Here is a 144,179-nt window from a genome sequence, read left to right as displayed (position 1 = left end):
ATATTACATATATTACAAATTAGGTGGAAACCTAATAGATTTTTTTTAACTTTTACTTACATTTTATGAGATGTCGGAAAAGTGAGAATACATTTTACCATTTTCAAATCTAAAAATAGAATGACGGAATATAATGTATTTATTATCTAGAATACACAGTGATCGATTTAAAACGTACAATAGTTTTATTTATAAGCATACTTACGACCTGCACTGTGTTAGTCAACATACCCCTATAATACAAAAATGTATACTTCTGCTTGGTATGTTAAATTTTGTAGTTAGTTAATTCTTACAAACCTTACCTTCATCAATATCTGTGCTGATGTTTTACAACATCTACTTCAACCGAACTTTGATTTCTGAATAATTCTCGTACCGAAAGAGAGGGCATTTTGTAACTTATTAAAATTAGTTCAGTATTTTTGTGATTTTACTTTTTAAGTTATTGTAAAAAAATACTTGGAAAAAACTAAATTATATTGAAGCCTTATATATTTATTCTGGTAACGTACGTAAGTTACTACAAGCATTTTGGTTTCCATTGTACGTTTCCACGACAGCAAACAATCATCTTTGTCAAATTTTAGGGAGATTCGTCATTCCGTATGCCCGTAGCCCTGCTTGTTACAAAGAGATGAAATTCGATTTCGAGAAGAATGCTTGTCAAATAAGTACATGTACTTAAATTATTTAAGCACTATCAACACTCATATTTGCACTAGTAAAAATCAGTAAATCCAACGAGTACTCGATTAGCAAATCTTCACCGAATTGACATCTTTACTAATATTGGTTTCTTTGTATTCCCTGCAACTCCATCCTTACTAACAACATTAATTTCATTGAAAAACAGAAAACAAAGAAATCATTTAAAAATATATAATAATATAAAAATAAGTAGGATATACTCCAAGAGCAAATTAGAACGACCACGGAAGACTGGATTTTATAAATGTAGCTCAATGATTTGCCTAAGTATGCACCGAGTGATAAAATAGATATTCCAGGGCTACATGTATATAGCAAATCTGTGTTGACATGAATTATCATTGATATGGTCACAATTATAATTCAACTGTTTACAAAACTTTGAATTTTCGAAATCCTAAGGCTTTTTTTTTTACCTCAGGAACAGATTCCATTAGTTGTATTTGGCAACACTTTAGGAATAATTGGTCATCAATGCTCTTCAACTTCGTTTGTGTTTTCCATGGCGTTTTTTTTTTTTTTTTTAATCTTTGAGCTTGACTGTCGCTCTAGTATCTTTCAAACCTCTTTTCCCATATTATTTAGTCTTCTAAAAAAAACTTTATCCGCGCGTCACTGATAATTCTTTTGTATACGAATCGCACATCTGACGCAAATACTAATTATCAATCTTGGTGTCAATGATGATTTTATTTATAGAGAAGAGATTTACAATAATGATCATTTCACATGTTTACCTAGTAGCATGTCTTTTTGTCTGTTTTGTTCACACATCAATGTCAATATAATGGAATTTGATGCAACTGTCATACAAATGAGAGCATTAGCTAGCATTAAAACCATGTTTAATCCAGGATTTCTATAAGACATTGCCTGTACCATGTTCGGAATCAGACAGTTGTTATGGGAAAATTATGGCCAATATGATTTTTAAATAAAAGTGAAATAAATGATGTCGCAAAATTGAATAGTAAGTAATTATTTGATTAACTTACATACTTGTATTGTATTTGTACACTGGAAAATAAATTCGTTCGAAAAACCGAACGCTTCAATCAGGTTTAAAATCAATTCAGATTAAGCTTGATTGTAAGTTAAGGACCTTTTACTTAATATTAGTACCCAGAAAGGCCTTGTCATAAGACAACTAAGGCTTATCATGTTACACAGCTGTTTTCTTTTGTAATCAGCAAAAGAAACATGTTGGAAAATAGTGATAACAATTTGAATCCGTTTCCCTAATCTTTTTATAATTATGTAAAATAACTGGTGACTGTCAGTTACATAATTCTGATAATTATTCTTTAAAATATCATTTATTCATATAAATGCAAGTCACACAGTTCATATTACCACATACATAGACATAACGAGCGCAAATTGATCAATATATGACAAGACATTGATTTATTGTTTAACAATAGTTGACTGAATAGTTTGAAAAGGTATGGGAGAGAAAGAGAAAAAACATCTCTGAAGTATTATAAGAAATGTACGTGTATTGTATGTCAATTCTGTTGCTTTGAAAAATATACATAATTGTAAAGTTGGTGACGGAATGTGTTGGAAGTGGTTTTTTTAAATGATAGGGAAATTCGGTACTGACATGAATATACAAACTTTACTAAAATTGTCCGTTTATAAATTTATAAACTATCAAGAAACTAAGGTTTCAACTCCCTCAGGCAAAGTTGGCTTTAGATGAATTTGGCTATTTATTTTAGGTATTTTTGACTTACAGCTCTTCAACGGTTTCGGTACTTGTACATCTTTGGATTTCAAATGTTTGGCTTTGAGCGTTCCTGATGAAGGTAAATCCAGAAAAGCGCTTCGGACGCAAGAAATTAATAACGTGTTGTTTTCAATATTTTACATCACTGGGTCGATACCTCTGCTGGTGGACTATCAGTCACCGAGGGTATCATCAGCTCAGAAGTCAGTATTTCGGTACTGACATGAATATACAAACTTTACTAAAATTGTCCGTTTATAAATTTATAAATTATTAAGAAACTAAGGTTTCAACTCCCTCAGGCAAAGTTGGCTTTAGATGAATTTGGCTATTTATTTTAGGTATTTTTGACATACAGCTCTTCAACGGTTTCGGTACTTGTACATCTTTGGATTTCAAATGTTTGGCTTTGAGCGTTCCTGATGAAGGTAAATCCAGAAAAGCGCTTCGGACGCAAGAAATTAATAACGTGTTGTTTTCAATATTTAGCATGTCTTTATGCTTTAAAGTCAAATAACGAAAATACCGAACTCCGAGCAAAATTCAAAGTGGAAAGTCCTTATTGAAATGGCAAAACAAAAGCTGAAACACATCATACGAGTTGATATCAACTGTCATTTTCCTGACTTGGTACCTACATACATTTTCATCGTACAAAATAGTTGATAAACACTGGTTTTACGGCTAGCCAAACCTCTCAATTGCATGTCATCACACAAAAGTCCATTATATTTATAACAATGTATAAACAAAGCAAACAGACATAATAGGAAAAATGTCACTCAACTGCATTGTATATATAGAATAGAGGACTTTTTTTTTCTTGTTTCTGACTTTATCACAGTAAATTATCAGGTGAGCCCGAAACATGCGAAGGACAAGCCTGATATTTAATTGTGATAAAGTCAGCATCAAAAACAAAAAGTCCTTTATTCTGTTCATAGTAATTTAAAAAAAAATATACTGCAATAAAAGAGAAAATAACAAACGAACTACTTTTTAGCGTCGAATCACGGCGAATCACACTTGACGTCACAGGCTGCATTACGTCATTTGAAATTTATCACAGTGCAGTAAACATGGCGTTCTTTTACACAAAGTATTGAAAAGGAATCATTGCATGCGTTTCATTAATATTCTGCTTTGGATGTGACTCTAACATTGCCAATTATAATGGTAGTATACCGGTAAGTCAAAAATCATCAGCATACGATATGAATCAGCATATTTATCATCATTTTTAATTTCAACGACAAGTTATAATTATAGTTTACTTAATTTAGTTGATAAACTTACATTTTTCTTGTCATTATTCGCTCAGTGTTTCGAAAATGACATATTGATTTAGAATAATTTTAAGAAAGCACTGGTAAGCAGACATTTCAGGAGGCAACGAGTCTGTGGCCGTGTAAGGACTGTAAACTGACTGTAAAGTATCTTTTATATCAGAGAAGTATTTAGGGGGAAGCCGACACGGGTCAGTCACCCTTTATAAAAGTTACAATAATGGTCAATGCAGACTTTAATTATAGTTTGGTGCCCCGGTTACCCCCTTTTTAAATCTATCCTAGATCCGTATTTTTGTTCTTTGTTCTATATATATCTGTCTTTATATTTACCAGGGACCATATCTTTTAAATTTGTATATGATGGTCCCACAAATATGTCAAAAATGCGTAAAGTTCATTTTTTTTCTAGCTTTTTTCATGCGATATTTATGTTGCGTCTAAATATGAATTGTAACTCTTTATAGTAACTGAACAGGTGAAACAAATACTTCTCTACTCAGGAAACAGAAAAAGAAAAGTATACCAGGCTACGTATTGGTATTGTATAAATAAAAACTAAGATTGGAACAGCATGGACGATATGTTCAAATAATTATGACCTCTTGAAAGGCTATTTATTTGTTTCTTCTTTGACACCTCACATCGAGAGGAGAGCGTCAAAGCAAAAACTTAAATTCCCTTCGAAAAGTCATAATTATTTGGACTATACGTCCTTTTGAATAGCTTCGTTATTCAATTATAGTGTAAATAATACATTTTCTTTACGGTCTATCGCTTTTTTCATACATTTTTTGTTCACCTTTTTACAACAATCGTTCAAAAAGACTAAACTAACTTTGTGAAAGTTTCAAACAATGACAAGTGTTTTCATTCGCCAAAAACCTCGTGCGTTTATGCAAGAAAAAATCACGCGCAATTTTGTGAATGAAAAGGGAAAGTATATCCTTACGCGTTGCATTCGCGCATGTCATTTGCGTACTGACCCAATAGTTTTTATATCACGGCCAGTCCACTGATACTGACATCAGCGAGTACACATCAAAGGAAAAATGTACAAATAACCGATTATATAATTTATGGTTAAGGTATAGACATGTTAACCAATTATATCTGTTTTATTTGCTCGCCAAATTTACTAATAAACAGCTGTTTTACAAGTGTAAAGTGTAACTAACTTTAATCTGGTTGACAAACAATTATCTTTGGTAAACCCTTGAATCTAGTAAGGAATAGGACATTTTTTAACATTCGTTACAGTCGAGTGTTTGATTTGTCAGATTCTCCCTATCGAATTGATTAAGAGATCAGCATTTTTGTTAATACTTTTGTACATAAAGAATGATTACTTTCTTTAAAAGTTATAATAATTCATAGATTATAGAATTGAGAATGGAAATGGGGAATGTGTCTAAGAGACAACAACCCGACCATAGAAAACACAACAGCAGAAGGTCACCAACAGGTCTTTAATGTAGCGAGAAATTCCCGCACCTGGAGACATCCTTTAGCTGGCCCCTAAACAAATGCATAAATTTACATTCATATATAGCAGATCAAATTTATTCGTTTATATTGTATAAATTTACGTTTTTTGATTGAGCTAAGCCTGTCAATTGATATTTTACCGTGTGTTTTTTCTATGAAGTGATGTTATGCTTTTGTTTCAAAAAAGAGAGAAAGTTTGGATCCATTAAAACGTTCAATCCCGCTGCAAATGTTTGCACCTGTCCTAAGTTAGGAATCTGATGTACAGTAGTTGTCGTTTGTTTATATAATTTATACGTGTTTTTCGTGTCTCGTTTTTTATATGAATTAGAACGTTGGTTTTCCCGTTTGAATGGTTTTACACCAGTAATTTTGGGGTCCTTTATAGCTTGTTGTTCGGTGTGAGCCAAGGCTCTGTGTTGAAGGCCGCACATTGACCTATAATGGTTGACCTTTTTTTAAATTGTTATTTGGATGGAGAGTTGTCTCATTGGCACTCACACCCCATCTTCCTATATCTAGTTATTATACATTTCAATTTTAATTCTACATTAAAACACAAATTCGTAAACTTGCGTAATTTGTTTCAGTTTTTTAATGTACAATTTAATTGATTGATTGATCCTGAACGTCAAACATTACATAAAATATTAACGAAACGTGAATATATATCGATCATGCAGTCATCAGAACAATAAAAAGAAAGAGACTTTGAAACTGCAGCATGTTTAGGGCTAGAGGTAATTTAGGTCAATTGATTAAATCATTCTTGTACAAAACACACCGAGATTTTGTATATCAAAGGGTATAACAGTCCAATTATATGTTACTTTATGTATAAAATGACACAGTTTTCTAATGTCAACATTATGATTAAATTCATCCGTGCCGTGTGAATTGCACAGAGAAGCCGCATTTACCAAATTTAAATCCTTTGGTTTTATCCAACTGTGACTCTTACACATGCCTCCCAGCAACTCTGATAGACTACAACGGACATTCATAATTAAAATAAATATGGTTCGTATTGTTTAATTTTAAGTTTACTGCGTTGGTCTTTCAACCCTTTTCCCTTTGGGCAAGGGATGTTGTTATCTTACATATCGTTGTCAGCCTGGCCTTGAAGTCATTATACTTTCGAGTCAGTTTTTTTTGTACTCGTATTCCAATATCAACCAATTAAAATGTTGGATTTTATATCCCGAGCATACTTCTTGTGCTCTGAGCACTGAGCAAAGTTTTATGACGTCAAACCTTGGTATCATCTCACACTTTTCTCAAGCAATGTTCAGGTTCAGACACAATGTTAATGCGTATATACAATATGCAGAGTATGTTTGATAATCGAAAAGTTTCCCCGATGTTGTGGTCACATCACTTTGAACCTTAGTAAACATGTTCGTCATGATATATTTGTGTAAAAAAATATCTCAAATTAAGGTTTAATCCTCGATTTTATAGTCATTGGATTATTTAAAAATATGTGATATTTCTGTGGGATATGGTATACCTTACACTTATTGAAAACCACGTTCAACAGAAAGATTGGCCACCCTAAATTTAAGCAAAACACACTTTTAAAAAAAATCAAAGCCGAACAATCGTTGTTTCATCTACAGATTGGCGTGTTCTGAAAAAAACATCAAATTTAAATATAAGAATTAAGAGAGTGCTGCCGATGTGATAGTCATCGGTTATAATATTTCATTATATATTTGTGACTTGCTTTTATATATATATATACACATTTTTTTCAATTTTAGTACTTTTAAAAGAGAAAAAAAAAACGAATGATTTCATATCTCAATACTTTGCCTTATGTAAAGCTTAACTTTTATGCGGGGAAAAATTCTAACTCTGTATTTTGATAAATTGAATATAGTTCATAACAAAGTTTAATGCGATTTAATGATGTTAGTATTAACAATAAAGACATAGGCAATGCTCTTGTTACAAGAATTGAAAGGAACAAATCGTTACTCGATTTTTTTTTACTATTTTGATAGAATATAGACACAATATTGCTAAAAACAAAACATGTGTGGACTAATTTTAAATGCTGGAGAACATTCTTAAAGTTCAGGGTCTATAACTATCAGAGATTATTTATCTAGAACATCATCGCTTCTACTTGTCAATTATTTTAATCATATTCTTTTCATCTAAAAGTGTGTATGTGCAATCATTATTCAAAAGGCTTTATGTAGGTTGTTACGAAACAATATTTCTGTGTTTTTTTCCAATATTGTTTTTTTTTTGCTTTTGTTTTCACTCAATTCCACTACTTTTTTCAAACCAAACCTTAAAATTTATTAATAACATGACTTTTTTTTGTATAATTTTTTTCTCTTCTTGTATACTCATAAAATGTACATATTAAGCTAAGCCTTACAACAATCAATATATTAATCTAAATATGCACTGCATTTTAACATGTTTAAATATGTTAACAAGGTGAACGAAAAAAAAAGGGTAACATGTACTTCCAAATGACGAAATGTTAAACCCTTCTCAAATAACATTACGCGATTACCCAGTGTGACATTGTATGTTTACGTTGTTTACATCGTGTCCTGACAACCTTTGCTAGGATGATAAATGAAACACGGAAATATTTAGGTTTATATTTCCTAACTTATTTGCACACCTGTTTCTGACACTGAAATTCAAATTGCTTTAAGCTCATTTACCTACGCAATTCTCTACACAAAAATCTCTTTTCAATAATATAGCTGGATTTATCCTGGATAAACTCTTAAAATAATAACTATAATGAAAATACTGTCCTGTATGTTGATATTAGCATCCTGGTCATCAGTTTGTTGCTATAAACACAAAATCACAGGTAAGAACTTTTTTTTAATTATTTTTATAAAACAAACGCATCAATGATACCAGTGTAACATTTTTGTACGCGAGACCATCCTTTCGTTTACATAAGACAAATCAGTAATATAGTGCAAACAGATGGACAATATAATGTAAAGTTGATCAGGGTCCACAATTCCAAAAACGTTATAAGTACCATGTATGGTCTGTGAAACCGCATTACGTTTTAAATGGAAAAAATCTAAATCAATCTCCAAACAAAAATCGTTTAGATTAAAATTAACCCGAGGTCCAGCGTAAAAAGATGCGTGATCTCATGTTATCAAAAAGAGTAATTATTTCCTGCTTCACTATGTAGTTCAAATGTCAAATGCAATAACTTACTTCACTCAAGTTAACACACTAACACGTACTTGAAGAACACAAAACTCGATATGAAACATAGTTATAATAGTTCGTGCCAAAAAGTAAAATAAAACAGTTAAAGGCCACCGATGCGTCCTCAACACAACGATGAAATCCTGCATCCAGAGGCGGGCTTCAACCGGCCTCTAAAAAGTAAAAAAAAAAAAAAAACAAACAACAAATGTATACTTCATCAGATATTTCCTATGCTAAAATTACAAAAAAAAATATGTACATTCAACATTTATTTAATATTTGTCTTTCTTTTATAGGAACAAACAGACAACTAAATCCTATCAAACTCGAGAAAGATCTTGTTGAATGGCAACGTAATAGTATTGCCACTATTATTCCAATTCTGACAGATATCGCATGTGAGGCATGCAGCAAAATTTCCAATAAAAACGACCGTGAAAAGTGCAGTAAGAAATTTTGCCTATCAAGCGGAACCCATGCTATGCGACATTCAACTGACGTATCCATCATCAAAAGAAAAATTCACTTTGACATTTTCGGTAATAAAGGACTTCCCGTGAACAAAACCCAGGGCGTTATTGCTGAATTAACTAATATGTTATGTTCGTTGTGTAGCAAGATAAAGGACCCAGTGAAAAAGAAGAATTGCATCACGAAATTTTGTTTAAAGAGAAAACTTTCTCTTGTGCAGGCACCAAGAATGATTGAAACAAAACCAAAACTTCAGGTTTTTTCTAGACATCCTTACAAAAGATCAAGTGTTATATCCAAGAACGCAAAATTCTAATTCTGGTTTAAAAACTATCAAGTAAACGTTTAAAGTAGCGAGAAATTTTTTAATTAATTACTTATAAATTGAACCAAAGAAATATCAACTTTCACCTACACAAATACAAGTTTTAAATTATATATGTTGTAGTGTTTGAAGTGAGAAATGTAAGACTTACTCTAATAATAAAATCATATGGAAAGTACAAACTAGAAAAAAAGAATGTACTTTTCTGAACAATGGAGAGTGAGTAAAAGAGATAAAGAGAGAGTTCAACTATGTCAATGTTGCAATATGAAATAAACTCATCATAGATACCAGGACTAAATTTAAAATATACGCCAGACGCGCGTTTCTTCTACAAAAAACCTCATCAGTGACGCTCGAATCCAAAAAATTAAAAAGGCCAAATCAAGTATGAAGTTGAAGAGCATTGAGGACCAAAATTCCTAAAAGTTTTGCCAAATACAACTAAGGTAATCTATGCCTGAGGTAGAAAAGCCTTAGTATTTCAAATAATTAAAAAAATTGTAAACAGTAAATTTATAAATATAACCATACCAATGACAATTCATGTCAGCACAAAAAGTGCTGACTACTGGGCTTATGATACCAGCTCGGGGAAATTAATCCCCACCAGCAGAGGCATCGAGCCACTGGTTGTAAATAAACTCATCATAGATACCAGGACTTAATTTAAAATATACGCCAGACGCGCGTTGCGTCTACAAAAAGACTCATCAGTGACGCTCGAATCCAAAAAAGTTAAAACGGCCAGAGAAAGAACGAAGTTAAAGAGCATTGAGGACCAAAATTCCTGAAAGTTTTGCCAAATACAGCTAAGGTAATCTATGCCTGAGGTAGAAAAGCCTTAGTATTTCAAATAATTCAAAAAATTTTAAACAGTAAATTTATAAATATAACCATATCAATGAAAATGCATGTCAGCACAAAAAAGTGCTGACTACTGGGCTTGTGATACCCTCAGGGAATTAAATCTCCATCGGCAGTTGCATCGACCCAGTGGTTGTAAATAAACTCATCATAGATACTAGGACTAAATTAATTTATTTTAGGTATTTTTGACATATAGCTCTTCAACGATTTTCGGTACTTATACATCTTCGGATTTCAAATGTTTGGCTTTTAGCGTTCCTGATGAAGGTAAATCCAGAAAAGCGCTTCGGACGCAATAAATTATAAAACGTGTTGTTTTCTATTTTTTTCTATATACGCAAGACGCGCGTTTCGTCTACAAAAAGACTTATCAGTGACGCTTGAATCCAAAACAAGTCCAAATAAAGTTCTGAAAATGAATATAATTTTGAAATGATTTGTCCAGCCTAAAGACATTTGCGTCTAATACTTTTGCCTAAATATTATTGTTCTCGGGCTAATTGTTTATCACTTATTCAAACATGCTTTGGTGTTTGTTAAATGAAAACAGGAAACTACGATCGCAATTGATAAATTAGATTTTAAGGTACTCTTTGTTTTATATGATTTTTTTTTTTGTAATAGCATTATCATATATTCTGATTTGCACTACACAATTAAATTTTAATAACAGGTTGCATAGATGATAATTTATTGTAAAAAAAACAATAGTTTTTTACGAACGTTTCTTTGTAAATATCGGGTTTATCACACGATTGGTAGTGATGTTCTCGAATGTATTCAACGTATTCCTGCAATGTGACATTTCAAGTTCCATTTTGTCACTTGTCAAGTTTTACTTTTACATTTCCTTGGAGTCTATCTTCCTTTGGAAAAATTAACCTTTTACGTTTCAATATTATTTGATTGATTCTTTTTACAAATTACTAGATAATGCTTACTAAAACAAAATAATACAAGATAGATAAGTGATGCATCAAAGATGACACTAAACTATGTAAATGAAGTACTTCGCATAAAATAAGTTACGTAAAATTATAGTGTGAAGATAAACACAGGGAATAAGTCGTTGTAAAGATGCTTTTGATTTTATTGTCAATTTCGTATTTCCAGTTTGTCATGCCTTTAGTTATAAAGCAACAAGGTATGTATTAAATAAAAGTTAAGTTCGAATATTCACAAGTGACCTATCTAATGACTGGGGAAAAAAATTAATTACATGTGTTTCTAATATTAAACAAAAATTACACTGTGTTGATTGTTTTCAGTAGGCTCCTTTTGCATTTCAGCTCTTCAAATTTTTAATGTTGTGCTATTCGGTATGTTGTTCTCGTTCCTATTCTATTGAGGATCATTCAAGATATGCGTAGTATTTACACAAGCAATCATTCCCTGTATCAGTCAAAATTTATTTGGCGTATAATGACCTTTTAAGGTTTCAGTTGTAGTGCACCCAGTTGACATGGATATTTCAAATCCAGGCGGCAAGTTTCTATTTTGATATAGGTTTATTTGGTCGGGTTGTTGTCTCTTTGACACATTCCCCATTTCCATTCTCAATTTTATTAGATAAATAAGCAAGTAGATAAATCATTCACCATTACGTTCCATAGAAATAAAAATATGTGGTATTGGTGCCAACGAGACAAATATCCATTATAAATCGAATAGGTACAACATATATCACTGTAACACTAGATAAGATTTTAAATAAATTGTCACTTAATTGTATCATTTATTCCGTGCACATCTTTTTTCGAGAACAAATTTTAAAGTATGAGAAGGCCACTTTTTTGTGGAAAATCAAAAGATATTATAAGTATTTAGAAAACACCCTTACTATATATTCATCAACATCATCTTAAAGATACCTGCAGTCTGCATTTAAATTGTTGAATTGTGTCCTTTGTATTTGCGTTATGGCTTTAAGCTTCTTGCATTGACAAAAATCGCTCAGTTTGCCATATTTTCATTTATTTTTAAATACCAGTCAATGCTTTCCCAATGCAAGTATTTGCTACAAGATGGTTCAGATGTCGTAATTATTTTACAAAACCTTTTGACATGGATGAATGGCGAGAAATTTGTCAATGAATCAAACTTGTCTAATACAGGAGCATACATGTTCATTTGCAAGAGGAAAGCTACCGGTTCGTCCGTCCATCCATAGCGTCCAAATGAGGCAATGTTTCAAGAGTTCGATTTTCATAAAGTTGCTATCATTTTAGAGTATAAACGCATGTTGTGATATAAGAAAATTATTTTTTACAACTTAATCATGACACTGATGACTGCAATGTTTTTATGCGATTATTGAATTAAAATTGTCAACTAAAATAAAATATTCGCTGCATTTGCAAGTGGAAAAAAACGCAAATTTAAATCGTCAAGAATATGCGAAACTTTGCGATCTTTCGTCATATAGATAAATCAAGTCAATGAGAAGATCGGGTAAATAAATCGCCGACAAGTGAAGAAGTAAGCACTCAAAAAATAGAATGCGTGTAAACTAGTCGATTTACAGTTTTCTAGACATTCTACTAGAAAAAAACTTTAAAATTTATAAAAAGTTCTGAATTTACCACTCTAGTTTTTTTTTTTTGGTAATATTACCAATAACGTTCTCCGAAATATAATATTCATATTATGTAGTCACCTGTCAAAAGAAACTGTCGAATTATTTGCATCTTGTCAATTTTTTTATTTTTTTTTGTGCTGTGGTAATTTTTTGTATCCAGGTCTTTAATTTTTTCGTGTTTGTTTGTTTTTATAGTGATTAAGATTAAAAAACAATGTTGATTGATGTATTCCTTTTCGACATTTTATTCATAAAGTATGTATGTTTTGTTCAAACTTTGTTGTCCATATAATCGAATTTTATGCATGTGTGATACAAGTGTGAGGTTTAGCTAGCTATGAAACAACGTTAAATCCACCATTTTCTGTAAAAAGAAATGCCTGTAGCAAGTCAGAACATGACAGTTGTTTTCCATTCCTTTGATCTGTTTGAGATTTTGTTATTGCAATTTGAACAGGGATTTTCCGATTTAAATTTCTTTCGAGTTCGGAATTTTTCTTATTTTACTTTTTACTCAGAATTCGATTTGTAATTTGTATAGGTATATTGCAATGTTATGTTATTGTGTTTTGTAGAAGCAAACTCAGCACTACACAGACATGAACTTAGAGAGGAGCTAAACATTCAGCCCAATGACATACCAGATGTGTTTGATGAGATAAAACATATACTGTGTAATGATTGTTCAAACCCAAATAATAAAAAGGAAATATGTCAAAAGAAAATTTGTATAAGATCAATCACAAAATTAAGTAAAGATAATGAAGAAGAAATCGATCACGAAGAAGAGGAGGAAGATACTGGTGGCGAGGGGAAAATAGAGACATACTTGTCCAATCAATCAACAGCTGCAGACCGTTGGCCTGTAATTTTTGCTCATTTAACAGACATGATGTGCCAACTATGCAGGGATATAAAAGATCAAAAGAACACAAACTGTGTCGTGCAAAACTGTCTAAATCTTACTCGCAAATAGAGATGAATAACATTGACAAAAATCTAAATATAATAATATTTTAAAAATAGAATGTTTGTGAAAAACAGTTAAATCTCGAATACTAGTTTCGCTTGTATATAAACTTAACATTTAAAACTGCATATCTAGTATTAGGTTGTCTGATTAAGATAATGCATGATTATGTGTGGAGCATTCTGTGATAACTGCTAGTTCATGGAAAGTGTTTAGTTTATGTAAATATGGAACGAAAATTATAAATGTACATGTAAATATTCATAAATGTTCCAGAGTACTACTTTTCATTTCTACTAGTGTTCGCTATTTTACCCTTAAAGAAAACATATAGCTTTCCCATCGTAGTCATTTATACTACTAGTATACTTTTTTTTTTATTCCGAATGCATATTACCGGTATGTGTTACGTAACAATTGTAAAATAATCAACATTTTAATTCGCAGGTAGTTTTTGTATGACCACCGAAAATGATTATGTATGTGCATCTTACGATTTTTGTTTTGCCTCCATCCTCAATTTGTGCATGTGAGAGTCAAAATATTAATATTGAAAAGAGTAATATGAGAAATCTTCTCTTGATTGACGAATTGTAAGTTCAACTCAATGGTATTTTAAAATGTATTTTTGAATTGGATGAATTTATAGATGGTATATTTTCAGATGATTTATGGATACCTTTTACTGATTTCATTTTTAGCATTTAAAACTTAGCACAGCTTAATCACTTTGTATTATGCTTGTGTTAAATATAAAATTGTTGCTATTTTACGAAATTATCCTTTGATCTTGCTAACTGATAATTTTCTTTTTCAGCGGAGTCGAATGATATGAAAACTATCATTAGATTAACAACGTTGTCATAAGTAAAATAGCAATATACAGATTATCATTGGTCATCTCAACTCGAGAGCTTTTCTATTTTAAAAAAAACAGTATTAATTCTGTTTAAATCATTGGATACTACCAAAATACGTTCCATTAATTATGAATTTGTAATTTAAAGCTGTTTTGGATGTTTTATGTAACATATATAATTAATAATTATTTCGATATATAACTTATTCATAAAACATACGTCACACAGTACATATTACCACAGGCAAATAAATAACGAGCTGAAAAAGGATCGAATATGTCAAAACATGATATATTAATTGACAGCAGCTGATGGAAAAGTTTTAAATAGTCACGAAAGGAAAAACTAGTATAGTTTTGGATTTCAAACTTTTTTATCTGAGCGTCACTAATGAGTCTTGTGCTGACGAAACGCGCGTCTGGCGTATAAAACTATATTCCTGGTACCTTTGATATATATTTACACTATTGAGTCGATGCCACTGCTGGTGGACGTTTCGTCCCCAAGGATATCACCGGACCAGTAGGGGTTGACATAAATGTCAATTATTTGGTCATTTTTATAAATTAACTGGTTGCAAAAGTATTAATTATTATAAATATTAAGGATTTTCTTATCCCAGGCATAGATTATCATAGCCGTATTTGGAACAACTTTTTTGGAATTTTGGGTCCTCAATGCTCTTTAACTTTGTACTTGTTTTACTATCAATTTTTGTTTAATCTCAGCGTCACTGATGAGTCTTATGTAGACGAAACGCGCGTTTGGCGTATCAAACTATAATCCTTTACCTTTGATAACTATATTTTTTATATGAATTCATATATGATATATATAACATAGAAGAGGAGCGAAATGTACTAATAGGAAATTCAAGCTCATGGATACAAAATCGACTGACAACGTCATGGCAAAAAGACAAACAAAAATACTCAGGACATAACAAAGAAAACTAGAGAATAAATCCCTAAAAAAGTGAGGGTTATCTCATGTGCTCTAACGGGGAATGCAGATCCTGCTCCACGTGTGACACTCGTCATGTTGCTCATGTTATAACAAACCCGGAAACTAGTAAAATTCGGAAGGTCACACTCTTGAAAAGGGAAATGGATTGTAGCTACGACATTAGGAACATATCAGACATAATCTTTTAACCAACTCATGATGACGTCCGTAAAATTAAACTCTTTGTTCAATAGCTTCCTTATGAGCAGCAACACTTTATCAAGTAAATTTTGATAGAAAATACAAGCTCTAGATAGTCGTATCAATTGGGGAACATATATTCCGTATGTAGAAGTGGACACTTTTAAACAAATGTCAGAAGATGTGGTGGTAGTGGTAACAAGGCAACTCTCCTATATAGTCACAATTTGTAAAAATGACAAGTATAAAACCATTCAAACTTGAAAATGAATAGTATAGTCTAATCTAAACGAAAAACTCTTATGAACCACATCAACAAATGGCAATTGCAGCCACTGAACAACATGTTCATGTAATGAAGTTCCTTTTTATCTAAAAGGGCGGACAATAGGATTTTGATTGCCACTCCCCCCTTTCGGCCATCCCTATTAAATAATCTATGTACTGTATGAATGAATCAAATTTGTTGATATGAAACATATACGGTATGGTACGATGTGTGCTTTATTTGTGATGCAATTTCTTGGTCACTAAGAAGTTTTAGGTAGACAATTTTGCAACGGTAAACATAAGCAGATGCATGTATATTCCTTGTACGTCGTTCTAAATTACCCTATTCATATTATAATGTCAAATGATACCTAAAAACAATTCCATGGCGTTGTCAGTTTATTTTCAATATATGAGTTTGGCTGTCCCTCTAGTATCTTTCGTTTTCTTTTAGGGAAGTTAAAACGCCCACAATCATCTGAACCCCGCCACATTCTTTCTGTGCTTGCCCCAGGTGAGTTACTGTAGTTCATTGGTTGTCATGTACCCATATCAGTCATTTTTTGTGTTGAATCAATTATTTTGTTATAAATTTATTCGTTGGTCTTCTCGTTTGAATTGTTTCACATTCGTCATGTCGGGGCTGTTTATTGCCACCGGAATGATATGGGTTAGCCTCATTGTTACGTTTTGTCTATACTTGCTTACAGACACTTCATTTTAAGTCTACGGGATATAATTGTCCTATTTGCAATCGAACCAAATCCCCGTATTTTTCTATATATCAGCAGGTCCTAAATATGTATACTAAATACCGTTTTGATCTCTAACATCACTGAAGAGACATTTATTGTCGAAATTCGGATCTGGTGTACAAATTTTGCACCTCATGTTTGTGGTATAACATCTTTGCCGCAAGTTTATTGTTTTCTGTTCAGTATTAAATCAATATCAAGATCCGTTTTGTTAAACCTTGTGATCAATTTTTTTGGCAATCGCTAATGGCAGTCAGCATGGTTTAAGAACATTAGTTGTTCGTCATGCTAGTCAAATGTGTTTTGTTTAAATATACTTTTTTCACTTTTTTGGTCTTTTGGAAAATGTTGTTTGTGCTGTATTGATACCCCTTTACAACGAAATGTGTTTTACAAGTATAGAAATTGCGGTTTTTATCCAACGCAATCATAGGTTTGAACGTTGTTTTCAATTTAGACTTATGAATATATCATATATACTGTATATAATTCGTCTAAACATCAGCCAAACAATGTTAGATCTGTAAATTTGATATATCAAATGTTTTTGTTCTTCCCTTGCCGGAATTCGAACTCATACTACTGAGATATCGCCTTGCACAGTATCCGGCGCGCTAGACCACTCGACCACTTAGTCCACATAAAAATAAAGCTTTGGTGGTTGGTGCTACTTTTCCTCGTCAGTTTTAATCTAGCTTCGAAATACAGTACATGATATATATAAGGTATGTAGTTGTTACAGATCAGCTGAAATATTCATTGTAAAGAATCCTACAAATTAATGAAAGATGAAGTCACAGAAGTAACTATGTTATAATTACGTCTGAACAAGTGACAACTCTACAAGAGAGTGTATTCATCGGATATATAAATATATAAAACACACAGGTGATTTAATGAACTACTTGTTGAAACATATTGACACTTTAAGTTTTTATATTTAAATCCAACACAGTAGTATACTGCTGTCCAAAAGGCATAATAACTCGATTACGAGAAAAATGAGGGTTACCAACTATAACTGAGGGACACAAATTAACTAAAAATGAAAAACAACAGAACAACAGAAACTATGAAATGCAACAGTTACAAACTCCAACATACACAGAAATGGATTATTTGATAAAACAATTGCCTTAAACGCCCACTTATATCAAGGAGCAAACGAAGATAACAGTTTATGAAATTCGTTAATCGAAGTTCATGCAAGAATATGAACTATGATCTTCAAATATTAAGAATTTGATTTTTTTTTTTATAAATTTCAAAATAATTTTCAAAATGAAAAAAATACTAAATTAAATTCTAAGTTAATTTATTTTTTACTGTATCAATTGGTCGACTGGTTAAATGAATGATTGTTTCTTGACATGTATAGCTGCTGGCATTACAGATCGACAGAAGCAGAGGTTGAGCATACATCAATACGACAGTCGTGTTAAAAAAATACATTCGGTTAGGGACAATATTGAACGATATTTTTAATATGTTATATTAATAGCCCATCAAAGTATCTTATTTAAGAATAAAATAGCCGTGTTCCTAGTGACGCATAAACTGATAATATTTTGGATTGCCTGAGATTAACTTACAATGAGGGCTGGGTGTTGCTCAATTGTTATATATATTAGTAGTGTTTTGTTGGCTCGTCAGGTTTTTGTCTAAAGTATTGGCTTATTCTTTTTATTTGCTTTGCTTACAACTTTTTATTTCTCCACCCTTAACACAATATAACTGCACTTTCAGAGTATTTTTTTAAACATCAAAACTAAGAAAGAAGAATTCAGCATGATACAACATTCCAGTGGTCGAATTGTCAAATATAGTGTTCTTGGGGGTTGCGACTTTAAAGACTGCCAATAATCTAAGTAATATAATATAAAGACATAAAGATTTATATGTCTTCAGACTTTGAAAAGCTAAACATTGAATGCATTGTTGATTTGATCTGATAGTATGGAAACAACAACCAATTGATCAACTTAGTTATTTCCTTAATTTTTCAATATATTCCTTTTTTAGCTCACCTGGCCCGAAGGGCCAAGTGAGCTTTTCTCATCAATTGGCGTCCGTCGTCCGTCGTCGTTAACTTTTACAAAAATCTTCTCCTCTGAAACTACTGGGCCAAATCAAACCAAACTTGGCCACAATCATCATTGGGGTATCTAGTTTAAAAAATGTGTGGCGTGACCCGGTCAACCAACCAAGATGGCCGCCACGGCTAAAAATAGAACATAGGGGTAAAATGCAGTTTTTGGCTTATAACTCAAAAACCAAAGCATTTAGAGCAAATCTGACATGGGGTAAAAATGTTTATCAGGTCAAGATCTATCTGCCCTGAAATTTTCAGATGAATCGGTCAATCGGTTGTTGGGTTGCTGCCCCTGAATTGGTAATTTTGAAGAAATTTTGCTGTTTTTGGTTATTATCTTGAATATTATTATAGTTAGAGATAAACTGTAAACAGCAATAATGTTCAACAAAGAAAGATCTACAAATAAGTCAACATGACCAAAATGGTCAGTTGACCCGTTTAGGAGTTATTGCCCTTTATAGTCAATTTTTAACCATTTTTCGTAAATTAAAGTAATCTTTTACAAAAATCTTCTCCTCTGAAACTACTTGGCCAAATTAATCCAAACTTGGCCACAATCATCTTTGGGGTATCTAGTTTAAAAAATGTGTGGCGTGACCTGGTCAACCAACCAAGATGGCCGCCACCTCTAAAAATAGAACATAGGGGTAAAATGCAGTTTTTGGCTTATAACTCAAAAACCAAAGCATTTTGAGGAAATCTGACATGGGATAAAAATGTTTATCAGGTCAAGAACTATCTGCCCTGAAATTTTCAGATGAATCGGTCAATCGGTTGTTGGGTTGCTGCCCCTGAATTGGTAATTTTGAGGAAATTTTGCTGTTTTTGGTTATTATCTTGAATATTATTATAGATAGAGATAAACTGTAAACAGCAATAATGTTCAGCAACGTAAGATCTACAAATAAGTCAAATGACCAAAATGGTCAGTTGACCCCTTTAGGAGTTATTGCCCTTTATAGTCAATCTTTTACCATTTTTCATAAATCTAAGTAATCTTTTACAAAATCTCCACTGAAACTACTAGGCCACAATCATCTTTGGGGTATCTAGTTTGAAAAATGTGTCCGATGACCTGGCCATTCAACCAAGATGGCCGCCACGGCTAAAAATAGAACATAGGGGTAAAATGCAGTTTTTTGCTTATAACTATAAAACCAAAGCATCTAGAGCAAATCTGACAAGAAGTTAAATTGTTAATCAAGTCAATATCTATCTGCCCTGAATTTTTCAGATGAATTGGACAACTGGTTGTTGGGTTGCTGCCCTCCAATTGGTAATTTTAAAAGAAATTTTGCCGTTTTTGGTTATCTTGAATACTATTATAGATAGCGATAAACTGTAAACAGCAATAATGTTCAGCAAAGTAAGATCTACAAATAAGTCAACATGACCTAAATGGTCAATTGACCCCTTAAGGAGTTATTGCCCTTTATAGTCAATTTTTAACAATTTTCATTAATTTGGTAAATTTATGTAAATTTTTACCAAATATAGTTCTCTGTTACTAATGGGCAAAGTTCATGATAGATATAATTGTAAGAAGCAAAATCGTTTAGTAAAGTAAGAACTTCAAACACATCACCATCACCAAAATACAATTTTGTCATGAATCCATTTGTGTCCTTTGTTTAATATGCACATAGACCAAGGTGAGCGACACAGGCTCTTTAGAGCCTCTAGTTTTACTTGAATAACGACGACTTAAATGAAGTTGTATGCCTCAATATAAAGCTGTTCCTAAATATTCTACACAATTATCTAAGAAAGACCTTTGTACTATCGTTACATGTTGTCATGACAACTTTTGCTATGATAATTAATGAAACAGGAACGTTTTAAATGGGTTTTTATTCACATGATTTGCTTATTTCCGACAGTAAGTATTGAATTACCTCAAGCTATTCAAATGTATTCAACTACACGACATAAGTGATGACATATTGTATTAAATCCCATTACTGCATTTATGTGAGTAAACAGCTGAAGTACCAGTATGGCAATTCCGTCCCATTGCTCGCTGATGTTGGCTTTAGTCTTATTGCTTTACACAAAGAAGCTATTCAGGTAAGAACAATTTTGAAATATTTATTTTTATGTAGATTGTATTGTCAACAAGCAAAAACATTACGCTGAAAAACTAAGACATCATGAGATTGAAACCGTTCGAATCAACTACAACAAGGTACGAATAGTCATCAAATGTACCAGGCTTATAATTAGGTATGCCATATACGTGTTTCGTCTGCATAAGACTCATCATTGACGCTCAGATCAAAATAATTAGAAATCCTAACAAGTATAAAGATTAAGAGCAAGGGAAACCCAAAATTTCAAAACGTTATACCAAATACGGCTAAGTTATCTATGCCTTGAATAAGAAATACACCCTGTGCAATTAAAAAGCATATATATTTTTTTTAATTATGCATTTGTATTTTGATAAGCATAACTTATAACATCAACCCTAAATTTCCCATGGAAGCAGCTAAGGAGGCCCCAAACTTTAACAATCTCGTTTGTGTGAGTTCGTGGTCTAGTGGTTAAGACTGATGGCTTCAGTACTGACAGTCCCGAGTTCGATTCTCACTCGAGACGTCGAATTTACAGTACATCAGTAGGGTGAATTTTACCCTCTCACACACATCTCTGGTATCAAGACTGGAGTTTAAACTAGATTGGATACTTCGGAGGCCCCGGTAGGTCAAAGTTGTTCCCAGATTTATCTGGCGATCAATCTTCTTAAATCTCTTCGGGTTGTCTGTTTTCGCCGAGAAGCCCGGTGGTTCTCTCCGAACACTTCGGCTTCCTCCCCCATAATTCTTCCTACACGCTCCCTTTGGGCGGTTTTGGGTGGGGATTGTTCTGATGGTGGGATACTATTGTAAAGGACACATCTCCTTTAATCCATTAAGGGAGAGTACATTGATCCACTGTTACCTTGAAGTCAATCAAGGAGGCGTCTCAACTGGCGGCATCTCGAAGTACATACATACATTTGTCGGGGGAAAGCAAATAAGGATGGAAATCCAGTTATTAATAATTAACATCTATCTTTTCAATTTTCATCTGTCTATGTACAAATGTACAAGGAATTATATCATTTAAATTCATTTTACATTTTGATAAAAAAAAAAAAAAAGCAATTGAAGCAGCTTAAAATGTAATGACTCTGACCAGTTAGTAGTGGAAGTGTATCTTGCTTGGTATTTTTTCGAAAGCTTATTACTTGAAATACAATATCGTGTACGTTCAAAAATGATTAATACAGGATTTGTTTTACAGGAATAACGGACCAATTGAATCATGTAAAACTTAATAAAGGATTACCCAACGACAAATCTAGTGTTATTGTCAGTGTGTTGGCAAACGTAATGTGTTCGATGTGTAGAAATCTGCAGGACCCTGTGAAAAAGAAAGATTGTATCGCAAAATACTGTTCAAGGGGTGCATTGACTTTTGTTCGTCCTTCAAAGGTGATAGATAAATCAGCAGATCTGCAATAACAACCGAGCGTCATCAGTGAGGACCAAACTTGATATCCAAAAATGTAAAACATGAATTGAAATCTATATAGTCTTTTTCTTAAATACTTTAGAGCAAAAATAAAAAAAACACTTTGTATTGAGGATAACAAGTACAACGTTTATATTTATTAGTTTAATTAAAAAGGTACTCATTAAAATGCTGAAAAGGGGAAAAAAATACCAGATTTACATTCAACAATCTGAAATAAAATGACAATGCAATGGCTGAAAAAGAAACGGACAAACAGACAAACAATGGTAAACAAAACACAACATAAAAACAAAGAACACGCAATACGAACATAAGGGGCTCCGGCATTCTATCAAGCTCCACAAGTGGCACCCGTTTGTACCATGCTAGTACAAAACCGGTCATAGTCTTATTCGGTAGGTCACTACGTTTCTGGTTTTGTGGTTATATATTCTATTGATATTGAGTTTGTACCGATTATCAGGTTATCTGCATGTTGATATCGTAAAATATCAGCTGCGAGACATAATATGAAGCTTTTTGTCGAGTGAGCGTAGCGAACGAGATAAAAAAGCCTTCATATTATGTCAAGCAGCTGATATTTTACAATATCAATATGCAGATAATCTGATAATCGATTTATCGGGCTATATTTGTGTGTTTCAGCTGAACAGGGTGATATAGACAGTGGGACGACCGATAAAAAAGGTTATTGCAACCTTTGAACAAATATTTTCAGATTAAACAACAGTTCTTTTGAAGTGATGATTTTCGTAATTTTTACTACTCAATTTTTATTTTCAAACAACCTAACCAAAATGTAATCAATTTCTATATTTGTTTGACAAAAGTTGTCGTTAAAAACACCAGTTCACAAAACACCCCATAGAAAACTTATGTTTGAGCATCACGAACCTCACAAAAACTGAAGGTGATCGGAAGTGTAAGACTGAGACAAATATCTACCAGAGTTGGTACAAAGCGAAAGACGTCTATTCTCTAACAAGCTCACATTCTATAACTAGAAAGCCAATCTATTTAAAACTTTAAGTTTTGACTTGTTGAAATTGATTTTTCGTAAAACTTTATAAATTTTAAAAAAGTAAGACCATTAAACACTCTCTTAAAAGTAAATAAAAATTACTGTATTCCGAGGAAAACTCAAAACGAAAAGTCCGTAATGAAATGGCAAAAATCAAAACTCAAATCACATCAAACGAATGAATAAAAGCTGGCAAAATAATTTGTTTGATCGTTCAATTAAAGAGCTGTTTAGATAATAAAAAAAAATGACCATTAAGCATTAAGATTAAAAAGTGATTCCTAGAGAATACAATTTTGCGCATATTGTCATAAAAATCTATCATTGTACTTATTTCACTTTGTGAATACAATTAAAGAACATGGTAAAAGTATAAGGTATATGACCAGATAAACGACATTTATGCAACAGTAGTATACGTCTGTTCAAATTGAGAGAAAATAAGTCTGGGTTATAAACTAAAACCAAGGATAACACATCAACTAAACACACTGTCTCTATCCTAAGACGAGAATGTTTGAGTTCCTTGCAAAACAGCCACATATACCTCATAATCTAGGGACATCGAGGGTCAACTTTATGAATAAAAGTTCCACACATGTTTTTATGGGTTACCACATATTAGATGTAATACTTCTGTCATTACAAAGGTCATTAAATATTATTGAGAGGTCTGAAGTCTCAAAGAACTAAAACCAAACTAAAACCAAATGCTGCACGCTCTTGGAAATTATCAGAAAACGTATTTTAGTGTTGGCAATTGCCGTGATCATTGAATTGATAATACATGTACCTATTATTCAAATATCAAGTCAAATCAAGACTTCATAACTAGTGCAGTTTATTAATTGTTTGTCTTCAAACCACTGGTACTTTGCAGCATGTTATGCTTGATATCGGATAAGAAGTATCTGTCATATGCTCTGTGCCAAAATATAATCATTGTCAAGTGATTTGTTTGTGTAGGGTGCTCATTTATTCCTAAGTCTTTTACAATAGATATTTTATTATTGATATGATCACGTTTTTCAATGTTTGCGATTTGTTGCAATCTGTCAGATCTATAGAACCAGGTTTAATCCACCATTTTCTACATTTGAAAATGCCTGTACAAAGTCAGGAATATGACAGTTCTTGTCCATTCGTTTTTGATGCGTTTTGTTATTTGATTTTGCCATGTGATTATGGACTTTCCGAATTGATTTTCCTCTGAGTCCAGTATTTTTGTGATTTTACTTTTTTCTATTCATTTATTAACTATTTTATAAAGACCGATGGGTTTTTTCAATAAATCCCCTCCCTTTAATTTGTATATCAAAGCGCACCAACGGACGAAATTCGTAGTGTTTTTTTCACCGTTTTAATGAAGAGGGTCTTTTATATGACTTTTGCTCCTTGTTGACGGATGTCTGTGGATCTTTAAATTCTAACACCAACGTCACTTGGACTATGATTTGTAGAGGTTTTATTGACAATCATACCACATCTCCTTATCTTACATTTATCATTTTCAAGAACACAACACAAGTTTATGCGATAAGATTTCTTTCATCAGTTACGCTGATCATAACCAAAAGGTGTTGGTATTAGATAAGATCAACGTTTTAAGGATTTTTATAAAATCATGAAGACCAAAAAAAAAATCTTCATTTTCTTAATTAATCATAACCTGAGGACACATGTTCAAACAAGTATTTCGGACCAAATGCACCATTTAGACAAAATCGGACAGACTACTTGGTCACTGTTACCAGCTTCATATAATTTTGATTATTATGTGTATAATAAATGTATGTACCATTATACAGATAATATCATTATAAAATTGTATAGACTTAGCCTTACACAATTTCTAACAGAACCAAATGAAGGAAAACAGTCTTTATTCAAAATCTATTTTATTTGCACAACGAAAAAGGGGATCGCAAAAAATATGATCATTAATTTAGACTTCTTCTAAATCTCTGCATGTACTTAGGATGAACTCATACCAATTTATAAATCTACCGCTGATATCGGATCATATTTTTTGGATATCTTGTTTCTTTTATCTGGAAGAAAGAGAAAACACTAACAATTTAGAATATGCCAAATATAACCGCACTGTTATATGATTGAGTATATTCCGTCAATAACTATTTACAGCCAGTTATTACCAATTATCAAACGCTAATACCTCCGTACATGCTATATCAATACCTAAGGTACATGCCAAAAACAGAAACATCAACACTTGTGTGTTAGTTATTTTGATTTGAATAGCAATTTGTCTAGTTTTAAGTCTATTCAAAACTATTGTTTTTATCTACGAAGAAGTCACGTTTATCATATAGTTGTACATGCATCATTTTTTCCCCAAAATGAATTATGCACTATATATGTCGTTTGATTGTTGTTTTAATAATGTATATCCCATTTCGCCTTGTATTCAAATGTATACTTGTTTAAAATTCTTATTTATATACATACCCAGAAGGACATTCACATTCACATTTTTTAATCCATCCACCCGTACAAGTTCCACCAGTACATCCCTTCTTTAAGTGGTCACAACAGAAGTTACAAACTTTTCTGGACGGACATCCCCATTTACAGGATATTGTTAACGCTTCGCTTTCATTTATTACCATGCCTTAAAGTATAAATTGAGACAAAAATGACATTTTGTGAAAAGAGGGGCGAAAGTTACCATTTGGAAAATTATAGTTGAAAATAATTTGATAATGTCACGGCAAAACAGAAAAATCAAAAGGTAAGAACAGTATACAAAACACAACATAGCTAGAAACTAAAGACTGAAAAACACAGCCCCACCAAATACCAGGGGACATATACGTTATACCCAGCCCCACCAAATATCAAGGGACATATACGTTATACACAGCCCCACCAAATACCAAGGGACATACACGTTATACACAGCCCTACCAAATACCAGGGGACATACACGTGCACGTTATACACAGCCCCAAAAAATACCAAGGGACATACACTTTATACATAGCCCCATTACGAACCAGGGGACATACACGTTATACACAGCCCCATCAAATACCAGGGGACATACACGTTATACACAGCCCCATCAAATACCAGGGGACATACACGTTATACACAGCCCCAAAAAAATACCAGGGGACATACACGTTATACACAGCCCCACCACATACCAGGGGACCAGGGGACATACACGTTATACACAGCCCCACCAAATACCAGGGGACACATACATTATAAACAGCCCTACTAAATACCAGGGGACATATACGTTATACACAGCCCCACCAAATACCAGGAGACATATACGTTATACACAGCCCCACCAAATACCAGGAGACATATACGTTATACACAGCCCCACCAAATACCAGGAGACATATACGTTATACACAGCCCCACCAAACACCAGGGGACATACACGTTATACACAGCCCCACCAAATACCAGGAGACATATAAGTTATACACAGCCCCACCAAATACCAGGGAACATATACGTTATACACAGCCCCACCAAATACCAGGGGACATACACGTTAAACACAGCCCCACCAAATACCAGGGGACATATACATTATAAACAGCCCTACTAAATACCAGGGGACATATACGTTTTACACAGCCCCACCAAATACCAGGAGACATATACGTTATACACAGCCCCACCAAATACCAGGGGACATACACGTTACATACAGCCCCAACAACTACAATACATGGATTTCTGAAATTTGCTTTCAGGGTTTATATAAATCAGCTATAACGTGTGATGGGTTTTCAAATTCATTACTCACCAACTTCCTGTTTACCAAAATATTTCGGCGGGGGTATCATCAGTGAGCAGTAGCTTGTTGCAGCTGTTTTAGTAGTGAATGTAATTAATTTTGCTCGATATTTCGTGAATGAAATGGGTGTATAATATTTTTTGAATTGTATGGGGAAACACACATAGTAATACATAAAAAGAAACATATCTGAAAGAAAATGTACTTGGTATCACAAAACTTCAAAAAATAGGGTACCTTTATATGTTTTGACCGTTATGAGATGTCATAGCAATTCAATGCAAAGTTTTTCTTTAATACCACATGCACAAACATTTTCCGTTTAAACAGATAATTTGTTCAATGAAGAATGACCATCAATCACAACGTGAAGTATTGGTGTTTTTTTTTTAATTTAAATCTTTTGAAAACTGTTGATTTATGATTAAAAATCATTTGTCAAACATTTATAAATTTAAATTAGTCTGTCACAAATTGATTTACGTACAATATTTTTTATCTAGACTGTTACAAAAGTCGGGAAGGGGAGATACATCGATCTTTTTTTATCCTTGGTGTCATCATCATCAACAAATAGAAGTTTTTAGCGATCTTGACAGGCTATACAGGCCTTGCAGGGTCGGTCAACATCATTCACGTTAAGTGTGTTTTAAGTGATTTAAAGATAAATGGCTCATGTCAAACTATCGTGGGACCTTTTAATTTAATTTGAAAAGAAATATTTCTCTCAACTGATGCAAAATATTAAATAAAACAACACTTCTTACCCTTTTTACCTCATCCGGCCTATAGGCACCAACGTGAGTTTTTTCATCATTTGGAGTCCGTCGTATTTCGTCATCTATCGTTTTTTATTTGTCTTCCGTTAATTTAAAAAAATAATCTCCTTTGAAACTCTTGATCAAATTTAACCAAACTAATAGCCTAATAATAATCGAGGAAATAGTTTTCAAAATGTGTCAATGACCCGCCTGCGACAAACATGGTCGACATGGATGATATAGAACATAGGGTTAAATTGCAATTTGTGTCGTTTATCTCCAAAACTGAAATGAATAGATAAAATCTGACATAAATTGTTGAGAAGGTAAAAGTAGTATGTAAAATTCAAAGAATTTTCAAAATATATTAAATTTAATGAAATGTCCATTAGAGAAACGAGAGTAAATACAGTATTATCCGAAAGGCAAAGAAAGTATTAACTGAAAGGCAAACGAGCAGAATGATAACAGCAACACTAGAATTCATGGTGTAAATCTGAAATTAGAATTTAAATCTGATTGAACACAGTAATGCATAGATAGAAAGTGGTAATTAATCAGCAATTAACGTATCTCACGTACAATATTTGGCAATATGTGTTGTTGCATCTACTTTATCATTCTTTTTTGAGTCACTGGTAATCAGAAAGAGAACATTTTAACGAATTTTGCGAATAGTATGTGTGTCACGTTGTTACATACTGTAGGTCCGTTAGAGTACGATTCGCCTTCACATTATACGTAAACAATGATTGATTCCGAAGTTAATCCGTATTTGAAAGAAGACCTTATGTAATACGAGTATAAAGTATTTATGATGTACTGAGGTGAAATAAAAAAAGAATAGAATTTAAAATTGATACTATAAGTCAGAAGAGCATTTTGTTTAGGAACAACATAAGCTAAAAGTTAATAGGTACGGAGCTTCTTTTCGAGATATTACATCTTTTTCGATTGGCGAGAATAGGCTGACTCGTACTTTCGCCTTATATTTGCACAAAATATTGAACCCTGTATCGAACGTAAAAAAGTAAGGAGTAAAAAAAAGGACAAAAAATCCTAAACTTGACCTAAGTACGACAAAATTTTAAGATCTCCTTGTCATCAACGGTATTATATATACTGTATTCAAAATCCTCAAATTTATGAATATTTAATAAAAGACTTCTCAATTATTTTTTATGTGAACTGATTACATATTTTCATTTGTTGTTAAACATGTTGATTATTCCAAAAAGTATTTAGGTACTTTCAAATTTTACGTATATTTTGATTCTTAAAACATATACTTTTAAAACATGTACATATATAAGTAGATGAACGAATATAAAATAAATACTTAACGAATAAAAAGATTAATAAACTAATAAATTATTGAATCACTAAATTAACAACTTTATAAATAAACAAATAAATTAATTAATAAATTAATAAATACGAACACGTTTGTTTGTAAGCAAAATTATATGCAACTAAATAAACATAATATACTTACTGTGACGAGACAATATGAAGCTACAGAAACTTTGCTGTGCGTTCACATTTAAATAGCTTGTTGTTACGGATGCACAAATCAGATCATCAATCACTTTTTTGTTGTTTTTTTGTTGGATAAGAGACAAATTGTTAATTTGATTTTTAATATGCGAATTTATAAAAGTACATCAACATACATGTACATGTAGCAACTGGTTCCAAGAAGCCATTGGAAATTTGTATTCGTAACAGGACTTTACCTTTTGTTCAGCGTAACCGTGGTTCAAAATATTTTACATATAACAAAGGGGATCCGCGTTACTAAGTCACTGCATAAAAGTGTAGGGAAAAATGTAAAAGGGAAGTTATTTTCAAATGAGAACGACTAGTATTCCTGGAACTGGTCTCAAAGATAAACAACAATTAAATATCTATATCTAGGAACTTTGCAATTATCTGTTGATTGTAGTCGACGTACTAACAACATAATAGAAAAAATAAGTTTCAGTACAATGTCGCAAAATCATAGTTTAATTATATAATAGTTCATTATCACTGTCACAGTCATTACCACTGTCCTGTCGGCAGTCCATATATCACGATAATGGCCAGTTTTTCAAGAACTATTATGTTTATTTCATGTTTTTTTTTCTGTTAATGACCGATGGAATTTATTTCTGAAGAATAATGAATGTCATTTGACCCCTTTTAATTCAATAAGAGAACCTTATTCTCAACCGATATCAAATAATTTCTTTTAATGTTTTGCTATGATAGAATTTGATTAATATGTCGCGATAGGTTATAGTACAGTAGCAACAATATAATGCATGTTTGAGAAGGCAGGCACCAATTCAACTATTATTATACGTGCACATGTGTTCTGCTAAGAACATCAATGTGTTTCGATCGAATCTTATATACCCTCAATGCCCATATTCTGATTGAACGTGGTTAGGTGCATGTATGTGAAATTAACGAATAAAAAAAATTATGCTCCATTAGAAACTTTCTTTCTGCCGGGCGAAGATTTAGTGTATAAGGACCCTTCTTCAGTTCAGATGGACACACTGAGTCGTTAGTTATATATCAGTCTCTTCTATGTTTATCAATGGTGGTCATGTCAACAGTTGTTCATTGATTTGGAACTAGATCCTCCAAAGTGACTGAATAGCTATGATGGTAAAGATATGCTATGTTGATATCAATGTAAACTGCATTTCAATTAGTTAACTAAAGTATGTTATATGTTCCTTACGTCGTAACTACAATCCCCTTCATTTTCATGAATGTGACATACCGAATTAAACTATTCACCCGAATTGTTATCACATAAGCAACACGACGAAAGCCACATGTGGAGCAGGATCTGCTTACCCTTTCGGAGCACATGAGATCACCTTTAGTTTTTGGTGGGGTTCGTGTTTTTTATTCTTTAGCTTTCTATGTTGTGTCATGTGTACTATTGTTTGTCTGTTTGTCTTTTTCATTTTTAGCCATGGCGTTGTCAGTTTATTTTCGATTTATGAGTTTGACTGTCCCTGTAGTATCTTTCGTCCCTCTTTTATATTGTTGCAGTTTGCACTTTGAACCTTTACTTTTTAGAATACATTCAAAAACACAATGTATTTTGAAGCGTATTCCAGTGATTTGAGTAATATTTATGTAGCTCTTGTTTAGTTGATCATTTTTATATTGACAATTAAAACCTGTTTTGCATACTATTTAAGAGATAATTTGCACATTGTTATTTTTCAAAAAATTCTTTAAAGGGCAACAACTCCTGTAAGGACTCATCCAACGGCTCAAATCAAAGGAGTACGTCCGGTAAGGACCCGTTTTGGCCTCAAATTTCAGGTTCATCTGACGAAAGATTTCGACCACTTTTTTAAAGACTTAAGTTTCGTCCACGAGGGTATCACCAGCCCAGTAGTCAGCACTTCGGTGTTGACATGAATATCAATTGTGTGGTCATGTTTATAAATTTTCTGTTACAAACCTTTGAATATTTCGAAAAATTAAGGATTGTCTTATCCAAGGAATAAATTAACTAACCCGTATTTGGCACAACTTTTTGGAATTTTGGGTCCTCAATGCTCTTCAACTTTGTACTTGTTTGGTTTTACAACTATTTTGATCTGAGCGTCACTGATGAGTCTTATGTAGACGAAACGCGCGTCTGGCGTTTTAAATTATAATCCGTGTACCTGTGAACAAAACTTTGAATTTTTCGAAAAACTAAGGATTTTCTTATCTAAGGAACAGATTAACTAAGCCGTATTTGGCACAACTTTTTGAATTTTGGGTCCTCAATGCTCTTCAACTTTGTACTTGTTTGGCTTTACAATTATTTGGACCTGAGCGTCACTGATGAGTCTTATGTAGACGAAACGCGCGTCTGGCGTTTTAAATTATAATCCTTGTACCTGTGATAACTATTTATACCACTGGGTTGATGCCACTGCTGATGGACGTTTCGTTCCCGAGGGTATCACCAGCCCAGTCGTCAGCACTTCGGTGTTGACATGCATATCAATTATGTGGTCATTTTTATAAATTTCCTGTAACAAAACTTTAAATTTTTCGAAAAACTATGGATTTTCTTAATCAAGGATAGATTACCTTAACCGTATTTGGCACAACTTTTTGAAATTTTGGGTCCTCAATGCCCTTCAACTTTGTACTTCTTTGGCTTTACAACTATTTCGATCAAAGCGTCACTGATGAGTCTTATGTAGACGAAACGCGAGTCTGGCGTATTAAATTATAATCCTGGTACCTTTGATAACTATTAAGTGTCTATTTCATTTGAATCAATTAGTTTATTCGAAATATTTTCGCTGATTTAGTCATTAAAACAATCCGATTCAAGCTCAAATATGAAAAATCTACCAAATATGCCGGAAAATGTCACTTTCAGATGGGTTTTGTTATGTATTACCATCAAATACAATTTACATTTTAATATAAAGGATGAACACGAATGCGGCCACCTTCGTTTTACACGAAAACCGTCTAAAATTTAACTAAAATGCTGAAATTGAGAAGATTTCAGTAATTTAGCATGACTTAATGGTGCCAGTACCCGATATATGTGCATTATATTGTCAAAAGCAGCCCATATTTATGTAGCAGAAGCATTCTACTGTCCAACAAATAACTAAAAGTTTACATTTTAAAATTTTTGTAAAACTGCTATATTTTGGGACCGAAAAGGGATCTTACTGGACCTACTCCTTTGCGTTTTGTACACCCGGCTTACCATTTTTGCTGATAAGGATGTTTGTCCTTAAAAGTTCTTGTGTTGTTCTCGAGATAAGTATCAAATTAAAATTTGACAAAATTCATAATCTAAAAATCATAACTCCATCTCACAAGGCATGTTTAACCCCGCCGCATTTTTGCGCCTGTCTAAAGTTAGGTACCACTCTCTAATTCTATTTAATATTCTCTTTGACACACCCCTGTTTCCTTTCTCTATTTTATCTAAATATATAGTAAAATATGATCTGAAGGGGGCTCGATTGTATAAATCATTTTTTTCATAAATATAGGATTTCGCAATATTTCTTTTTTCTTTTTTAACTATTAAATTATCATATACTTAATTAATAGAAAAATAAGATTAAAAAAATGGGGTCACCAATCATTAAAGCTTACAATCTGCCTTTAAAAAAGCATGTATTTTCGTTGAGGTACTTTTTTTTTAACTAATAGAAGAAATAGAGGTAATATCAAAATAAAAAAAGAACATAATTACAGAAATCGCTAAAATTTTACATCTTCAGAAAAATGAGAAAACTGTTTCACATTTTTGGCACATACTATTATGCACAAGTTTAAAATATTTGGCTACCAATGGTTATCATAATGAGAACTTATGATATGATCTTGCCTTTTAGTGCAATATTTATTATATGTTGATTGATTGGTTTATTATTTTTGTATACGCCACATTTAGTACTATTTAGTGGCTATTTCGTGATGGTCATTTTTTTATTTGTGGAGGAGTCGGATAGAAAGGAGAGAAATAACGACCTTCAGTAGGAAAACTTCCAATTCTTATCAATTAATATTGGAATCAAACGCACCTGTCATATGTTGAGTTTAAATTTACCATTCGTCACAACTCGGCGAGAGAAGTGGAGTCACCCGAGGATTGCCGATTGCAAATTCACAACTTCAAGACTGACATGCTTGGTTTACAGTAGTTGTAGTACGTAGACCTTTCGGCCACCGGCCCATAATAATTTACAATGCGTTGGAGATTTTTGTAAATAAAACAGTTAAATTAAATGATAATGTGCTGCTATTTTGATGCTATATAAACAAATACAGATGTAAGAACATATTGATCACCAAAGTTATGGTGAGATAGAATTTTAAAAATACTGGATAAGTGTAGAAACGTCCCTGTATGTGTTTACCCTTCTCAAAAAGTTGAAAATAAAACAGTAGTAACAATTGAAGCTTCATTTTGATAACCAAATAAATTTTAATTTTTTGTATGTCCTTATATTTTTATCAATTCTACAAGTTTAACGAAATCATTCATAAATGCTATGTGTACATGACATAAATATTACTTTATACAGATAATATTGTATCCAAAAAAATATCTACACTTACATAGTTTCTAACAGAACTTAATTAAAGAATAAGTTATGTATTCCAAATCTATTTTATTTGAACAATTACAAAATAAGGATCACAAACAATTTACTAACTAATAACGTCTTCTCTTTTTCATAATCTAAGAGTTAAAATCAATTTACAAATCTAACGTTTACATCGAATCCTTCTTTTGTATATCTTGGATCGTCTTTTTTATCTAAAAAAAAGAAAAAAGAAAATATATACCAATCATCATTCTGTAATTTGCCATATTGTACCACACTGGTACATTATGAAAATATTCTGTCCATTGCAATTGTATATCCAGTGTATACGCATGATCAGGAGTGTTACTCCCGTTCATGCTATTTCAATACTTAAAGGAAAACTCCAGTTTTACTGAAGCTGAGTTTATATGATAAAAAGTGTTTTACCAAACGTAAATAACCCAACGATTTTTAAATTAACTCTTATAATAATGAAATACGGTTTATCAAATTTGACATTTTCACAATATCATGGTAAACGCCATGTCAATCTGATTAAAGAAAAGAACCTTGTCTCCAAGATTTGAAAACTCTCAATTCTACTTTCTGTTTTGAAGGCCTTTCAGAATCCTCTGGTTTTGTTGGATAAATATACACCTTCAAAAATATGGAGGGCCGGTGAAATTTCATTGACTGATGTAAATATTTTATTGTAATATAAACTTTACAGTTTGTGACGTATGCCCCATTTTCCCATGTATTCAAACGTATACAAATTTAAAATTTTTAAATCTATACATACCCAGAAGGACAATCACATTCACATCTCAGATCAAGCAGTCCCTTACACGTCCCACCATTGCAGCCTGGCCTGAAGTGTTCACAACAGAGGCCACAAGCTAAGTTAACCGGACATCCTCCCCATTTACAGGTTATTTTTTTCCCTTCTGTTTGGTTCATTATCATGCCTGAAAAAATGAATGAATGAATTGAGTGAGTGAGTGAAAAGAATACATTGAGAAAATTTACAAGTATTGATTTATTTTAAATTATCGTTTGTAAATATTGATTAATTTCAAATTGTTTGTAAAACATTTATTTATTTACAATCGCTTTTGTGTAGACTTCGATGAAAGTCGTGAAGCCGAAACATTACGATTCTCTATTCAGTCGGCGATGTAGTGATCGATGATTTGCTTTTGTGCCTATTGCTAATTTACTTGTGCCACAAACCATAATTCCTTCGTTCAAAATAAACCATTGCATTTGCACCAATAATGCAGATTAACATTATAAATGATAGATATATCATAGGGAAAATAATGATGTAACAACATAGTTTTAATAGCATAATTAAACAGCTGTCGTATTATCGGTGTCGTCATCATTTAGGTTGATATAAATTTAAAGAGACATGGTATAATTGCCAATGAGATGACTAAACCACCAAATTACAAAGGAAGTGGATGTAAGCAATTATATGTAACCGTATGCCTTCAACAATGAGAAAAACCCATACCCTATAGTCGGCAATAAAAGCCCCGACATGAAAAATATGAAACAATTCAATTGGGAAAATTAACGGCCCAATTTATAACAAAACAATTGACGAAAAAGAAATATGACGGACATGAATTACCGACGACTACTGAAGTTTTAGGTTTGTTAGACACCTATTTCTTTGTCAAACTGTCATGTAAATGATAAACAAAATTTAGACAGAAAAATTTCTATGATTAAGAGAAATCATCTGAAGCTACATAAAAAAAAAATTGGTCTGGTAGCCCTCGTTTTTTGTAGTTAATATTAGGATAAAGTTTGGAATTAATTTTTTTTCAAAAAGTGGAAACTACTGAAATGGATTGTACATGTTAAAAACGAAAAGCAATCAAAGCCAACAGTGTACATCTTCCTTGTCGTAGATATACATAGAATGTGAAACTTGTGAGTTACTAAGCCTCTTCCACTTAGGGAAAAGCAAATATACGAACAAATTAAAACAATAACTCAACAACACAACCAAATTTGCAACTAAATGTGAACGATATTGTTCTGTATGATAAACAATTGCCAAGATGTATTCCAAGGATACAATTCCCTAACCTATACAACTTTTACAAATGTACTGTAGTATTCCAATACATTTTCAAATCTCATTAAGCTAGTAAGAAAATACACATTAAGGTTTAAAAACCAAACTGAGGGAATCGAATCCAAGTAAAAGCTAACCCGAGTGCGTTTACAGGGTTAGCGTCTCCTGGTTTGCTGTATCACCAGTTGTACTTACAAAGAAACTTACAAAAATAGGACATTAAAATCAAATGCTCATAAAAGAAAGGCAAAGCAAGTCTAACCCGAAAGGCAAAAAAAGTCTTACCCGAAAGACAAAAAAAGGCTTACACTAAAGGCAAAGAAAGTCTTACCCGAAAGACAAAAAAAGTCTTACCCGAAAGACAAAGAAAATCTTACCCGAAACACAAAGAAAGTCTTACCCGAAAGACAAAGAAAATCTTACCCGAAACTCAAAGAAAGTCTAACTCAAAGGCAAAGAAAGACTCACTCGAAATGCTAAGAAAGTCTTACCCGAAAGGCAAACGAGCAGAATTATAACAGCAACACTTGTTTTCATGGTGTAAATCTGAAATAAAAAATTACATATATACATTAACCAAAACCAGTGCAAATAACAAAACTTACACAAGAAGCAGCTCGAAGCAGCTAGAAGCAACTAAGTGATATAAATTCAGCCATACAAATCTTGAGCGATCGAGCCTCTGCAGTACCTGAATTACATACATTACTGTAAATATCTAACTATATACAGCACAGTAGTATTTCGTAAGGTATTAAACGCTCATTTTTGAATTTGGTAAGCAATACTAAAACTAATTCCATTTTGCATGAAGGATGGAAACACTTTAATCTTTTGTCATATAATCCTGATACATGTTTACATATTAAACCATTCGCTTTATCAAATCTGATTGAAAATAGAAATGAACAAAAAGGGATAAAAATAGACGTTGGATCATTGTAAACACAGGACCCCTTGTGTATTCTTCCCTGGGTTATACAAGGAAAATTGAAATTCAGGTGATTTTCAATAAATGTATTTCAAGTCTTAAAAAAAAAAAAAAAAGGGATATAAAATCAGTTAATTTGAATACATCAGGTACTTTTGGTCAGACTTGGGTAAATTTTTGTCACATTTACTTTAGACAATCGTCCTGGTTCTACGTTTCTGTGTTGACATATTCAGAAAAGAAAACATAAGCAAATTTGAATCGAAAAGCTTAAATAATGCTGAGAATATTTTTTCACGTTTTTATATAATTTATGCACACGCGATTTTGAAACACCTTTACATGAATCGTGGATAATCCAATCCAAACCGTTATAGGCGAGTGACATTTAGACCTAAAAATATTTTTAATGCACCTATATCTAACACACAGCTACATATGTATATTATATATCATTCGAAAGGAAAACATGTGTAGATTCCATTTTCCCCGGTCGTAAAAGTGAAATATGGTGCTATTTTATTTTAATTGGGGTCAAAGGTCATTCATAAAAAATTAAAAGAAATCCACTTTCGTAGTATTATTGTCTTATTGAGTCACATGGTTAAATACTTTATGCCCGTTGGAATACGATTCACCTTTAAATAAATCTTAAATCATTGATTTCGAAGTAAATACGTACTTTTTTGAAGACCTGAGGTTATACGATTATAAAGTTTCTATGATGTACTAAGGTGGAATAAAAAAGAATCGAATTAAAAATTGATACTATAAGTCAGAAGAACGTTTTGTTTAGGAACAAAATAAGCTAAAACTTAATAGGTACAGAGCTTCTTTTCGAGATACTACATCTTGTACGAGTGGCGAGAATAGACTTACTCGTACTTTCGCCTTATATTTGCACAAAATATATTGAACCCTGTATCATAAGTAAAAAAGTAAGAAGTCCAAAAAATGACAAAAAAATCCTAAACTTGACCTAAGTACGACAAAATTTTAAGATCTCCTTGTCATCAACGGAACTGTATATACTGTATTCAAAATCCTCAAATTTATGAATATTTAGCAAAAGACTTCTCAATTATTTTTTATGTGAACTGATCAAATATTGTATTTGTTTTACATGTTGATTATTCCAAAAAGTATTTAGGTGCTTTCACATTTTACGTATATTTTGATTCTTAAAACATATACTTTTAAAAACTGAACATGTAATCATAAGTAGATGAACGAATATGAAATAAATACTAAACGAATTAAAATATTAATAAACTAATAAACTATAATTGAATCACTAAACGAACAACTTAATTAATTAATAAATTAATAAATTCGAACACGTTTGTTTGTAAGCAAAATTATAAGCAACTAAATAAACATAATATACTTACTGTGACGAGACAATATGAAACTACAGAAATTTTGCTGTGCGTTCACATTTAAATAGCTTGTTATTACGGATGCACAAATCATATCATCAATCAATTTTTTGTTGTTTTATTGTTGGATAAGAGACAAATTGTTTACATGTTTTTCAATATGCGAATTTATAAAAGTACATCAACATACATGTACATGTAGCAACTGGTTCCAAGAAGCCATTGGAAATTTGTATTCGTAACAGGACTTTACCATTTGTTCAGCGTAACCGTGGTTCAAAATATTTTACATAAAACAAAGGGGTCCCGCGTTACTAAGTCACTGCATTAAAGTGTAGGGAAAAATGTCAAAGGGAAATTATTTTCAAATGAGAACTACTAGTATTCCTGGAACTGGCCTCAGAGGTAAACAACAATTACATATCTATTTCTAGGAACATTGCTAACAACTATTGAGTGTAGTCGACGTACTAACAACATGATAGAACAAAATAAGTTTCAGTACAATGTCGCAAAATCATAGTTTAATTTCTTTTAATATTTTGCTATGATCGAATTTGATTAATATGTGGCGATACGATGATGACTGATATACCCATATTTTGACTATTTTATTTATTGTAACTGTTTATTTAACGCATTATGTAAATATAACGGAATTTGATGAGACTGTTATTAAAGTGAGAGGGTTAGCGCTATAGAACCAGGTTTAATCCACCATTTTCTACATTTGAAAATGACTGTACCAAGTCAGGAATATGACAGTTCTTGTCCATTCGTTTTTGATGCGTTTTGTTATTTGATTTTGCCATGTGATTATGGACTTTCCAAATTGATTTTCCTCTGCGTTCAGTATTTTTGTGATTTTACTTTTTATGGTACATGTACAGTAGCAAAGATATATTTGAGAAGGCACCAATTCAACTAGTATTATACGTGCACATGTGTTCTGCTAAGAACACCAAATGTGATTCGATTGAATCTTATATACCCTCATTGTCTAGATTCTGATTGAACGTGGTTAGGTGGATGTATGTGAAAATCTCGAATAAAAAATATATTATGCTTTCTTTCTTCCGGGCGAAGATTGAGTTTATATGGATACTTCTTCAGTTCAGATGGACACACTGAGTCGTTAATTATATATCAGTCTCTTCTATGTTTAGCAATGGTGGTCATGTCACAAGTTGTTCATTGGTTTGGAACAAGATCCTCCAAAATGACTGAATAGCTATGATGATAAAGATTTTAACTGCATTTCAATTAGTTAACTAAAGTATGTTATATGTTCCTTACGTCGTAACTTAATTCCCCTTCCCTTTCATGAATGCGACATACAGAATTATACTATTTACCAGATTTGTTATCACATAAGCAACACGACAGGTGGAGCAGGATCTGCCTACCCTTCCGGAGCAACTGAAATCACCCCTAGTTTTTGGTGAGGTACGTGTTGTTTATTCTTTAGTTTTCTATGTTGTGTCATGTGTACTATTGTTTGTCTGTTTGTCTTTTTCATTTTTAGCCATGGCGTTGTCAGTTTATTTTCGATTTTTTAGTTTGACTGTCCCTTTGGTATCTTTCGTCCCTCTTTAAGCTAGGACGTCCTAATCGATGTCCTTAGTATTGGTGGAAAAGAAAATACAAATGAAATGAAAAAATGAAATACGATATCGTCTTTATTCATTTTTTTTGCAGGCCCCTGTTGTTGTCGTTTGTTGAGGTTTTCTTTATATAGATGATACCGTGATGTTCTTGTTTTAATTGTTGTAGGGCCCTTTATAGCTTGCTGTTCGGTGAAAGCCAAGACTCTTATGTTGACGGCCGTACTTTGACCAATAATTTTTTACTCTTTACACATTGTATCTTGTATGGCGTGTTGTCTCACTGGCACTTATACATAATCTTCTTATTTCTATATACCGTCGTTTTGATTTTATGTGATTTTTGAGAACTTGACCATTTTTGCTATTGTATACAATAACACCTTGTGAAATTGTGAGACAGTTTTACAGAGTAGGTGTGTTTTCTATCATCTGGTTATGAACCATACCATACCGCCATTTTGATTTAACTTTTTAACAGGATGTTCTAATGTTATGACTTTACTCGTCGTTTTTTTGGGTTTTTTTTTTATGGATTCAATTGTTTCAAAATGACGTATATCCTCAATTCATGAACATTTGATAAATATGAGTTATTTCTGAATAAAAAATGCATAGTTTTTTAGGATACTTATAAAATACAGAAATTATCGATTATTTAACAAAAAACAATTTGTGTTTATCTTTTATAACAAAACAGTTATGTATTTCTTTCAAAAAAGAAATTCCGGCCACAAATCTTAATTTTGAGCAAATGTACAAATTTAGACCTCATTTTACTCAAAAAGTAGCACATGAAGGTATATTTTGTGTTACATATTTGATTTAATCAGGTAAAAATAGCCAATATGCAAATTTTCAGGAACTTGTAAATACAGAATCAAAACTGTATCGTATGCCCTTAAATTTTATTTAGATTCGATAAAAAGCTGTTGAGATATTGTATCCAAATCAAAAATATAAAAAAAGTTATGGTTTTGCATGATGAGAAGTTTATTTTTTTCAATTTGATATAACAAATAAATAGTTTAATATAACAGATCATCAATTTGCAATAATAATGTAAGGATGTTTCATTGATCCTTGCATGTGCCCATCGAAATTGATGCCAGGCTATTTGAGGAAAGCGCAAATCTAAAATAAACTGACAATGCCATGGCTAAAAATGAAAAAGACAAACAGAAAAACAATAGTACACATGACACAACATAGAATACTAAAGAATAAACAACACGAACCCTTTTTCCTTTAATCGTTTTTCGTTGATTTTGTCAGTCTATTTTCGCCTAAAGAGTTTCCATTTTGTAGCTTCTGTCTCTTTTTACATATTATTTAAGGAGATTTGTAGATTTTCTCTTATGATTTGACTACAAAACACGATTAGATTTAAAAGATAATCTTGGCCATGCAAACCAACCCTCGTCACAAGATATATAAGACCGTCATTTATTGAGTTTATTTGTTTCTCTTTTTTGTTGTCTTTAAGAAAGGGGGTCGCGTGAATTAAAATCAAAAGTGTGTTTATTGTTGTTAAGAAGTTATACTAGGTTTGTGATCTTGTCTTTATGTTTACACCATATTGATTCATATAGCTAGTGTATAAACAGCAAGGAAACAGGCAATTGTTACTGTTCTTGTACTTCAGTTGCAGGATGGTATTAATCTTTCTGAGTGCAATATCAGAAAACAGATAGTCTTGAAACGAGACCCTGCTCTGATCATGAGCACCAAGTACTGTTTCGGTTTAAGTTAATGAGGCGCTTCAATAGATGGTAGGACAATATAAAGGTAAACAATTATTTATGCATGGGTGCCAAAAATTTATCAAGTGTTGTCTTTTTTTGGCAGACAAATGTAACACACTAAGTTGGCATCGCTATTTTGATACATGAGAATACAGCTGTGTTTTAAAGTTATCAGAATTCTTGAAAGCTATGCATGTGTTTAGTGATAAAAACACATAAAAAGCACAGGAAAGGGCAAGAAAGAGCAGCATATCAGAAAACTTTGTGAGAAAAAGATTTTTATTTCAAAATCAATTATATGCGTGATTACAGGTCAGTTTCGTTCTTTATCTATATTATTGTATCGTCAAATGTTATCCATGTACATCTGGCCATCTTCACTTTGTACAGAGGTCGGTATCTGTAAATAAAAAAGTAGCAGTGTCATTGGTAATCATATCAATATAAGTATGGATATAGGAATTCAATATACGTACTAGTATACATTTTTTTTTAATTATTTTAATAACGAACCGTTTTAAATTATTTTAATTAAGATGCAATTTGTGCATGTAAGATGTAACAAAATCTTGACATTTAAGAATAAAAGGTCGCATAGGAAATCAACTTGTGACGTCTTTTTTTTTATCTAAAATAGTTGATTATTCTCTTTTTTTCGATGAAATATTGATTTTAGAAAAATTAATTGAATTGTTAAGATATATCTGCATCTAAACTACCTAGCGACTTGCTGTTGCAATCTTTGAGCATACCAGAACTAACGTTTAATCTGTATATTTACTGATACTGTCCTATTCCCCATTTGGCTATATTGACTAAGTATGCATGGATTTGCATGGCAAAGATAAATATACATAGTAGTAGACGCTCACCCTTTCCCTCGCATCTCTTCTCTATTTTGGGGGTTCATGCATTCTGATGTACAGTAGTTGTTGTTTGTTTATGTAATATATACGTGTTTCTCGTTTCTCGTATTTTTTCATATAGATTAGACCGTTGGTTTTCCCGTTTGAATGGTTTTACACTAGTAATTTTGGGGCCCTTTATAGCTTGTTGTTCGGTGTGAGCCAAGGCTCCGTGTTGAAGGCCGTACAATGACCTTTAATGGTTTACTTATTTTTTAGTTGTTATTTGGATGGAGAGTTGTCTCATTGCACTCACACCACATCTTCCTATATCTTAGACTATTTCCCTTGGTTTTTGTTCTTTACCTTGATTTTTGTCTTTCTAATGGCGTCATGCGATTTAAACATCGATATACAACAGCTGCGTCTAATGTAATTTATTGACACCGAAAATGGACCAGTGAGTTTTGCTTTGTGAACAACAATTCCAGAAGGATAAATTTGTTGTGGGTTCATCGAATTTACACTACACTATGCAAATTTACAATATCCTTTGGTTGTTACATTGTAAGTATGTGCCCTGTAACCCTGTTGCAAGACATTTGTCTGTTCTTTCAATCATACTCTCTAATTGTAGATCTTTTTGAAATTTGCTACCATTCTTGCTGTAGAACATCCTTATTTGAATTAGTGTTTAAAATGATTTCGTGATATACTATGATCTACATGACGTCAACCAATCTGTCAACTAAAACATTGCAAATTAGTTACCTGGAATGAATATGTTTTTCATGTAAAAACTAAAGAAACTATAAAAACTGACCTGCTCGTCTTTTATCACAAGCTCCAGGCGTAGAATCCCAATAAGTGTTCCCGTTTCTACAGTAAACCCATTCGGTTCTGTTCTCTTCATCTAAACAGCCATATGTTCCGAACGGTAGAAAAGTGCACATGACCGTGCATCCGTCATCATCAAATGCCAAACTGTTTTTGTTCTCGCATGATCTTTTCTTTAAAAGATCTGTAAATGCAAAATGTCAAATTCAAAGGACCTCGACAGTAAAGGATACTAAATACATATCTTTTTCTTGTCATCTGCTCATTAATCCAGAAAATCTAAATGAAAAACAATATAGTTATATGCAAATGAAACATTTCGAAAAACAATTCAATAAATTAATTTTAAATGGCACAGCCAACAATACTCGTACAACTAAGAAAGTATACTAGAACGGAGATTGCTTATTACTTTGTTCTATACTTTGTTGCAATATAAAAACCCTTAAATTCAACTTTAAAATAAAAACTAACCGGAATTTTTTTTAGTTTTTTTTTTAATTTTGTCTGAGTTTTTTCCTATTCAATCATCAATAAATATCCAAGGAATGCGATTCTGAAAAGTGATTGAATTGTGATAGCTCATGAAGAAAGCTCGTATACATCCTAGTTGACAGCATGTCGTCCATGCAATGCATGACCTATGGCGTTGACTTTATTATAGTTTCATTGCTATCTCATTAAAGTTATTCAAAAATAAAGAAATCAATTGTTTTACATCGTCATTTTGGTGCCTGTTATATCTGACTATGCGATATGGGCTTTGCTCATTGTTGAAGGCCGTACGGTGATTCATAGTTGTTTATTTTTGTGTCATTTAGGTCTCTTTTGGAGAGTTCAACTTGTCTCATTGGTAATCATACCATATCTTCTTTATGTTATAACAACTACTACAAGGTATGATAGCTTCGGAAATTTTACGCTGCATATCTCAAGTTTTCACATCTTTTGTTTATTGGTTACACGGAGATCTAAGCATAATGCTATAAACAAAAATGATAAAATATTCAGAACATTTTCTATAATTTATAATTTTAGATTTATAATTCTTTAAATAAAATTGTATCAGACTATTATAAAAGGCACAATTACTCTTATAGGCTTGCCTCTTTTACTTGTTTGCGTTTGACAACGGGCGTCCCTCAGATCCAGGACTAGTGTACCATCCTGAATGGAACAGCATGCTGAATCCATACCAGCACATCTCTTGTCAACTGGTCCCGTTGATACAGTTCCTACTGCCAGAGCAAACAGTAATAGAATGGCAAGCATTGTATTTCTTTAGTTCAACCTACAATAATATCAGTTATGTTTACTGGTGGTATGTTTTTCTTTTTCCGTTGCAAGGCTTGTAAACGAATATATAATAATAAATATCAGATTTATTCCTGTATTGCTATGAATCTCAGTTTATAACCAAACTGAACATGCCTGTACCAAGTTAGGAATATGACAGTTGTTGTCCATTTGTTTTTTAGCTTTTCATATTGGCATTTGATTATAGACAGTACTTTGTTTTCGAAACAAATATAAAGCCTAGCATATAGAGCGCTTTTATACGGAATATGATTAGTGGTTTTTTCTCTATATGAGTAAAAATAGTTATATAATAGTTTGAAAATAATAAAGGGTAAGTATTTAATAATTTGAAAATAACCGATGTTAAGTATATATCAATTTGTAATTAAATGAGTATAAGTAAATATATTTTGAGGATAACGTATGAAGGATTTTATACTTGGTAGAATAAGAAGGTGGTTAAGCTATTTATAAGTAATTTACGAAGAAAAATGGCAAACATCATGACAAACTATACCTTTTTTTTTAAATATATGAAAGCATACCTTTTCGTAGCTAGTCGCGTATATATGACATTTTCCGAAGCCATAATGCAGCTCCTTCAACTACATGTATGAGGTACATTGAAATGCAGATTATCAAGTTTAGCTCTTCATTCTTCACCGTAATAACCCCAGGGAAGGGAACACAGAAGAAATCAAAACATTTAAAAGCAACTGACAACAATCAGCATATGCGGCGTTTTTAATATAGCAATATGGCTTTTTTATTTTAAATTTAAATACGCTTTAAAGAAAGACTTTTCAGTTTCTTTGATTTTTATTTTAGGGGTTGTTGGGGTTTTTTTGGAGGGGGGGGGGCTGGTTTTTTATTTTCTTTGAAAAAAAATTTGTAAAACGCCTTTACGTTTCCGTAGAGTTTTAAGTGAATAACAAGGAAAATGGTCTTCGTTTGTGCTGAAAACCTGTAAAGTATTCATAGTCGTGAATAAAACTGTTATTCAAGCGAAATAAACCGTATCGCTTTTTTTCCGCCATAACTGGACATCACTAAATTTCCCGTCAGAAAAGGAAATATCTGACGCCACAATGGATAAGTGATGTTGAATGACGTCAATAGTTTAAACGGGACAGATTCTCGGGTTAAGCGGGTATAGCAATAATGTGTTTAGTTGAATAAAAAACGATCTCGACAGGACACATATAGCTCATTAGCGGATCCAGGGAGGGAGGTTCTCTTACTAAGCTATTATATACACTTTGAAAAAGTCCAAAGCATTATGTGGGGTTAAACATTTATTGTGTCGCATTCATGAAATTCTTTTTGCATTTACAATCCAAAACGATGCAAAAATACTGGTTTCTGATTTTGGGTTTATTGAATTTCATTTTTTGATAAAAAAAAAAATTGTACTTTGAGGTTTAAATAGTGGGTTGCATGAACATGTAACACCGACAGAATATGAATTATACGAAATACGTATGCGGTCTCATTGTATTTCATAAATTAAATAGCATTTTAATGGAAATCAAACGGTTATAAAAAATTATTGAGCCCATGTACATCGTTTTCAGGCATGAAATATTTCATTTTACGACTAAGTATCGTTATATTGCCCCATAATATAAGTTTTGATGCTAATATGTAAAACAAAAATGGGTAACTTACCTTGTTTTATGCAGTTCAACTGGAAATGATACCAGGGTATGTTGTTTGTATATGTACCAATCCAAGTTTTTGATCACTGGCGGAAAATGTATTCAGGCAATACTGTCGTAATTGTACATCAAAAACGATAAGATCAGAAAATGTAAAATAACATTTGAGTGGTTTAATAATGGATTTTTAATATATTCTTCTTCAATTTTGACACTTAAAATGAAAATATTTGATATCAGAATATTAAAAATAATTCGTTTCCTGTGTTCATAATCCATTTTTTTTTTATGTTCATCCATATTTTATTTAAACGCGATGTCAAGTACGAAATATTTATCTTTAAAGCGACATCTCGGTTGACCATCCGAAATGAGTATTTGTAAACAACATTTTGTTCATTTCAAGGACACTTTTTTAATCAGATCTTGCAGTTAAAAATAATCTAAACTTCAAAGAGTTATTTTAAATTTTCTTTTTAAAGTCAATTGAATAATTTTAAAAAAAAGTTCCCATATTACTTTCTTGTTTGATTTGACTTAAGTGTTTAATCTGAATGCCCTTACTGATATACCTACATACAATAATCACTGTTTCTGCCTGTTCCAATCAGACTATTTCAAATATTTCTGTCTTTAAGAATAACTCGATCATACACACATTTCCAAAATGCTATTCCTGATTCAATAGTTTCGTTATTGCGATGTACGTGCAGTTATATATTATAATGCCTGTTGAAGGTGCATCCCTTTTATTTAGATTTAAGTCTAAGTGTTCTGATAGCTGTTACGCTGCCAAAACTAATTATTCAAATATGTCATTGTTTTCTCGTATCTGCGAGCGATCTCATCTATTACAACAGAATAGATTAACGAAAACAAACAGCATTGATTTACTTCTTGACCAAGGATTATTTTTTTTAATTGTTAATCATGAAAAGAAAATGCTGCGAAATGCATTGTTCCAGACTCTTTTTCGAAGAGAGCATTGCCTTTTTGTTTTGATTACTTTTGTAAAAAAAAATACTGCCGACGGCAGATGTGCGAATGAATGCTTATATAAAGATAAATCTATATGTGTTTTTTTTCTCGGCAGAATGCATGCTAATGTACAAAAAAGGTCTATATGTATTCGTATATGAAAAAATTAATCCTGGTATCTGTGATGAGTATATTTACAATCACTGGGTCAATGCACTGCTGGTGGAGTTTTAATTCCCAGAGGGTATCACCAGACCATTAGTCAGCACTTCATTGCTGACATGACCTATCATTGATATGGTCATATTTATAGATTAACTGTTTACATAACTTTTGAATTATTGAAATTCTTAGGCTTGTCTACCTCAGGAATGGTTTACCTTAGCTGAATTTGGCAAACCTTTTAGGAAATTTGGTCTTCTATGCTTTTCAACTTCGTACTTTATTTGGTGTTTTAAACTTTTTGGGGAATTCGAGCGGCACATATTTTTTGGATTCACTGATGAGTCTTTTGGAAACGAAAAGCACGTCTGGCGTATATTCAAAATTTAACCCTGGTATCTATGATGAGATGATGTGCAGCTATTATTATTTACTGTTTTTAAAGTGATAAAATTGTCTTTGATTTAACACCTCACAAATATCTAGAAGTTTCACACTATAAACAAACTATAAACATCCCTTTTACAAATTTGAACAGAAATGTTCTACAAGATAGTTCATATTCTTGACTTTAAAGATTCCGTTCGTTTCTTTAATCAAAACGATGACGAAGTTTTAGAGTCGTTACTTGGAAGACAGTATGAAAACTAACCATAAAAACTGTAAATGCTGATGTGGAGCCTCTTGATGTGCCACATAGCAGATTATATGTTTAAAGACACATATTTGATCTCAACTAATGTTGTTCCTGTTTGAAAATTGTTGAATAATAGAGTTTGTTTTTCGATTATATTTTATAAAATTCTGTAACTATATTTATCCTTTTTTGATTGTTGTTATACATAGATGTAACTGTTGTTTAGAATATGTAATATAAAATTGAGAATGGAAATGGGGAATGTGCCAAAGAGACAACAACCCGACCATAGATCAGACAACAGCAGAAGGTCGGTCACCAACAGGTCTTCAATGCAGCGAGAAATTCCCACACCCGGAGGCGTCCTTCATCTGGCCCCTGAACAAATATATATACTAATTCAGTGATAAGGAAGGCCACAATAAACTCCAAATTGTACACAAGTAACTAAAATTAAAACTAATACAAGACTAACAAAGTAAATATGTTTGTGTAATATGTTTGATGGTGTTCTTATAATATAAATCGTCAAATCTTCATATATATATGGAGGAAATAAAGATAATCAATCAATTAATTGAAATATACCAACTTGTCTACTTTTTTATTTCTCTAATGAAGAGTTCCATTTTTATGTTAATTTCAACTACACATCAACCTTTTAAGTGAAGCGATAATTGAGGGGGAGGACAGGGGTAAGGGAGACAGCAAGAAAGGGGGTAGGAGAAGGAGAAAGAGGTAGGAGAAGGGAGAGGAAGGCTGGGAGAAAGGAGAAAAAGTTGGAGAAAAAAATAAAATATGAAAAAATAAAATATCTCTCTTTTTGCCGGTAAATTAAAAAAAATGAAATAAGGAGAAGAGGGGTGGGAGAAAGGAGAAGAGGGTAGGAGAAATGAGAAGAGGGATGGGAGAAGGGAGAAGGGTACCCCCCTATCCTCCCCCTCATAATTAAGGAAAATGAACAGTTCAATACAATGCAATCTTAATTATCAAAAATGCAGTTTTTATTTGATATAATAAAACAGTAAGGCCAACATTTCATGTTAAAAATTTATGTATTAAAATCTCCCTGACAACTCCATACATCCGTTGATTAGATTACATGATTGACTTACGTGTGCAGATTTGAGACAAATGAATTCAAAGATAAACATATTATTGTAACACGTTTGAAAATTATGCTCTTGTTTTGGGCATGTGCTGCCTCTTTTTTATTTGTAATTTATATATATCTTACAGGTTCAAGTTTAACTCCATATCCAGAAGATATAAATCAACAGCTAAAACTTTCATCATTCTAAATAAAAGTGTTGACTGTGCATTAAAAATGTTAAAGAAACAAATTTAAAGTCAAACTGACCTAGTATGCTCTGAATAGATGAAAATAAAAAAAACATATACTAGGTATAAAAATATTAAATATCACTATAGACATGATAGATGTGTCATAAAGATATGCAAATATGTGATCAGAAGATGGATACTGTATCAGTGTAGTAAAGGAAGGCGAAAATATTGAATTTCTAAATGATGTTGATGTAAATGTATCCTCTTTCAGTTAATTATCAGTTAGGTTTAACAAACAAATTTGTATGTACAGTAAATGTACATAAAAGCACGATCAACATTTCATTCCTGATATTTTAGTAATTTACCTAATCGTTTAGAAGTACCGTCTTTTAACATCGACATATCTAAGGAAATCGTTTACAGTTATAGTCAGTTTTAATTAATAACTCATGATTGGTATAATTTCAATGACAAACATCGTCATCTGATTGATGTGTTCCATCTTTTAGATTAGTTTTTTGTGCGGTGTTTACTGTTACTGTTTTTAAAGTGATAAAATTGTCTTTGATTTAACATCTCACAAATATCAAGAAGTTTCACACTATAAACAAACTATAAACATCCCTTTTACAAATTTGAACAGAAATGTTCTACAAGATAGTTCATATTCTTGACTTTAAAGATTCCGTTCGTTTCTTTAATCAAAACGATGACGAAGTTTTAGAGTCGTTACTTGGAAGACAGTATAAAAACTAACCATAAACACTCTAAATGCTGATGTGGAGCCTCTTGATGTGCCACATAGAAGATTATATGTTTAAAGACACATATTTGATCTCAACTAATGTTGTTCCTGTTTGAAAATTGTTGAATAATAGATTTTTGTTTCGATTATATTTTATATAATTCTGTATCTATATTTATCCTTTTTTGATTGGTGTTATACATAGATGTAACTGTTGTTTAGAATATGTAATATAACATTGAGAATGGAAATGGGGAATGTGTCAAAGAGACAACAACCTGACCATAGATCAGACAACAGCTAAAGGTCACCAACAGGTCCTCAATGCAGCGAGAAATTCCCACACCCGGAGTCGTCCTTCAGCTGTCACCTGAACAAATACATATACTAATTCAGTGATAAGGAAGGCCACAATAAACTCCAAATTGTACACAAGTAACTAAAATTAAAACTAATACAAGACAAACAAAGTAAATATGTTTGTGTAATATGTTTGATGGTGTTCTTATAATATAAATCGTCAAATCTTCATATATATATATGGAAGAAATAAAGATAATCAATCAATTAATTGAAATATACCAACTTATGTAATTTTTTATTTCTCTAATGAAGAGTTCCATTTTTATGTTAATTTCAACTACACATCAACCTTTTAAGTGAAGCGATAATTGAGGGGGAGGACAGGGGTAAGGGAGACAGGGAGAAAGGGGGTAGGAGAAAGGAGAAAGGGGCGGGAGAAAGGAGAATGGGGTAGGAGAAAGGAGAGGAAGGCTGGGAGAAAGGAGAAAAAGTTGGAGAAAAAAATAAAATATGAAAAAATAAAATATCTCTCTTTTTTCCGGTAAATTAAAAAAAAATAAGGAGAAGAGGGGTGGTAGAAAGGAGAAGAGGGGTAGGAGAAAGGAGAAGAGGGATGGGAGAAGGGTACCCCCCTATCCTCCCCCTCATAATTAAGGAAAATGAACAGTTCAATACAATGCAATCTTAATTATTAAAAATGCAGTTTTTATTTGATATAATAAAACAGTAAGGCTAACATTTCATGTTTCAAATTTATGTATTAAAATCTCCCTGACAACTCCATACATCAGTTGCTTAGATTACACGATTGAATTACGTGTGCAGATTTGATACAAATGAATTCAAAGATAAACATATTATTGTAACACGGTTAAAAATTAGGCTCTTGTTTTCGGCATGTGCTGCCTTTTTTTTTATTTCTGATTTATATATATCTTACAGGTTCAAGTTTGACTCCATATCCAGAAGTTATAAATCAACAGCTAAAATGTTCATCATTCAAAATAAAAGTGTTGACTGTGCATTAAATATGTTAAAGAAACAAATTTAAAGTCAAACTGACCTAGTATGCTCCGAATAGATGAATTAAAAAAAATATATACAAGGTATAAAAATATTGAATATCACTATAGACATGATAGATGTGTCATAAAGATATGCGACTGTGTGATCAGAAGATGGATACTGTATCAGTGTAGTAAAGGAAGGCGAAAAGATTGAATTTCTAAATGATTTTGATGTAAATGTATCCTCGTTTAGTTAATTATCAGTTAGGTTTAACAAACAAATTTGTATGTACAGTAAATGTACATAAAAGCACGATCAACATTTCATTCCTGATATTTTAGTATTTAACCTAATCGTTTAGAAGTACCGTCTATTAACATCGACATATCTAAGGAAAGTCGTTTACAGTTATAGTCAGTTTTAATTAATAACTCATGATTGGTATAATTTCAATGACAAACATCGTCATCTGATTCATGTTTTCCATCTTTTAGATTAGTTTTTTGTGCGGTGTTTTATGGTTTGGTTTGTCTTTTGTCGGTATCTTTTTGTTCCTCTAATTTACTTTAATTTTTGATCTTTTTAGTATTATTCGTCTCCTCGTTTAAAATATATAAATCGGGGAGTAAGAATAAAAAAATAAAAAAATATTTGCTTTGAACGCCAATATCTTCGAAGTTGAAAACATTTTTTTTTATATAATAAGATCAGAATAAACAAAATAAACTGACAAAATGTCGCCACATTTTATGTCACTTTGTTATTATGTTCTAAAAATCCTATTTTAAAAAAACATTTGGGCATAAGCGTAGCTATTAAAAGTAATTTCCGAATCACGTGAAGCTTGTAAAAATGATACCAAATGTTTTCCGTTTTGCTCTGACGGATTTATTGAAACGAATCTAGTTCAGAGATCGAAATACTCCTTCAAGGGCCTTCATCAATGGAAAACGCCAAACATGATTTAGATTAGTACTATAAACTTCTAAACTGGTTTTATTCTTGTATGCTGGAGCATGCGTGTCGACAAAACATTTCTTGCACTCTCCTTTTTTATATACCTTGGTGCATCCGCCTATATGAGAAAAACCAACAGGTCTTGATAATATCAGTGCACAGTTTTTAAAAATGTCACCACACCTAATTTTAGTTCAATTATGCCACATTTTTAATTTAAGCATCAGAAAATCAGTATACCCATCGTTATTCAAACTGGCTAAAATTCTACCAGTATTTAAACATATTAAAATGTTTTTAAAAAATGATGTTTTTAACTGCAGACCTATTGCAATTTTACCATACTATCTAAGAGCCTTGAGCGACACGTAAAAACTCATTGATGGATTTTCTGAACAAATATAATCTATTGTATGTCATGCAGTCAGGCTTTCATGCAAACCTTTCCTGTCAAACTGCTATGACTTCTTTGTTAGATAAATGGTTAACAGCCGTTGATGAAGGAAATTTAGTAGGGGCAGTATATTTAGATCTGTATAAAGCTTTTGATCTTCTAAATCATAAACTGCTCCTTCAAAAATTACAAAAATAAAAATGTTCTTATAATCTAGTTCATTGGTTTACTTCGTATTTAGCTGATAGACATCACGTCGTATCAATTGCAAATACTTTTATCAGATGTATCTACATTAAAAGCAGGTGTACCTCATGGGTCCGTTTTAGGTCCTATATTATCCTTAATATTTATCAATGATTTTCCTTTTTGTAATCCTTATCCTAATCTTGATCTTTTTGCTGATGATACCACTATTTCTGTAATTGGAAAAGACAAAAGGTATTTAAGTCAGACACTCAATGTTGTTTTAGAAATTATTTGTCATTGGGTTGATAAAAACAAAATGTTAGTTAGTGTGTCAAAAACTAAAACTAAGTATGGTTCTAAACAAAAACATTGTAATGATACATTAATAGTTATCAAAGGTACCAGGATTATAATTTAATACGCCAGACGCGCGTTTCGTCTACATAATACTCATCAGTGACGCTCAGATCAAAACAGTTAAAAAGCCAAAAAAAATACAAAGTTGAAGAGCATTGAGGACCCAAAAATTTCAAAAAGTTGTGCCAAATACGGCTAAGGTAATCTACTCCTGGGCGTAAGAAAATCCTGAGTTTTTGGAAGAATTCAAAGTTTTGTAAACAGAAAATTTATAAAAATGACCATATAATTGATATTCATGTCAACACCGAAGTGCTGACTACTGGGCTGGTGAATGTTAAATGTAACCATTAATGGCCAAAAATTAATGAAAGTCATTATGAAAAAATCCTGGGTATTTTTGTTGACAACACTCTTCCTTGGTATGATCAAATTAATCATATAATCAAAAAAGTTTAATTCTTCATTAGCTTTATTAAAAAAAATCAAGAAATACTTGAATCACAATGCACGAATTCTATTTTATAATGCGTATATTCTTCCACATTTGGATTTCTGTTGTTCAGTATAGGGAATCTGTAACAAGTTATTAGTTGACAGGTTACAAAAATTGCAAAAAAGGCAGCTAGAATTATTTTAAAAGAACACGATATTCGTAAACCATCTATTGAACTGTTTAAGGAATATGGAATTATTTCTGTTACTAAGAGAAAACTTTACAACAAATCATAATTAATGTGTAAATCAAAACATAAACTGGTGTAACGTGTTTGGCTCATGACCTATATGTTCGTATCCGTTTTCACAGAATCTGAGATACCCCAATATCAATCTTTTAAATTAACTCAAAACCTATAACTTCAACTTCGAGACTTTACTTAAAAACCACGAAACTAACATTTAAACTTTGAAACCTAATAAAGGAACAACGATATTTACACAATTAACTTTGAATCAAAAAGTTGTCTGAAAACTATAGCCTCAATTTATCCTTGATCCGTTTACTGACTCCGAGGTCCCATCTCAATTTGACAAACAATTATATTAAAACCATTCAACCACTATAAAATAAGAACAAGTTTCAAAAATTCTACTTGCCTGAAACATTTAGTTCTGAGACACCTAGTCTCTGAGACACCTAGTCCTGAAACGACTTGTCTCTGGAGCACCTAGTGTCCGGAGCACTGAAGTCACCATACTATTACAAACTACCTGTTCGAGGGACTGCGACCATTCCCAACGGAAATTACAGTATCGGAACAACCAGGTAGGTTCTAATAATTGTAATACTTAGTATCCGAAGCACCAAAGTCACCAGACTATTACAAACTACCTGTTCGAGGGACTGAGAACATTCCAGAGGAAAATTACAGTATTTGAACAACCCGGTAGCTTGACAGAATCGGAAAGACTTAAAAAAACCGCTTGCTTCAAAACCACAAGCTTTCAACTCAAACTAGGTTTACAAACTTTCCTTTTAAACTTCTGTACTTGCTGGTATTTACTTTTCGATGTTTATCCGTCAACGGCCAAATAATAAATGAGTCAACTCGCGCAAGGAATGATGTCTGTATATACCAAGAGTGTGGACTTCGAAGAGAGCACCTTAGCAACAATTAATGCGTCTCGTAAAAACCAAGGATAAAAGGATGATTTAAATGTATTTTCCATTAATGCATTCTTCAAATGCGTAAACTATTACAGATTACAAATCAACAACAAACTTACAAATACTTTATTATGCTTAAATATAAAAAAAAAAGAAGATGTGGTATGATTGCCAATGAGACAACTATCCACAAGAGATCAAAATGACACAGACATTAACATCTACAGGTCACCGTACAGCCTTGAACAATGATAAAGCCCATACCGCATAGTCATCTATAAAAGGTTCCGATAAGACAATGTTAAACAATTCAAACGAGAACACTAACGGCCTTATTTATATAAAAAAAAAAGACGAAAAACAAATATGTAAAACATAAGCAAATGACAACCACTGAATTACAGGCTCCAGGCTTGGGACAGGCACACACATAAATAGTGTGGCGGGGATAAAAATGTTAAAGGCATTTTTGTCACATTACCCCGCCTCCTTTTTCATGCTTCCTTGCATGACTAACATACTTTTCCCCCTATTTGTATCAACAAAAATCAACTGCCTACAGATGTTTTTATTAAGTATTGAGACATAAGCTTCTCCAAATTTCGAATGAACAAATTGCCACTGTCAACTGAAATGACCAAACATAGGTTCTGAAATAAATTTTGCCTCGACAAGAATCACTCATGGCTTACATGAGGGTTCTTTTACATGCACAGGGCGTGACTTTCCCCACACATGGGACCTAGGATTTTACCCCATCCGACGGACTTTACATACATTGTGTAGATATATTTTTTTTCCATCTGCTGTGTGGACTTCAACACAACTCAACAATTACAATGACAATAATATTTTAATAAAAAAAAAGCATTGCTATCTACAATAACCGATTAAAATTTTTAAACTTTTTGAACGGTGTATTTCAAATCTTTATCATTTTTGAATATATCATCTCTCGAGAAATCTCAACAGTTCTAGTGATTTTGCCTTTTTTGAGGCCACAAGTTTCACTGGCCCTGTCGGCCTTCTTGTACTTCTCATTTTAAGACATATTTCATCAAAAATCTCAATATCTGCGTCAGGCTTTCGAACACCTTTTTCTTGTTTAAAACATGTTTCTCCTCTCTACTGTTGTGTGATTTGTCATCTTTTTCCTTATAAATGTAATCTTGCTCATTTGGTAGCTCAATGTTTTCAGCAGCATTACCCTGGTGACACCTTGTCATATGACGTGTATGATATGCTGTCTTTTTAAACTGTCTGTTACACTGGTAGCATGTCAACCTGCTCTTCTCTTGGTTCATAACCAATAGTCTTCTTTCCACTTAATACATCTAAACTATTTACAGAAAACCACAACACAAACTTATGTTGTTGACTAGCCCGAGTACTGCATATTGTGAGCTGCCGATTTCATAAGACAAATGATCGATATAAACATATAATACACTATACAATGTGAAAACAATAGCATCATTGTTCAACACAAATATATACTCTTCAATGTTGACCTTTTGTATTAGAATAACTGAATAAATGCATGTTTCGTGGCCGCCTAGGAAAAACCCTTTTAGGAAATCTGTGTCCGTTTGTCCATGCCAACGAAACTCTAAGTGTTGGACCTCACTTATCAAATGAGAAGAAGAAAAACATAACTTTGTTTGTAAATATGGAAATAGAAAAGAAAGCGAGTCATTAGGACTCGAGGGCTATGAAATTTTTTAGAACAAAAGTCGAAATACGATTACGTTTGTATAGCCAATCAACCTACATAGAAAACAATATATTTACTAAAACACAAAATTAAGTTTCTCTCATAGCTTAGCCTAGTTCAGGAAGACTTTAACGACGATCCCGTAATTTTGTTCTGTTCCATACAATTCCGTTTGATTGGCAGGCAAAACTCTTTCTTCAAAAGACCTGCCAAGTTCTTTAAAATCTTGTCTTTTATCTGTGGGTAGATTTCCGAGTACACCCTGGGCTTTTCCTCTCAATGAGACTGCCAAATACTCACCCTTTTCTACATCTATCCAACTATTTATATTTGAACTTGCATCGAAATGAGACATGTAATCTATTCATGACCCCTGGCCGTCAAACAAAGCGGGCTTTATATTCTTTTTGCTTTTATTGATAGACTTGTCTTCCGTATACATACCTATTTTGTCTTTTGTGCTAATTTTTTCGAAGCTGGAAAATAGTTATCAGTTATTACAGGCGTTGAGATAATCTTTGACTTATCCCATATCTCAATATTTGTACTTTTGAATATGTTGCTGCCTGTCCCAAAGTCAGTGTTCGGAATTCTTGCAGTAGCAATTCTAGAGTCAGATTGTCTTGGACGTGTTGCTTGACTAATGAAAGTTGACTAAGCAAAGTCTGGGTTTTTCATAACTTTTATTTCTTAAGCGCCATATTTCCCGGTTTAATTTATCTAACTCCCTGGTCAATTTCTTGTTTCGTCACTGTATAACCCATACAAAATTTTATCTTCTCTGTATTTTCGCGACATATTCTCAAAAAAAAATCAAACAAGTGTTTGTAAAATATTGTATTCCACAACTTGACAATCAATGTAATACTATCTTCAAAACAATTTGTTACTTCTTGCCAGGACAAATAGAAAATAATGACAATAAAACAATGTGATTATTTACAAGAATACTGAAGTTTCTCAGATCCCAGCGCAGCTATCAATTTTGTAACGTGTTTGGCTTATGAACTTTATGTTCGTATCCGTTTTCACAGAATCTGAGATATTCCAATATCAATCTTTCAACCTATAACTACAACTTCGAGACTTTACTTAAAAACCACGAAACCAAACTTAAAACTTTGAAACTTAATAAAGGCACAAAGATATTTACACAATCAACTTTGTATCAGAAAGTATTCTGAAAACTATAACCTCAAATTATCCTTGATCCTTTTACTGACTCCGAGGTCCGAACTTATTTGACAAACAATTATATTAAAACACAATTCAACCACTATTAAATAAGAACAAGTTTCAAAAATTCTAGGTTCCTGAAACACCTAGTTCTGAGTTACCCAGTCTCTAAATCACCCTTTCCTGAAACGACTAGTCTCTGAAGCAACTAGTCTTTGGAGCACTGAAGTCACCAGACTATTACAAACTACCTTTTCGAGGGACTGCGACCATTCCCGACGGGAATTACAGTATCAGAACAACACGGTAGCTTCTAATAATTGTAATACGTAGTTTCCGAAGCACCAAAGTCGCCAGTCTATTACAAACCACAAGCTTTCAACTCAAACTAGGTTTACAAACTTTCCTTTTAAACTTCTGTATTTGCTGGTATTTACTTTCCGATGTTTATCCGTCGACGGCCAAATAATGAATGAGCCAACTCGCACAATGAATGGTGTCTTTCTTTACCAACAGCGTTGACCTCGAAGAGAGCACCCCAGCAACAATTAACGAGTCTCGTTACAACCACGGATAATATTCTTCAAACACGTAAATTATTAAAGATTATGACTCAACAAGAAACAGCTCATACTATATTATGCTTAAAGACATTTTTGTCACAATTGCACCAAAATATTTATCGAATCTTTTTGTGCCTACAAGTAGTAAACAATCGTACAATACTCGACTTTAATCATCGGATAATTTTATTGTCCCTAAAAGGCTAAATCAAATACAGAATTATACAAATCAAGTTTTTCTTTTTAGTGGTTCAAAAGTGTGAAATTCACTGTCCAGTAAAATTAAAAAATCAAAAAGTGTATCTGCATTCAAAATCTCTTACAAGTCATTTTATTTTTAAAAGTGTTAAATTTATATGTTAAGCCACAATGTATACCATAGGTGTTTTTGTTGTTGTTATATTACTTTATATATGTCAATTGTTACGTGTAACATGTGTGTAATTGTAGATTAAATATATGTTTTATTCATATTGTTAACATTGTATGCAGATAGCCTTATTGAAAATTCATTTAATCCAAATGGAATACTCTCTTTAAATAAAGATATTATATTCATGCTTTGCAAGGTCATTGTTAAGACCTATGATAATCTGATACCATCGAGAGAAATGTATCACTGGTTCAAACTATTTTAAACGAATGTGAGACTATTTTCGTATGAAAATGAGGTTATTGAAATTTAGCTAAACGTATCATTATTATCTAGTGTAACCGATAACGTACTTTTTAAAACCGAAATTTTAGACTTTATTTATCATCTGGTAACTTGACCAGTTATAAAAATTATTTATTATAGAATAAACTGTTCATTATTTTTAAAGGTATGTTATTGAATAGCAAAAGATATGCAATTTACTTTCATTTTAAATACACAAGAATTGAAATAAGATTATTCAAAACGTGTATATAAATTGAAGATGCATATTATATTAAGGATAATTTCTATGTTGCTTATGGTAAGATTCTTAATAGTAGCAATCTAAAAGAAAAAGTAACAAAATGTGTAAACTACATTAAACCCTATAAGTCAGTGTTTATATTGAGATGTATGTATATTCGTGTAGGTTTAGAAAGATAAAAAAAAACTGCTGTCAAAGTGTATTTTGTGGCTTATTCTCATTTTGCATGAAATAAAAACAATTATTATACAATCATAACAAACAATTCTTTTATGAAGAAGCACTGAATTACAAGCACTATTTCAAATTAGTAAACTAATAATGTACATTTAATAATGTCTTAATTGAACAACATCGTTTTCGCTGAATAAGAGGCCGAACACGCACACGTCAGGAAAGCACACATATGCACATGATAACACATACTTACACGTACTCACATGCATAAATTCATGTATAAAAAAGGTAGTGATGAGGAAAATGAATAAATAAATAATCTTTATTTTAAAAGGATACACGTGAAACTAACAAAAGAATCTTTTTTTTTTCAGTTGCTGAGTTTAGAAGTAAATATTTGCTACTGTAACATTACAAATTTTGAATGTAAGTATATTTGTTTGAACGAAGTTGATGTTTCTCCTGCATTCTATCAGTGAATGATTTAATTAAAGACTTAGATAACTTTTTGACTGTCGATTACTTACGTATACTTACTTTAGTTCGCCGTTTTAGAATATAATGCATTCTGGGTAATATTTTCAAAAACGTACACCAAAATGTTGTGATTGTTTAAACCGTTCTAAACAATGAAAATCCATCCAATATGGTGACATTATTTTCATTTTGGTGTACGGACAATGAGATGATCCATAGTACTCTAGATTCTGAAAAGGCAACATTTTCCTCATCATTTGTTTTACAATGACGTTTGCTATAAGTACGCTGTACATAAAACCACATATAAGTTTATGTAAGGCAAACTGCTACATTTTCTACTGTCATAACAATATAATATCAAAAATGTAAAATTGTATATGTTTGAACACAGAATGTATCTGTAAGGTAATCGTTAAGCAGATATTTATACAATGCTTTGAACACAAAAACATTCTTGTGTCGCCTTTTAATTTTTATATACACACATAGATATGAAAATATGATTTGGAATTATAGTCAATGAGCCTTCTGTTCACCAGTGACGAAAGGACAAAAGAGATAGAAACTATAGATCCCAATACGGCATTTAGAAATACGAAAAACAACACTGAACGTTATGAAAGACACTGAAATGAAACATGTAAAACAGTTCAACATACAAAACCGGATTTATATCAAATACAATGAACTATAAAAGAGGGACGAAATATATCATATTATTTTTGTCTGCCGTGTTCCATAGATATATATATATATATATAAGTCAACCGTTTCAAATTTTACTGAACGATTGAGTAAAGTGTATACATAATTTCATGTTGTACTACATTTGATAAAAAATACGGACATTAAAGAAGGCTCTATAAAGTTTTGTTTTTTTCTAATGATATATGATTTCATGTCATCGTGTTCCTATAATACTATCTTATATCAGTAGCGCTGCATAAATCATAATACTAGAAAATCTGTAAAAATAAATTATGTTTGCCTTGATAAAACTGTACATTAATTGCAGTGCAAGTTGGGCGACATCATCCAGAAAGCATTTGTGATGAATTATTTCAAATACAAGCTAACACATCAGTAATGTTGTTTGGTGACGGTTATCCTATAGACCCACCATGTACAATCAGTCTTGTAGGATATTCAATGCAGAATAGAACATTCGAGGACCTTTGTTATGACTTCACCGAAATTGGCTTACCAAGTATTTCGAATAGTTCGGTTATTGTCAAAGCTTGGTCGTTAGTTGTATACGAGAACGATACGGCTACCTACATAGCGTTTAACGGAACTTCGGTAGGTAAACATTTAATTTAGACAATATACTGCAATGTGTAAAAAAAGGAATTGAAGTTTCTTCAAATTTAAAAATAATATTATCTCACTATTTTTCTACTAACTTTTTACTCTCTTTATTTATTACCACCGATAGTTTGCTCCCATTATGAATGTCTGGCTATCAAGTATTAACAAAACAAAAGATTTTAAGGAAAGGGTTCCGTCAATCTCTTCATCGATTACAAGCCTGATCTATTTATAACTGTGACAGGTCAATCTCATCCTTGTCAAAACTATATTCACTCATAGCTAGTTTGGAAATAAGCAATAAAATAATTATTTTTTGTTGTCGTTTTTCGTTTTGTGGCACGACATTATCACGTCTCTGTTTACTTATTAGTTTTAATATTTCTTTTGTATCATTCGTCCCTTTTTATAAAGATCTGTTCGAGAGAAAATACTACTCTCTTTAATTCTTAAACAACTATAAGGATTTAGCAAAATTACGAGTTACTTTTCTGTGATGCCATTTAGAAAATTATGGTCTGTTAGCAATTTATTAGTACAAGTGTCTTAACTTGTCAAAATCACCTTATCGCTATTTAGTCCATTCCGGGAAAAACAGTCATAGCTATACAACTTCCTGTTTAGGTCACCGTAGTGAGCTGAGGGAGAAAAAACTTTAGAAAGTGATCATCAAGAAACTTTGATATAGTAGGATCCACTTTTATCGAAATTAAAATTAAAGTAAAACAATATTGTGTTTGAATTTTTTACGGTAGTTTAAACAGGTCTCATTAAAAGGTATCATGCATGGTGAATTGTTTAAACAGGGTCCCAGAAAGCTTGAACTGGATGAAAAAGTTGTGTAATTTTAGAACTTATCCGGAATGGAATAGATATTGATAAGATGTATTAAAATCTTGTAAAATGTGCAATTCTTAATACATAGGAGCTGCTTAGTTTTTATTTATTAAGTGATTTTGTTAAAAAAAAATTAATTTGGTCGGTTTCAACCCGAAGAGCTGTATAATATGTTTTCAAGTTACAATAATTATATTATTTCTCAATATAGTTTATGAATTTAGATATTTGTTATATTTGCAGCCGTTCAGAAAAGACATGTTGACGAATGATGGTCTCGTTTTACCTTTCTGTGGACAAGACAATAATGAGGCGTTCCTGCTAGAAATAGATATATTCATTCCAATTTATGTCAACAAATCACAGACAAAAACATCACCATTTTTTAAAGCAAATAGCAGACAACGTAAGTACGAACGACTTTTCCATATACAGTCAGAATTTGTTTTCGGTCTTTTCTTCACAAAAAAGCTGTGAGTTTCATCTGGAGTACTTTTCGTCAATTTACTTATTCAACACCAAAAGGTGTGATCTTAGAATGTATTATTATGTTGTTTGTACGAACTACTTTTTCATAAACAGTCAGAATCCCTTTCGTTTCTTTCTAAACAGAAAAGCTGTGATTTTCATCTGAAATTCTTTTCGTCAATTTACTTGTTCAACACCAAACGTTTGGATCTTGTATTGTATTATTATGTTGTTTCATTTTCACATATACCTGTCCGCTTTTGTTTACTGAATTGTGTTAAGAACATTGTCTTGTATGTCAAACACATTTGTAATTTACATACAATGTTGTGTTTATCACCATGTATTATACTTTTAAACCAGACTGCATGTAAGGATGATATTTTTATATAGAAAATCCTGAACCTTGTCATTCTACCAATATGGAATATGCAGACAATGTATGTGGGTAGGACATTAAGGGCATTCGATACAGTTACATGGGAGGTAATGACGTTGCTAACGTAATTTTTTTTAGAATACTTATAAAATACAGAATTTACAAATTATCAAACAAAACACGATTTGTGTTTATCTTTTAAAACAAACAAAAAATACGGCCAGATATACGGCAAATATTCAAAATATCGACCTCATTTAACAAAAAAGTAGCACATGAAGGTATATTTTTATTACATATTTGATTAAATCAGGCAAAAATTAGCCGATTTCATCAAACTGTAAATACGGGATAAAAACTGTGTCGTATGCCCATAATAGAAAAAGATCTTAGTTACTACTAAGAAAATCTAATATATGTCTTTTAGTACTGTGGATTCATTATTATTCGTGGGATACCAATTTTTGTGGCTTTCGTGGGTACTGGTGAACCACGAAATCAAATGTTCAACGAATAACAAAATTTCTATAGACCTGCATGTAGACTTCGGAAAAACCACGAAATTAAATATCCACGAACTTACAAGTTTTCCTTAATCCACGAAAATTGGTACCCACGAAAATAAATGAATCCACAGTAACTAGACTTTGTGTTATTGAGAGGGGAATGCAACACAACTTGATAGAATGACTTTATACCATTATCAATTGTGCTGTTTATTTATTTGTTTTCTTTCTTTATTGTTTATTTTGAAGTAGGTAATTTTTAAAAGTATATTAGAATGGAATCATACTTTGAAATTTACTCAATAAGACACGAACTAAAACTCTTTTTTTTTCATTTTGAATTATATTTTTAGGCTTTCTTAATGCTCTTCATTGACATATTTAACATATATGTGTTGCTTACTAAACTATGGCAGTTAACCGAAATACTCGTGCTGCCAGAGTAGTCAAAATTAAGTAGGGCAAAAAAAACGGTTGATCCGTAATCCTCGTTTTGCTTTTGTTGAAATTTAGTAAAATACGTTCGTTGTAATATGATTGAAATGCAATAGTTTGTTAAAAAAAATACACACGACCCTTTCCACGACGGTAGTTCTTAAAAGTCTTTTATTTTGTGTTAAAATGTGTAAACGTGGTGAAAACACATTAATATAATGTATATATGCGAAGTATTGTGGGGAAAAAATCGAGTATCAGAGAGTGATTAATGACTCGAGTTAGTACATCATGACCTAAGCAACATTTCGATGTGATATTCCCATTGAACTATTTAGTATTTAACCAAAATGAATATTGACTTTTTAACAAGGCACTTTGGACGTATTTTTTTTTAAACTAGGTTTCAGTCCCGATTATGCAGAATATAGAAATACAAGTCTTACCTCCTTTTGGAACATCAATCAAATTATCTTACTGCGAAACCCTAGCATCTGTGATTGTCAAGGATGTCTACCTTGTACAGAAGTAGTGGGAACATTGGTTGAAATTGCAAAGGACGAAGATGATTCGAAGGGAAACACATTAGGTTAGTTAATACAATTTGATGAAGTGAAGAAATATTTTTGATCGCAGAAGAAGAAATGAACACGACTAACGTGGAATACAACTAAACGAAGTTAAAATCTTTCGTAAAAAAATCCTGGAGTATGAAATAAATGTTTAACAAAACAGAATAATTTTTTCTTATAATACAATTATTTAACTTCTTAGACTTGATCTGAAGTGTTTATGCTTTGTAAGTTGTCTATTGGTCTACTTAAAGAAAATCCCCTACCAAGTTAGAAATATAACAGTCGTTGTCTATTCTTTCGTTTGATGTGTTTGTGCTTTTGATTTTGCCATTTCAATAGGGTCTTTCCGTTTTTGAATTTTCCTCGGAGATTAGTATTTTTGTGATTTTACGTTTTTTTCTTTTTACATCTTCATGAAATACTTTCGAACTATTTGAAACATATGTATTTTTTGTTCAGAACATACTAAATTTGAATTAATATCTTGTTTACAGACTTCAACAATCTTATAACAATCATGGGAGGTGTAGTCACAAGCTTATTTATTCCTGTGGTCTTACTCCTTGTTCGACATCATATTCGTAACCGGGGTGTTTCGGAACCTAAAGAACAAACCGGTAAAAGAAATCCAGGCGATGGTTCAGACGATATCGACGGAAAAATGGACAACAATGATGCTGGTATAGGTTTTTTATTCTATTTTAAAAGATGTTTTATTAGACTAACTGTTTATTGACCTCATCTTTAGGTGTATTTTTTTTATGGAAAGCTAAAAGAAAAATACAAGTAATACAACCTGGACAAAATCAACCAAAATGGTTTGAACTTTTTTTTAATCAGTAATTGGGGAAAATGTTGTTTTTTTCTATTTATCCAGGTAAGTATTTTTTATTTGCCAGGGTATGTAGGTGGAATGGGATTTCAATTGATGCAAATGCACAGTGTACTAGTGCAAATAAGACAATTATACAGAATTTTATCAGTACTGAGTTTTGGAAACATTTTAACTGTATAAGCTCAAATATATTCCACCAATCACCTGGATTATATTACATGTTGTTTATGTATGTTTCTTTGTGGCAAGCACCTCAAATAAGTCGAATAGTCAAAATGGTGAGTCAACTGCTCTACTGTGTGTTTGTTGTTGTGTGATAATTTAAATACATGTTGCAGAAAATATAGTAGATAAAGAGACAGAAAAAGTCAACATTGCGAAAATCGTAAATAACTTGTTGTTCAAGTTACTGCCTAGGACTTTTTGATCGACAACATATTTATTGAGATTGATAGCTGCTAATTGTACACTTCTATTTGATGACATGATTTTTCACCAAGATTAAGCAGTTAGCATACATACCTTTCTCCTAGAAAAAAAATAAAAAGCATCGGTATAAACTTCCCTGTGCTTGCATCCCCTTCTCAGTCGGGAAAAGAATGCAATCTTTACATTAACAGACCATACTATACTATACTGATATCTAAAGATGTAAGACAGCGGTAATGTTTTGCTTGAGAGTTCATACACATATTATCGGTCAACAAAATCGTGATGGTTACCATACCATATATGTAGTGTAGATTTTAGTCGTTCATCACATGCTCATAATTCATGTTGTTGAAGGAGTACAATCTGTTAATGAAGTTCATAAACGTTGTATATGGACGAACGTAACATATTTCTATTAAACAATAGAAATGGATGTAACTAAATTTGGAAGAAGTTATGCGGACCGTTTTGAAACGGAAGATAACACATGTCTGATAATAGATTCGTCATTTCATGATTTTATCAACGACAAAGCATCTTACCCCTAATTAGCAACTCTAAATTAGAAAGAGTATGTTCGTCTTCTTTTTCACATGTATGTATTCAAGTTGTATCATATAAGAAACTTTTACATGTCTTGTTTGTAGCATGTGAACTATAATCATACTCTAACTTGTTTTTCAGCCTCAACAGAAGACCAACACGAATTATGTTTGTTAACTCCAAGACAATCTATGACGAGCGATGAGTTATCTTTTCATACTGCATATTGAATCTAGTCAATTTCTTAAATTTTACAAAATATCTTTGACATATATATATTGAAATAAATACATGTAATGGTCACTTGAAAAAATCACATCAATATCAAAAATGGTATATAAGGAGTGGTCATTTTAATGAAGCAAATAGGGTATACATAATATGTTTCTTCATAAATGGCAAACAAATTATTGTCACTTAACTTAAAATGGAAACGGTCTTTGCTTGTTTGCAACAACTAGATATCGGTTTGAAATTTGTAATACTGTTTTTTTTAAATTGATATGTTGAAGTATACAATTGTTATCAATGCTGTTATAATATAAGGTAACCGTACGTATTTTCATCAATTGATAGAATACATGCCGTAAAATCAGATATAAAAGGGCCGGACATGACAAAATGTTAAATATCTCAACTGAGATAACCACAATTAATCACGAAAGAAATACGACAGGATAATGAAACAACATCAACCACTGAATAACGTCTCCATCGCATCAAATAATTACATAACCATCTCAGTGAGACCTATAAACATATCAGTGAACAGGGCCCGTGTACATCAGAACACTTAAGTTAAGAATTCGAAATCGTAGTTCTAATTTATCGTTGAATATGTAAAAAACAATCGTCCGTTCGGAACAAATCTTTATTGAAGAAGCTTAATTAATGCATACAAGCCAAGAGCTATCTATATATCATTTCAGACAGTATGTACGTATAAATTAATGACGGGTGATAAGTCAATGGAATAATAGATGATTGTGCAGATTGTGGATGGGAATGCGTTTCAATGTTGACTATCTACGCTTAATTATAAGTTTCTATTCGTCTCGATCAGTAGCAAAAGCAAATCAATATGTACATTATTTATCGAACGAAATCTAAACCTTAACTGAAAATTAGTAAAATAAATACATAATCAAACTAAAGTAAGGTCAAAATTAGAAAAGTGGTGCACAGTTTAAGAACCACAAACTTGAGAACATATGCATTGTATACAGACTGGAAAAAATGCAGCTGCACGATATAATTGCAACAGATATCACAATACCAACCGTATGACCAGAATGCACGAAAATAAACTGGCAAACCTTTCAAAAACGGAGATTAAAAACAAGACTCCAAATGTTCAACAAGATCATAAATAATGAAATTACATTTCCACGCAAGATATATACATAAAAAACAAGTCTAAAACAAGATCTACCCATCAAAAAAACAAACAGAAAATTTCAATGTAATAAAGACAAATGTCGATTTAAATATTCATTCTTCAAATATACAATCAAAGATTGGACTAAACTACCACATCTCAAACCAACGTTAAGGATGCACTCCCTCATGACGTCATTATAAGACATACTCTCATAAAATTTATAATTTATGTTTCATTGTCGTCTTGTTAAGTTTCTTTTGTTATCTATTCTAACGTCTGACTTGGACTTTTTAAATTGAGGTTAATTTGGCGTTTTGCTTCTTTATTCTACATTGACAAGAGGTATAGAGGAGGGTTGATATTTCACAAAACATGTTTAATCCCAAAGCATTTGAGCGCTTGTCCCAGGTCAGGAGCCTTTGCCCTTTGTTAGTTTTGCATGTTGTTTTTTTTTAATTTTAGTTCATTTATAGCTTCTTGAGTTTAATATGATGTCTATTTCACTGAACTAATACACATTTTCACCAAGGGGACAAAAACACTTCAAAATATAATTGTGTTTTTTTCAACCTTACTGTGTAAATTAAAAACTAAGCTAGATAATCCATAGTATTTCTAAAAATTTGACAGCGATAACTTCGTGGAAAATTTATAAAAAAAATTATTAAAATGTCCAACTATTTCATTATGAAGATTTGTCACCAACTGGGATATTAATGGTGCAAGAATTTGTTACAGCGATATAGATGATGTTCTCTCACTAAATACTATTAATTCAAAATTTAATAACTATATTGACCGCATCTATCTCATCGAACTAGAGATAAAGGATACAGCAGAAACAGTTAAGTCTGCATATCTTGTTTCATCTGGAAACTGACAAATAAGGTAGGATGGAAACAAAACTTAAAGACAAAAGAGATGATTTCAGTTTCCCAATTGTGAACTTTCAATTTCTATTTAGCAACATTCTAGCAGCGCCTGCTTACGGAGTACACATCTTCAAATTGATACGATATTTTCGGGCTTGTTTTTTCTATTATGATTTCCTTGATAGAGGGTTGCTACTCAAAAAGAAGCTATTAATCCAAAAGTTACAAATGGTAAAGTTGAAATCATCCCATGGTAAATTTTATGGATCGACGCCATCGCGAGTTGGTTGACCGTGAAGGAATATATGTTTAAATGATGATACCGGATATGTTACGTGTGTCGTAACTTCAATCCCGTTTCCTTTTCACGAATGTAACCTACCGAATGAGACTATTTACCGGGTTTGTAATAACGTGAGCAACACGACGGGTGCCAAATAAAGTTTATGGTTGTCTTTTGAGTACCATCATTTGTCTATTTGTCTTTTTCTTTTTTGCCATTGCGTTGTCAGTTTATTTTTTACCTATGAGTTAAAATGTCCCTTTGTTATCTTTTGTCTCTTTTTTAAAGGCATGTTTATTGGGGTTGTAGCTGCCTCCACATCTCCGTTTGCCCCTTTTGCCTCTTGCACGGTACCATTGTAATTAATATGTGCCTGTTATATTATTTAAGCTACATGTATGTATTACAAACTATACTAATCTAGTTGTGTATTTTTTGCAATCTAGGTGTTTACTTTTTGTTCAGATCGTAGCATATTTTTTTTTAGAACAGCATGGCGCAAAAGGCTAAAACTAGCAAGCAGTGAATCCCTCACCTCTGTGAAGATGGCACATCTATCAGCGATAAAATACAAATGTCATTGTAATAATTTGATTCTAGAAGTGAGGCATTTGTTGATTTATTTTAGTGGTAATCACATAAGATCTTAAACAGAAGGATCATTTATGAGTTTTTATCCTTTCAGGATTCTAAGAAATTGTCTAAATTTTAATTGTTTCAATACATTATGGAAATAAATTGAATGGTGTCGTTAAGCTGGAAAATGAAGTTAATATAACATTTGAAATATTTATACCATCTGGAGATATTTTTGTATCTATGTTCCTGTAATATGATTATTAATAAGGAATAAACCATTAAGTTTATAAATATAGATTAAATATAATAAAGTCGGGGGAAATAAATAATCCTTTTGCAAGATTATGTATGGATTTATCAAAAGACATTCATTACCTGACAAATAATTCATTATTTATGTATATCTCTAATGTTGTATACTATTTGTAAATAAAAATTTCCGTGACACCATATTAGTTTATGTCAAGAAGAACGTTATATTAGTGGTAATGGTCCAAGGTGTACATTTCACATCTGTCAAAGTATATCAAATATAATGATAATGATTTTAATGAACCCATGCAATGGCACAAACACGAGTAATACATGTTACGGTAAGCTTGTTTCTTTAAATTGATAAATTTTCAGAAAGATGTTTTCTAAGAATTTTAAAGTGCTTTATAAATGCGGAAGGTCTGTCTTTAAAAAAAATGATAGGTGTGTATGTCTCTGCAACTTTATGATGAACCAAACTTTATTTGTGATTGCCATCTTTATAAAAAGAAAGATTGTTCATGTATATTTTTTTTTCTTTAACGATCGAAATTTGAATTTAATTGAGTAATTATTCAGTTTATATGTGTGTATAAAATGTTTAAATTAAATACATTATTTTAAAGCTTTTGTTTCTAAAATATGAAATAGATTTGGGATTCGACTTACTATTTTATAACAACGAGTACTCAGAGATGAACCCGTTGTCATTTTGGGTTCTTTTTTTTCATTGCAAGTTTTTGGTTAATATTGTTTCTATCTGTTTGTTGGGTAACACATGGTACGAACCACAATTGCGTGAATCTAAAATTTTGACAGGTATTACATTTCTGCGAACAAACTTTTCAATGGTATAACATTTTTAAATCAAGAATAAAGATATCTATATTGAGGTGTCTAGCTATTTTACTGAAACATATATAAAATAGCACCAAATGTCTGATAATTGTGTATTTTCTTTAAAAAAACATTTTAGGTGATATAAAGCATATAAAAAAAGAAGATGTGGTGTAATTGAAAATGAGACAACTCTCTACAAGAGACCAAAATGACACAGAAATTCAAAACTATAGGTCACCGTACGGCTTTAAACAATGAGCAAAGCCCATACCGCATAGTCAGCTTAATAAGGCCCCGAAAAGACAATGTAAAACAATTCAAACGAGAAAACTAACGGCCTTATTTAGTCTGGATTAACAGTTTGTATGAATGTGCTCGACAGGAACAGTTTATACGTGTATATGTCAGAGTGGTTCCTGCTAGTTGTTACCCAGTGATAGTCCTGAAATTCCCCTTATTAGAAATTTAAAAATGTTCAATTTTAAACAAAATTTGATTATGTCTCTGCACAAAAGACTTGAATGGGTACTTTGTAAATTTTGCGGACATTTGGAATGTCTCCTGTGCAATCGTGGAAAATGTTTCGCGCCAATTTAATGCGCCGATTTGATGAAGCATCCTTGTGATTTGATGCATGTCTTGTCAGTGATCATTGATTACCCTACAACCAAGGGATTGGTTTAATGTATTTTGAACCATAGACTGTGTCGGATTGCGTGTTGCTGGAGTGTTTTGTATACTGTTACGTTTCCTTATGTCATGTTTTTCGTATTTTCCCATTTCGTTTTCAGTTTATTTGTTTTCGACTTTACATTTGAATGTCCCTTTGGTATCTTTTGCCGCATTTTTAAACTTATGTTCTCCTCAAACGCCGCCTTCTAGTTATCATAATATGAAATCTACAATATATTTTTAGTGACAATTGTTATCGGGAGTAATATGAACAGTGACATTTATCTTAATACAAAATCTACATCAACATTTTAGTGACAGTTATCATAGCTTAACATCTATTAGACTCTTTAGTTACAATTTTCAGAACTTGAAATCTATAATGACATTATAGCGCCAATTATCAACAATTAAATTTGTATTTATTTAAAATTCCTAAAATTTATATATAGTAAAGCATGTTTTAAAAAAGTTAATACATGTATACATGCAAGTCAGAAAAAACACCATTTATATAGTCAAATTAATTAAATTATAAATAATTTAAAAAACAAAAATTCTAATCCTATATCCAAAAACTAGTATTTTAATTCAATATTGTTCACATTTATAGCTTATAATCCTTGTGGCGATAATATCTTCTGGATACTGCTTTCCTGAATTAATTCATAGGAAATGTAAGTTTTTGTATAATACTGTTGCACGATAGCTCCGTATTTTAAGAAAAAGAGAGTTGAAGAAAACTCCCAGACTATATATCATGAAGTTATTATGTGAACTGTCAAAAATTATAAATTACGTATAACGTTTTCAATATATGTTGCCAGAAAATCATCCTGATATATAATATATACATGCATCATTTATTTATTATATTGTATTCATGCTGCGGTTTTTGCATGATATATGAAGCCATTAAAAGTCTGTCTGAAATAAATGCATCAAAATTTTGAGAGAATCAGAAAAAAAATTAAAATGTAAATATATACATTCGCCTATATCTGTCAATATATGATTTCTTCATTCTGTACATTTATATTTAAACATATTTTATTGTTCAAAATGACAAATGGATTCTATACATTGTCACAAGTCTCTCTCATATTTTCCACAGTTAATTTATACGTTTGCAACCCATTTATATGTGTTTTTATTTGTTTTTACTAATTTTGCAGTTACCATTTTTCTTTAATAGGTAAACCAATTTCGACCGTAGGTTGATACATGATAGGCATTTTTTTCAAAAACATTTATTTCTTAAATTTGATTCATTACTTTTAAATTAATTTATTTTCATATATGTAATCCTTTTACTTATGTTAGTGGTATTGGGAAGGCAGTATGGACACAAGTGTAATCAACATTATGGAGTTTTAGAAAACAAGACTTTTGTCATTGCATCAGATGATAACCCTTTACATCCGCCATGTTCTGTTGTATTGACCGGATATGAAGAGGAAAATAACACACAAAAATATTCACATTTGTGCTATGAGGTCATGGATCTATTCGTACCATGTGATGCAGAGGGCAATAATACAATAACGATCGAAACGCAGATACTATTGGAGCACAACAATGAAACATTCTTTGGATCCGCAGTAAGTGTTTAGGTAGGGAGACTGTATTGTATCACTTCATTTAGGGAAATGTAGATGAATAACAGTTTTTTTTGTATAATCGTGATATTTGTTCTTTTTCAAAATTGTGATCGGATATGCAGAGGGTTCTCAGATATTAGGCTAAAAAATGAACCTGTCCATTTAAAAAGGACTTATCTTGAACTTACAATGTGCTAAGAATTAAAAAAATATATATATAAACAGCCTGTGCACACATTTTAGAATGGTGCACTTCCATATTTCATATTCAATGTGTTATGGTCACCCTTTTCGCGTCAATTAACTATAAAAAGCAGCACCAAAGCTTTGTATGATAGGAATAGTGTTTGATCTTACCAGAATTTTGTCATCTGTATGTAAAAGAAATTAATGCTAGATGAGACTTTTCTTGTATGTACTTTGTTATTTCCCTGGTGAAAATTTTTATAATTAAAAAGCTGTAGCTATTGATTTTCATATATAAATATGAACATGTCTAACTCAGTCTGTATCTTGATGTCTGGCATACAAAACAGGTTAACTCGTTAATGTAAGTTTGTCAATGCTCTCTATTTCAGATATTGGAGGAAATACCTTTTCATTGTAATTGGTCGAAAGCCACACTTCCATTGTTTCTCTGTTCAAATATTCCTTTCAGGTTGAATATAACCATGCACATCTTTAATAACACTTTTAAAGAGAGCCCGAACATTAGGATACGCACAATACAAGCAGGTGTGTCTATTGTATTTTCATCATAAGCCAAGTGACTTTGAGATAACGAACAGCAATAGACAACTTTCGAGTTCATCCGTCACCGGAAAAAACTCGTCAATTATACGCGCCTTTATCACCGTCATCTGTGCGTTTAGGGGCGTCGTCACTTCCTTACAATGTTGAGCGAGTGGTTGGAAAATTATAATTCTATATTGTACGAATTATTCGGCAAATTGAATTCTGAAAATAGACAATCAACACTGCTGTCATTAGGGAATTGTCAGTAAGTACCTACAGAGCAACCATTATTTCTAGTTTATCCTGCACAAAGACGATCACTTAGACGCTTGATGAACGTAAATAGTGCAGGGATACAGGCGAGCCCCTCTATCTGGTAAATGACGTCATAAAGGCGTGCATAATTGACGAGTTTTTGCCGGTTACGGATGAACTCGAAAGTGGTCTATTCAATCGCTGTTGTTTTGATAGGCATGTCTTTTTAATAAATCCGACATATCAATTCTTTTTGAATAATCATGAAAAATTATAATTGAAAATTGTTTCATCTTAAATCTGTTTTGGAGTTAATTTGTTTAAGAATCTTAGATGAATACATTTGATAATGAGAGTAGTGCTGAGGTTTTCAGTCGTGTAGAATTAAAACATTACAACTTAAAATTGGTGTATTTGCAAACAGGTAACGTATTCTTAAAAGGAACATAAGAGTACTCGATTTATAAGAAAATGATTCGAGGCAAACTCATAGTATTAAGAATTGTCATAAATGTAACTTACTGCCTCACATTTTGAAGGCTCTGATTATGGATAAGATTAAATAATATTATAAGGAATTGAGGGATTATTGTTTTAATGATTTTGTCAAAAATCAGTGATCTATTTACCAATCAATGTTAACAAATGTATTATTATTTTTTCTTGACGCATATTTGTATCATGATTTTGAATGGTATCAATTAATCTCGTATTTCAGATTTTTGCTTTATTCTATTTCTATCGTTGCTAACTTGATTATTTTTTCAAGGACCCAAGGAACTCTACCGGATGGGGCCGACTAACTTCAGAACCCACGAGATGATTAATTGCGGTCCAGATAATCATTGTATGATATTTTTAACAGAAAATAAGTCAGATGAAGAATCTGATAGTACTATAGGTAATTCTTATTACCTTAGTCGTTATAGTCACGTGATTATTTCCGCTCGAAGTCATTGTTATTCTTCGATAAGGAAGACCAACGACTACATAAAAAGATATAAAAATAATAAAAATGCGGAATGATTGCCAGTGAAACAACTATCCAACAGAGTTGAAATAAAGTGGTAGCAAGCAATTAAGGGCCATCGTACGGCCCACAATGAGAAAAATCCATACCGTGTTGCTTCTTATAATTTAATGTCAAATTCACAGAGTAATTCAAACTAAAAAAAAAAAAAAAGAGCCAAATTTATGATAAAAAAAAGATTTAGAAAAACAAGTATTGCATATAAATTAGATTTCTAAGAAAGGAACGAGAAAATCTAGTTTATTTGAAATATTCTATTTATTTTAGATATCAACAATCTGATCACAATCATTTTTGGTGCAATATCAAGCTTAATGATACCTGTGCTACTGTTACTGGCCAGAAATCGTATTCTGGATAGAAGAAATACCACAAAAGATGACAGAAAACCAGGTGATGGCGCAGAGGACAAAACATCATATGACGATGAAGATATCGTTCCATCTTTATAATTAACATTTCTCTTATGGCACTATCTCATTTTGTTTAAAGAGCATTGCAACATTGCAGTGTTTTGGTTGAGTGAAATACATGTTTTGTAATTGAACAAAACCAATACGAAAAGGTTGATGTTAAACGAATATTTTATCCTTTTCGGATCAGTCAGAATCCTACTTCGTCAAAATTATCTCCCCATTACGCCAGTTCATTTTCACAATCGTAGAAACGGAAGCCATTGTAGGGATGACGCGCTACCAATTTTGCTCTTGGAAACCGATAAATTTATCCACATTGCACCATTACGATCCTTATATGTCAGTTGTATTTTTAAAGACAAATGTATTAACTAGCTAATGAGCATCAGATAATAATCTTGTCTGCATTGATTCAATTTAAAACTATTGTCTGATCGGTTGTCGGGTGGAATTTTTGAAAATTCATAAACATTTAAAAATATTCTTATTAAATATTTCGTGGAAGGGCAGACTAGATTTTTTTAGAGTATAAAGACTATAAACTCTAGTTATCACACACAAAAAATTAGAATTTTTCGAAGATATGCATTTTCATCATCCAACTTGAAAGACTGTCGTCAAGTACTTTCAGTAAAAAATAGCCATTCGAACACACCTTCTCTGTTTTTGTGACTCATTAGATAGGTATTTCACTTGACCCATTTATTTCTTCTTTTAGTACTTTTTTGTGTTATTACGTCAACCCGTGCCTTTAATATATAAAAATGATAGAATCTGAAGCGAGACGATGCATGAAATATTCTTACTTTGTACGATATCAAGACAAACTATTCAACTCAAACACTCGATTTTCTCTTTTCGATACAATTGTTACCCATTTTTTGGATTTTTTACTTCAGTAATATAATGGAAGGGCAGACACGAAAATTACTGAACTAATAGATTGATATGTTTTCCATCCGTGGTAATTTTTTCCAAAAAAATCGGAGGTTATGCATTTTTGTCATCCAACTTGAAAGATACCCATGTCGTCGACATGATATTTAATTGTTCTGCTTAACTATGAAGTAGATAAATTGAAAACTTATGCAAATTGTGTTTTTAAAATAAAACACCTCGTAATTAAGAAGAAAATTGCAATTTTGTTTGTTTCTTTTAACTTTTAAAAATTTTGTCACTATAGTAAACAATACAGTAAACATTTATCGCCTTCTCTAATAAAGAGCTTCGATTCTTTTGTTCTATTTCAACCTGGTTTCCGACTGGGATCTCCTTGATTTCAATAGTTCTTTAATGTTGTGGTGTTAGTCATCAACGTTGATTTTTTTTAAACTGTACTTTTAACATATAAACAACGCAAACATGTAAAAGTCAGTGGGCCTTAAATAATGACAATAATGGAACGGCTCAATACTTTATTGTAAAGATGTATTGCTTTAATCCAATATACATGTATATACATTTTATCAATGGTACTATTTTTCGATATTTTGAAGGTACCATTAACAATATTATTGATGATGGATAATGTTCATAAGATGAAAAGTACCGGCAATAAATAAATGCAGTTGCATATTAGAATCATTTTATAATTGTTTTCTGAAGAACTGGTCTAATCATAAGCTTGAATTTTGAACAGCTAATACATGTAGCACACAAAATGAGGGAATTGAAGCAAGAAATGGTCTGATAAAAAACTTGAAGTTTCATCAGCTAATGAAACAACAAATGAGGGATTTAAGGCAAGAAATGGTCAATAAAAGATGACGCAACGCTTAAATCTAACATATGCAAAGTCCACCATGTTAACGACACTGATTTGAAATAAAATTTTACGAATAAATATTTGTAAACATGGTAAAATACTTATATTAATGTTATATCATAATGTTTTGTGCCAATTTGTACAAAATAAAAGCTTTTAAATTAGAGTAAACTCCGAAAAAATATCAAATGAAATAATAAAGACAATTATTTAGCAGCTAATAAAATTATTTCATAATAATTGACAAGAATATATTAATAGCAATAACTATTTCTTAAGCACTATAAATACCATTTTGGTATAATGTTTCGTTTTCATATCATGCAACTTTTTTTTCTATTAAGAATGTACTTTGGTGATCTAAGTTTAAATTTAATGAATTAAGAAACCAAAATTGATACTTCAAGCTGGTGTATTAGTTTAGGATAAAAATAAGCTATTGATAATGATAGGTCATGAAGCCCTTTTTGAAATATGTCGGGAAAAGGTTGACTCGGACTTTTACCTTATATTTGCATTGGTATTATTTTGGTCTCAAATTAAGAGAAAATTAAGAATCAGTTTCTGCCTATAATTTTGTCAAATGACGTTTTATGAGCTATTAAGTCTTATAATAAAAAAATAAATAGGTGTTGTAAGGCAAAATATTTGACCTTACATGGTATGGAAAAGCACAAAGGATTCCAAACATTTCACACTAATTCCAAAACCTCAACTAAGTACATCCTTAAGTAGAAAACTTCATTACTGTAATAGCTAACAGTCTGGCTCTTGAGTATATGCAAGCTAAGCTTAATCTTTATTTTGTCATCACAATATTAACAATAAAAAAAAAGAAGCATCATCATTGAGCTTTAAAAAGAGCACATTCCAGTTATCAATAACCACGGTATATGTGTATATTTTAAGATACACAATTCTACAATGTAGTCATCCGATTTTGATATCAGTATAGCAATTTATTTCAGAAGTGTTACCCTATGTAATGTCTAGAGATATATTTGACAGAATTGTTTGCTTGTATATGTTGATTACTTTTTAATATCTCCGATAAAAGTTACTTCTTGATCTGTGTAAATACCTTAGAACCCTCTTGCGTTGACGACCTTTATGCAAAACTCCCAACGTTTTCACAGTCGTCATTTTCGAAAATTGGCTTTCAATTTGTTACTATTATACAGTGTATGTCATGTCTTTAATACATATAAGATGCGGTATGACTGCCAATGATATAACTCTCCACATGAGACCAAATTGACACAGAAATTAACAACTTTAGGTCACTATATGGCCATCAAAAAAAGAACACAACTCCTTTGATATGACTTTTCTGGTATTGTGTAAATGTATCATTAACGCTTAGTCCCCTATTTTTAGCCGTGAGTTCTTTCAATAGAAAATGTCCTGTAAATGTTGACAAGTCCTTATTGTACAGCGTGTCGTTTCCTAAACTACTAGAACCTCTGTCTCTTGTATATATAACAAAGACATCAGCTGTGAACGAAAAAGAAAAAGAATTTTGAGTATTAAGCCACAATTAAGAAGTGACGAGCTTGCTCTTGGCTGAACAGCAAAAAAAGAGTGTTTAGTTACAGTGTACGCAGCATTTTATTTTAGGGATGGCAACGAGTACTGTTTTAGTACTCGTATTTTCGTTTGCGAGAGTTTTACATCCTGAGATATTTGTCTTCATATTACCACTGACTTTAGTTCAGTTGAAATATCCCCCTGGTAATACTAAAAATCAATTAACAACATACATATGTTTATCCTTAGGCTATCATATGTTACAGTAGAACCAGCAACATCCTTTCTTTCTAAGGGAATACGGTAAATTCAGAAATTATTGCGAGGTTTTTATTTTTGCGAATAATGCGACAGAGTTGTAAACGCAATAATTAAAACTCGCATTTTGTAATATTTTAACTGAATAAAGCATGACTTTTCCCCAAATCGTTAAAATTAAAATCGCATTTAAGTTGAAATTGACAAAATCGCAATAATAAATGCACGTGATAATTTCTGAATTTACAGTATTTTCATGTGCACACTTACTTGTAACATGAAATAAAAAGGCAAATTGTCTTTCGTCTGAAAGTGTTGACCAGATCATATTTCTAAACAAGAACAACAGCAAAGTGACCTGCGGTACGAAACTGAGGCCGCGTTCACATTGACCTAAACTCGGTGTTGTGCTAGTGTAACTCACACAAAAACTAAATATAATGATGTTCCCATTGATACAACTCAATGTTTACATGTATGTTTACATGTAGTTTAAATCATGTTTTGTCGATAGTCGATGTAGGCCTTGTGTAGGTTAAGTGTACAAAAACTAAGCATTCAGCACTTTAATTTTCCCATGTAAATTTAAAAAAGAAACACTTTTTATATAAAATTGGTACTTGCAACACTTATTAATACAGTTCTTTAAAGAAATATTTGTCTAAATTTGATATATTTATTTGTTATGAAAACACTTAACGTAGCCTTATTAACCCCTAATCAAGACTCATCTATTATCATTACCGAACACATAATTCATTTCAAATGGTCTTCCCGAATCGATTGGACGTACACACTAACAGACATATTTGCCACTGGTCTTTATACTCAAACAACGATTCAGTCATAAATGCATTACTGAAAAAGGGTGAGGTTAATTGTTTGTCTGTGTAGTATCTTAGATCCGTTAAAATACTATTAGAAATAAAAAAAAAAATGAAAAAAATACCCCCTCTCTTTCCAAATACTCCTTGGAGAAAAAATACCATTCGAAACAAACAGAATAGATATAAATGTAATGTTCCTTAACATCGCAATTCTTTTTCTTCGTCTGTAGGTGTAACGGTTTATTCCTCCCTCTGTGATATTTTATCCTAATAATTTGTCCCGGTAATTGATTTCCAGGCATGATATTTCACAGGTTGATTTATTCCAGAGGAGTGAAAATCTATCTGTGTTATGCGGATAGTATGATCCGGTATATAATTGCCATATTATATTTAACAGAACCGTGTGAAATAGAGTCCCATTAACTACTATGTAAGTTACACACAATCAATATATACCTGACTATGATTATAAAATATTTCACAAAGGTAGAACAAATTTGCATAATTAAATAAGGGGATGCAATTAGGAGGAATTTAATTCTAAAGATATCAATAATATTATATTTCTGAATCTATTTCATAGTGAACTTTTTCGTTGAATCTTATTTTTTATATATTCATTTATATAAAAAGATGACTTACAACTTGATTTAATAAAACAGATAACATTTCACATGTAAATAATATCCAGCTGTTAAACATGCTTTTTGTTCCAATATATTGTTATGCTATGATTTATCTGATTTTCATATAATCAACAACTACATCTCAGGCCCCAGACAAAACTATTTATATAGTTAAAAATATCATCATGATGAAATTCTTCTATTACTGTTAACAGTAGTAATGCAACTATATTTCTACCTTACTTTTAAATTTATATTTGTACTAAGATCTGAAAACAACTCACTTTTACATGCATTTTACAAAACTTATTTAATCATGATATTATTTTCACAATTACGATCTTTGAAATTACTTCTGGTTTTCTTCCCTATATTTCATGATAATTTTCTTCAGTTTTAAAAGGATGATATTGACTTGAAAATTTCAGAATTTTTTTCAATAATTTGTAAAATTATTTCCCATTAAAATACATTTTTTTCTTAACTATTTCGCTTTAATTCAAATACACTATTATTATTTCATAGTATTTTTAAAGGATACGTTTTTTTTCTAATAACTTTTCAATAAGTTAACTACCCAGATAGAATTTCACGGCGAAGGAAAAAATATCCCAGGGAAATATATTCTTCCGGATAAAAAAAATAACAACAACTACTGTGACATTTTTTCCTCGGGATCAAATTTCACCCGGATATAATTTTGCTTTACATTAAAAATTCATCCCCCTTTTTTTAAAGTCAAATGGTCGTTCCTGAACTGCTAGAAAAGTTGATCGAAAATTTGAATTCGGTTCTCCGTAAGGAACATTTAATTCACATATAGTTTACAAGTGTGAACAAATCTTATGTACAGGTAGCTAAACAAGGTGTATAGATGTGAACAAATTAAATGTGAAACTAGTGTATAAAGTCTCGGTCACACCTCACCGGATAGTACGAACGGACGTCTAAAGGATGAACATAAAAGTTGTCCATTGACAAAATTGTTATCCGTTGGGAGTCCGTTGATGAACTGACCGAATAAAACGGACGTGTAACGGATTCATAACGGACATACACCGGATATACAACGTACGAGAAACGGACACGTACCGGACAGAACGGATGTCGAACGTACATCAAACGGACGAGTAACACATAAAACGGACTCCTAACGGAAGTGTACCGGATAAAACGGATAAACAAGATATACCGAAAAATCAAAGGCGACAATAATAATACATTTAAATCGCATAAATATTCAAAATGTTTCTGTGTAACTGGTTTAGGGTTGTTCTTCAAAATTTCGCCAAAGGACAGTGTCTGGCCTGAATAAGAACTGCTTAATTGTAATACTTGCCTATATTCTGAGATGTATTATGAACAATAAGAATTCATGAACCTTAAGAAATCTGACATACCAATAATTGGCATTTCTGATGCGAAATTTCCAATTGGCATTTATCCGTTTCAGATCCGTTCATCATCCGTTTTATCCGTTATACGTCCGGTAGAAGTTCGTGTTTAATCCGGTCAACATCCGTTTTATACGTTAAAGGTCCTGATAGAAGTCCGATGGTGAATTTATCTTCCAGACCTCCAACGGACGTATAACGGACACGTAGCGGATCCAAAACGGAAACGAAACGGACGAGTACCGTACAAAACGGACGCCTAACGGACGAACAACGGACATTTTATCCGTTAGATGTCCGTTCAAAGTTTGAACATGCTTAAAATACTCCACTGGACAGAACGGACGTCGACGAATAAAACGTACGCTTAACGGACATGCAACGGATATTGACGGACGTCTAACGGATAAGAACGGACGTCTAACTGACATGAACGGATTGAAAAAAAAATTATCCGTTAGGTGTTCGTTCGAGCTATCCGGTAAGGTGTGACCGAGGGTTTACATTAAACCAAATGTAAACATTCAATTATTTTACATAATTAAGGCCGTTAGTTTTCTCGTTTAAATTGTTTTACATTGTCTTATCGGGGCCTTTTATAGCTGACTATGCGGTATTGGCTTTGCTCATTGTTGAAGGCCGTACGATTACCTATAGTTGTCATCAAAAGCCTTAAAATGTTACCTTTGTTTATTTATCAAGACTTCTATGTAAACGTGATTGGTATGAGATGTACATTTTAATTAATTAAATTACTCGGTGTTATTCAAAACTTAACTTATAATTGTTTAATTTAAAATTAAAAAAAAGCCGAAAGTACGAGTGCGACAAAAAAACTTTAGAGACGTTTAAGATTCATGCGAATACTCGCTAGTACTCGCGAGTACTCAAGTAGCATGACCAAGTATCCGCGTCTCAAATTTCAGACATTTTCTTTTGACATCATTACTTTATTTGCGTCCATCTTCACAAAAATCAAGATGCACTATAAAAATTAATGAAGAAAAAAATAATTTTGAGTACGTAACAAGTTAAAAGTAACAATTATATGAATCTATGGAACGCCAAAGCTGCTGTATTTATACTTATTTCTATATATATGCATATACTTGTCTAAATATAAACATACTTTTTTCAATATATGCACATACTTTGTCTATATATGCACATACTTGTCTATATATGCACATAATTTGTATATATATGCACATACTTTGTATATATATGCACATACTTGTCTATATATGCACATAATTTGTCTATATATGCACATACTTTGTTTATATATGCACATTCTTTTCTATATATGCACATAGTTTATGTCTATTTGTCAAATACTTAGTGCAAAATACAAAACATTTCTATATCTAATTAAGGTTCTTATTCAAGTCTGTATCACCTACCCTGTATCGCATACCCCGTATCGCATAGCAACACTAGTATTGCATACCTTGCGTGACGTCATAAATCGAATGACGTCAAAATTTGATCTATGACGTCCAGTTGCTGTTCCCACCAAGCAAAAGTCAGCTTGCTTGAAATCAGTCATGGGTTTGTTTTTTTTTATTTTTTAAAGTCATAAGAAACGAGTGACCGGTGAAAAATAATAGTCTTCCTATTCTTAAACCAATGCATACAAACATCATAAACTTAGTCTTTTGTGCTCGAATTTATCATTTTTTTAGTGTAAATTTCGTATAATCGTCAATTTTTTTTTCAATCGGTAAGTGTTGTTGTGAAAATATGGCAGGTAATTACAGTTCGTGTTTTGAAGCCGAAGTTTAACGATTGTCACCTGTTTGTCAACAATTGACGAAAAATATACAAAAAAGCATGGCAATTGAGCACGTGTTTAACATGTAAATTCAGATATAAGTTTATTTTAAGGACATCCATGGGTATTGTGGTCACCGGATTTTTACTAGATGGGTCACACTGAGGTCACCTTGCATACGGAAAATATATCGGGGGAATTGCTTGCTGGAAGGAAGCAATTCAAATAAAGTAAACTTCTTCTAAATATGAATAAATTAAAGAATTTTCTTCAGAAAAAAGTATATGTACATAAGTTTTACAATGAAGCCTATCCATTGAGTTATAAAAACATATGCAGTATTTTTTTTTATTTGAGGTTTCTTATGACTTTAATTAAAACATGTAGTTGAAATGATAGGACAGTATCGTTTACTTAGTGAATTGTTTAAATATATAATCGTAGAGGCATATTGAGAAAGTAAAGAGTTTCATTGGGACCCAGCAAATAAGGAAGTCTGTAAAAAAAAACAGTCAGCTAAAAATACACAGGAAAATAATAATTTCCTTTCCTTGGTTATATTTTTGGTCATTTAAAAAATACTGAACTCCGAGGAAAATTTAAAACGGAATGCAAGTTTCTAAGATTTCATTTCTAAACGTATTTGAATTCTTCAAAATTTATCTCATCGGCTATACCGTACTTTATTCAAAATCATTAATTAAAGGTATGCTTTATTTTATTTTTTTGCTTTTCACCTGGTAAACTGAACTATTCAATTATGAAGCCCTGTCATCTGAACTTATTTAGATAGATTTATCAATAATTCAATTCTTTAAAGAAAACATTCCTCAAAACATCAAAGCCTTTGATTTGTTTTGCGCTTTTTATTTTTTTCTGAGGCTTAACATACCTTTTAATTGAAGGAAGGCTGGCGAAAATTCTTTATTAAAATCTCCTAACCAGGTAAGATAAATGGATGTTGCCTTTAGATATTCAAATAAATATTACTATGTCTGTTTGTTTAGTTTGCTCACACAATGTTGTGCAAATAATGGAATGCGACTGTTATACAAGCGAGAGGTTTAGCTAGCTAAAAACAGGTTAAATTTATCTTTTTCAACATCATGAAATGTAGCAAGTCAGGAATATGACAGGTGTGTTTCATTCGTTTGATCAGTTTCGGCTTTTGATTTTGTAATTTGATTATCCGTTTTTAAATCTTTTTTTGAGTAAGTATAATTGTTATTTTTCTTTTCATTTAATTCAGCAACCAACGTAACAAAATTATGGTCTTACCTCCCATTTTCATACATGCCTGGACAGTAACTAATCTTTTATCACCTTGGTTCTCAAGAATAACATTTGTCTCATTAAAATCAACAAATACAAAGATGAACTGACATCTTGGTATATTCAATACATCTGGATCAGTTTTTTCAAGTAGGAATGGTTTTATTTCAACTTCTTCCTCCTGAAATACTGATGTTATTATTCTATGATGTAAACCCTGTGTTTCTTCATGGAAACTAAGAATACAAATAGATTCCGCCATCTTATATCTTGTTATGTCAATTTGATCTAGTATAGTCCTTCTTTTTGGCTTAATCAGCTGGAATGAAGATTGTTTTTTAAATAAGAAAATCAAATCAAAATCAACCTTTTAAGAAATGAAAGAAAATTGCTAAAACTACAAAACAATACAAATTGTGGAAAATTGGTTGAAAAAAAAATCTACGATTTTATATGGATGATGGTAAAGTAAATAGTACCAATATACGGTGTAATTATCACCATTCATCTACTCTTAGCTTATATTGTACATACGTTTATCTAATTACTACGACAATGTTTTCTGTATAAACTGACATTTAATACATTTATATGATCACCATGATTATCATTGCTCCAAAGTAAACTTTAATGTCGGATTTGACATGATCATTTTAACTACATTTTTTTCTTGATTTACTTACATGTTGAACTGGACCCTGTGCATACAGGCTTTCGTGTGTATCGTGAGGATCATCGTGAGGATTATCATAATTGCTTCCTTGACTACCATAAAAAACATTTCTCCAAGGAAAAAACTTATATGCAATCAGAAAAAGTAGCAATGCCTCTAGGATCAACCCCACCAGTAGAACAAAGACTGTTTCTGTAATACAAAAGGTCACTTAAATAACGTTTATATTATAATTGGCTTAAAATGCTGTTATGTAGAGAAAAGCAGAAAGATTGGAAAATTTGCGTGCAATATTGTATGTGTTTCATGAAAAAGCTTTTCTATTTTATCTATATTTCTATTTTATCTATATTTATGTTTTATCGCTTATACAATGTATGACCATCGGAGATCTTCGAAGGTAGTCTCAATAGTAAATTAGATGTCATCAAAACTTACATACACACGAAACAAAGCAACTTATATCGCGTTCATGTACTGTAAATTGTTTATTTTAGACTAATAATTTGGATAAATGTTTTACATGGTTATAAATCAAATATGAGAACTTGAGTCAAATATGTGAACATCAATTGACAGTTAGTGTCCCTTTATAATCTGACTGAACTAGTTTTGTAGAACACATACTGGACCAAGAGATTATTGACGGCCAGAAAAACTATCAGAAGCACTGTCTACCTGCTTCTTTTTAACAAGTTTATAGGAAACGAGCATGTAATTTTAGATTGCATAAATTGTAATTCACTAGGGTGACTCAGATTGATAACTAATAGTATTTGAATTTGAGCGTTCCTGGTGAAGGAACAACCAGAAAAGCTCTTCGCACGCAGTCTGCCCGAGAATCCTAAAATTCATAAGGTATTGTAATAATTTTTAGAATATATACTACAAATGTAGTGGACTAAAAGTTTCTTGTTGCAAAGAATGTTCTTACCAGAATATGTTATGTATGTATTGTCATAGATTGGTCTTGTTCCAGTCAAGATCTGTATGTCCCTTTTCAACAGAAGGAGATCCTCTTTCAATTCTCCTTTCACACCTTCAATGAAACCAGTTATACCATTATTTACCTCTGTGACTTCATTTTTTAAATAAACAAAATTATCTTGAACATATTTGAAATCTTGCTTTAACTGTGTCAAGTTGGCTTGACATTGTAAGAGTTTCTGCATCACGTCCTCCATTACTATACTAGATTGTGTAATATTATCACTTAATATATATGTTGTATGTGTATAGTGTGGAGTCCACAAATATGACATCAGTCCTCCTCCTAGAAAGAAAGCAGTCAATAATCTGAAATATAGTAAATCAAAGTTAATTATTCAAAGATTTATTCAGTTCTTCATTTTCTGGTGGTTTTATCTATGTTGCTGTATAGCTGTTTTAGTTATGTTTACATTAAGTATCTTTCAAACATGCATTCATTTTCAAAACCTCAAAGAAGAGAAGAATATATAATATAAGAAATCTATGCTTTTTGTAATGCATATAAAGAGACAACAAGAATTGCTGAAAATACTGCACATACGTACAGTACAAATGACCACAACTACCACTTAAACCCCACTACTCAAAGAGAAATTGAAAATGATCAAATCAGATTTAATCTTTCTATTCTGTATGATCATAGAAGTTATATGTTAATATTACTTCAATTGTATAATCAATGAAGAATATGAAGAATCTTTTGTAAAAATATTGAGTTATCTCCCATTGATTGATTTTTTAAAATGTGTCAAAGGACTCATGATTAATTTAATTAAGACCGAACACTTTTTTCCTGGGCCCAGTTTCACGAAGCTGTCTTATGACTAAGACATGTCTTAGGATGGTCTTACGGCACATCTTAGTCCTAAGTGGGTTTCACAAAGTGGTCCTAAATTAGGACATCTCTTAAAGTTGGTCATAAAGTTAGGACAACGCGAGAGGTGTCTTATGATGGTCTTAGGATAGTTATACGTTTATTTATACAAATTACACTTATTTTTTATATTAATTTTGAAAAAATATCTTATTATCATCTAATTATCTGTTCTCCTGTTCCTGCTTTTAACGTAATTTTTCTAGCTTGACGGATTATCATGATTTGTCAACAATGTAAATTCGATGTATAATTGATATCAAGATTGCACGATTTTATCCCTTAACCTTTTATAACCAATAAAGTCGAAATTGAATTCAACTCACTTGTACCAAAAAAATAATCATTTTACATTCTTGTTTTCTTAATTTTTCATTAAAAATTTCATATTTATATTGATGTATTGTTTGAAGATAATTTATAAATAAATGACTTTTACTTTTTTTATATTTATTTTGCAAATTATGTCATTTATATTGATCAATACGTTTAAAATAATTAATGGTAAGACATACTACCTTTACATTATTTTTTTCCGTAAATCATATTTATATTTGAAAATTTAAAGAACTTGAGACAGGTTTAGGATGTCTTAGCTAAGATCATCCTAAGACAGCTTCGAGACGAGGTCTGAGATATGTCCTAGGATAGTCATAAGAGGATCATAAGACATGTCCTAAGATATGTCTTATGGCATGTCTTAGGATAGCTTCGTGAAACCGGCCCCTGGTATATTTTGGTCCTATAGCTCCTATCGGTTCTAACTATTCGTTTATTCATGGCTTTCTGATGTATGGATTTGAAAGTTCCTGGTTAATTCTACATCAAGATCCAGGACTTACAAACTCATAAAGTCATGAAAGTGGGTTTTTTTCATTTATTATCGAATTGATTCTCAGATCTTTGTTTGTATGAATCCTTTTTTAACCTTTTTATCCTTTATGTGTAATTGTTATGTATTTATGTATTTATAATTCATGTGTTTATACATATACGACTTACATTAATCCAGTCAGCATTTTTGTGAATTACATTTTGTCTTTTCTTAATTCTTCTTCACTATTCTTCTTACAGTTTTATTGTCCACAAAATCTTCAAAATTATCTCTGTCACAGGAGCTGACTGATCATTTGGATCTCCGCCAATTGCAACCTGTGGACTATGATATGTGTTGTCTTTTTTTTTGTTTATCTCTATTAGGTGTGCCTGTCTACATTTACAGGCTATTTACCTATTTTATCTTTACTTATCATTCTTCTGTTTGGACACCGATACCAAATTATATCAGAATGTCAGCTATAGAAAAATCAAAATACTTTATTTGAATAGTGGTGTTCAGCTGATTACAAAATATGACAACACTTATATATTGTGTTACATTTGGTGTTGTCTATCTATCTATCTGAAAGTATCAATAAAATAAATGATATCAATTTTATGTTTCCTCTGTGAGTATGGAACCACCTCACTAAAGCTAAACACATCAGTTGTGTGATTTCTCTGCAAATTCAGTTTGATAAAAGAAACAACAAAATACTGTAAATTCAGAAATTATTGTGATGTTTTTCTTTTTGGAAAAATCGCGTTTCAGTCTAAAATGACAAAATCGCCATAACCAAAGCATGCAGTTATTCATTAATTTACAGAATAAGCAATAAAATGTTCAACAAACCATAACCTATGACTTGACACTTGTCAAAGCATATAACTTTAATATGCCACGTCCAAAAGTACTGAATCTGGTTATTAGTTAAAAAACGAGACGTCATAATTTGTATTTTACGGTGATTTTGTTTTGTGATTTGCAAAATTAGATAAGAATCATGTACACTAATGATCTGTAAAATAAATTTATTCTAAAGGTTATCAATAAAACAATAGGAACATCTTTAAATATTGTTTTGATCGGTACTAACATTGATTTTATTTTTGAAAAATCAAAACATAATTTAAAATATTATTGAAAATACTCAATTGATATTGTGCATCCTGTTTTAACATATACACTTATATGTTGTTATTGCGGTACCACGATTTCCAGAGATATAAAAGAACCTTTATGATATCCCCAAAATAAAGTGATTTATCCTGATAAGTTTTTTTTAAAGTGATTTGCTACTTTTTTTATGATGTTATACTACTTTTAACAATATTAAAGAATATCAATTAAAGATATAACTCGTGTTTACTCCATAAAAGTGCATTTCACTTCAAGAATTTGATGTGTATGTCTTGTATACAAAATATAACGTCAGTCATAAAAAAAAACCAGAGGCTCTCAAGAGCATGTATCGTTCACCTGACTGTACTTGGGGTTTTGAAATCATATAAGAGCATTCATGCTATGTTGATGCTATTCCATTCAGTGGTTCTCTAAAAGAAGACTTTTGTATGCATTTTCTATAGGGTCCTATGTTAAACTACCCCCCCCCCCGCCCCGATCGCGGCCATCTTGGATGATGGTTCGACTACAAAGTAACAAAACTTGGTCAGCATCTCATAAGAAACATTTATACTATATTTGATTTCATTCCATTCAGTGGTTCAAGTTGAATGTATTTCCCGTAGGGTCCTATATAAAACTAAGTCTCCCAACTGACGACCATCTTGGATGATGGATCGGCGACAAAGTAACAACACTTGGTCAGCATCTCAATAGGAACATTCATGCTATGTTTTGTTTCATTCCATTCAGTGGTTCACTAAAAGAAGTCATGTGTATGTATTTCCCATATTGTCCTACGTTAAACTAAGTCCCCTGCTTGCAGCCATCTTGGATTATGGAACGGCTACAATAAAATAAAATTAACGGTACCAATTTTCTTGCACCAGATGCGCATTTCGACAATACATGTCTCTTCAGAGATGCTCGTAGCCAAAATATTTGAAATCCAAAGCTTATATAAAAAATGAAGAGCTATAATCCAAAAGGTCCAAAAAGTATAGCCAAATCCGTGAAAGGAATTAGAGCTTTGCATGAGGGAGATACATCCCTTTATTTATAATAATATCTAATATTTTGTAACAGCAAATTTTAATAACACAAACAATCCGTATTTTCATGCCAGTACCGAAGTACTGGCTGCTGGGCTGGTGATAAAGTAACAACACTTGATCAGCATCTCATTCAGTGGTTCTCTAAAAGAAACCATGTGTAGACATTTTCCATAGGATCCTGTGTTAAACTAACCCTGGCAGAAATCTTGGATAATGTATCGGCTGCAAAGTAACAACATTTGGTTAGCACCTTATAAGGAACATTTATACCATGTTTGGTTTCATTCCATTCAGTGGTTCTCTAAAAGAAGTCATTTGTTTACATATTCCATATATCGAATCATATAATAGACAACCAATTTGGATTCCAACCAGGACGTTCAGCTGTTGACGCTATATTTACTCTGCATGAAATTATTTAACATACTCTTCAACATAAATTGAAGTTATATTGTGGTTTCGTAGACTTCCGAAGGGCCTTCGATAAGGTGGACAGAAGAATTTTGATATACAAACTTCTGAAATCGGGAGTTAGCAGTAAATTCGTATCAATGGTCAATTCTATTTATTCATCTGTGCGTTCACGTGTGCGGTCTGGTGGAGTACTATCAGAGGCTTTTGATAATCATATTGGCGTAAAACAAGGTGAGCCCTTATCTCCGTTACATTTCCTTTTTTTTTTAAAAGACATTATTCAAGATATCTCCACCGATGTAAACGAAGATGTCATATCTTTGAATGGAATCCTTATATATCTTATACTTTTTGCTGACGACACCGTTTTTTTTGTTGGAAAAACACCGACTTTTCTGCAACACTTATTTGATAAACTATTACTTTACTGCAATAAATTGAATATTTAAGTCAACGCTGATAAAACCAAAGTAGTGGTATTTAGAAATGAATTTAGACTAGTAGACACTCATTTTTCTATGATAATAAGGAACTGCAAGTTGTAAATTCATATGTGAACCTTGGTTTATTATTACATTACAACGGAATTTTTTTATATACTCAGAAACGTTTAGCACAACAACGATCTAGAGCCATGTCATCTTTAATGAACTCTCTCAAACAATTCTTCAACACCCCAGAAGAACAGATGTTTCTTTTCGACAGTATAGTCGGATCCATTTTAGGCTTTGCATCAGAAATATAGGGTTTCCATCGTGCTTAAGATATCGAACTTATAAATAATCGTTTTTGTAGATTTGTATTAAAATTGGGTCAAAATGTACCACCATGCTTTTTATATGGCGAACTTGGCCATTTACCTCTTTTTATTGTTAGAAAACAAAATATATTGAAATATTGGTTACATATTATTACAAATAAACCAAAAGTGGTATACGATGTGTACAAACTCTTGTATGACGATGCTATCAATGGTCATGTAAACTGGGCCTCAAATATTCGTGATATGTTATATGATTTTGGTTTAAATTATTTATGGCTAAACCAAGATGCTGCCACAATTTGAATAAATAACATTAAAACTCCTATTAAAGATCAATACTTGCAGAATTAGTCAACTACTATTCAGGAATGTAGTAAACTGTCTTTTTATAGTATATTTAAATTAAACTTTTTATATTGAAAAATATCTGTCTTATAGCAATAATGTTAATCTGTTAACAAAGTTACGTAGTGGAACATTAAAGTTAAATATTGAAGTTGGCCGTAATAATAATATTCCTAGAGAAAATCGTTTATGTGAATGTTGTAAAATGTGTGTTATTGAAGATGAATACCATTTTGTTCTTGTTTGTCCATCTTATATATCTGTATGAACATAATTTTTACCAAAGTACTATTGTCATTGGCCTAATAATATCCAACTATTAAGTTTACTACAAGCTTCTAGTAAGTCTCTTTCGATCAAATTATGTAATAATGTAAATAAAATTGAGAAAGGAAATGGTGAATGTGTCAAAGCGACAACCACCCGACCAAAGAGCAGACAACAGCCGAAGGCTTCCAATGTGTCTTCAATATAGCGAGAATTCTCGCACCCGTAGGTGTCTTTCAGCATGAAAAGCTGCATGGAATATTCGATCTTCAATAGTCTCATAACCTAATTTATATGTCATTGTATTATACTATTGTTCTCTGTTGTCTATTCATATTTTATATAATGTAATATATGTTGTTAATTTAGCCATAACATGTCTATGCTTATATAAAAAGATTGTCTATAAAAAGATTCATTCGTTCATTCATTCATTCATTTTCCATAGGGTCCTATGTTAAACTAAGTCCCCCGCTTGCGGCCATCTTTGATGATGGATCGGCTACAAATTAAAGTAACAACACTTGGTCAGCACCTCATAAGGAACATTCATACCATGTTTGGTTTCATTTCATTCAGTGGTTCTCTACAAGAAGTCATTTGTATGCATTTCCCATAAGGACCTATGTAAAACTAAGTCCCTCGCTGGCGGCCATCTTGTGTAATTGATCGGCGAAAAAGTAACAACACTTGGTCAGCACCTCATAAGAAACATTTATGCAATGTTTGGTTTCATTCCATTCAGTGGTTCTCTACAAGAAGTCATTTGTATGCATTTCCCACAAAGGCCCATGTTAAACTAAGTCACCACTGGCAGCCATCTTGGATGCTGGATCGGCTACAAAGTAACAACACTTATTCAGCACCTCATAAGGGACATTGATGCCATGTTTGGTTTCATTCCATTTAACAGTTCTATAACAGAAGTCATGTGTATGCATTTCCAATAGGGTCCTTTGTTAAACTAAGTTCCCAGCTGGCAGCCATCTTGGATGATGGATCGGCTACAAAGTGACAACACTTGGTCAGCATCTCATAAGGTACACTCACGCCATGTTGGGTTTCATTCAATTTAGTGGTTCTCTATAAGAAATTCAAAATGTAAAATGTTAACGACGACGACGACGGACGACGGACGACGGACGCCAAGTGTTGAGAAAAGCTCACGTGACCCTTCGAGCCAGGTGAGCTAAATATTATCAAGGAATTGGCATACAAGATATACAAATCGATTTTCTGTAGATTGCATGTACTTTTATTAATTATGAACGCCTTAAATAAAGGCAACAGTAGTATACCGCTGTTAAAACTAATAAATTCATGGACAAAATCGGAGCAACAAACCAAAACCGAGGGAAATGCATTAATTATAAGAGGAGAGCAACGACACTACAATAAAATGTAACAAACACAGAAACGGACTAAGCATTAAACATATATTATAACATCAAAACCAAATACTTGAATTTGGGATAGATAAACTTTTGTTTCTTGATGTGCTGAAACACCAGTATCTTAGGGAAGGAAGAGGTTTGGCGGTTCTTATGGTTAACCCCGCTGTATTCTTTATGATCCGGTCTAAAGTTTGGAGCCTTCATTTTAATGGTTATGTCTGTCATATTAGGTTTTGTTAAAAAAAAAATTATACAATAGGCCGTTAGTTTTTCTCATTACAATTGTTTTACATTTTTTTGCATGTTGGTTGTTTTATTGACCACCATAACACTTGTACGTATTTTTTTAATTTAAAAAAACAACAGATGGTCAAGACAGTTTAATTTTGGATTAGGGTGACTGAAAATTTCATGATCTACTATTTCGACGAGGTTTAGTCATCTAATTCAGTCGGAAAAAATGTTTTACGAACTCGTATTAATCTGGTCCCTTTCGCTTAGGCGAATTTGGACCTTCATCTGCATTTGGAAGACAATTAGTTTCGTCGATCGAAAATTGACGTATAAGAGGGACGAAAGATACCAGAGGGACAGTCAAACTCATAAATCGAAAATAAGCTGACAACACAATGGCTGAAAATTAAAAAAAAACCAGACAAACAATAAGACATATGACACAAAATGCGCGCTGGTTATAACATTTCGATTCCAATGTCTTCTATTTCGACAAAGAGATAAATTTACAATAATACGCAGAAAGAGGATTGCTTTTGACATTTCCTTAAAAAAAAGAGACTTCTGACTGTTTTTGTCAATAATTGTACAGTGATTATTGTAAGAAAGCTACAAACTCGTGTCTATGTTGAGTTCTAGTGAACATTTGAAAGCAGGTAGTAAATTAACAAGAGGTTACTTAGTTTTGCTTCAAAAATTGCTGCGCAAAACACATATGTTAGAAAGGGAATTCGACTTTGTCTACCTCAAAAAACGCAGAAAAAAACCATGTCTGTGCGTTTTGCTTATAGCAGTTTTATTAAACGTTTTTTTACAAAATCTTAAACTTGCAACACCCGTATACCTAGCATGTTCGTATTCACATTTACATATAAAATTGAGAATGGAAAAAATTGGGAATGTGTCAAAGAGACAACAACCCGACCATAGAACAGACAACAGTAAAAGTTTACCAACAGGTCTTCAATGCAGCGAGAAATTCCCGCAGCCAGAGGCGTTCTTCAGCTGGCACCTAGACAAATATACATGCATACTCACAAAATTATAGAACTGCATTCGCAATTGTTATCATCCAAAATATTGTCCCAATTATCGATCCGAACGCGTCAACGTCCGGATTCAATTGTATCGGAGTTATGCGGAGTGATATAGGTATGTAGATAACTTTATTGATTTAAAAGAGAAAAATTGACAGCGTGTAATCCTTTCAATGTTTTAAATACATATAGAAATTTGAAAATATATATGTACTTAGATTTGTACATTTACAATTTTGTAGAACCGTGTAAATTTAAATAAACAATGTCCCAAACAATGTATGCAGAAAGTAGCAGATATCCCTGTACAGTACCTGTTAAGCTGAGAGTGGTAACATTTTAGATTAGACTTCTTAATGGACTAGAAATTAAATTGTTGTTGTGTTATACAAGAATGTGGTTTAAGATTATAATAACTACGGAATTGGAATCAAATGACGAAGAATCCTGACTGAGAAATATTTTTCAGGTGTTCAAACGGCCATATTGATAAACATTATCGGACGGAAAACAAACAAAAGATGTTGAAAAACAATCTTCTGTTACACATTGTAATGATAAAATTAAAAGAGAAAATCTTAAAATATGTGCCTATGTTTACGCTAAAAAATTTACTTTGAATGTAACTAAAGAGTATGGTTTTCATTACAAAAACAAAATCCGTTCGTCTTCTCAAGGACTTAAACATGTGACCTATATATTCGACTTATTAACGAAAGCAATCCCGTCATATGAGTACATGTAAAACATTTCAAGTCATGGCAGGAATTTGTTAACAGATTATATTTAAAAAGAGTCAAAACACTTAATTTAACTTGGAGAATCCTTGTGTTCATACGTGTAGAGTATGGTATACAATTCATGAATTAAATTTCTTGGGCCACTCATTAACAAAATTCAAATCTCTAAATGTTGTCTGTAGTCCGTCCACTGTCTAGAACTATCAAACAACATACAGCACACTACAATTGTTAAACTGCCTATTCTAGTGATGGCGTAATCAGAGGTGGATACTTCAAAAATCCAAAGATCTTTTAGAGTACATACAATCTTATTCTTTTCATCTTGTAACAGTATTAAAACATTTGACTTTTCATCTCTTTACACAAGTATTCCACATTCCAAACTAAAAGACAAATTAAAAGAGTTGGTATTGCTTTGCTTCAGTAAAAAAGAAAGGCCAACGTGTATACAATTATCTTGTCTTAGGAAGGGATAACTCCTATTTTGTAAAGGATCACTCTGATTCAAACAAAAATTCTCTAATACTGATATTATCAAAATGCTTGATTTTGTGATTGACAACATGTTTGTTACGTTCGGAGGACGTGTTTTTTAACAGACTGTCTGCATTCCTATGGGAACAAACTGTGCCCCTCAACTTGACTATTTGTTTCTTTATAATTACGAGGCTGACTTCATGCAGGAACTTCTTAGCAAGAAAGATAAGAAGTTAGCTATATCCTTTAACTTTACTGTCCGCTATATAGATGATGTTTCTTTCACTGAATACTTCAAAAATTTGATGACTATGTGGAACGCATCTATCCAATCGAACTAGAGTTAAAGGATACTAAAGATACAGTGAAGTCAGGCTCATATCTTGACTTACATCCAAAAGTTTTCAATGAGGGTCGGTTTAAAACAAAACCTTACGACAAAAGAGATGCCTTCAGCTATTCAGTTGTGAACTTTCCATTTCTAAGTAGCAACATTCCAGCAGCACCTGCATACGGGGTATATATCTCCCAATTGATACGATATTCCCGTGCTTGCATTTCCTTTCATGATTTTCTTGAAAGAGGGATGCTGCCGACATGAGAGAAATTAAACCAAGAGTTCCAAACGGTGAAGTTGAAAACATCCCTTCGTAATTTTTTTCGGACGCCGTCACGAGTTGGTTGACCGTTATGGAACAACTGTTTCACATATAATATCGTATATGTTCCTTACGTCGTAAATATAATCCCCTTCCATTTCATGAATGTGACCTACCGAATTAGACTATTTACCGGATTCGTTATCACATAAGCAACACGACGGGTGCCACATGCAGAGCAGGATCTGTTTACCTTTTCGGAGCACCTGAGATCACCCCCAGTTTTTGGTGGTGTTCGTGTTGCTTATTCTTTAGCAATGACATTGTCAGTTTATTTCCGATTTATAAGTTTGACGTTCCTCTGGTATCCTTCGCCGCTCTTTTGTTTCCCATTCATTAACTGTGCGTGAGCTTTTGAGTTTGTCATTTGATAAAGTATCGTCCGTCTTATCGGTTGTGATCCAATTAATTATAGGGTTGTCTTTCCTTGCCATCATTGTCAAAGGAATTTTTTTGACGGATGTTGTGAAGTGATTGTATTGGATTCCGAGATTGAATGTTGGTTATGTTGGAGCGTCGCTGTTTTTGCCTTGTGTTTTTCGTTGTTCTTCGATGTGCATTTTATGCCGACTGCTGCACTATTTGTTTATGCGTTTCTCTGTTGTGAATGTTCTTGCGTGTACTTCTGTTGTGTTTCTCTTGGGTAATGTTTGAACAGTATTTTTGACATTGTCATAAAGCGGGATGTTTGGCATGCCATTAAACCAGGTTCAATCCACCATTGTTTTTTTCAAAAAATGTCCTGTACTAAGTTGTTATCAAATAGTTAGTTTCTTTGGCAGTATTCTAGCCAGGATGCTAGTCAGGTGCTAGTCAGAAAAAAAGGGCAATTTTACGTAAAGGCGATTGAAAAAAGGGTAATTATTTAACCACATAATTAATTAGCACATAACTCGGACCCTATGGTAAAAGCAGGTTCCGTTCAGGGGTGTGTGTTTTGTTGAACTTTTCCGGTCTTTGAAGCATACAAAATAATGTTGGTGTCTGGTAAGCTGTTATAAACTATACATAAACTCATCATAGATACGCCAGACGCGCGTTTCATCTACAAAAGACTTATCAGTGACGCTCAAATCCAAAAAAGTTAAAAAGGTCAAATAAAGAACATGTAACTTCTTAACTATGCAAACAAAGTCAATAGGCCTAAAATAATAACAATAATGGAGCAGCTTAATAATTTATTTGTAAAGTTGTATCGCTTTAATCAGATACAAATACGTGTATCAACGGTTCTATTCTTTCCATACTTTCAAGTACCATGTCCAAATATTGATGATGAACATTTGTCATGCGTATGAAAAGCACGGACACTAAATAAATGCAACTGCATATTAACATCGTATAATAAGTGGTTTCTGTACAACTAATTTAATCAAAAGCTCAAAATTCCATCAGCTAATGAGACAGCAATAGATTGACTTGAGGCAAGAAATTGTGAAATTAGAAGCTAAACATTTCATCTGGTAATGAAACAACAAAAGATGTAATGGAGGCAAGAAATGGTCAAAAATAAGCTTTATATCTCATTAGCTAATGAAACAACAAAAAATGAACTTGAGGCAAGAAATGGTCTAGTTATAAGCGTTAAACCTCATCAGCTAAAGAAACAGAAAGAGGGACTTGTGGCAAGAAATGTTCAATTAAAGCTGACACAACACTAAAATGTAACATATGCAAAGGTTATGTCCACCATTTCAACGACAAAGATTTGAAATATGATTAAAGCAAATAAATGTTCGTAAATTACTGAGTATTAATGATATATCATAATGGTTTCTGGCAAATTGTTTAAAAAAAATGTAAACCAAATGACATAATAAAGACAATGATTGAAAAGCTGATAAAAAGATAATTGATAAGAGTACATGCATACATACATAGCAATAACTATTTATATAGCACTATAATACCACGTTGGTATAATGTTTCGTTTTTGGCAAATATCATGCTAATCATGATTTTTCTTTCTATTAATTAGCAAACTCCATTATTGTAATGGCTATCAGTCAGGCTCTTGAGTGTTTGCAAACTAAGCTCATTTCTTTTTTTTTCATCACAACATTTACAATAAAATAAAGAAAGCACCATCATTGACTTTAAATAGAGCACATCCAAGTTAAAGTTATAATTGCAATCAATAACCACGGTATATGTCTATGTTTTAAGATATACAATAATACAGTCTAGTTATTCGATTTTAATATCAGTACTATAGCAATTTATTATTTCAGAAATATAAGCGATGAGTGAAATTTATTTGGCAGAATCCTTTACTTGTACATGTTGATAATTTGGATACATGAAATAAAACTATAGCCCCAATATTATCATATGTAAATATCCCCATACCCTTTACCTTTGTCAGTTATACAAAAAGCCCCAAGTTATAACAGTACTATTAGTAGTCATGTTTGTCAATCGGCTGTTAAGATGGGTTTTTTTTTATTATAGAGAGAATATATTGTCATTTCTCTAGTACAATTTTCCTGATGTGACTTTTCTGGTATTGTGTAAATGTATCATATACGCTTAGTCCTCTGTGTTTAGCCGTGAGTTCTTTCAATAGAAAATGTCCTGTAAAGGCTGACAAGTCCTTATTGTACAGGATGCCATCTCCTAAATAACTAGAACCTCTATCTCTTGTATATATAACAAATACATCAGCTGTGGACACAAAAGGAAAATTAATTTTAAATATTAAGTCACAAGCAGTGATGAGCTTGCTCTCACCTGAACAGCAAAACATAGAGAGTATTGTTAAGCAACACTTTATTTAAGTTTATTTTCACCATGCACTATATAATGTTAATAGAAAATTTATCAATAGTTCAAATCTTTCAAGAAAAACATTTCTCAAAGCGTTAAAGCCTTTTAAATAGTTTGTTTTGCGTTCACATTCGTTTTTATTTCTGTGCCTAATCGCACATTTTAACTGAAGGAAGGTTGATGAACATTGATTATTAAAATACTTCCTAGCTGCTTAGCAAGATAAATTGACTTGTTTTAAAAGTTCAAATAAATAGCATTATCATTATCTCTTTGTTTTGCTCACAAAATGTTGTAAATAGAATGGAATGTGACTGTCCTATACAAGCGAGATGTTAATCTAACTAAATAGTTTTCAAAGGTACCAGGATTATAATTTGGTATACCATACATGCGTTTCTTTTACATAAGACTCATCAGTGACACTCAGGTAAAACACTTAAAAAGCCAAACAAGTACAAAGCTAAAGAGCATTGCGCACCAAATAGTCCAAAAAGTTGTGCCAAATACGGCTTATAATGATTCATGAATTGTACAAGTTCAGTAATACAACAGTTGGTTTTCATTCGTATAATTTGTTTGAGCTTTTAATTTTGCCATTTGATAAAGGATTTCCGGCAATTTGTAACTTTTCTAGGAGACAGTATTTTTGTTAATTTACTTTTCATACAATTCTGCAACCAACGTTTCAACATGATGGTCTGCTTTATTTATTGGTGGGTTTTTTTTAATACTTTTCTCTTACCTCTCATATCCATACATGCCTGGACAGTATCTGATCTCTTAGCACCTGGGTTTTCAAGAATAACATTGGTCTCATTAAAATCAACAAACACAAAGACGAATTGGCATCTTGGTATATTATCTAATACATCTGGATCAGTTGTTTCCAGTAGGAATGGCTTTATTTCAACTTCTTCCTCCTGAAATACTGATGTGATTATTCTATGATGTAAATCCTGTGTTTCTTCATGGAAACTAAGAATACAAATAGATTCTTCCAACTCACTAGTCCATCTTTTTTGCTTAATCGGCTGAAATAAAGATTGTTTTTTAGTAATAAAATCAAATAAAAATCAACCTTTTAACAAATAATAGAGAATTGCTAAATTAAAAAACAATACAAAATTGTGTAAAATTGGTTGAAAAAAAACATGATTTTACCTGGATGATGTCAATGTAAAAACAAAGTAATATACGATGACTTGATCACTTTGTTCACCATCTATCTACCCTTTAGTTCTATTATGCATACGTTAATCCAAGTATTATAACAACTTTTTCTCAGCATTTTTTCTATATAAACTTAATACATATTAAACATTTAAATGCTCACCATGATTACCATTGCCCCAAAGTAAACTTAAATGTCGGATTTGACATGATCATTTTAACTACATTTTCCCCTCGATGCACTTACAGCTTGAACTGGAACCTGTGCACACAGACTTTCGTTTGTATCGTGAGGATCATCATGATTGCTTCCTTGACTACCATAAAAACCATTTCTCAATGGAAAAAACGTATATGCTATCAGAAAAAGTATCAATGTCCATATGGTCAACACCGCCAGTAGAAGAACGACTGTTTCTGTAATACAAAAGATCATTTACAATTATCTGTTTATCTATAGTTGGCTTTAAAATGTTGTTATGTAAAAAAAAAAGCAGGAAGATAAGCAAAATTGAGTGCTATATTGTACGTGTTCTATGGAAAAAGAAAACAGAAAGATGTTACATAAAAATGGAAAGTTCACAATTGGGAGGCTTAACTCATCTCTGTTGTCGTAAAGTTTTGTTTTCAACCGACCCTCATTTTCAATTTTTAGTCAAAATATGAGGCAGACTTAACTGTATCTATTGTATCTATTGTATCCCTTATCTCTTATTCTATGAGATAGATGCGTTCAAAATAATCTTCAAATTTTGATTATTTTGTGAGAGAACATCATCTATATGACAGAAAGTAAAGTTAAAGGATATTGCTTAATTCTTTTCTTTCTTAAGTTACTTAGAAGTTCCTATATGAAGTCAGCCTCGTGAGAATGAATGAACAAGCTGGCAAGAAGAGGGCAAAATTGGTTCTTTATTTCTATTGGGAATGCCAATAGTTTGTTGAAAAAAAATGAAACAGATTGGCAATATACAAAACATTGGACATTTTTAATTTTAAGATCGTTTCGCATAACGGGCAACTCTGACTCTATTTCGTAAATGGTCTTGCTTCTTACAGAGTTAATGCAATTCCCTCAAAGCAACACCCATAATTTGCTTCTCACATTAGTTTAAACTGCACCAAATGACCAGTTCTACCAGTTATTCCAGTGTAGATTATTTACAACTTATAATATAAACTACTGTTTAAAGGGGCACAAGGTAGGAGATATAAAATCTAAAGTATGATTTTTTTTTTCATTCATTATTGAAATTGGAAGAGTGAAATAATATTTCGCTTTCAGCAGCCAGTATCGTTCAATTTTGTCAAATAAAGCTTAGAAACATTCATGATGAATTATTCACTTGCAAGTGAATAAATCGACCTCAATTTATCCATTTCAACTTCAAAATTACCCATAGCTAGAGATAAATAACGCATTCACTGTGCGTGTTCGGTTATTCAAAATGAAATGAATGTAAACAAAAGTAAATCATTTCATTGACTGAGTCGATCCGCAAGAAATCATTCTTATACAGGTAAAAACGGTGATTAGCATATATTTTTAATCTATAATATGAAATCAAACAAAACTTAGAAGTCAGCTTCTATTCCTACCTTTATTTTTGTCTACATCAGAGGTTCTCGAAGGTCAACTCGATAGTTAATTAGATAGCTTCAAGACTAACGTACACACGACACGAAGCAAACAGTGTCAAGCTTAGGTGCAATAAATTGTTTACTTTATACATTTTTTATAATCTGGATAAATGTTTTACACATGGTTATAAATTAAATATGAGAATTTGAGTCAATTCGATGAACATCAATTTGACAGTAAGTGTCTCTTTAAATACTGACTGAACCAGTTTTCTAAATGAATTACTTGACCAAGAGACCAATGAGGGGCAGAAACACTGTCTACCTGCTACTTGTTTTACAAGTTTATAGGAAACGAGCATGTAGTTTTGGTTGCCTAGATTATAATCGACTAGGGGGTGAACACAGATTGATAACACTATAATTAAGCTTTGATCATTCCAAATGAAGGGACACGCAGTCAGCCCATGACGAATACATTTCATGAGATGTTGTTAAATTTCTTAGAATATTTAAATATCAAGTTGAGGAAAGTACCTAAAATATTTCATTGGAAAACTTGTTTTTACCAGAATATGTTATATATCTGTGCTCTTGGATGTCTTGCATTCCATTCAAGATCTTCATGTCTCTTTTCAAATGGAGGAAATTATCTCTAGCATTTTCAACAGAAACATTTAAAACCTTCGATAAGTTTCCGACCTTTTCTTGTATTTGTGTGAAATTGTCCTGTAAGCTAATGAAATCTTGCGCCATCTGTGTCATGCTAGCTTTACATTGTTGGAGTTCTTGTCTCATGATTAACATATCTTCACTGTTATCAGTCTGGTCTTTTATTTCATGTGGCGCATTAATCCAATTTGAGATCAATATTCCTCCTGATAGAAATAAGACAGCAATTACCCTGAAACATAATTTTCCAAAAGAAAATAAGTAAAACCTCTTCATATCAAAATACAAAGATTTTTCTTAAGAGTCACCACGGATTACACAAATTTACGGTTTGTCACTTTAACCACCTGTTTGACCGTTGTAGTAAGAGCTATTTCCTGATTATTTCGGATACTTGCAAATTACTACGATTATTTTACGGCAAAATTACGCTAGTTGTTACGAGTTGTCAAATATCAAGCCTCGGTCACACCTTAACGGATAGCTCGAACGGATGCCTAAAGTCTCGGTCACACCGTACCGGAAGCACGAACGGATGCTTAACGAATGAAAATAAAAGTTGTCCATTGACAAAATTGTCATCCGTTGGGAGTCCGTTGATGTACTGACCAAATAAAACGGACGCGTTACGAATGCATAACGGACACACACCGGATGTGCAACGTATACCGGACAGAATGGATGTCGAACGTACATCCAACGGACGAGTACCGCATAAAACGGACACCTAACGGAAGCGTACCGGATAAAACGGTTGAACAAGATATACGGAAAAATTAAAAACGGCAATAATAATACATGTAAATTGCATAAATATTCAAAATGTTTCAGGCTGTGTAACTGGTTTTGGTTTGTTCTTCAAAAAGCTGCCAAAGGGCAGTGTCTGGCCTGAATTAGAGCTGCTTGATTGTGAAGACGTGTCCTTACTCTAAGATCGATTATGAATAAAAAGAATTCTTGAACCTTAAGAAATCTGACATACCAATAATTGGCATTTCTGATGCATTTATCCGTTTATATAACATAAATAATCTAAAATGTTTACATACTACTTACGGTATCACGCATTCGTCTCCCATTAACAATGTCTTTTGCCTTTTCTTTTTTTTTCAATCTTTAACAGTTTTCTGTACAGCTTTCTTATCTGCTCAACCTTTTGAATTTCCTAGAAGGATGGCACAAAAAAATTAAAGAGAAAGTGTTGCATGCCCACCCAAACTGTATAACATAACCTACTTCTACATATGGAAATTTTATAGAAAATGCACAGTCTTTATTCTTGTACTCTCATATTTGGCGATTTGATGATTGATAGATTTAGGATTACTGCATGTAGTTCTATAGCATTGATTTCCTGAAAACAAGTTTATTATTGTAGTTATTGGTTACAACAAATATAAAGATATGGACCAAATCAAGTACACCTTTTAGGGTGCGCTCGACTTTAGTGACTCAGCACGAGGTATTTTGGAATTTACAGGTTGGTTAGAACTTTTTGTAAAAAATAAACACTAGCACATCATAAAAAAGTAAGTAAGCAATCTATGTTTCAAATTTTATAACAAAAATATCTGTAATCAAGGCTGTGTATTTTCTATAAAATTCTGGGTTTATTTGCAACAAAGTACTCTTTTTCTATAAAATGCAATGAAACAGTAAATATTAATGCTTTGCATCAGGTTTCCCCTTGGTATATGTTCAAAATGGCCTGTCTCTATTATTAATTGTATCTAGTTTTGATACAAAAAAGTAAAATCACAAAAATACTGAACTTCAAGTTAGAGGAAAATCAATTCGGAAAGTCCATAATCACATGGCAAAATCAAATAACAAAACGCATCAAAAACGAATGGACAAGAACTGTCATATTCCAGACTTGGTACAGACATTTTCAAATGTAGAAAATGGTGGATTAGACCAGGTTCTATAGCGCTAACCCTCTCACTTTAATGACAGTCTCATCAAATTCCGTTATATTTACATTGATACGTTAAATAAACAGACACAATACATAAAATAGTCAAAATATGGGTACATCAGTCATCATCGTAAAACAATTTTAAAAGGAACAATTTAACAGAACACAAAAACATCGAGTATCATTGATTTGAGTGTCTGACGTCAGAACATTTTATACGTCACATAAATTTGTTGTTCAATGTGCATACAAAATGTTTTAAAATTTACATAGGCAATGTAAGCATACAGGGTTAAAAAATCAAAAGTATGTAAGAATAAATTTCAGAAATAGAGATTTAAACTAGTTCAAAAGTTATTTATATATATATAGAATTTATAAGAATCCACAAATAGTTATTCCACTATGTATACGCGATTGAATGATTTTGACGTTTGTGGTTCAACGTATATTGTAATTCATAATAGAAATATATAGAGAATAATACATGGCAAAATCCGTATCATATGTCGTATCATCCCGAGACATCAATATCAGCCCAAGGGCCTTTAGGCCCGAGGGATGATATTGGTCGAGGGTGATACGGCATGTGATACGGATTTTGCCATGTATTATACGCTTTATCATATATTTCAACACAAGAGTATTATATTATATGAACTGTTTTCTAATCCATAGCACTGGGTTACCTTAGTTCTACCTTTGTCTTGTTTCAAAGGCCTTAAAAAAGAACTGCTCAATTCCTTATCCGAAGCACTTTGGTTACCTTACAATTTGCGTGCTGTTGTTTTAAAAACTATTTTGTTTATTATTGTATTTATTTGTGTGTTTTGTATTTTTTAATATGAAAACTTGACGTTCGTGACGTCACATTCAATATAAAAAAATTGACGTTCGTGACGTCACATACCAAAAAAATGACGTCATTAAAAAAATTGACCTATTTTGAGAAAAAAAATCTTGAGCAAAAAAAACAACAAAACTTTCTGTATGTAAAAAAAAAAAAAAAAAAAAAAAGTAGGGGTGTGATAAAGGGTAGGGGTGCGATAAAGGGTAGGGGTGTGATAAAGGGTATGCGATAACGGGTGCGCATCAAAGTTGCGCGATATGGATTAAACAGCAGGCTATTTATCAAATATGCAAAACTACTGTATTTACTATTAAACATATGATAAATCACTATAATGACATATAATAGAACAATATCATAATGACGGGATCTTTTAAAGTACAGAGTCACGTTATAACAACAAAAGAAATACGTACAAAAAGTCGAATATATACAAAACAAACCATTGAAGTTTGAATATGTACAAAAATGGCTACAGAAGCTAGGGGTCATAAACCTTAAATCAAAAAAACATTCAAGATTTCCCATTCTTATTGCATTGATCTGCATTGATTGTATTCATTTAATAAATACACCTATATGTTGAAATATATATTTGGAGCAGACTATATACGGTTATTTAGCCCGTTGTCTTTTTTGTTTATTTAGGTAACAACACTCGTACACAATGTCAAATGGGATTTTACCGTATCCATGCACACTATCCATGTATTATATATACTCGTACGATTGTGGATAGTTAATTTATTAGCCGTCAAAGCAAACATATCTAAGCTAGAGCCTTTCAAGGTCATAACTTTTTGGACTAACGAAAGTTGATTTAACATGTTTATACACCTAATCCTATACCTTTTAGCTTATAATATAAGAAATTTATTAGGTTTTTTAGCCTTCTTATATAACTAACAAATTAAGACCGTGGGACCATACGGTCTAACAAATGTCTTATAGAAGCAATAATAAGTGTCATAATCCGTACTTCCCCAGCATAACTGTAAGACGTTACCGCATCCGTTTTAACTTTTATATGGTTTTATAAGGGAAGCTGAGCAAGCCTGTCGCCATTATCACGAAGACCAGTAATGACAGTATATTGACAGGAAAAAAAACAGATAAATAGTGAATACAGTTATAAATTATATAAATTATACTATAAATTAGAATTCAGTCGACAATCTGTATCTGTATCTGTATTTCCCACTTCTGTAATTAGGATGGGTACGTCACAGATTCCTTTCGGCTATTATGTGACGGGTTGGTCTGCGCACAATTAGTCGCGCTTGCTGAGGAGTGCTGATTTAAACTCCTCGGCAGTAGTGGCGCACACTACTGAGTCTTCCAGGTGGTTCCAGTTTATTGCAGTGCGCACAAAAATAGAGTTCTTGTACTGTTCTGTCTTACTAGTTGGAACTATGACCGCACGTTTGTTGTTACGGACTTGGTGGTCTATAATGTTTTTTGTTACAAAGTTATTATATGTTGTTGCTCTGATTTGTCTCTTTGGTCTATGAAATTGGATTAAATCGTCGGGAGGAAGCGCTGGTATCTTCCCCTCAACCACTTTGAAAAAGAAGATCAGTCGTTGTTGTTGGCGTCTTGATTGTAATGACGGGAGCTGAAGTTCTTTTAGCATTTTTGTCATACATCCTTCCTCTCTTGATTTGTAGTCTTTGGTAATGAATCTAGCACCTCTCTTTTGTATGGATTCTAGTTTGTCGATGTCTTTTTGGGTATATGGGTCCCAAATAATTGATCCATACTCCATTATTGATCGTATGAGAGCTATATATGCAGTTTTACGGCATTCCATAGGACAGTGTTGTAGGTTCCTTCTAAGGAAGCCTAGGGTAGAACTGGCTTTGTTACACGTATTTGTTATTTGTTCTTTCCATTTAAGATCTTCTTGTATTTGTAGTCCTAGGTATGGGTTGGATGACACTTGTTCAAGCGTGTGGTTGTTAAGGTTGTAAAAACGCTGACTTTTACTTTTCAGGCTAAGCATATAACATTTTTTGGCGTTGAAGCGCATACCCCAGTCGTCGGCCCATTTTTCTAGTGATTTGAGATCCTCTTGTAGTTTGTTATGGTCATTTTGGCTTTTGATTTCCCGATAGAGCAAACAGTCGTCTGCAAATAGTCGTACTGATGAGTTTACTGCATCTGGGAGATCATTTATATGACACAGGAAGAGGATGGGTCCTAGTACCGTTCCTTAGGGGACTCCGGATTCAACAGAAGCATTGCTCGAGTTTTCTCCATCAAGTTGTACTCGCATTTTTCTTTCGGTTAGGAATGAAGTTAGCCATTTGTGGATATTTCCTCTAATTCCATATTGGTCTATTTTGTGCAAGAGTCTATCATGAGGTACTGTGTCGAACGCTTTTGAAAAATCCAGAATCGCAATATCTACTTGGTTTCCTTTATCGTAGGATTGTAGCATATCATGGATTGTAATGGCAAGTTGGGTCTCACAGGAATATCCAGATCTAAAGCCGTGGTTTAGTGATGTTAATACATTATGCTTTTCCAGATGTTTGAGTATATGACGGCATATGATGTGCTCAAGAAGTTTACATGGTACTGATGTCAATGAGACTGGCCTGTAGTTTTCGGCCGCGTGTCGGTCTCCTTTCTTAAATATGCTAGAGATGTTTGCATTTCTCCAATCCTCTGGTAGTGTACCACTGTCTAGTGAGAGCTGGAATATGAGTGTTATGATTGGTGCCAGATGTTCGGCGCATTGTTTTAGTACTCTGTTTGGTATGTTGTCAGGACCAGATGCTTTGGATGGGTTTACTCTCTGTAGCAGCTTTTTAACTCCTTCTGATCTGATGGTAATTTGATGTATGGAGATTGCTTAGTCTGCATAGTGGGGATATAGTTTCGTGAAATCGGTAAAAAGCTCGAGCAACGTGCAAGGATTTGTATAGTTACTAACTATACAAATTCTTGCGTTCTGTGTATTTTTTTTTTGTGGACCAATAGGCTAATAGTCCCTTATATGTGAGAGCTCGCTGCCCTTCGAAAATTGGTACTGATTCTCGTTACTGATACCCTTTACAAATGGTGTACTCTTAAACTTCCGATTGTAGAGAGATATGATATTGTTTTATTGTACATGACTTATGGCATTCTCAGATCTGCAGTGACATCACAACATGTAACTGACCAATCAATGGTTAGCATTTTCTTTATGTAAACAATGTTGATAGGTGATGCGGATAAGATTCCTCTAGATTTTCCATAGACTTATTGCAAATTAATTTAATTGATATATATCATAACCAGTTGAATATAGTAATTTTACTCTTTTAATACTGTTAAAGACACTATATACTATCTCCATTTTGATTTTTAACATACTATAACCTCTGGTTAAAAAATAATCGGCAATATCAATAATCAGTTATCCCCTTCAAATAGATGAAAAATCTAGAGGATTCCGAATTTTATCACCTCCTGTCAAATGTGAATGCCAGGATGTCCGTATCTGAGAATTGGATCTGTCAGCTGTCATGCGTGTTGTTGAAGGAAGTTTGGGGTTATCAATTAACCAATTTTAAGCATTGTACAAATATACGTCCCCCATTCAAATGCATTGATCATCAAAAAGGGGGGGGGGGGGGGGGGGGGGGGGGGGGGGGGAGATTCCAACCTCTGGATCCACCTCTGGTACATATGTATATTCATGATATCTTTTAAGATTGTATTATTAATAAGGGTAATTTAGGCTACACACCTGAGTATATGATACCAGAAGTCCATTACTAGAGGAAGTCTGCAAGCTGTGTTATATATATAGTCCGTGGGTAGTGAAGTAAGGCGTCAAAGAAAAAATTATAATAGCCTTTCAAGACGTTATAATTATTTGGACTAGTCCGCAGGCAATCAGGTCACATTGTCTCCACCTATTCTCAGTGGAAATCACTGTACAACAATATAATAAGAAGATGTGGTATGATTGCCAATGAGACAACTATCCACGAAAGACCAAAAATGACACAGAAATTAACAACTATAGGTCACCGAATGGCCTTCAACAATGAACAAAGCCCATACCGCATAGTCAGCTATAAAAGGCCCTGATAAGACAATGTAAAATAATTCAAAAGAGAAAACAAAAGGCCTTATTTATGTTAAAAAATGAAAGAAAAAAACAAATATGTAAAATGTAAACAAACGACAACCACTGAATTACAGGCTCCTGACTTGGGACAGACAAATACATTAATAATGTGGCAGGGTTAAACATGTGTAGATTTTGGATTATATCTGAAAACTAAGGCATTAAGAGCAAATCTGTCATGGCCTAAAATTTTTGATTAGCTTTACATCTATGTATCTGAAATTTTCAGACAAACCTGTCAACTGATTGTTGGGTTGCTGCCAATATATTAGTACAATGTATTAGATTTTAGGGAACATTTGCAATTGTTGGTTATTTTCTTGACTATTATTATAGATAACGATTGTGCACAGCAAAAATGTTCAGCAAAGTAAGATCTACAAATAAGTCAATTATGTATAAATGACCAAATTTATCCCTTAAGGAGTTATTGGCCTTTAAAGGCAATTTTAAACAATTTGTTTATTATGTTTTTGAGCTTTGAAAAATGTTTTTCCCTGAAACTACTGAACAAGTTGCAGGCAAACTTATTCAAAATGATCCTTATTGTTTTATTTTGTGTTTCGTAAAAAAAACTATGGCCACCATGGCTAAAAATTAAATAGAACATAGGTAAAAATGCAGTTTTTGTCTTATACTTATAAAAACTGAAGCATTAAGAGCAAATAAGATTTATCAACCCTGAAATTTTCAGATGAATGGAACAACCCATTTTTGTGTTGCTGCCACTACATTTATAAAGTAAATTTTGGAAAAATTGCTGTTTTTGGTTATTTTCTAGATTATTATTTATATAGATAAAGACTGTAAACAGCAAATATGTTCAGCAAAGTTAAAAGACCAAAACTTTCAATTGACCACTTTAAGGAGTTATTTCCCTTTAAAGACAATTTTGCACAATTTGTTCATCATAATATAAAATAGAAGATGTGGTATAATTTCCAATGTGACAGCTCTTCTCAAAAGATCAAATGACACAGAAATAAACAACTATAGGTCACTGTACAGCCTTCAACATTGAGCAAACCCAATACTACATAAAATTGAGAATGGAAATGGGGAATGTGTCAAAGAGACAACAACCCGACCATAAAAAAAAAAAACAGCAGAAAATAACCAACAGGTCTTCAATGTAGCGAGAAATCCCCACACCCGGATTCGTCCTTCAGCTGGCCCCTAAACAAATATATACTAGTTCAGTGATAATAAACGCTAGTATATAGTCAGCTATAAAAGGCCCAGAAATGTCAAATGTAAAACAATTCACACGAGAAAACTAACGGCCTAATTAATTTACAAGTAAATGAACATATAACAAATATGTAACACAGCAACAAACAACAGCTACTGAACTGATGATCAATTTTCAACATTTTACCTATTAAAATTTGCTATTTTTTATAGTCTGTTCACAAATAAAAACTTAAAATGATAATGTTTAAATAAAGGTCTTCATAAATGTATTCTTTATAACTGAAGAACCATGAAAAACATGCAGATTCTTTGAAACATAATAGCATGCAGTACTTAAAAAAAATCAGAAATAAACTTTTTATAATTAAATCAGTGCTTAATTTATATTATATTATAAAGTTATATTGAACAGATGGAAAATATATTATTGATACTGAATAAATATTGTATCACATGCAGTTTAGGTGAGTTTATACATGTATTTCAATCAACAAAGAAGATATTTTTTTTGTCAGGCAAATTAATCAATGAGTGATAGATTTCTCCTAGAAGAAATTTAAATGTCCAAGTGAATAAACTACACAGAGAACAATTTTAAAACCTATTGTATTGATTCAATGGGACAGGTAAACTTGCAAAAGTTTAAATACCTTGGTAAAGAGCAGACAACTCTGGAAAACTTTCATTTGGTTCGCTATAATAAAAAAAATCATGCATCTAAAACATCAACATCAAATGGATTTAGTGTAAAGACGTCATAAACAGTCAGAGAAAAACATGACCTTGTGCAATGCCAAGATACGGGTATCAATTAACAGAATGTAAAATCCATGAATGTGTGTATGTATATAACAAAAATGTTAGTTTGCTTTTAGTTTACTGATAACAAAATCAATATTAATACCAAATTTCAACCAAACTTGAGGTGAATTATAATTAGGGTATCTCCAATAAAGTTTATGTTTTATTTTCTGTTTTCCCGAAAAACATGACCACCTTGGCTAAAAATAGAATATAGGGTAGAATGCAGTTTTTGGCTAAATAATTAGTTATTTCAAAAACTAAAGCATTTAGAGCAAATCAGAATAATTATTTATTTCAAAAACTAAAGCATTTAGAGCAAATGAGAGAAGGAGTTAGGTCAAGGTCTACCTGCCCTGAAATTATCATCAGGGTAACAGAAATTTAGGCTATTGCCCCTTATATATTCATTAGAATCTGTCATTTAAGTAGTGTTTTATAAGCATCAGCTTTTAATTTGCACTTTTCCAATTCAATGGACCATGTTTTATCTTTATAAATGTTCGATGTGACTGTGACATTGTGGGCTTATTAATTCAAGATGCGCTAAACTTAAATTATCTAGACCCAGAACTGCAAAAAAAAATATTGCAACATGTTATTTTCAATAGCTTTTTTCCCTACTGAGGAAGTCCTGTCTGTAAAGTATGATGAATTCATGTCTGTTTTTTTATTTTTAGATAAAATGCCTTTGGTTAGGAAAAGAGGCAGACATTATGCCCATGTTACATATGAAAGAGGTAAAAGGAAATTAAAGAAAGGTGTTCAGGTCATCATAAATAATTAAACAGGATACAAAACCTACATCTGGACTCCAGCTTGCTTCCAAATTTTCAGGAAATGACCTTAATTCAGATCCTCCTTGTTCAAGTTCATTGCTTGGTACAGAATATTGCCATAACATATTGGATGTGAAATACCTGAAAGTATAAGATGTCTACATGTTGATCTTTAATTACGAATGATGTCCTTGTTCAATGATAACATTTTGTAAATGTTTTGACTTGTTTGTGATATCAAGAACTTTGGTGTAACAATTTTCAGTAATTCAGAGATTAAAATTTCTTTCATTAAAATCAAATGTATTGTTACAATACATGTACATGTACTAGTATACAGGAGCACATCGAACAAGTTGAGATATATGTATAAACACCATAAGGTGTTGACAGATTGTTTCTGACTGTTTCTTATTTATTTCTTGAATAAATTCCAGTAGTACATTGTGTACTAATATTGCTTTTTTCAAAGATAATATTGTAATGATTTGGGTAAAAAATCCCTCTAAACTATTGAAAGTTAGATAACTATTCACATACATGAAAATGTTTATTTTTTAGGTACAGATGCCCTTAAAGTTTTTGATGAAGTAAAGAGCAAGATACTGTCCCATCTGGCAGCAATACTGTATGACACTGTATGACCAATTCACAGACAATTTGACAAAGAATAACAATAGAACACCAACAATTCACATATGAGACGATGTTTTATGGTAAACCACATACTGTGTAGGATTTAATATTGTCTCCCATGAAATGATGTCCACAGGACTTTATTTCATAGTAAATACATGGACAAAATTTACTTATTTAAATGTGTCCTGGACACAATTTCCTATGAAAATATGTCCTCATGAATGAAAAATGCTATGAACATGGACATTATTTAATACTATAATTTTGTACAGGTGGACACTATTTTCAGGACATTATGTCCATCAGGACATTTTTTTGGTATGATCAAAATATTAAATGATGTCTATTGCCTTGTTATTACTAGACATTTTTTAACCAATAATTGCGAACTTTAATACATTGTAACCTTGACAGAGAGTTGTCTCATTGGCACTCATAATTATCTTTGTTGCTGAAAAATGCTGTATACTTAGGGGACAGCATTCCATGGCAATGGACAGTGTTTAATACCAAAATTCTATAATTTCTATTGCCTTCTTCTCATAATAAATATAGTAAAGTTCTTCACATTTGATGTTATACTTTACACTCTTCTTCCTTTTTGTTCTTCTTTCATTGTCATTATCGTTAGCTTGGTATTTCTTAAAACTTTAAGTTCTCTCTATTCACTTCCATCCTTATTTTTTTGTTAACATTTGTATATTAATCAATGTCAATCAATCCTTTGGATTTTTATTAATATTCAAGTGTAATAAAACTTGTTAATGACCTTTGTATTACTTCCCTTGGAGGTCACAATTTAATAGCCACTTCTATGACAACTTGTCCTGTAGGTGGACACTATTTCATAACTTTTGCAGTAAAAATCTGTCCACTTGAGGGACAATATTTCATGGCAATGGACATTATTAAATACCAAAAATCTATGAAAAATTGTCCACATGGACACTTTTTCACAGGACACTTTTATGTCTTACAACTGTACAGAAATTATTTAAATAATTTGAAATAAAGATATTAAGCAAAACGTTTAAAACTTTGTTGGGCTTAAAATGACACAGAATTAACAACTATATGTCACCGTAAGCCTTCAACAAAGAACAAAACCAACACCACATAGGCAGCTATAAAAATCCTCAAAACAAAAAATGTAAAACAATTCAAACGAGAAAAATAATGGCTTAATTTATGTAAAAAAATATATGTAACACAGTCACAGCAGCAAAAATCCACTACAGGTTCCTGACCTGTGACAGGCACATTTGATTGTGAAGGGTTAAACTAGTTTGAAGGCACTAACCCTTCCCCTAACCTGGAAAAGTGGTTAAACAATACAACATAATAACACAGTTGAAAAAAAATTAACTCAGCTCATGGATACAAATAGAAATACATCTATCAAAAAACAGAAAGTTGACATGGATGGGTACTTGTACATCCCAACAAAAAAATAGAAAAAAACCTGCCTAATTAATGTACAAAAAAATGAGTGAAAAACAAATGTTTACAGTTACTGACAGCTAGTTAGTTCAAAGCCAATAACAACTTATAAAAAGAATCATGCATCTTAGACTGATTTGTCAATCAATACACATGCACCATCTAATGGATTTAGTGAACAGGTGTCATAAACAGAGAAAAACAAAAACTTGTGCAATGCCAAGATACAGGTATTGACAGATTGTAAGATCCATAAATCTGTATTTATTATTAGGTATATAACTATAGTTCGATTTTCATTAAATAATAACAAATCAATATTATTTCCAATAAAAACAAAATTCAAAGAACTTATTACAGTTTTGATTTGGTAATTGTTTAAATGAGTTTATTTAAAGGATCAATAAGTTTACCTGCCGGATCATTTCTAAATTTCTGGGCTCTGAAAACAACATATGATCAACATATACATTTGTACTCATATTTGGTTTTTTTTCATATGATACAGACTTTATACATGTACAGGAACTTCTAAAGAGGTTTGAAAAGATAGAGATGTGGCATGATTACCAATGTGACAACTAGTCACAATTGATTTGGGTAGAAGGGACAATAAGTAATGCCTTCAACCATGAGTAGTAAAAGACTAAATTAGAAAAAGTAATGGCTAAATTAATGATAGAATAAATAGAAAAACAATTTTAATGGAAACAAACCACTGAATATTAGTCTCCTGGTTCCAGATTTGAGACAGAAACATACACATTTTAATTGATTTAACTTGTGAGCACTTAACCAAGAAATATTAACAATGTAACAAGAAATCTCCCCTTTGGCTTACATTCTTGCATAGAGTTTCCCATTGGAAACTGACTTATTTAATTCAAGAAATCCACATTTATTACTTTTTATTTTTCTCTTTATTTATCAACTTTAATTAATTTGCTATCATGTTATTGTTTCTTTGTTATTTTTAGGTGAATGGTTATAGTAATTTAGACAAGCAAAACATGCATTAAAGACTGTCAGTGTTGCTTGGATTTTCTCCATATGGTAATATCTATAATTATAATAAGTGTTAAATTCATACAAATGTTTTCATTGTCTATATGTGTTGGCTGATAGATGAATCATTTCAGTTAAGCTCATCTGACCCAAAGGGTCAAGTGAGCTTTTCTCATCACTTGAAGTCTGTCGTAATTGTCTGGTTACTTTTACAAAAATCTAATCTGAAACTACTGAGCCAAATATAACCAAACTGGTATACAATCATCATTCGGATATCTTGTCCAAGGACCTGGCATGCCAACCATCATAGTTGCCATGCATGGTTAAAAATAGAACAGAAGGGCAAATTCAGGTTATGTTTATTGTCTTAAAAATGGTAGAGAAATTTTGAAAATTGCAGTAATATTTAGGAGACATTTCACTTCAAGATTGATTTTAACCATTTGTTTTGGTTTTTTTATTGCATTTTCCTTTTAAGGAGGCTCGAGGGTACAAATACATCAGTAACCATTGAAACATTTTTTTTTCATTTCAAATTTTATTTATTACACTTTTAGTGTTACTTTATGATATTGTACAAAAATCAACCAAAAAAACAATTTGTTTTGGCCCCAGATGACTTTTAAAATGTTTATATCATTGAAAATGCTCCAAATTATCTCCCCTTGGTGAAAAAATGTCATTTAAAAAAAAAAAAACTGAAATAACTTTTAACTCATCGGTGACCTTTATTTTTTATTATTGTTTTCAAATGAACTGTACTTATACTAAACTATTGAAAAATTTAAGCGATTTCTGTTATTTCTTTCTTTTTTTCTTTTGATTTTACCTTTTTTTCTCCTATTAGTTCAACAGAAAAAAAGTACCTTAACAGAAATACATGCTTCTTTCAAATGCAGATTATGAGCTTAAATAAACGGGAACCCCATATTTTTATTTAAATTTTCTTTTAAGATTAGGATAAAGTTTATTTATAGAAAAGAATAGCGAAATCCTATATTTAAAAAAAAAATTGATTCAGACCTGCGAGCCCCCTTTATATTATAATGAAAGCTATAATAGAAGAGAAGCGAAAGGTACCAAAGAAAAATTTAAAAGACCAACAGACAACCAATATTGCATAAAACATATAACACTAAAGCTGACCCTATTAAAAAAAGGAGGTGATCTAGAAGGGTAGGCAGATCCTGCTCCACATATGACACCTGTATAGATGTAATGAAAATTTAAATATGAAAAATGGTCTAGTTTCTGGTCTCAAAATTTATGAAACTTGAAACTGTATTAAATGTTTCTCTTTGTTTGGGACAGAATTAGGTATGTGTTTATGTGAATCACTAACTTATGCAAGACAGGTCCTACACCTGACAACCTCACATTTTTGTCGAGCCTTCGACTTTAGTCCAAAATGCAAGACTAAGCGATCCTACTTTCAAGCGTCGGCGGCGGCGTCCACAAAAATTCACTCTGTGGTTTAAGAAAGTTATTAAATTTTCATTCTTAAACTATACTGGATTTCTACCAAACTTGGACAGAAGCTTGTTTATGATCATAAGATAGTATCCATAAAGAAATTTAGTAAAATTAAAATTCTATTTTTTCTGTATTTTATTTATAAATGGTTTGCAAAAATAAAATTCCATTTATTCTGTTTTTTACCTATAAATGGACTTAGTTTTTCTGCGGGGAAACATTACATTCACTCTGTGGTTAAAGTTTTTGAAATTTTAATAACTTTCTTTAACTATCCTGGGTTTGTACCAGTGTATCTGTATTTTACTTATAAATGGACTTAGTTTTTCTTCCAGTTAACATTACATACAGTCTGCAGTTACAGTTTTTAAAACATTTATTCGATTCATAAACTATCCTGAAATTTTTACCAAACTTGGACAATAGCTTCTTACAATCAAAAGATAGTATCAAGAGGAATATTTTTTTTCCTCATTTTTGTTGAGCCTGGGAGTTACAGCAAAAGTAGGCGAGACACTGGGTTCCGCGGAACCCTTACACATTTTTTTAGTTTCTTTGTTCATTTCATAAGTATAAGGACACCATGAAACTAAATATCAAACAAAGTAAAAAATATCTTGTCATCTGGTCACCGCGATATAGCCTTTCTGTGCTAATATGGCGTAAAGCAACAAACAATCAAGCTTGTCATCCAGTGGGTTTTTGGTGCATCACATATAATATCTGTTATCCCTTTTAAAAGCAAGTTTCTAACCTTGACAATATTCTTCTTCACAAAATAAATTAAAAACTACAGCAATCAAAAAATATTTTTGAAATTTTACAGATTTTTAAATTCCTACTTTGACAAATATATTCTAAGTCTTGTACGAGACAACACTATTTTTAACATTTGACCTTTGTTTTTAATTTTGTTGAAGCATAACATTTTAATTATCACATATATCCTGAAATTGTAATACAATGATATCATACATATTAAAGTTTTATTTTGATATGAAAGTATAATGCATAATACAACCACCCACATATTTTTTTTCTTAAATACATAATTTTTTTTAATAACCTTCCCTGGAGGGGGCATAATATTTTCTGGAACAGCCTTTATATGTTTTCTTGGGGGACGGGACATAGTATTTTCTAGAGCAGCCCTTTATGTTTTTATATAAAAAAAAATCTATTTCAAGTTGATATTAAAACACAAAAAAAACCTGTGATAGAATCTATATTACTCCAATCCAGGTTTTACCCTTGTTCTATGTGTATGGTACAGACAAACGTATCAAAAAGAAAAGATGTGGTGTTAAGTTTGCCAATGAGACAATTCTCCACCAGAGACCTAATGATGTAGATGTTAATGATAAACCACACATTGAAATGTCTACCTGTTTATTCTGGATAGACATGAAATTTCATTATTGGAACGAAAACAAATGTTAAGTTAAGTATGACGTCCATTATCACTGAACTAGTAAATATTTTTGTTTAAGAAACAGCTATTAAGAGCACGCTTCAGGTTGTGGGATTTTCTTGTTGTATTGAGGATCCATTGGTGGCCTTTGGCTGCTTTCTGCTCTTTGGTCAGGTTGTTGTTTCTTTAAAAAAATCCCCATTTTCAATTTTACATTTTACTATCTGTAGGTAACATTATTTTTGTATACTCTTCATAGATAAGTTTTTGCAAATTTAACTTTCTATTGCAGATGGATTCTATAGTCAGAGGGGAGATGTGAAAAAATCTTTATTAAAGTCAAGTTACATTAAATGGGCTATGTCACAGATTTCAGTCAAATTTTGCATGTATAGAACTCTGGCTCTAGTGGAAACCGAAAAAGTTATGCATTTATCTCATTTATCATTTGAAATATTTACTGATTGAAATCTTTCAATATGAGTGAACATTTGTATAGAAAGCCCTTAAAATCGGCAAAAATCATCCAAAATCTGTCTTAAAATTCATCAAATCTCTAATTCTTCTCCATAGATTTTTTTTTTAAAACTATATGACGTTGATACATAAATTTCAGTTTTGATGTTGCAAAACAAATATAAATAAGGTCACGGAACAAAAAACAAATATCGGTATGTAACACATAAACAAATGACAGCCACTGAATTACAGGCACCTGACTTGGGACAGGCAACTACAAAGAGAATGTGAAGGGGTTAAACATGTTAGCAGAATTCAAACCCTCCCCTAATCTGGGACAGTGGTATAATAGTCCATTTACTGTTCCTTGACCTTAAATTAGATTGATAATTCAAATTGAAAACTCAATTTTAGCACTGACCTTAAAATAGATTGATAATTCAAATTGAAAAACTCAATTTTAGCACTTAACAGGTTGTTTTGCATTTTATTTATTAAAAATGTTATAATAGCCATGAAACAATGATTTTATTTTCAGGTCATTTAAGAAGAAAATTGATAGAGGAAAGATACAGATATGCAAGAATTTAATATTTGAAATGCACTTAATATTTCTTTTGTATATGACCATTAAATTTTGGCAGTCATTGTTATCTCTGCTATACAAACAAATATATCTTGTAAAATTTATTCATAAGAGGAAGCTTTAATAACAAATATATAACCACATTAGATATTGTTTATGCCCCAACTACAATAGTAGAGGGGCATTATGTTTTCTGGTCTATGTGTCCATTCGTCCGCCCCTTTGTCCGTCTGTCCCTCTCCAGGTTAAAGTTTTTGGTCAAGGTATTTTTTGATAAAGTTGAAGTGAAATCAACTTAGAACACATATTCCCTATGATATTATCTTTCTAACTTTAATGCCAAATTAGATTTTTGATCCCATTTCACTGTCCACTGAACATAAAATAATAGTGTGAGTGGGGCATCCTTGTACTTAATGGACACATTCATGTTTGCCAATTTTTTAATTAGTCTAAAACAAATCTAATTTTTTTTATTCTGTGGGATTCAAAAGATTTTGTCATTTGTGATAATTATTTATTTTGAAGTCTGAGAACATTTCATACAAATTTCAAATTCTAAATAAGACATCTATACAGCACATACTCCATCATAAATTGTGTTAATGATAATGTTGACTATATATCATTTTTATTAAAGAAAAAAAATAATGTATCGCTTATTATGTGCATTCCTATGACTATCCATACTCTTGACTTACTTAATATTCATGTGTTTACATTAATTACATATATTTAAGTAAAACATTTCAATGTATGTCTTCGTAACAATATCACACGTATGAAATGTTTTTTTGTTTTTTTTTTAGCTGTATATTCTCTGAGGGTTATTCCATTAAAATGTATCAGGGAGGGAAGTTAAATTATTGAACTTGGGTCATGGGTCTTAATTATACCCCTGCTTTCCGTTTAAAAAAAAGGGGGGTATACTGTTTTACCTCTGTCTGTCAGTCCGTCCGTCCTTCTGTCCCATGAATATTTTTCGTCACATTTTTCTCAGGAACTACAATACAAGGATTTCTGAAATTTAATTTCAGGGTTTATATAAGTCAGCTATACCGTGTGATGCGTTTTCAGATTGATCACTTGACAATTTCCTGTTTACCGAACACTTGTATGATTTGACACATGATAGCCAAGTTGAAAATTTTCGTCACATTTTTCTCAGGAACTACAATACAAGGATTTCTGAAATTTGGTTTCAGTGTTTATCTAAGTCAGCTATACTGTGTGATGCGTTTTCATATTGATCACTTGACAACTTCCTGTTTACCAAACACTTGTATGATTTTACACATGATAGCCAAGTTGAAAATTTTTGTCACATTTTTCTCAAGAATTACAATACAAGGATTTCTGAAATTTGGTTTCAGGATTTATATAAGTCAGCTATACCGTGTGATGCGTTTTCAGATTCATCACTCGACAACTTCCTGTTTACCAAACACTTGCATATTTTAACACTATTAATGTTATCCACTTGTGACGGGGATATCATCAGTGAGCAGTAGCTCGCATTTTCACTAGTTCAGTTTGCATCTTTTATCATAATGTAGAATTATCTAAAATATTGTTCTTAATTGTAGGGATATTTTGATAGTCCCTACCTACTCTCAGTTCAATGGAAAAGCCCTCACAAACTTTCTTTGCTTTTTATCATAGATGCAATAAGAACATTAACTGAATGATTTATTATTTGTAATGTTTGTGACTCATGTTGTTTGAAATGACATTGAATGAAATAAAGTTTGTACCAAAAAATATTATTACTACTTTGAACCCAGAATTATATGCAAGTTATTAGGCTCTTAGTTAGACAGTCAAAGGGGACTATAGGTTTGCACACTTTTTGTCTGTGTATCATATTAAGTTGGTGTATTAAATGATTACAAATCAGTCTGATAGCTACATGAACTTGACCACATATTTTTTTCTGGGACGTTGTAAGCAGCAAGTCAACAGTATTTGATGTATGGATGTATGGAATGATTATTCCATTACAGGCAGGCTGTACATTATGGTTTACCTGACATTGACCTCTTTTTTTATGGTTTTATTGGTCAATGATTAATTTTCATACTAGCCAGCAATTCAGTTTCTCAGATGTTATCAACTTTCAGATCTGGTGTGTGGAACTATTGTTTGTTGTAAATGACCTTGATCAAACAGAGATCGTGGATTTAAGCAAGTATTGATAATCTGACCTTCAAAAATGAACAATGGTTACAAAGAAACAACTCTCCAACAAATCATGCATTTAAGCAATTATGGGTAATCTGACCTTCAACAATAAACAATTGTTACAATAAGACAACCGTCCAACAGTGATCATGAATTTAAGCAACTATTGGTAATCTGACCTTCAACAATAAACAATCGTTACAATAAGAAAACTCTCCAACAGAGATCATGAATTTAAGAAATTAAGGGTAATCTGACCTTCAACAATGAACAATCGTTACATAAGACAACTCTCCAACAGTGATCATGGATTTTATCGTTAAGGGTAATTTGACCTTTAACAATAAACAAATCGTTACCATAAGACAACTCTCAAACAGTTATCATTGATTTACGCAATTATGGGTAATCTGACCTTCAACAATGACAATCTTTACAATAAGACAACTCTCCAACAGTGATCATGGATTTAAGCAATTATGGGTAATCTGACCTTCAACAATAAACAATCGTTACAATAAGACAACTCTCCAATAGTGATCATGGATTTAAGAAATTAAGGGTAATCTGACCTTCAACAATAAACAATCGTTACAATAAGACAACTCTCCAACAGTGATCATGGATTTAAGAAATTAAGGGTAATCTGACCTTCAACAATAAACAATCGTTACAATAAGACAACTCTCCAATAGTGATCATGGATTTAAGCAATAATGGGTAATCTGACCTTCAGCAATGAACAATCGTTTTTACAATAAGACAACCCATTGAATAACTCTGTTTAATTGTTGTATGCATGTTATATAAGGTATATATCCACCAAATAATTATGTTTCATTGGTGTATGCTATATACAAATCGACTAACGTTGTCTCATTGGTGTACGAACAACGTAGAAGTTTTAGACCCATCGAATAACTGTCTCATTGGTGTTTTACCGTTGTATAGGATTTAAACCCATGGACTAGCTTTGTCTCATTGGTGAATAAACATAAATAGGGTAAATATCCATCGAATTACTCTGTCTCATTGATGTATGACAGTTGTTTAAGGTATATATCAACCGGCTCATTATGTTTCATTGGTGTATGAACATTGTATAGGGTATATACCCATCGGATAACTTTGTCTTATTGGTGAATGAACGTTTTATAGGGTCCATAACCATCGAAAAGTGAATGAACGTTATATAGGGTCCATACTCATCGAATAAATTCTGTCTCATTAGTGTATAAACGTTATATAGGGTCCATACCCATCGAATAACTCTGTCTCATTAATGCATGAACGTTATATAGGGTTCATACCCATCGAAAAACTCTGTCTCTTTAGTGTATCAACGTTATATAGGGGTCATACCCATCGAATAACTCTGTCTCATCAATGTATGAACGTTATATAGGTTCATACCAATCGAATAACTCTGTCTCATTAGTGTATGAACGTTATATAGGGTTAATACCCATCGAATAACTCTGTCTCATTAGTGTATGAACGTTATATAGGGTCCATACCCATCGAAAAACTTTGTATCATTAGTGTATGAACTTTATATAGGGTTCATACCCATCGAATAACTCTGTCTCATCAGTGTATGAACGTTATATAGGGTCCATACCCATCGAAAAACTCTGTATCAATAGTGTATGAACGTTATATAGGGTTCATTCCCATCGAAAAACTCTGTATCAATAGTGTATGAACGTTCTATAGGGTTCATACCCATCGAAAAACTCTGTATCAATAGTGTATGAACGTTATATAGGGTTCATTCCCATCGAAAAACTCTGTCTCATTAGTGTGTGCACGTTATATAGGGTTCATACCCATCGAATAACTCTGTCTCGTCAGTGTATGAACATGATATAGGGTCCATACCCATCGAAACACTTTGTATCATTAGTGTATGAACGTTTTATAGGGTTCATACCCATCGAAAAACTCTGTCTCATCAGTGTGTGCACGTTATATAGGGTTCATACCCATCGAATACCTCTGTCTCATCAGTGTATGAACGTTATACTAGTATAGGGTTCATACCCATCGAAAAACTCTGTCTTATTAGTGTATGAACGTTATATCGGGTCAATACCCATCGAAAAACTCTGTCTTATTAGTGTATAAACGTTATATAGGGTCCATACCCATCGAAAAACTTTCTATCATTAGTGTATGAACGTTTTATAGGGTCCATACTCATCGAATAAATTCTGTCTCATCAGTGTATGACCGTTATATAGGGTTCATACCCATCAAATAACTCTGTCTCATCAGTGATTGAACATTATATAGGGGTCATACCCATCGCAAAACTTTGTATCATTAGTGTATGAACTTTATATAGGGTTCATACCCATCGAAAAACTCTTTCTCATTAGTGTGTGCACGTTATATAGGGTTCATACCCATCGAAAAACTCTTTCTCTATAGTGTGTGCACGTTATATAGGGTTCATACCCATCGAATGACTCTGTTTCATTAGTGTATGAACGTTATATAGGGTTCATACCCATCGAAAAACTCTGTCTCATTAGTGTGTGCACGTTATATAGGGTCAATACCCATCGAATAACTCTGTCTCATCAGTGTATGAACGTTATATAGGGTCCATACCTATCGACAAAATCTGTCTAATTAGTGTACAAACGTTATGCAGGGTCCATACCCATCGAAAAACTTTGTATCATTAGTGTATGAACGTTTTATAGGGTCCATATCCATCGACAAAATCTGTCATATCAGTGTATGAACATTATATATGGTTCATATCCATCGAAAAACTCTGTCTCACCAGTGTTTGAATGTTATATAGGGTCCATACCCATCGAAAAACTTTGTATCATTAGTATATGAACGTTATATAGGGTTCATACCCATCGACAACATCTGTCTCATTAGTGTGTGCACGTTATATAGGGTCAATACCCATCGAATAACTCTGTCTCATCAGTGTATGAACGTTATATCGGGTCAATACCCATCGAAAAACTCTGTCTTATTAGTGTATAAACGTTATATAGGGTCCATACCTATCGAAAAACTTTGTATCATTAGTGTATGAACGTTTTATAGGGTTCATACCCATCGATAAAATCTGTCTCATCAGTGTATGACCGTTATATAGGGTTCATACCCATCAAATAACTCTGTCTCATCAGTGATTGAACATTATATAGGGGTCATACCCATCGCAAAACTCTGTCTCACCAGTGTATGAACGTTATATAGGGTCCATACCCATCGAAAAACTTTGTATCATTAGTGTATGAACGTTTAATAGGGTTCATACCCATCGACAAAATCTGTCTCATCAGTGATTGAACATTATATATGGTTCATACCCATCGAAAAACTCTGTCTCACCAGTGTATGAACGTTAAATAGGGTCCATACCCATCGAAAAACTTTGTATCATTAGTGTATGAACGTTTTATAGGGTTCATACCCATCGACAAAATCTGTCTCATCAGTGTATGACCGTTATATAGGGTTCATACCCATCAAATAACTCTGTCTCATCAGTGATTGAACATTATATAGGGGTCATACCCATCGCAAAATTTTGTATCATTAGTGTATGAACTTTATATAGGGTTCATACCAATCGAAAAACTCTTTCTCTATAGTGTGTGCACGTTATATAGGGTTCATACCCAACGCATAACTTTGTTTCATTAGTGTATGAACGTTAAATAGGGATCATACCCATCGAAAAACTCTGTCTCATTAGTGTATGCACGTTATATAGGGTCGATACCCATCGAATAACTCTGTCTCATCAGTGTATGAACGTTATATAGCGGTCATACCCTTGAAAAACTCTGTCTTATTAGTGTATGAACGTTATATAGGGTTCATACCCATCGAATAACTCTGTCTCATTAGTGTATGAACGTTATATAGGGTCCATACCCATCGAAAAACTTTGTATCATTAGTGTATGAACTTTATATAGGGTTCATACCCATCGAATAACTCTGTCTCATCAGTGTATGAACGTTATATAGGGTCCATACCTATCATGTGTGAACGTTGTTATAGTGTTTATGTATTTTGTATAACTGTGTCTCATTGTTTTTTTTTTATCGTTGTAGGGTCTACATATCCATCTTATAACCCTGTCTCATGTTTGTTTTACGTCCAGTGACAAATATTTCATTCATGTTCAGGACGAGATCATATTATCGATTAATACAATAGTTAGGTTATTCAACCGCTAGTCTCTGTCCGTTCAATAAACGATTTAAATCCAGTGGCAAATATTCCAATCATGCATATAAACTGTGTTTAAGAACCATTATGTATACATCTATGAACCACAGGCAATACTTACAGAATGTATATGAGAACCACAGAGTAAACTTACAGACTGTATCTAAGAACCACAGACAATACTTACAGACTATATCTAAGAACCACAGACAATACATACAGACTGTACCTAATAACCATAGACTATACTTACAGACTGTATCTAAGAACCACAGACAATACTTACAGACTACATATAAGAACCACAGACAATACATTCAGACTGTACCCAAGAACCATAGACTATACTTACAGACTGTATCTAAGAACCACAGACAATACATACAGACTGTACCTAAGAACCACAGACAATGCTTACAGACTGTATCTAAGGACCACATACAATACTTACAGGCTACATCTAAGAACCACATACAATACATACAGAGGGTACCTTTGAACCACAGACAATGCTTACAGACTATATCTCAGAACCATGCACAGTACTTACAGACTATATCTAAGAACCAGACTATACTTACAGACTGTACCTAAGAACCACATACAATACTTACAGACTACATCTAAAAACCACATACAATACATACAGTGGGTACCTTAGAACCACAGACAATGCTTACAGACTATATCTCAGAACCATGCACAGTACTTACAGACTATATCTAAGAACCAGACTATACTTACAGACTGTATCTCAGAACCATAGACTTACAGACTGTACATAAGAACCACAGACAATACTTACAGACTACATCCAAGAACCACAGACAATGCTTAGACTATATCTAAGAACCATGGACTATACTTACAGACTGTATCTTAGAATCACAGTTTATACTTACAGACTGTACCTAAGAACCACAGACAATGCTTACAGACTGTATCTAAGAACCATAGACTATACTTACAGACTGTATCTAAGAAACCACAGACAATACATACAGACTGTACCTAAGAACCACAGACAATGCTTACAGACTGTATATAAGAACCATAGACTATACTTACAGACTGTATCTAAGTACCACAGACAATACATACATACTGTACCTAAGAACCACAGACAATGCTTACAGACTGTATCTAAGGACCACATACAATACTTACAGACTATATCTAAGAACCACATACAATACATACAGAGGGTACCTTAGAACCAAAGACAATGCTTACAGACTATATCTCAGAACCATGCACAGTACTTACAGACTATATCTAAGAACCAGACTATACTTACAGACTGTACCTAAGAACCACATACAATACTTACAGACTACATCTAAAAACCACATACAATACATACAGAGGGTACCTTAGAACCACAGACAATGCTTACAGACTATATCTCAGAACCATGCACAGTACTTACAGACTATATCTAAGAACCAGACTATACTTACAGACTGTATCTCAGAACCATAGACTTACAGACTGTACATAAGAACCACAGACAATACTTACAGACTACATCCAAGAACCACAGACAATGCTTAGACTATATCTAAGAACCATGGACTATACTCACAGACTGTATCTTAGAATCACAGTTTATACTTACAGACTGTACCTAAGAACCACAGACAATGCTTACAGACTGTATCTAAGAACCATAGACTATACTTACAGACTGTATCTAAGAAACCACAGACAATACATACAGACTGTACCTAAGAACCACAGACAATGCTTACAGACTGTATCTAAGGACCACATACAATACTTACAGACTACATCTAAGAACCACATACAATACATACAGAGGGTACCTTAGAACCACAGACAATGCTTACAGACTATATCTCAGAACCATGCACAGTACTTACAGACTATATCTAAGAACCAGACTATACTTACAGACTGTACCTAAGAACCACATACAATACTTATAGACTACAACTTAGAACCACATACAATACATACAGAGGGTACCTTAGAACCACAGACAATGCTTACAGACTATATCTCAGAACCATGCACAGTACTTACAGACTAAATCTAAGAACCAGACTATACTTACAGACTGTATCTCAGAACCATAGACTTACAGACTGTACATAAGAACCACAGACAATACTTATAGACTACATCCAAGAACCACAGACAATGCTTAGACTATATCTAAGAACCATGGACTATACTTACAGACTGTATCTTAGAATCACAGTTTATACTTACAGACTGTACCTAAGAACCACAGACAATGCTTACAGACTGTATCTAAGAACCATAGACTATACTTACAGACTGTATCTAAGAAACCACAGACAATACATACAGACTGTACCTAAGAACCACAGACAATGCTTACAGACTGTATCTAAGGACCACATACAATACTTACAGACTACATCTAAGAACCACATACAATACATACAGAGGGTACCTTAGAACCACAGACAATGCTTACAGACTATATCTCAGAACCATGCACAGTACTTACAGACTATATCTAAGAACCAGACTATACTTACAGACTGTACCTAAGAACCACATACAATACTTATAGACTACAACTTAGAACCACATACAATACATACAGAGGGTACCTTAGAACCACAGACAATGCTTACAGACTATATCTCAGAACCATGCACAGTACTTACAGACTAAATCTAAGAACCAGACTATACTTACAGACTGTATCTCAGAACCATAGACTTACAGACTGTACATAAGAACCACAGACAATACTTATAGACTACATCCAAGAACCACAGACAATGCTTAGACTATATCTAAGAACCATGGACTATACTTACAGACTGTATCTTAGAATCACAGTTTATACTTACAGACTGTACCTAAGAACCACAGACAATGCTTACAGACTGTATCTAAGAACCATAGACTATACTTACAGACTGTACCTAAGGACCACATACAATACTTACAGACTACATCTAAGAACCACATACAATACATACAGAGGGTACCTTAGAACCACAGACAATGCTTACAGACTATACCTAAGAACCACAGACAATGCTTACAGACTATATATCAGAACCAAAGTCTTTACTTACAGACTGTATCTAAGAACAATACACAGTACTTACAGACTACATCTAAGAACCACAGACAATAAAAACAGACTATTTAAGAACCACAGATAATATGTACAGACTGTATATAAGAACCATAGACTATACGTACAGACTGTACCTAAGAACCACAGAAAATACTTACAAATTACATCAAAGAACCACAGACAATACTTACAGACTATATATAAGAACTGCAGACAGTACCTACAGACTGTTTCTAGAAATCTCATTTGCCTTATATATTTTAACATCTAAAGTTAACTAATTGTCTTATGTACATGCCTTAAATATTTCATTATCTATATTTTACTAATGGTCTATGTACATTTGTCTTACATTGTCCATCTTTAACTAACCATTGATTTTATGAGTTTTATAGATTAAGGTTTCACTGCAAGTATCACAGACAATTCACATTTCAGATAAATTCTGACCGACATTCATGAATCATGAAAATTAGACCAAGGTTAGATGAAACCTGCCAGACTGATACATGTATGTACCCCTTTCAATCATTACATATACAACATATAGTTGACCTACTACTTCCAGTATTTTAGAAATGGAACTAATCACACAACTTTCAACATAAAATGAGGTAAAGGTCAGAAAAAAACCTGTATAACTGAAATGTATACATAGCAAGGAATCAATATACCAAATATAGTTATCCATCCTATTATTCATAGTATATACTAAATTTAAATGACAAACATATAAGCAGATGCTGAACCATTAAAATGAGGTTGAGGATATGGACATGGACATTTAACAGAGAAAAAAATCTTAAAATATGGTATCTGCAGCATCCAAGTCTTCTAACTTTTGAGATATAAAATTTATATTTCAGAAAAATTATCCTGTAACATGAAAAATTTATGGTCATTTATCATAATTTAAAACCATTACATATTGCTTGGAATGTATCTAATAACCACAGAAACTGCATACACACTGTATGTTTGAATATTGGAAAATACATTCAGACAAGATCTTTGAAAAAGACATAACATACTGACGATATCTAAGAATCACAGACAATTCATACATGTATACATGTAGATCATTTCTAAGAAACCCATATAATTCACACAGATTGTATCCTGATCTAGTTTTACTTGGTGGGAATAGTAAAGTTATCATTTAATAATAAAATCATTTCACATATGCTAAGTCTAATTCAGGCATTTTATTACACTCAATTGAGTCAATTCTTTGTGTAAACAGGAAATGTGACTTTGATTATGACAGTATAATCCTGTTGAAGCAATTGTCTCTCTCGTTTTCTTTCTTTTCCTCCATTATTTTCTTTAAGATGCAAATTATATTTAAAAGCCATATCAATTATTGGAACAGGTTTCCTTTTTGAAGAAGACGTTTCTAAGTTGAAAAACTTGTGGCTAATCCATTTGTAATATTTGAACAATAAAATACTAGCTTTTCTTTTAATATACATATTGGATAAAATCAAATCAATCAAAACAAGTTTAATTATTTTTTTTTTTTTATTATCATAAAACTTTCAATTTTTCCTATTTGCATACAGTTAATATATTTTTCATGCATAACATTAAAGTATATAACAAAATAGACAAACATGTAACCAATTAAATCATATATAAAAAGAGGTCACAATGTGGTTTGGAGAGATTTTTTTTTATAGAAAGTCTAATTCAATCGACATTTTTAGAAACATTCTATTCTATTATAGAGCAAACAAATTTATTATCAATTGATAAATTGTGACTTTTGGACTTTCTGTCTTGTAATTCTTTTGACTTATTTCTGTTTTTCAACACATAATGTCAACAATCAATGAGCATAACATGTGAATAGTCAATTCCAGTTTAAATATTCATTATATTTGAAGTAAAATTATTTGTTAACTTATCATAATCATTATGTCTGTCTTTCTGTATTCCCAACATTTAACACTTGCATTGTTAGGTATAATAAAACAGATGATAAAGCATCCTCTATGCAATGAAGAAAGTTCCCAATGAAAACTGAGATTTAGAGCATACCTGAATTTTACCAGAAGAATCACTGGAGTGATACTTTCCAAAGTAGTTTTGTATGGAGTCTTCATACATATTTTTTTCTTTTGAAATTCATATTTAATGTGTGCCAAGATTATTTAATCTTTATCTAGAGAGGCATCCATTGTTAACAGGCCTTGTGGAAAATATATTTTACAAAACTAAATATAATTGGAGGGGGGGGAGAATAATACTACACATATCAAAGAATCAAGAAGTAAAATACAGAGTTCATAACTACAAGGTATTCAAGTATGACATCTTAATATTATAAAATACAAAACCCAAAGAAAGTAACCTTACTAAAAACTTAAAATAGTTGTCAATGCTACTCAAGTAGGAAAAGGTATAAAAAAAACGTCTCAAACGTATTTAAAAATGAGTTAAACGTAATTACAAAACAGATATATCAGAAAAATACAATTCCTGAATTTAACATTAGTCTATCATAGTGATAAAATATAAAACAAAAACTCAAAACTAAGTGCAATAATAGTCTTCTCTGTTCTTTAAAATTGTTGACACTTATATGGCAAGCTCTAAGAAGTCTTCATAAACCTAAAATAAAATTACTTTCATGTAAAATTCACAAAATCTGGTTTAATTTTTGAAATAAACATTTTGAAAGAAAAAAAAAGTTTGAACTATTTATATTACATTTCCACAAGATGACTGGCTTTCCCAGTGATATATCAAACTCAAGTTGGTATGGTGTCTTTTTCTAATCTTCTGGTTTGGACATGTCGCAAAAAATACCCTTTTTTTGGTTTAAAAATATTTTACCAAATATAATTTATTAAACGACTGGAAAATCTTTGGCTTGCAAGGTAGATCCATTTATCAAAACATTTAAGTGTAATCAAGCATATTTAAATTTAATTAAAAAAATACCCTTTTATAATAAAGGGCAGATAATTACATTGATTTGATAGGACAATTTGTGTTTAGTTCTAATGGACAGACAGACTGACAGGGTGAGATCTATATTCACCTCAAAAACTCAATAAGTTGGATACGGACACGATTATATCAAGGCAAGAGGTTTAAAACAATAATCTTCAATAAATTTAGTATACAGTACAATGTAACAATTATATCAGAATTATTTATTTTTGATTTTGTATCTGGAAAATTAAAACTATACCAGTAAAGTCTCTTCTCGTTTTGAAATTTAATGGAAACCAAACTAAAAAATACTGTGAGAAGGCAGTTAAGGTAGATTTTTTGTTCATGTCCATTTTGAATTGATCAAATGTTTTATTAATCCCAGGGAAACTGTTTGGAGCAGCATATCCAGTCTGCCTTACTTCACCAGAGTACTAAGCAGATTTTCCATTGGTCAATAAAACATTAAATCTCCATGAAAATATGTAAAAAAAAAAGTAAAAATACAAAAATACTGAACTCCGAGGAAAATTCAAAAAGGAAAATCAAAAATCAAAAGGCAAAATCAAAAGTCCAAACACATCAAACGAATGGATAACAACTGTCATATTCCTGACTTGGTACAGGCATTTTCTAATGTAGAAAATGGTGGATTGAACCTGGTTTTATAGCTAGCTTAACTTCTCACTTGTATGACAGTCACAAGATGAATTGAAACATTTTCCAATATGCCTTAATAAAATGGATTTTAATGAAGTTGTTATATGCATGTCTCATATTGAAAGTTTTTTTTCAGATCAAATAATCCTAGATAAATTTCAGTTTTAAAAAATATTTTTTTGGGGTGATTGATACCATTGTAGGTCCTGGATTTCTTTCAATATCACCATACAGCAACTGATCCCTTTAATCTTCACTGTTGTTAGGGTAGATGTTCTTTTGGTTAAAATACTACTCACAACTTCATTACACTCTGAAACAATATACACATAGATATATATTTATATCAATAGATAAAGAAAAGAGATAAAGAGTTTTAAGTTGCAATCTTTAACTTGATTGACTTTCTCAGATCTTTTTTTTTTTAAAACTTAAGTTTGCTTTAACAAGTTAAAAGTACATAAAGAGTGGATGATGAACTGCAATAATTTATATAATATAACATGCACTTCAATCACCATGTTTGAGATTTTTTTTATAGGTCCGGTAAGGGCCGATTTTGGCCTCAAATTTCAGGTTCATCTGACGAAAGATTTTTACCACTTTTTAAAATCTATTTCATTTGAATTAATAGTTTTTGTGAAAGATTTCAACTGATTTAGTCATTAAAAACGTTCCAATTCAAGCTCAAATATGAAAAATCTACCAAATATGCTGAAAAATGTCACCTTTTCAGATGTTTTTTGTCAAAAATGAAAGTGGCCGCATCCGTGTTCATCCTCAACCTTTATATATGTTTTGTATTATCATAAAATACAACTTACATTTTTATATAAAGGATGAACACGAATGCGGCCACTTTCGCTTTACATGAAAACCGTCTAAAATTTGACTAAAATGCTAGAATTGTTAAGATTTCAGTGGTGCTAGTACCTGATGTATGTGCATTGTATTGTCAAGAACAGCCAGTATTTATGTTGCAGATGCATTCTACTGTCCAATAAATAACTGAAAGTTTACATTTCAACAATTTTGTAAAACTGCTATAGTTTGGGGCCAAAAAGGGGTCTTAAGCTATCAACAAATTTTGTTTGTGCAAATGTGAATAATTCCTCAAACTGAATTTAAAATATAAGTCTGTTGTCAGATTGAAAATTGTTATTTACCAGGGCTTCCAAAAAATATTTGAGCCAGCCGGACATTTTGTGTCTTATACCATGTATACAGATCTCTTAAGACTATGTAACAAAAGACAACCATGGTAATCAGTTGGCCATCATATAACCAATGATTGACAATTAAAAAAAAAACAGATATCAAACTTTACTTTGAAATAAATTCAATGTTCTGGCGTAAAGTGCTAAACTGACAGTTCATCATTTGAAGTGAGCAACATCAGTGTACTGAATTCTGCCTTAGACTCTTTATTTGTGCAAAATAACATTATCAAAAACTATATTTTCATTTTGAAAAACATATTTTGGTAATACATGTACCAGATGTTGACTTGACAATGATAAAACATGGACCAGATATGGATACGTAAAATCCATGTGCATTTATAAAGCACGATTGAGTAAAAGTAGCTCTTTCCACATTATTTCATCATCAAAATACTAGAAATGAAAGTTAGATAAACGTATCAATGATAATTTTAATAGCATTTTTGATGAGCATTGATAGATTATTAAATTTCCCACCTGCACACATACTGACAAGATCAAACGTTGTTTTAATGACCTTTTAATTTTTTTTATCAAATCATATTTATAAAACATTTACTAACATATTTCTAATAACTTTAATCTTTTTGAAAAAAGAAATTAGATGTAAACAGCTGACATGTAGGAACTTCCAAATGTTTTGGTGAATTGTATTAATATGACCGTCTCTTAAGAAAGCTGAAAAGTAGATGAAGGTATCATGCTTATCCCAGACATATAATGTCTGGACAAATTTCATGTGTAAGGAATATATGACCGTTTTAGAAGCCATGTTATTTATTGTTTCCAATTAAAAAAAAATGTTAACTTGTTATTATACACTACCAAATGCTCTATGTGTATCAATCTCGTCACAGAAACTTCTCTCTTCCTCAACAGCAATTTCTTTATTCCGTATCTAATAAAAAGAAAATCGTATTGAATAAACCACCCACTCTACATAATTTTTTTATATGATGTATTGAAAACAAATGAATTAAATGCTTGTTGAAAACTGTATGTATTTTTGTTCCACAGTTCAAATTCACGTTAGGCAAATAAAGATCCAAATTTTCATTCTTTTGATCAAAATGTTTTTGTAATTTTCTTAAACTGCAAATATAGGCAAGTACATTGGGTGCAACAAACTACCTGTGGGATAGTTTTAATCCGTAAATGGAAGGTCATGGACTTAGAACCAACCTAAATTTGAACCCCTGTATTCTAGTGTATATCAATTTTCCTTAAGTTCAAATTTAAATAACACCATTCAGCAGAATTAAATCCATATTAATCAAAGATGTTCACTAGTCAAGTTTTTAAATTTTGTCAGATTTTGTAATTCCTCTATAGTTCTATCCAATTGAAGACAAAAATGCAACATTCATTTTTCTTTTCAGAATCTTTAACATTCTGGAAAGAAGTCATTTGTACAAATTTTGAATTCTTGTAATTTTAGCTTCCTAGCATTTTGTAATTATTATAGTGTTTGGAAAGTAAGACTTGTCAATGATTAAGATATCGAAATTCAAGAGATAATTTTCCCCACAAATTTTCAATAGCCTATATCTCATGATATATCTCAAACAAACAAAAAAAGCACAAACAAGACAGTAATTAATTGTTTTTTGCTCTTTTGTTCTTTATTAATCACATATCAATATTTACCAGTTTGATGAAAAGCTTGATATTTTGAAAAGGAGATGAAAACATCCTTTAAGTAATTTACCATATTTTCAAATGGTGTGATGAATTCTGAATGTGTATATATATAACTAACCCGAAATGTAGAATATCTGACTGTCTGAATGTTGCCTACAAAAAAAAATGAAGGCATAAGCATATAAATTCTTATTTATTTTTTGCTCATAAGAATAAAAAATGCACATTGAAGACCTATTGGTGGCCTTGGGCTGTTTTCTTCTCTTTGGTTGGGTTGTTGTCTCGTTGACACATTACCCCTTTCCATTCTTTATTGTAAGTTGATCATTCAATAAATGTGATAAGCCTTAGAAAATTAAATCTATTTTTTCATGTTTGTAGCTAGCTGTTGTCTGTTTCTCACATTAAGAAATATGTCTTGCATTACACTGCATATATAGTTAAATAAATGCATTCAAGATACATTGTAATGGAGTCTAAATATATTCTTTATGTGATTTTGGAAGCAACACTATTAATGGATGGAAATGCAGAGATCTGATATTTATGCAGTTCAATATATATATATTCATATATATCAGCCATATACAACAATACCTGATAAATACTATGTAAACCTTTGTTTGTTAGGATGACAGCCACATCCTCAGTGAACTCAAACACTAGATCACTCATCTATACCCTGTTTCTAAAAAATAAATAATGCAATGTATCAAATATGAGATGAAGGTACTAAAACATTCAACAGTTTTAAACTAAAAGATAAGGAATTACAGTAGTTGTACAATTATTAAGTAATTTTGTTGGTAGTTATTTTTTTACAGCTCATGTGTAAGTGAGTCTTCTTCAAAATTATATCAATGTATTATCATGTGATGTAAAATATATATGTAGTGTCCAAAAGTAATTTATGAACAGGAGTTTCTTCTCCACGGCGATCACTGCTTTATTATATAGAGAGTCTCCATCGGCGAGAAAATTACTGTCCTATCCCCAAGTACTCTTATTAAATTAAAGTCTTAGATGACTAACAAGTTTGTCTGACGACTGAAACCATATCCGTACGCCTTTATTTTTCGTTTTTCTCCTAAATAACCCAAACTGAATGAAAAAGAATAGATGACAAATGCCACTATGCATAATACCTATAGAACACAGAGGCATGAGGATTAATTTATTGTGGAAGGAAGAGAAGCTACACATAGAATGAGGTCTTCTCGTTTAATAGTATAGACTATAGGGAAAAAATTAGTATGTCTGAAGCTGTCAAACTGAATTTTAGACACCCTTAACACAGAATTGTCAATATTTTGAGTTAGAGAGCTGGTATAAGTTTCTTTAATTTTGCTTTATTTGTCCCAATAGTAGTACACTACACTGTAAAATCTTTTTGAGATTGAACAAGTGCGATTTTTTTTAATTTGAATGTACAATGTATTGTCTAAAAGAAAATGCACTACAAAATAGCTCTTCTCTGGCCTAAGAGATGAAATCAGTAAATGTAGATTCTGTACTTTGGCAACTTCCCTGAATGGTTTACTGGTCTCAATAAAAGTAAAGGATTTAAATCTGTGTTTGATAGAAATTCTGTCATTTTACGGCTAAATAAGCAGTTTAAAGCAGTTTCCATGTTTATGGGTTACAGGCATGCTGACTTTTTATTTGAAGGCTTTTTATGTTTTGATATTTGTGTTTCTGTGCTCAATTCAAATTCTATTACCCATTAGGTGAACTCCGAATCTAGAGAAAAGTAGATTATCACAGAAAAATGTGCAAAATATGTTTTATTCATGGCCCTGGTTAAACGGCCTGTTTCATGTACATTGTATGTGAAATGTGAAGAGCTTTGTACATAAAATCTGTAGTCCATCATAAATATTTCACTAAATCTATAAAAAAGCAGTCTTCTTTAGAATAGTTAGTGGTTCAAATATATATGCCAATTTAGACTAAAACTGCATGCAAGTTTTCCTTGAAAAGTGAAAAAAAAACTGTGCATTAGACCATGCTGTCTGCAAAAAAAGTTGAATGCAAGAGTATTTGTGCAATTAGACTTCTTGTATCATAACATCCTAGCATAGAAATGAACAAAAAATAACAAATTTCAATTTCTCATAGCTTCTGTATGAATTTTTATATGTATTAAAATATGTGCTACCGCCTAAATCGACTCTAAATAATCTTTAATCTTACATTTTATACTCATAATCATGTGGAATGCTTTTTGTAACTTTTCTTTACATTTAAAGTACATTTAATACATATGGAAGAATAATTTATGGTAAAAAAACTTCAAAAACTTGAAATTGGGTGAAAAAATTGCATGTTTATGTGACAACAGTAAAAGTTAGAGACCACTTTTACCAGCAGGCAGCTGCAGTGGTCTGGGAACAATGTATTTTAATAGGAAATGAATCTGATAGACTCTTCAGTATAATGTTGACAAAATCTTGGACTCCACGGTCCACGAGACTTCCAAGACTTGGAGATTAATGGATTTTGGTGGCGTATTCTTATAGAAAAAAATGTTGGAACTGCTGAGGCTATACATTGACCACATAGTTCTAAAGTTTTATCATAAAATTAATTAGATATATTTTGTCATATAAAATGTCCAAAATAAGTGTGATTTATAAAAAGTTCTATAATGTTTTTGAATTTGGACTGCAATCAGCGCCGTTTTTTAATTACCCTGTTTGCATTCTGTGATAAAATGAATGTGATAATAACAAATTTAAAGTGACATACTATAAGTTTGATACGCTGGCATCACTAGTTTGAAAGACATTTTATTGATATTATCGGAAATAATTAAGATAATACATGTAATAGTGAATATGTTTTTTAACACATGTTTGGTACCGTATTGTATCTTTATTACCTATGTATGGAACGACAATAAAATCACTGATTATCAGCTACAATTAGTTAGTGTCTAGTCCCGCCAATATATATGTATTTTTATGGGATGCATAAAAAAGTAATATTTATATTTATTTATTCATTCTGTCTTTGGATTCAGGTTCCAGATATTTTTTAAAATTCTATCAATTTATATGAGAGGGGGTAGAAGGGGTCCTGATCCTGAAATCCCAGGCTAAAATATACCTCATCCCGAGATCCCGGGCTTAAAAACACGAAATCCTGAGGTCCCGAAATTCGAAAAAGGAATTCCCCGATCCTGAAAGGGTCAATCCCAAAATCCTGAGGTTAAAAACACCCGATCCCGGAGTCCTGATAAAGGTCCTATCCCCCCTCTTATACATATGGTTTGATTGGTGATTAATTCAGTGGTAAAAAAAATCACACCAGACACAATATCTAATTCATGAATAGACTAAAAAAAATACAAAATTGTGGCAAAATATTTTTTATAGACCAGATCACGGCACTTGTTTCTATCCATGCGAAGACCCACTATCAAACGGTATATTTACGTAAATATATTTGACAGTGGGTCTTCCCATGGATAGAAACAAGTGCCTGTGGACCAGATACATAACCCAAGACGGAAATAGATTGCCACTAAATACTGACCTCTATAGAGAAACGATTCAGTTCTTAAACTTCTTCTGTAATGAAAAATCTAGTGCTCTAGCAGGTCCGTGGTGATTTTAGTTGACAAGCCGAAGTCCCTGTAGTTTAATTTAATCTATTAATTCTAGAACTGAATTTGCTTACTTTTTTATGTAACAATTTTTAAAAATATTGCAATCTTGCAATAGGTACTACATATCTGCATGTTTATATATTTTAACAGCGTATATTACCATTTCAAAAGAGAGAAAAAAAGAAACTTTTTTTCGTTTTTGTATTCATGTGTATACCTTTGCTACCTCAAACGTAGAGAGCTCAAATAAAAATATAAAATGGAGTCAAAAGCGGAATAATTCCGGAGTACACCTTTTCAATGAAAATCTCTATGTACACGTTGGCGTTTATGTACGTTGTTTTTTTACTTTTGCAAGCACATCATAGGCCTACACCGTTCAAGTTTATGTTCGCTTGATGTCTTCAATGAAATTGAAGGATACGGCGTTGCAAACAACACTGATGTAAAACCCGGAGTACATCGGGAAAACTTGTGTCGTTTACTGAACTCTAAAAATGATTTCATTACCCTCAATATAATTTCCAGCTGATTACTATGACCAATCTGAATGTCATCTGAATGTCATCTGGATATTTCTGTTTTGTTTCATGGACTTATAAAAATAAATAAGATCTTTGAAAATAATTTTCTGTAGCAATGATGTCAGGAGGATCAATAATGATCAGCGATTGGTTTATTTTTTTAAAATTTGTTATCAGTACTAAAAGATTTTGTTAGACCGTACTTGCTAGACTTCAAAGCACTATGGTATTATATGTTAACGTTAGCGATTGGTTGATCGCACTGTTAAGTTTTTGTTAACGATATTATCAGAAATTTGTTAGACCGCACGGTCTCACGGTCTTACTTTGTTAGTTATATAAGAAGACTAAAAAACCTAATATATTTCTTATATTAAAAGATAAAAAGTATAGGATGGGGTGGTTTATAACTATATCGCAAAAACGAAAGTAGCTCTAGATAGTTTTTGAGTTATACATGTTATTTATTACCTTGTAATATCAGGTTTTTCATATTCCTTGACTTCTAATTGGTTCTTCGATCCACAGTGGCACTTTAATACCAGGCACATAAGTTATCAATGAAACAGGGTACACCACAGTACATACAAAGTCATGTATATATAAGTGTACGATACAAGTAGGAGCAAATTGCATATGTTATGATATCGTCGAGTCATCAGTCATGATAATAGAGGGGCGTAAAGGGGTATCTGCATGGAAGAACGCGAAATAAAATTGCCATTTCACGATGAACCGTCACGAACAATTAAAATGTCTTGCACGTTAATTTACTGTTACTGATTTCACGATGAATAACGAATATTTTTCACAGCTGCACGTGAATTAAAATTGGCAAACACGTTGCTCGAAAATAACCCTTTATCACCCTCATAACATAATCCTTTAAAAAAAAAAAGCAAGAAGTGAACCTACGACCCCTTATTGGTCACCAAAAGATTGGTGCTGAATTTTTGTCTGCTTTTAGATTGAAATAATCGACTGTGAATAGAAGGATATACTGATGAGGTTTAACTATACCTTTAACATGTGGACAGTTGTCTCATTAGCAATCATACCACATCTTCTTTTTTATATTTATTAAAAATATTTGTGTCAGTGTATATTCTTGCACAATTCAATTGAAAGCAATGTTGGATAGTTGTAAACACAAAAATGGATACAGCTCGGGGGGAGGGGGGGGGGGGGGTGCTGTCGGCACAGTTATACCCGAAAGGATAGTCAGTTACACCCCTCCCCCGGGATACATCTATTTTTGAATATACATTTGAAAGCTCGGCTATATTTAATTTATCACTTGAATTTGAACATTTTTCCATCCTGTTTGCAAATCCCAGTTTCTGCAAACCGGATGTTTAAAGTAAATTGCACAAATCAATCGCAATATATAAATCTAAGCAATCAGTTTGCTTTATAATCTGATAGCATTTATTTGATCTATATAATTTCTTTATGAATTGTTTCCCGCGTGGATGCCTTCAAATTCTCAACTCGTGAAATTGTCTGTATTCATAGTACATAAGTTTAAAGTCCATTTTCAATGTGAAATGAAACCCTGTGGCATGCACCTTATAAACAGGTTTCGTATTTTGTTCTTAACGGAGTAACACATCAGCTTCATTTGGACCTCTTTTATATAGAGAGAGACTTATTTTGGTCTCATGAAACATCTGAAGTTTTAAGGGTTCCCCTGTTGTACCTAAATTCTACGGAAAAACTTGGCTTTGAAGAATATTTTATCTTCAGAAGTTTTAGGAATACCTGAACATACTCTAAATTAAACAATTTATATAAAAAGACATGCAGATATAAACAGATACCATGAGTTAACATGTTGTACGCCAGACGAGAGTTAGGTCTACCAGCAATGAATCATCAGTGACTCTCGAATAAAAATAGAAAAACAATTATTTTTTTCACATTTGTTGAGCATACTACTTTTTGTCGCAAAAGTTAGGCATATGCGATCCGACACTGAAAACAAAGACAACAGCAAAAGGAGGCGAGGCACTGGGTTCCACATAACCCTTTTATGATTTTTTAATACCATATGCAAAAGTTCAACAAAATTTAGCGTATAGACACATTTTACGATGTACATGTCAGTCTGGCAGGTTATATTATGACCTTGGTCTCCTTTTATGGAATGATTTAAAGTGCATGTATCTAGCTGGCAGGTATCATCTGACCGTGACCTCATTTCATAGTACATTGGTCAATATTAAATTTTCATGGTTAAGTTTGTTTCTTACATACTATAAGCAATAGGTCAACTATATCCAATACATATTTCATATTGTTTCTAAACATGTATTTATGTTTTGTCTATTATGATTTATTTGTTTGTAATTAATATGCCTATAAGGGCCCTTTGATTAGGAAATAAACATATTGGATTTGATTTCATTTCATTTATATCGATTGTAAGGTTTACTCATGTACAATTATATTGACTCGTGTATGTCTGACTAGCCTGATTCATCTTACCCTGACCTCATGTTTATGATTCCTCATCAAAGTTAAATTTGCTTTATTAAACATTGGTTTCTTAGAAACTATGAGAAATTGGTCAACTATGTGTATGGAATGATATCAAGGTGTATCCATGTTTTTCCAGTTTGGTTTATCTGAAATTGGCCTCATTTTTTTTAATCATGTCAAGTTTATGTGATACTTTTATTAAAAGCTTTATTTGCTAGGACTCGCTATCAACATATAATGAATTATCAGTGAAAAAAGCCAGAGAGTTTAGCATGTGCCCTCTTGTCTTCATTTTGTGTTTTTTTTTAACGTCCCCAGATTATATCCCCCTCTTTTTATGTTATAAATAAACCATTGTTGAAATACATATAAAAGATATATTGAAGTTCTTACTAAATATTTTGCAACTGTGTTTGTTTCTATGAAAGAGTTCTGAATCCTATAGGACCTTATAGTATACATGTCCCTCAGAAACAACCTTTATTATTTTGTATTATTTTAATTTTAGTTTCTTGTGTACATGTACAACTTGGAAATTAGTATGGCGTTCATTATCACTGAACTAGTATATATTTGTTTAGGGGCCAGCTGAAGGACGCCTCCGGGTGCGGGAATTTCTCGCTACATTGAAGACCTGTTGGTGACCTTTTGCTGTTGTTTTTTCTATGGTCGGGCTGTTGTCTCTTTGACACATTCCCCATTTTCATTCTCAATTTTATTTAAACAGATAATCTTAAGTCTTAAGATGATTGTGGCCAAGTTTGGTTGCAATTGGTTTTGATACTTTCATATGAAAAGATATTTTGGAAGTTTAAGAGAAGAGTTCTTTTAAAAGGTTAATTACAAACAATTGCCACAGATGACAATAAACCACCCTAAACCTTTGGTCCAGGTGAGCGAATTAAAAGAGATGTGGGGAACAATCTAATAAGACATCAATTAAGCAGCACAAAAGACATCCAGAGATCAATGATATAACTTAACAACGGACCTCAGTTTTACCTCTAACCATTTATAGTAGCATCAGTTAGGATATCAAGAGGCTTTCAGGAACCTGAATGGCTCACATGTAATGATTTTGCTTAACTCTATCATCAATAATACTTTTTTCAATTAAGAATTGAATGCTTCTTTTTGTTTCTTCATTTGGGTATAAAAGCGTTGACCAAAGTACATTTTGTTTAAAGTGCTTTTGCGCTTCATTCTAACAAGAGTGCACACGCTGAAATGTCTCGCCTTCTTTACTAATCATTGATATTATGTTGATAGTCCTAAGTATAAAGCTGTATTACAACTGTCACATAAACTTAACATTAACCAAGATAACCAAACAAAGAGCAATGAACCATGAAAATGAGCTCAAGGTCAGATACACCATGCCAGGCAGACATGTACAGCTAACAATGCTTCCATACAACAAATATAGTTGACCCATTACTTATAGTTTAAGAAAAAAAGACCAAATTACAAAAACTTAACACTGTGGAATGAACCGTGAAAATGAGGTCGCGCTCAAATAAAACCTGTGCGACTGACATAAAGATGATATAATATTTTCATACACCAAATATACTTGACCAATGGCATGTAGTATTAGATAAAAAGACCAAAACTCAAAAATTTAACTTTGGCTAACAACGAGTTGTCCGATCCATCTTAAAATTTCAGGGCAGATAGATCTTAACCTGATAAACAATTCTACCCGGATCAGATTTGCTCTAAATGCTTTGGTTTTTGAGTTATAAGCCAAAAACTGCAATTAAGCCCTATGTTCCATTTTTAGCCATGGCAGCCATCTTGGTTGGTTGGCCGCGTCACTGGACACAATTTTTAAACTAGATACCCTAATAATGATTTTGGCCATGTTTGGTTAAATTTGGTCTAGTAGTTTCAGAGGAGAAGATTTTTGTAAAAGTCAATTAAGATTTACGAAAAAATTGTTAAAAATAGACTATAAAGAGCAATAACCCCTAAAGGGGTCAACTGACCATTTTGGTCCTGTTGACTTATTTGTAAATCTAATTTTGCAGAACATTTTTGCTGTTTACAGTTAATCTCTATCTATAATAACATTCAAGATAATGACAAAAAACAGCAAAATTTCCTTCAAATAATCAATTCAGGGGCAGCAACCTAACAACGGGTTGTCCGATTCATCTCAAAATTTTAGAGCAGATAGATCTTGACCTGATTAACAATTTTACCCTCATCAGATTTGCTTCAAATGCTTTGG

At 32.2% G+C, this 144,179-nt stretch overlaps 7 protein-coding genes and 4 long non-coding RNA genes across 15 annotated transcripts; 5 read left to right on the top strand and 6 right to left on the bottom strand.

The window, feature by feature from the left end:
- Positions 1-7,882: 7,882 nt before the first annotated feature.
- LOC134723225 (uncharacterized) lies at positions 7,883-9,511 on the top strand. Its single transcript, XM_063586850.1, has 2 exons — positions 7,883-8,062; positions 8,724-9,511. Exons 1-2 carry the CDS (start codon positions 7,990-7,992, stop codon positions 9,212-9,214), a joined length of 564 nt encoding a protein of 187 aa, XP_063442920.1. The 5' UTR covers positions 7,883-7,989; the 3' UTR covers positions 9,215-9,511.
- A 1,640-nt stretch (positions 9,512-11,151) lies between these two features.
- On the top strand, positions 11,152-14,017 carry LOC134723223 (uncharacterized). The gene is made up of 2 exons (XM_063586849.1): positions 11,152-11,237; positions 13,247-14,017. The coding sequence occupies exons 1-2, from the start codon at positions 11,171-11,173 to the stop codon at positions 13,645-13,647; spliced, it is 468 nt and encodes a 155-aa protein (XP_063442919.1). The 5' UTR covers positions 11,152-11,170; the 3' UTR covers positions 13,648-14,017.
- An 11,177-nt stretch (positions 14,018-25,194) lies between these two features.
- LOC134723222 (uncharacterized) lies at positions 25,195-28,115 on the bottom strand. Its single transcript, XR_010108018.1, has 3 exons — positions 27,859-28,115; positions 25,777-25,939; positions 25,195-25,358 (listed from the first exon to the last, which is right to left on the bottom strand). It is a non-coding gene; the product is annotated as an uncharacterized LOC134723222 (long non-coding RNA).
- Positions 28,116-33,990: 5,875 nt separating this feature from the next.
- Positions 33,991-38,428, bottom strand: LOC134723221 (uncharacterized). Its single transcript, XR_010108017.1, has 4 exons — positions 38,344-38,428; positions 36,513-36,567; positions 34,732-34,897; positions 33,991-34,159 (listed from the first exon to the last, which is right to left on the bottom strand). It is a non-coding gene; the product is annotated as an uncharacterized LOC134723221 (long non-coding RNA).
- A 3,269-nt stretch (positions 38,429-41,697) lies between these two features.
- LOC134723220 (uncharacterized) lies at positions 41,698-46,440 on the bottom strand. The gene is made up of 4 exons (XM_063586848.1): positions 46,330-46,440; positions 44,469-44,653; positions 43,349-43,546; positions 41,698-42,080 (listed from the first exon to the last, which is right to left on the bottom strand). Exons 2-4 carry the CDS (start codon positions 44,632-44,634, stop codon positions 42,058-42,060), a joined length of 387 nt encoding a protein of 128 aa, XP_063442918.1. The 5' UTR covers positions 44,635-44,653; positions 46,330-46,440; the 3' UTR covers positions 41,698-42,057.
- Positions 46,441-59,316: 12,876 nt separating this feature from the next.
- Positions 59,317-66,514, top strand: LOC134722343 (uncharacterized). Its single transcript, XM_063585957.1, has 7 exons — positions 59,317-59,360; positions 59,855-59,906; positions 60,976-61,259; positions 62,349-62,511; positions 64,297-64,482; positions 64,963-65,148; positions 66,420-66,514. Exons 1-7 carry the CDS (start codon positions 59,322-59,324, stop codon positions 66,506-66,508), a joined length of 999 nt encoding a protein of 332 aa, XP_063442027.1. The 5' UTR covers positions 59,317-59,321; the 3' UTR covers positions 66,509-66,514.
- Positions 66,515-73,342: 6,828 nt separating this feature from the next.
- LOC134723219 (uncharacterized) lies at positions 73,343-75,888 on the top strand. The gene is made up of 3 exons (XM_063586847.1): positions 73,343-73,493; positions 74,518-74,649; positions 75,046-75,888. Exons 1-3 carry the CDS (start codon positions 73,430-73,432, stop codon positions 75,228-75,230), a joined length of 381 nt encoding a protein of 126 aa, XP_063442917.1. The 5' UTR covers positions 73,343-73,429; the 3' UTR covers positions 75,231-75,888.
- A 2,350-nt stretch (positions 75,889-78,238) lies between these two features.
- LOC134723218 (uncharacterized) lies at positions 78,239-140,103 on the bottom strand. 2 transcript variants are annotated; one of them, XM_063586846.1, is made up of 6 exons: positions 139,937-140,103; positions 103,756-103,864; positions 102,597-102,931; positions 100,694-100,863; positions 100,019-100,307; positions 78,239-78,453 (listed from the first exon to the last, which is right to left on the bottom strand). In XM_063586846.1, exons 2-6 carry the CDS (start codon positions 103,776-103,778, stop codon positions 78,254-78,256), a joined length of 1,017 nt encoding a protein of 338 aa, XP_063442916.1. In that variant the 5' UTR covers positions 103,779-103,864; positions 139,937-140,103; the 3' UTR covers positions 78,239-78,253. The 2 variants fall into 2 exon arrangements, with proteins under 2 accessions (XP_063442916.1, XP_063442915.1); XM_063586845.1 differs by lacking the exon at positions 78,239-78,453 and adding an exon at positions 98,932-99,171.
- LOC134722228 (uncharacterized) lies at positions 78,671-89,949 on the bottom strand. Its single transcript, XM_063585839.1, has 5 exons — positions 89,921-89,949; positions 86,248-86,609; positions 85,324-85,505; positions 84,647-84,959; positions 78,671-78,696 (listed from the first exon to the last, which is right to left on the bottom strand). Exons 1-5 carry the CDS (start codon positions 89,947-89,949, stop codon positions 78,671-78,673), a joined length of 912 nt encoding a protein of 303 aa, XP_063441909.1.
- On the top strand, positions 108,337-121,138 carry LOC134720860 (uncharacterized). Its single transcript, XR_010107803.1, has 5 exons — positions 108,337-108,361; positions 112,269-112,328; positions 112,929-113,083; positions 115,424-115,499; positions 119,336-121,138. It is a non-coding gene; the product is annotated as an uncharacterized LOC134720860 (long non-coding RNA).
- Positions 131,318-139,575, bottom strand: LOC134720859 (uncharacterized). 4 transcript variants are annotated; one of them, XR_010107801.1, is made up of 7 exons: positions 139,452-139,575; positions 138,869-138,966; positions 135,929-136,019; positions 135,450-135,484; positions 134,516-134,588; positions 132,663-132,780; positions 131,318-131,480 (listed from the first exon to the last, which is right to left on the bottom strand). It is a non-coding gene; the product is annotated as an uncharacterized LOC134720859 (long non-coding RNA). The 4 variants fall into 4 exon arrangements; XR_010107802.1 differs by lacking the exon at positions 138,869-138,966 and having other exon boundaries at positions 139,452-139,568; XR_010107800.1 differs by lacking the exon at positions 139,452-139,575 and having other exon boundaries at positions 138,869-139,277.
- Positions 140,104-144,179: the final 4,076 nt, after the last annotated feature.

Source organism: Mytilus trossulus, chromosome 6, assembly GCF_036588685.1.
Source record: "Mytilus trossulus isolate FHL-02 chromosome 6, PNRI_Mtr1.1.1.hap1, whole genome shotgun sequence".
NCBI lineage: Eukaryota > Metazoa > Mollusca > Bivalvia > Mytilida > Mytilidae > Mytilus > Mytilus trossulus.
Note: the sequence above shows the minus strand (reverse complement) of the source record. Positions and strands in the feature narration are given on the sequence as shown.

What these genes read in the sequence shown, in the direction of transcription:
- LOC134723225 (XM_063586850.1), top strand. Translation starts at nt 7,990, where the DNA reads ATGAAAATACTGTCCTGTATGTTGATATTAGCATCCTGGTCATCAGTT. An exon ending in CTATAAACACAAAATCACAG is followed by an intron (nt 8,063 to 8,723) that starts GTAAGAACTTTT and finishes TTTCTTTTATAG; the next exon opens with GAACAAACAGACAACTAAAT.
- LOC134723223 (XM_063586849.1), top strand. Translation starts at nt 11,171, where the DNA reads ATGCTTTTGATTTTATTGTCAATTTCGTATTTCCAGTTTGTCATGCCT. An exon ending in TTTAGTTATAAAGCAACAAG is followed by an intron (nt 11,238 to 13,246) that starts GTATGTATTAAA and finishes TGTGTTTTGTAG; the next exon opens with AAGCAAACTCAGCACTACAC.
- LOC134723220 (XM_063586848.1), bottom strand. Translation starts at nt 44,634, where the DNA reads ATGCTTGCCATTCTATTACTGTTTGCTCTGGCAGTAGGAACTGTATCA. An exon ending in AACGCAAACAAGTAAAAGAG is followed by an intron (nt 43,547 to 44,468) that starts GCAAGCCTATAA and finishes TTGCATTTACAG; the next exon opens with ATCTTTTAAAGAAAAGATCA. An exon ending in TTGTGATAAAAGACGAGCAG is followed by an intron (nt 42,081 to 43,348) that starts GTCAGTTTTTAT and finishes TTTTATTTACAG; the next exon opens with ATACCGACCTCTGTACAAAG.
- LOC134722343 (XM_063585957.1), top strand. Translation starts at nt 59,322, where the DNA reads ATGCATATTATATTAAGGATAATTTCTATGTTGCTTATG. An exon ending in TAACATTACAAATTTTGAAT is followed by an intron (nt 59,907 to 60,975) that starts GTAAGTATATTT and finishes CATTAATTGCAG; the next exon opens with TGCAAGTTGGGCGACATCAT. An exon ending in TTCGAAGGGAAACACATTAG is followed by an intron (nt 64,483 to 64,962) that starts GTTAGTTAATAC and finishes TCTTGTTTACAG; the next exon opens with ACTTCAACAATCTTATAACA.
- LOC134723219 (XM_063586847.1), top strand. Translation starts at nt 73,430, where the DNA reads ATGCACATCTTTAATAACACTTTTAAAGAGAGCCCGAACATTAGGATA. An exon ending in GATACGCACAATACAAGCAG is followed by an intron (nt 73,494 to 74,517) that starts GTGTGTCTATTG and finishes TATTTTTTCAAG; the next exon opens with GACCCAAGGAACTCTACCGG. An exon ending in AGAATCTGATAGTACTATAG is followed by an intron (nt 74,650 to 75,045) that starts GTAATTCTTATT and finishes TATTTATTTTAG; the next exon opens with ATATCAACAATCTGATCACA.
- LOC134722228 (XM_063585839.1), bottom strand. Translation starts at nt 89,949, where the DNA reads ATGGCTGCAAGCAGGGGACTTAGTTTAAC. An exon ending in TACATACATAACATATTCTG is followed by an intron (nt 85,506 to 86,247) that starts GTAAGAACATTC and finishes TTTGTATTACAG; the next exon opens with AAACAGTCTTTGTTCTACTG. An exon ending in CACAGGGTCCAGTTCAACAT is followed by an intron (nt 84,960 to 85,323) that starts GTAAGTAAATCA and finishes TCTTCATTCCAG; the next exon opens with CTGATTAAGCCAAAAAGAAG.
- LOC134723218 (XM_063586846.1), bottom strand. Translation starts at nt 103,778, where the DNA reads ATGGGAGACGAATGCGTGATACC. An exon ending in CAGATATATAACATATTCTG is followed by an intron (nt 100,864 to 102,596) that starts GTAAAAACAAGT and finishes TTTGTATTACAG; the next exon opens with AAACAGTCGTTCTTCTACTG. An exon ending in GGCATGTATGGATATGAGAG is followed by an intron (nt 78,454 to 100,018) that starts GTAAGAGAAAAG and finishes TTTCGTTCACAG; the next exon opens with CTGATGTCTTTGTTATATAT.